General features: G+C 41.0%; 1 protein-coding gene and 2 pseudogenes across 1 annotated transcript; 2 read left to right on the plus strand and 1 right to left on the minus strand.

Annotated features, from left to right (window-relative positions):
• Positions 1-14797: 14797 nt before the first annotated feature.
• LOC145793788 (protein FAR1-RELATED SEQUENCE 4 pseudogene) lies at positions 14798-15258 on the plus strand (annotated as a pseudogene).
• A 6479-nt stretch (positions 15259-21737) lies between these two features.
• On the minus strand, positions 21738-70502 carry LOC145793789 (uncharacterized). The gene is made up of 6 exons (XM_082876659.1): positions 70004-70502; positions 69818-69916; positions 69238-69419; positions 22247-22324; positions 21960-22152; positions 21738-21845 (listed from the first exon to the last, which is right to left on the minus strand). Exons 1-6 carry the CDS (start codon positions 70379-70381, stop codon positions 21738-21740), a joined length of 1038 nt encoding a protein of 345 aa, XP_082732785.1. The 5' UTR covers positions 70382-70502.
• Positions 70503-140509: 70007 nt separating this feature from the next.
• Positions 140510-144179, plus strand: part of LOC114301630 (uncharacterized) — a 24613-nt pseudogene continuing 20943 nt past the window's right edge.

The raw sequence follows: 144179 nt of genomic DNA on the forward strand, positions 1-144179 counted from the left end.
TGTTTAGCATATCTCTACTGGGCGTTGGCTCACCCTATATGGGACATTATTTTCAGGTACAGGTAGCATGCCACCTCCAAGAACATAGCTTGGATGATGATGAGAGTTGAAGACTCTTTTTGATTATTTTGTTTGTATTACATGTATATCAAGCCAAGGGCTTATTTTGTATAGAGTTAGTACTCTTCTTTTGTGAAACCAAGTGTTGACTTGGAAAGCTATAAGCCCATAGGGCATTTGCTTTTGTGGTTAACATGTAATACTATTGTACGATCTACTCTGATGAATAGAAATGGTTGGTTTCTTTTATATCAATGCATGTCTAAAGTAATGGGTTTTATGTATTATTTTGAGGGCGTTACAGAGGGAGGGTGGGAATGGAGTATAGTCAATACACGCGAAAATAAGAGATTTTTAGGTTCCTAAAAAACCGCATCAAAGAGAGGGGGACAAGAGATTTTGTGATTTTTAGGTTCCTAAAAAATGGCATCAAAGAGAAGAGGACAAGAGATTTTTAGGTTCCTAAAAAAAACCGCGTCAATGAGAAGAGGTGAGCTGAGTCAAGCTGATATTTGACTCAGTCTCTCTAGAATCACAATCTCTCTCCACTTTATTGCCTCTTTTTGAAGTTGATTATTTTAATTTTTAATTATTTTAATAAGTTAAAATATTGAGGAGTCTTTTGAAAAGTTGAAAAAAAATTAACTTTTAACTTTTTATTTATTTTAGATCACATTACCTCTCACATAATTTTTACCATTACACCATTACAAAACTAAAACTATAAAATGACACAACAATAGCAACAAAGCAGCTGTTGCACACAAAGAGAAGAGAAGAGAATGAAATGTTATAAATTAGAATTTTGGTTTGATATATAGGAGATTGGATATAGTATGTATCTAGGATGTATGATGTGAATATAAGCTAAGTTGCATACAGTCTGGATCGGTTCCAATCCAGAACCGTGAAGTGAAATTCGAAAACGATCCGCTGGAAATGATTCCTCAATTTTTCAATCCATAACTGGACCACGGATTCAAAAATCCAGTCCAAACTTAATATTACTAAGGTCTCTTTGTAATCACTTGAATTATATTTTTTGATTGATTGCTCACTTCAATTGAAAATATAAATTGAATGAATCATTTATACAAAGATAGTCTTAATCATAACATTGAAATAAACAGTGACTGATTTGAGACAATCTATATTATCATGGGTGTTGAATGGATTAGGAAAAATAAAATAAAATAATTGGCTAGTGTGTAAATGATTTATTTATTTATTTACTTATTTTGAAATGAACTTGAAACACTCATATACAAATACTCCGCGCCGCCCAAGAAGATATAAGAAAGAACTTGATGCCTTAAAAAAAAAAAAAATAATTTATACTAGAGGAAAAAGTGTCCATGCTTGAGATGTGTAGAAGTAAAAATATTAGAGCTATGTTACGGATATAAATAAATTATTAAAATTTTTATTGAACCTCGTATAGGATCTATATATATGTAATTTGTGTGGATCCCACATCCATCTGAAAAATTTGATAAAAAATTTAATAATTTATTTGAGATTTATAACATTTTTTAAAATATTATTTTCTCCCCTCTTGGCCTAGTCTGCAATTGCTTGAATCAATGACATGTTAGTGGTGGATGAAGTTGAATCTTCTTATTGCCTCTTATTATTTAAGGTAAATTATAAATATATATTTTAAAATTTATTTAAAATATAAATTAGTTTATGTAGTTTTAAAAATTAAATTTTATTTATTGAAATTTTTAATTTCATAATTAATGGCTCTCTTTATTAATAAATTATCAATTTAATTAACAATTTTTAATAATGTCAAAATTTTATTTCAATTAATAATTCGAGTAATTTATTATTATATAAAAAAATAGTTAATTTTTTTTTTCAATTAATTCTGTTAAATAAAAAATTCTAACAATAAGATATTTATAATTTTTTTAATTAATTTATATTTTAATCAAGCTTTAAGAACGTATTTATAATTTATCATATTACTTATTAACTAAGATAAGATAAGATGATTCAAATGCGTTGCGGCTTTATGGATGTGGTCTATTTGGTGGACTTGGAAAGGCAACAAATAACTGGATTTAAATTATAATATGCTAGTAGTTGTAGTTGCCGATGATATTTATATCAGAACCTTGAAATGAAATGCAAATTTAAAAATAAAAAAGAGTATAAGATGAAACTAGTTGCTATAGTATTGAAGTATAGTATAAGCTCCACAAGAAAGATGCAACCAGTATATATTTACCTAGAACGATCAGAGCTTGACGTTCTTGATCTTTGAACCATCTCTGAATCCTCCTCATTAACTCCATATTCTCTCTACGCTAATTCATCTCTCCCAAATATGAATATGTTTATAAAATAAAGAAACTTGTCGAACGCGCTCTGTCTATTAGTTTATTATTATTATTTTTTGATTTAACGTGGTTTAGCGGTCACACATTGACACAATTTCTATGTTTTAAGGTTATTTTAAGAAGTTTGTTAAAAGTTGACTTTTGATTTTTAGGCAAGTTTCTAATATGAGGTAAAATATCAAACTAAAAATTTGAGATTGATTCTATTTATACATCATTAATACTTTTAGTACATATCATTAATAGATTAAATTTATATTCTAATAATATCTTATAATGAAATGACCATTAAGGACAACATGAGGTGTATTCTATTCATTTAAAAATTTCATATTTAAAAATATAAAATACTCTTCACAGGCCATCATTCCTATAGGGTTTAGGGTTTTAACATATAAATATTATATTTGTTTATCATCTTTACCATTGACATACACTTATGATATCATTCATTATTAATTAGCTCATTTCATTCTTTTCTCCATTATTGTACTTATTTTTCAAACTTAAAACATTATTGCCTTTGAGAATTTAAGTTTTAAGAAAATTGAAATCAATTAGTTTTGAATATTTGCATACCATGGATGACATTGAGATGGTTGGTTCTGATATAAACATTGAAAACATTGATTTGAACATTGAAAATGTTAGTTTATGATAGTTTTTTTTTATTTTTTATTTATCTCGTTCATATGTTGGAAATATGAGTTTGTTCGTCGTGTTCGGATAATCAGAGTTGAACTTTTATACAATGTTCGATTATTTATATTTGAACAAAATAATTTTGTTCAAATTATTAAGATTGACCAAATATTAAATGTTCACATATAAAAAAATTGAACATTCTAAATTAGTTCGGTTAAAATAAATTAAGCTTTTATTTAGTGTTTAGATATAAATTTTTAAACACATTATGTTTGCTCAACTCTGTATTTATGAATATGACTAATTTGATGAATTTGAAACGACTACAAGAGACAAGAGACAAGAGACGAGAGACTAGAGTTCAAGATCGACAATGAAGGGGGTGTTTGATAACATGAATCAGCACTTAAAATTGAATATAGTAAGTGACAATCAATTAAGTGTGTTTGATAATCACAATTGATATCACTTAAAAATTTAGGTGTCTCTTAAAATGTAGGCCAAAATTTTAAAAAAATTTAAGTCAGATGAAACTTACTTAATTTTAGCTGAATTTATAATACTAAACATAAGTATCAGTATACACTATTTTAAATTCACTACCAACACTGCCCTGTTGCTACTACTACCACCCCCACCATCGCCACCACTACCACAACTACCATGCCACCATCACTACTGTCGCCGTCGCCACCACCATTACCGCTACCACCATCATTATGCCACTACCACTACTACTACCAACGCCATCACTACCGCTACTACCACTACCACCGCTATCGTTGCCGCCACCGTCACCACCACCATGATGCTACCGCCACCGCTACCTTTACCACTATCACCACTACCATTGCTATTGTTGCCGCTACCACCATCACCATGCCCATTGCTGCCGCCACCACCGTTACCAGTATAATAGACTGAAAAAATTATTTCTTTTCTGAAATATAGTTTTTCATTATTTGAAAAATATGCAATTATATTGTGTTATAATGTTTAAAATTATGATAACTAAAAATAAGAGTGCTGAGACTCGTCCTACCCTTGTTATTGTCCCAACAATTGTGATGCCAACAATGACTCCGTTTGTATTGGTCAATCACAGAGGGGGGGAAAAAAAAAAACCAGAAAAATTTGAGAGAATTGATTTTAAATATGACAACAAAATTTTTTATTTTATCTTACTACTTTAATTCTGGTTTGAGATTCCCATGAAATTGTACTAGTATTGAGAGATGGAGAAACTGATCGACAAATTGTGGCTATAGTGGAAGCCTGGAAAGCATGTAGACTTCCTATGTTGGAAATATATTCTCAATAGTCTTGCAAACACACTTTATAATGTATATTGCGTGCAAGAGACTACTAGAGAAGTGTGGGAATCTTTAGAACTAAAATATAAGATAGAAAACGTTGGCGCAAAGAAATTGTTGTCGGACGTTTTTTAGATTATAAGATAGATGATTCCAAGACTGTTAGTAGTCAAGTGCAAGACTTTCAGTTAATTCTCCATGAGATTCATGCTGAAGGAATGATTCTTAATGAATCCTTTCAAGTTGTGACAATTATTGAGAAGTTGCTGCCAACATGGAAAGATTTTAAGAATTATCTTAAGCATAAGTGCAAGAGATGAAACTGGAGGAATTGATAGCGCGACTCTTTATTGAGAAAGATAACCGCAGTTCCGACAAGAAGGCAAACAATCACATCATGCAAGCCAAAGCGAATGTTGTGGAACAAGGACAATGTTCTAAATCCAACAACAGAAAGAGGAAGTATGCTGGAAAGAGTCCCAAGCAGGGCTTCCAAGAGTTGAACAACAAAAAGTTCAAAGGCAAGTGTTTTGCGTGCGGTAAAGATGGACATCGATCGATGAATTTCCATCAGCGCAAGGATAACGGAGGTTCTAGCAAGAGACTTGCACAAGCACATGTGACCAAAGTTGACAACCTTTCAGATAGGTTGGTAAACATCAGTCTTTTTGCAATTGTCTGTGAGACAAAATTATTGGGACAAGTGTGAGGTTTGCACTGAGGCAAAACTTACTAAAGCTTCATTCACTAAAGTAGAGAGAAGAACTGAACCTTTGAGTTTGATTCATACAGATATTTGTGATCTAAAATATGTTCAAACAAGAGGAGGTAAAAAGTATTTCATTACTTTTATTGATGATAGCAAGCGGTATTATTATGTTTACTTGCTGAAAAGTTAAAAATGAAGCCTTAGAGCCTTTCAAGCAATACAAAGTTAAGATTGAGAACCAACTTTGCAAGAGAATTAAGGTTGTCAGAAGTGACAGAAGTGATGAATATAATGGTCTATTTGAGAAAGTGTGTTTTCAATTCGAAATTATTCATCAAACCACTGCACCTTATTCTCCTCAATCAAATGGAGTGGTTGAGAGAAAAAACCGAACTCTAAAAGAGATGATGCATGCCATGTTGATAAGTTCGGGTTTACCCTAGAACTTGTGGGGGGAGGCAGTTCTATCAGCAAATTTTATTTTGAATAGAATACCCCACAAGAACACAAGTCAAATACCATATGAGTTGTGGAAATGTTGGAAGCCTACCTACAAAATGTGGGGGTGTTTGGAAAAAGTGGCGATCCCTAGTCCAAAGATGACTAAGATTGGATCAAAAACGGTTGATTGTGTATTCATCGGTTATGTGAATAATAATAGTGCATATCGATTTCGGATTTATAAATCTAAAAATCCGGATATGCATGAGAATACTATTATTGAGTCAAGGAATGTAATGTTCTTTGAACATATATTTCTTTTCAAGACAGTTGTAGAGTCTATGACTCCGAAAGCTAAAAACATAAGTTCTATCAAGAGGACTTATGATGCTGTTATGAGTAACAGTGAAGACCAAGAACATCAAGAATAAAATGAACCTAGACGGAGTAAGAGGGCTAGAACTTCAAAATCCTTTGGTCTTGATTTTCTAACGTATTTATTAGAAAATGAGCCTTAAAGCTTTAAGGAAGCGATATCAGGTCCTAAAGTACCTTTGTAGAAAGAGGCTGTTAATAGTGAAATTGAATCCATTAGGCAAAATCATACTTGGGAATTGATTGATCTCCTTCTAGGATGTAAACCACTTGGATATAAATAGACATTCAAGAGAAAAATGAAAACAGATGGTTCAATTAATAAGTATAAAGCAAGACTTGTAGTCAAGGGGTATCCGCAAAAGATTATTTTGATATATATTCCCTTGTTACAAGAATAACATCCATTCGCATGCTAATAGCAATTGCGACGTTATATAATTCTGAGATACATCAAATGGTTGTTAAGACAATTTTCTTAAATGGAAACTTAGATGAAAAGATCTATATTGAATAACCCAAGGGGTTTGTAGTTCCAGGCCAAGAGAAGAAAGTTTGTAAGCATGTAAAATCTCTTTATGGGTTGAAACAAGCGCCAAAGCAATGGCATGAGAAATTTGATGAAGCCATGATTTCGGATGGTTTTAAGATCAACGAATGTGACAAGTGTGTCTATATGAAAAAATAGAAAGAGACTATGCCATAGTTTATCTTTATGCTGACATGCTTATTATTGGGAGTAATAATGACATGATAAAGTCCACAAAGAAGATGTTAAACAAAAGGTTTGACATGAAGAACTTAGGAGTTGTAGATGTAATTCTTGGAATGAAGATTACCAAAAACTCCTGACATATGTGCTTTATCTTAGTCTCACTATGTTGAGAAAATTTTGAAGAAATTTGGTAAGCATGACAATCGTCTTGCCAAAACACCTGTTGAGATTGGACTTCATTTATTGAAAAATACAAGTGAAAGTATATAACAATTATAGTACTCTCATATTATTGAAATCTTGATGTCGTAAGCAAGTAGAGTAGGTATACAAGTAATCTAAGGAAAGAGCACTAGCAAGCTATAGTGAGGGAGCTTAGATATCTAAGACAAACCAAAAGATATGGCTTACAGTATACTTAATATCTAGCAGTACTAGAAGGGTATAGTGATGCAAATAGGATACTGGATATGAAAGACTAAAAATCCATGAATGGATATGTCTTTACCGTGGGAGGCGATGGAATCTCTTGGAAATTATCCAAACAAACATGCATAAAAAAGTCTACAGTAGAATTTGAGTTTATCGTGTTGGATAAAACTAGAGAAGAAGTAGAGTGGCTTCGAAATGTCTTAGAAGTGATTCCAAGGTGACCTAAAATTGTGCTAACTATATGCTTTCACTGTAATAGTGAAGCAAAAATAGGATGGGCACAAAGTGTGATGTATAACGAAAAGTCTAGATATATTCGTTGAAGACACAATACCGTTAGACAATTGCTTTCACATGGGATTATTTTCGTTGAGTGTATAAAGTTAGAGGATCCATTGACTAAAAGGTTAGCCATAAAGCAGTTGTATTATTTATCATTTAAGCCTATTATTTAAAGTCACCATAATGACAACCCAACTTAGTTGACTGGAGATCCAAAGATCTAAGTTCAAAGGGACAACCGAATTATGGATGACTCCCATATCACTAAAGGAAATTATCTTTTACCTAGAGATTATCTCCTACCCATTTTTATGATGAGAAAAGTGATACCTGCAGCGTTTGTATGGTGAGCTTTGCTCTTAATGGCTTTTGTAACTTGAATATTCAAGTTGGGGTATAACAACATACTCTTTATAAGCGAGGTCACCTATATAAGCGTGAACTAGGCCAGTTCTATGAGAATTCATAAGGCAAAATTCTCTAGAGCACTCATGAATACTAGGCATTGTTCAGGGCCATAATGAATACAATCGTGAGAACCAAGTTGTGTTGGTGATACACTGTGTGTAGTCTATTGTCTTGGCATACACAAACAGTTGAACAGTTCAAGGCATCGCGTCTACTGGTTTGTTAGTATGTCTGATAGGCTTTTCACTAGGGAAGGTTCAAAGCCAAAAACTACCTATCTCGACGTGGTGTGTTACCTTTATGTATTCTATCTTAGTCTGCATGTTATTGCATGTCCGTCGTCGTCAATTCCATTCATATGGGGGATCGTTGGAAAAATGGTTTGTGAAACCATGTGTTTTAGCTCACTTTGAGCCTAAATTGATATGGGCTCCAGACATTGATTGAGGTGCGTCTGGGTGGAAACGCATTCTTTGCCGGGTGGTGATTCATTTCGTATATATGGTTGTTCAAACCATTTTCTAAGTGAATGCGAAATTGACTCCGAAAAAGGCTTTGGCAACACGGTAGTTGAACGAATTCAAATTTGAATTCGTCTTTGGTTTCGTCCATAAACTCCAAAGTGTTCTAATTGAAATTCAATTTCAATTGTGGTTTGGATTCTCTCTTCTTCTTGAGAATTCTAGATGGAGGTTTGATTTGGTATAGGCAAAATTCTGGTAACTTTATCGCCGAAATTTGTACAGGACACTATGCTTCTCACCACGTTTCCAATGACTTCGAGAAGTCAGATCGTTGAAATTAGAATAGATTTGAGGTTGTTCACACAACCATCTCAAGTCTATGAATACCCCACTCTTCCTAAGTGGTTGTAGAGAAGAAAATTCATATCAAATTACAATCTAAATTAGAGTCATGGTTGCGTCGATTTTTCCGGAATTTCTACTATGTTTTCTTCATCATTATTCATTTCAGAGTCTTTGAGTCAAAGAGAGTGCAACACAAGTTTGATTCGCTATATTTGAGATTGTTGTGTTGTGGTCTTAGTTTTTAATCGTTGTATCTTGGGAGGTTGGCTGAGCTCCTCGGTAGGGGCAAATTAAACTTTAAGGAAATTGTGTCTAACACAAGCCTCGATGGTATTGTATTGTTTTGTGTTACAATTTCCGATTTATTATTAAGCATAATCTTCTTGCATAATTATTTGTTTGAAGTATCATTGTGTTTTGTTGCTTTGTTTCTCTCTAGAAAATAATTTTTCCTCACCCAGTCATGCGGGACGAGCGCCTTTGTCAAATTTTTGTTTTGCTTTGCTTAGTTGCAAGTCAAGTCCAATAATCTTATTTATACTTATGCTCAATTTGTAATAACTTCCCAACATTCTCTAATTCATCTCTTCCAAATATAAAGATGTTCATAAAAATATAAAAAGAACTTGTCAAACGTGGTCTGTCTATTTATTTTTTATTATTATTATTATTATTTGATTCACCGCGGACAACGGTTTAGTGTAGTCACCTATGTTGACATAACGGTTTAATATACATATATTTAATATTTTCTTAATTTTTTAAGGATAAGAGTTTGTAAGAAAAAAGATTGGCTTCCTTTCAATTTAATTTTTTAAATGAGTTTTAAGTTTTGGGTTATGTTTTAAAAGATAAATTTTTAAAATGAGTTTTGAAAAGAAAAACTTGTTTGATTATGAGTTTTGAAAATAATTTTGAATTGCATTTTGAAATTTTTTAGGATTTTTTTTTAAGGTCTCTAATATTACAATTTTAGAAGATAAAAGACATCCCAACCTTTCATACTACCTTAGGTCCCTCATAAATATGCACCTCTTTCCTCCAAAATTATTGAACCAAAATATCCTTGCGTTTTATAAATTATTGAACGTAAATATCCTTGCATTTTATATTCAATTTAATGTCTTTCACTTTTTGAAAATTTTGAAAACTTAAAAATTCAGTAACTTTTGATTTAGATGTTCATTTTTAACAAAAATTCTATTTTTAGAATGCCCTCGTTGAGATCTATCAAACAAGATCAATGATGAATATGAAATTCGGGGAAAAAAATTGACAAAATTTCACTGAGTTAGAAATCAACATGAAAGTAAATTTTTTTGACTACATTTGTAAAGAAATTTTAGAGAAAGTCAAATGTGTTAGAGAAAATCAATATGAAAGTAAATTTCTTTTATAGAAAAATTTCAAAGAAAGTCAAATGTGTTAGAGAAAATCAACATGAAAGTGAAAATCCATATGAAAATTTCTCTTACATCTGTAAAGAAATTCAAATGTGTTAGAGAAAATCAATATGAAAGTAAATTTTTCTTACATTTGCAGAGAAATTTCAGATAAAGTCAAATGTGTTAGAGAAAATCAGCGTGCAAGTAAATTTCTTTGACTACATTTGCAAAGAAATTTTAGAGAAAGTCAAATGTGTTAGAAAAAATCAAAATGCAAGTAAATATCTTTGACTACATTTGCAGAGAAATTTTATATGCAAGTTAGATTGCAAGTGTATGATGGCCAAAAAAGATTAACATGACAGAGAAATGTTAGAAAAAAATCAAATGTGCTAGAGAAATAAACATGCAAGTGTGTAATGTGTCTAGTGAAAATCAAATACACAAGAGAGTAAACTTATTTGACTACATTTGTAAAGAAATTTTATATGTAAGTCAGGAAAATTTCATATGCGCAATAGAGTATTAAGTGTGTAAAGTGTACAGTGACTAGAGAAACATCTCAAAGAAATTTCACGCACAAATCTAGTTTGTATAATTCAATTGATACATACACCAAAACTATTCCCAACCGAGAAAATAATAGTTATTTCATAAAAAATTAATTATTTAAATTGATTGATTGCACAAAAAAAAAAAAAAAAAACCTTAAATTATTTGAATCACAAACAATTCTAATTTCATTAAAAAAACTAATTAAATCAATCAATCAAAATAGTTTGATATTAAAAATTATTATTGAATCATATGAATCCTCAAAGATTTCTTGACGTTATGTTTGGTTGATGGATTTGAAGAGGGATTTAAAAAGGAAAAGAGAAAAAGTGTGTGAAACTAGGTGAAATATAAGTATATTTTATTCATATTTTATCTAATTTTTCCTTTTCTTTTTCCAAATCCTTCCTCATATCTTCTAACAAAACACAGCATGAGGTTCCTAACATGAATCTTAAAATAAGGCTTCATTTTGGAATGTGAGTTAGCTTTTTAGTTTTTTGACTTTTTGACTATTTTATCATGGGGCTAAGATAGCCTCATTTGGAATAGGTATTTTGACTTTTTTAATTTTTGTGAGAGAAAAAATAAAATAATTATGATTTGAATGTGACAATTTTTAACCTAAGAATAAAAAATTTATTTTATTTTTTAGGAACTATTTTAGTCCCAACCCATCCTAAGCCAAATGCCGAACCAAGACTAGGAAACTCCCAAACCCAATTATTATTATTATATTAAAAAAGGAAACTATAAGGAAAACCAAGCCAAGTAATTATTAATTAAATCAAAACTACGTACGCTAGAAATGTTGGCAATACACGCATCACCAACCCAAAGGCCCATTTTGGAACATTGGTTCAAAAAATAAAAGTCAATTTTTAATTTATTTTTAGTTATATTACTTTCACATAAAACAGTAAATTTTTTTTTTTAAAAAAAAAAGTCACCCCAAAGGCCTGTTTCAAAATCTTTTTCTTAAAACTCATTTTATTTAATTTTCTCTTTTTTAAAGACAAATAATTTTTGAGTGTTTATATTTGTCAAATTAATTTGTAATTTTTAAAAAAAAATTCAAAAACTTATTTTAAAAATAGAAAATATTTGAAACTCCAGAAAGTTCCCACAATCATAAATGATAATAATAAATAAATAAATAAATAAAATCCCTCCAATTTTGCAAATTTTGTTGATGTTCAAGACACCCCCCTCAAAAAAAAAAAAAAAAGTTGAAGATGTTTGAGATTCTAATAACAAGTGAGCTAATCTGGTAGCTAATGAAGGTTTCAATGGTTTTAAATTTTTTTTTCTTCCACTTCGTACTGTGTTTTCTTTCAATTAAATGAAGATGCAAGATGCATCAAGTATCCGAATCCACACAAACTAATAAACAAAGAGAGTGATCGAGCTGCATGGAGGACCGAGCTTCACAGAAGCTAGCAGTACTGACTGAATTTCCAACCAAAAAACCAAAAAAAAAAAAATTGTATACAAAGCTTCATGGTGGGACCAAGTTCGGTAGCTCAGTGGAAAGCGCGGAGCAATTATAGCTTGGCTATGTGCGCAGTTCCTGGCTCGGTCTCAAAATTGAGGAATTATGAGTTGACACAAAATTGCAGCTCGGTTGTGGATATTTTTTTAGACAAATTACACTAACAGCCCCTAGAGTTTGTGACTTGTGTCACTTTGGTTTCTGATTTTTCAATTGTGACACATTTGATCCTGAATTTTGAATCTTTTTTCAAATAAGGACAATTGAAGATATCATTGTTTAATTTCAAGGGCAAAATCATCAATTTAATAAAATATAAACTAATTTGATAAAAATAAATGTAAAAAAATATTTTTAATTTTTAAAAAATTATTTTTATTCACCAATGATAAAATTATGTGAAATTGATAAAAATTAATAAAAATTACATGATTAATTTTTAAAAATTAATTTTATATGATCATCATCCAAACACATAATAAAAATTAATTTGGTAAAAAAAAAATAAATGTCTAAAAGATTTATAAATTTTACATAATTTTTTTTAGCAGGTAGAAATAATTTTTAAAAATTCAAAAATATTTGTTTGACATTTATTTTTGTCAAATTAGTTTATATTTTATCAAATTGACGATTTTACCCTTGAAAAATCTAATGATATCTTTAATTGTCCTTATTTGGAACAAGATTCAAAATTCAGGGTTAAATATGTCACAATTAAAAAGTCAAGGACTAAAGTGATACAAGCCCCAAACTATAGGGACTATTAGTGTAATTCACCCTATTTTTTAATTTGATTTATTGAGAACACAACAGCAACTCGGTCACCAATGAAATTCTACATCAAAGCATTAGATTGTTTTCAAAGCTTCATGGTGGGACCCTCCAAGCACAAACATATTAATAATTACAGCTCCGATTCAGACCACTAAACCAAGACCGCTAATCGGAGCTCTAATTACGTGGCATCAAATAAGGAAGGAAAAATCAGACCTTCATATTACAGTGCGTGTGTTTCACGCACTGTGAGAAAAAAAAAATTCCTGCCCAAAAATCTGATAATAGAGGGAGCTGGAAATCGTGTCTATTCTAAAGCTCTATTCTAAGGAGAAGAAATCGTGTCTCCATCCCCGTTTTCGTCTCGCTCAAGCGTCTTCCCTCTTTCGTCTGAATTGGGGCTGTTCTAGGAAGAAGAAATCGTGTCTGCGTCCTCGTCTTTGTCTCGCTCAAGCATCGTCCGCCGTCCCTCTCCTCCACCGTCTGACGTATTCAAGTTAGTGCACCGTCTCCGGCATCTTCGTCCGACGTCTCCCTATCCGATTGTTGTCCCTCGTCCAGGTAAGTTTATCTGTGGCTTTTGTCCATCTCTCCCTCTATACTAACACATATACATACACACACACACACACACATATATATATATATATATATATATAAAATAGGATTTTGAGAATGCCAAATATGTAATGAGATATGCATTGAAGCTTATAATTTCCATAGCAGATTAACAGAAATTGTATAGCTTAATAGATTGAGAATGCCAAATATGCTAATTAACAGATTAAAACTCAAGTTGTAATGACAATTAACAGGGTAAAACTCAAATTAACAGATTAGCATATTTAACAGGACCTTCTCAACATATGAACAGATTAGAAATTGTTTGGGAATGCTAATTAACAGATTAAAACTCAAATTAACAGAAATTGTATAGCTGTCAAAATTGTAAGAGCTTGCATTGTTAGAAATTGTTATAATCTGTTAATCTGGTAATTTTTACAATTTGAAGCTCTTACAGATTAAAAATTGTTACAATTTGAAGCTCTGTTAATTTTTGAAAGGGTAATATGTTATAGTCTGTTGAAAGGGTAATATGTTATAATTTGTTCAAGAGCTTGCATTGTTAGAAACATATTATTTATTTGTTAGGAAAACATAAATAAAGAAATTGACAGATTAATAACAGAAATGGAGATTGGTTCATTTGTTAATCTGTTAATAGAGATTTGAATAATCTGTTCATCTGTTAATCTGTGTGTATATGTGTAAGTATAACAGAGTAATAACAAAATAGCTTGGTTCTATTATTCTATTAAATCATTTGATTTCATATGGTATTTCTGAATGAGTAGAAATGGAGATTGGTTCGAACAGTGCTGAGAATCCTTTATTAAATGAGAGTGAAGAAGTTGAGGAATCGAAGAGGGGCATGTGTTTTAGCTCAAAGCAAGAAGTGTATTCATTTTAAGCCAAATATGCTAAACATGTTGGATTTTTCATAGCTTATAAAACTCAAGTTTGTGGCGATGATGGGGAATTAAGATATTTAGGGATTGAATGTTCTCGATCGGGAAAGAGAATCAAAAAATCAGATGTAAACCCTCTAAAGCCATCTTTGTCTACAAAAATTGATTGCAAAGCAAGGGTACAGGCAACCTTACAAAAGGATGGGAGATTTATGTTAACCACAGTTAACCTTGACCATAACCATGACTTGATTCCCACCGACTCACGTCATTTTGCAATGAATAAGAAAATTCTTACTCTTGTGAAGAGAAGATTAGAAATTAATGATCAACCAGGGATTGGGGTGTCTAGAAATTATCACTCAATGGTTGTTGAAGCTAGGGGTTATGAGTCACTAACATTTGATGAGCGAGATGCACGAAATTACATTGACAGAACTAGAAAATTGAGGCTTGGAGAAGGAGATTCCGATGCACTTCAAAAATATTTTTTGAGGATGCATGCACAAAATTCGAGTTTCTATTATATGATTGATGTTGATACTGACTTTCACATAAGAAACTTGTTTTTGGGCGGACGCAATGAGTCGGGCGGCTTATAAAGAATTTGGAGATGTTGTTTCATTTGACACAACTTACCTCACTAATAAATATGATATGCCATTTGCTCCATTTGTAGGAGTTAACCACCATGGACAGTCGATTTTGCTTGGTTGTGGCCTGTTATCTAGTGAAGACACTGATACATTTGTTTGCTATTCAAATCATGGTTAAATTGCATGTCAGATCATTCCCCAAAAGCTATAATAACTGATTAGTGCAAAACTATGCAAAAGGCGATAGAAATTGTCTTCCCTAATACTCGACATCGATGGTGTTTATGGCATATCATGAAGAAAATTCCGGAGAAATTGAAAGGCTATTCCCAATATGAGTCCATGAAAATGGATTTGCAAAATGCAGTGTATGACACATTCACAAAAGATGAATTCGAGATGAAATGGAAAGACATGATTGCAAAATTCAATCTTTATGAGAATTAATGGTTGGGGGTGTTATATGATGAGCGACATCGATGGGTTCCTGTTTATGTCAAAGATATTTTTTGGGCTGGCATGTCAACGACACAACGAAGTGAGAGTATGGATGCCTTTTTTGATGGATATGTCAACCCAAAGACTACATTAAAACAATTTGTTGAACAATATGACAATGCCTTGAGAGGTAAGGTAGAGAAAGAGAAGAAAGCTGACTTCAAGTCTCGGCACAAAGTCTTTGATTGCCTAACTGTGTATGGTTTTGAGAAGCAATTTCAAGATGCCTACACCAATGCAAAACTCAAAGAAGTTCAAGCAGAGATGAAAAGACTAGTTTATTGTCAGCCATTTCTTGTCAAAGAAGAGGGTTCAATTTGTACATATTTTGTAAAGGAAGCTATGGTAGTTTTTGGGAAGATGAGGCATGTGGACTTTGTGGTCTATTATAATTCCACCGAATTTGATGTGCAATGTATGTGCCGGTTGTTTGAATTTAGGGGCATCATGTGTGCTCACTCACTCGTTGTGCTCATTGCAAGATGCATAAATGAGGTCCCAAATAAATACATTCTACCACGATGGCGAAAAGATTTGGATAGAGGATACACATGCATGAAAACCATATACACTAGCTTTGGGGATGATTTCAATGCGAAGGTGTATGAGAAGATGAACAGAAAATTGGTTGGCATTGCACAATTTGCTGGGAACTGTGAAGGGAAAATAAAACTTATCGACCGTGGGTTGGATGAAATCAAGGCAAAAGTGATGAAAGATGATGAAGGTGGTGGGAGTAATGTAGCACCTTCGACTAGTAATGTACCACCTATTACTAGTAATGTACCATCTTCCCCAATTGCCAGCATTAATAGAAAGGCAATAAGTCATACCAAGTTGTTTAGTCCTTTGGTTGCTCGGTGAAAAGGTCGTCCAGTTACTAAAAGAAAGGTTGCCAAAATAGATCAAATAGTGAATCGGTTGAAGGCAAGCAAAAGAAAACATAACAAATCAAAGGTAAATTGGTATTCATTACTCTCTGTTCAACTCATATTTTATTGTAATCATGTCATACATTTGAGGCATTCATTAACTTTTATGAATATAGGGTACTAAGGTGCTTGGAGGTGAAGGTGAAGGTCAATGTCAATCTCAACCTGAACGTAGTGTACGTAGAGAGCTTTATCCTTATGTGGTTGGCATGGAAAATAGTATGTGTGTGCCGGTACGTGTACATCATAGGAATTTACATTGAGCAATTTATGTTATTTTCCAATTTATTTTAACATTTCATTTTAATTGAATAGGGACACATGGTCAATGCTATTGGAGGCACATCTCTCACCCCGGCAAGTGTGGACATTATGAGCAGACAAAGTTTCATAAATCTCCCAACTCAGATTTATGGAGTTGGCACATCGCTTACCCCGTCGGACTGTATTGGAGGCACACCGGGATTTATGAGAACTCAACAATCCATGACTGTTACGCATCAAATTTATGGAGCTGTACCATCTTCATTTGTTGACTTCAATGTACAAATGAGCCATAATGACTGTGGCGGTAGTTTTCGTTAGTTGGAAACTTGTAATTGTAATGCCTTTTATGTGACTAAAGTTGGAGTTTATTTTGTTTTGGATAATTTATTTAATATATTTTTGGATTGTTCAGTTTCTTTATTTTTTGGTTGAGAACAAATTGATGTTGTTCCCTACTTTGTTGTTATAGTTAATGTTCCCAATTGATGTTATATTTGTGCTCTGTCTGTTCCAAATCTGTGTGAAAAATCTGTTCAAAAATTATGTCTATATATCTGTCTACACCCAAATGTGTGGAAAAATCTGTCTTCAAAAGTGTGTGAGAAAAACATGCCTTCGAATCTGTCTTCAAAAACCAGTGTGAAAAAAATATGTTCTCAAAATTGTGTGAAAAACCAGTGTTGAAAAAATCTGTCTTCAAAACCCTGTCTGGAAAAATCTGTGTTTAAAAACCTGTGTGCAAAAATGTCTTAAAATCTGTCTTCAACAACCTGTGTGAAAAATAGATAAACAGAATCTGTGTTGAAAATGTGTCCAAATCTGTCAACCTGTGTTCAAATACACAAGAATGTATTTCAACAATCTATGAAGCACCTGTGTTCAAATACACAAATCTGTGAAGCACCAGACAAACAGAATCTATTTTCCAAATCAGTCCAAAATCTGTCCAAATATATGAAGAAATTCTGTTCATAATATGTGTTAACAAGCTGTCCAAATCTGTGAAGCACCTGTGTTCAAATAGACAAATACATAAACAGAATCTGTGTTGAAAATCTGTCCAAAATCAGCCCAAAATTTGTCCAAATCTATCAATAATCTATGTTCAACCAGACAAACAGAATCTATGTTCTAAATCAGTCCAAAATCTGTCCAAAATCAGCCTAAAATCTGTCCAAAATCAGTCCAAATCTGTTCATAATCTGTATTCAAACAAACAAACAAATAACTTTCAAGCTTCCAATCAGATAACAAACAATCCACATGATTACATGTTCATACTTCTCAATCCATAATTGTAATATATCATAAATCTTCATACATATCATCTTCATAATTAATACAACACTAATTACATGTTCTAACTTGTATAAAAATTATTACATCTTCATAATTAATATAACACTAATTACAAGCAAGATGAAGATCCCATTAATACAACACGAATTTCTATTTATGTCTCTTTGCAATTTTTGCATCTGCGCATTCTGAAATTGATGTTGTTCGCTTTGAAATCGAAGATGTTCGCCCATACTTTGAAGTTGTTCGGTGACAGTTGGTGTATTGTCCATTCGCACTTGTCCTTCCTCCCTACGTTGTGAATTTGTAGGCAAGCACCATGCAATAAACCCACTGCAATCAGGACAACAACAAAATAGCTTATTCTTGTTTCGTTCCGTCTCCGAAATTAGAATGATTGCTTTTTTCCGACATTGAGGACAATTTCTGTTGCAATACATCAATTGATCCGAGGTACTACCATTAACACTTGAAGTTGACATCTACAAAAATATGAAGTGAAATCTGAAGTTGACATTATCACCTATAAATGTAACATCGATTGCCATATATACTTAATTGTATAATCAAACTCATATATTGCTCATTGGGCTGGCATTTATATGCAAAAGAATCCAGTGAGTGAACAGGGTGGCAACACCATTCATGCTTGTTGAAATCACTAGGTTAAATGTTTTGTGAAGTTATTGATACGAAAATGTGTCATCAGATGGTTTACATTCTCACAGCGAATAACTTATAATTTCTGCATATTTGCACCTATTTTGGTTTGTTAGTTCGTGATGAATTGGTCTTTCTCTGGTAGTTTCTGCCACAAAAGAGTACAGCAGTTTTGATAGCTTTGAATTCTACTTGTACATATCTAATTCATATTATTCCTTATAGACAATTCAACTTTTAGTTGGGGACTAGGTGTTGGAATCATGTGTATGATGTCTGCTGGGAAGGCTGAAATCAGTACGATGTCTACTGGAATAAGATTTAAAACTGAAATTTTACAAATGCCTTCTATATCAGTGGCAGAGAATGTTTAGAAGCTGCATAATTTAAACATGTGGCCGAGAATGTTTAACAAGTTTCTTGGTTGTGTTCTTGTCCTTTTCCAGATTGCGTTCTCTTATTTAACTAGTTTAGTAGTTATGAACCGAAAAACAATACTTAGATGAAAGGGCCAAAGGGTTAGTGTTATTAGCCTTCCTCTATATGCATATATTGGTTCATAAATATCTATATTTAGTGTGCTTTTTACTCTATTTTTTGAAGAAAAAAAAAATTAAAGTGGGTAAAGAAGTCTGTTGCTAAGTTTTTGGTTTACAAAAACCTATATTTAGTGTGTATATTACTGTCTTTTTTTTTTTAGAAAATTGAAGTGGGTAGGTAAAGTCTGTACAAAGTTTGGATAAAATTATTCCCACAAAAAATGAGCTTTGGATGGTTGAGCAATATTGGTGCAAAGTTTTACCTACATAAATGGTAATTAAATTAAATATTAAAACAAAATGACTTGAAGGAGGATATGGATTATTGCCCAAAATCAGTTAACCCAAAAACTCAAATTTCTATGTGCTGGCATTTGGTACTAGGTTAGGATTATAGTTGGATAATGATTCAGTTCTTTTATATCTGTTCGTCTTTTTCTTTTTTAATAAAAATTAATTCATACTCTAGCCTAGTTTAAGGAAAGAGAATGTAGGGATTGAACCCAGTTATATGAGCCAGAGCATCAAAGGGTACAAGTCAATAACCAAATACAAAATAACTCAGTGTCCACAAAAAACATGATGAAAGAAATATTTGGCAGTGGCTTTGAAGGATGATTAAGCATTTTTATATATTCTCCACCAAATATATATAGATTTTTTTGGCAAATCCAATTTGAAGTTGGATGCTTAAAAATGAATGTCATGTTTTAATAGAGGAAGGCTATTCCTACCTTTTCTCTTCCTCTGATCCCATCAAATTCAGATAGCCTGGTGGGTTTGTGTCTTCTCTTTGATTCACAAATTATGTACTAGTCTTAAGCCAAAAAGTGGAATTTCCACTTTTTGGAATGGATTGGAATGGGAAGACAATTCCTAATTACCTACTCAAGCTGAAATCACTTTCGAAACTAATCAAAAATCTGATCCCCATACTCCTGTGGTAATCTCACATTTCTGGAGGAATATAAAACCATTTAAGAGTGAAAAATTCCTAACTAAATCAATATTTAAAATTTAAAATTCCTAACTAAACACATTTCTGGGGCAATATTTAAAATTTTTCCATTTTTCCAAAAGAGAATTCCTAACCAAATCAAGCATTTGATTAAGCATTTTTATATATTCTCCACCATATATATATAGATTTTTTAGGGAAATCCAATGTAATGTAAAATTGGGGCAAATCAAAATCAAAATCCTCCTAAACAGATGAAATCAAAGTCAAAGGCACAAAAATCTCAACAAATCAAGGCATATATATAGGTATATATATATATGTATATATATAGAGAGAGAGAGAGAGAGAGAGAACTGACCTGTGCAGACAGATCTGTCGAGAAGACGGAGAGAAGCTGTGCTCGTCGTGAGTGAAAGATGATGACGGAGAGAAGCTACGCTCGTTGGGTCGCCGGGGTTATAGAAGCTGCGTTTAACCTCGATCGTTGCCGGGTTGGAGAGCTTGTTGGGGTCGCTGGTGTTGGAGAGATGCGATTGTCAAGAGAGAGGAACAACAGAGAAGAAGTTCAGAGAAGAGAAGTTCAGAATAGGAAGAGAGAGAGTCTCAAATGTATTGTCAAAACGAATTTGAAATTTGAAATGAATGAGAAGAGAGAGAAACGGGCGAGTTTGCACCACATTACCACGTTGGCAGCCACGTCGTTAGTGCCGATTTAGTGGTGAACTTTTAGTGATCGGAAGCATTTTTGTAATAATTAATTTGTTTATTGTTGAATTCATGCACGAGCAAGATTTCCAAATGAGACCCACCAAGCATTTTCATTACAAAATTTGTTTGGCTTTGGAAAAGTGAAGGCCTGGCCGTGCATCCATTCCACCAAATGCAAAAATGAAATAAATTGCGTCATTGGAGCGCCATCAGGTGGGTCAAGCTGTGCACGGTAAGTGGTTAACATGAAGGTTAAAAAACATTTTGAGAAAATTGAAGATTTGTGCAGCCGTGCAGTGCAGGCTTGGAAGCAAGTGATAAAACTTGACCGAACTATCATGAAACTTGACGACAAATCAAGTTGAAATGATGTTACACAAGAATGAAGTAATCCCAATCAGGTTGTAACCGATGGAATTAAGGGACAATTGAGAGGGAAAAATCTAATGAGCAGAATGGCCGAGCTATGTAGGTGCTCGGTCGAGAAGTGCGGGCCAAGCTATGTGTGCAATTGAGGGGAATTCAAACCAAACAAAGGATCAGACTACATATGGAATGGCCCGACTTAAGGATAGTCCAAGCTAATGACACCATCCTCTGTATGCATCGATCAATATTTAGCCAAGCCGCGGTTGACAAGTTGGACAACTCAGAGTCGAGCCGATAAGTTGGTAAACGGCCTTGTGCCGGGTTATAGGTAGCACGGCGGGAGCCGCTACGTGGCCCAATTGGAGTGCAAGGAGAAAAACCCACCAGTAGTACGCGTTAATATTGTTTGGCTGTTTTGGCCAATGTTGTTTAGCAGTATTGATGCGCACACGAGTAAAAAATAGAGAGGGCAGTACATCTGTGCGTCCATAGAAAGACGAGCAAAGTGATGCGCGCAAAAGCTATATAAATGGTGCTGTGCCTAAATGCACAGGTCTGGAACTTCTGGTTATCAGAGCTTCCTATCTTTTTGTCTCCTCTTTCTCTTTCTTCCTCTTTGTGTGCTAACTTGATCGTCGGAGGGGTTTTCCCACTGCACACAGTCGGGTAGGTCACTGTCTTTGTGTTCTCAGGTTATTTGGAAAGAAGCAAAGCTTGGACACAAGGAGTACGAAAGGTGACGAATATTTCCTCCTCGTACACTATCCATGAAAATTGACTTTGCACAATTGGACGAACAATCTATACAAAAAACCCCCAAGTTCAAAATCTTGATAGACAACATTCTTTGCCTGAAAATGGCGACGGTTCGATTGCTTATTTTCTTCACAGCTAGCTACCCTCTTTGTGAATCACCATGATTACTTCCTCAATATCAAATGTGCACACATGCATACGCAAACAGAATGTTTCCTTCTCTACATTATCCAATACAGCAACAATGCAGTACCTATTCTCCACCAGATAAGTAATAATACCTGTGGTTCTATTCCCCTTGCTGGGAATCGTGTTGATCAAGCCCTCCACGGGAAGTAATTCTAAATACCCACTTTCATAATAAAAAAAGGTCATCATATCCTTTATCTAGAATTACATACTCTTTCTTCACTGCTAAATTGTGTACATAAATATTTTTTGGGAACCTGCATTGCAATGTGCACCGAAACAACTGACTATCAACAACATCAGCAGAATTAAACCAAGAACCCCAACAACAATATCTAAGATTATCAACAACAATCATACATTTCGTGGGTGTTTGGGAAGTTGACTATTTTAGTTTTTAGTTATTTTAATAGGCTAAAATAGTTGTGTCTGAGAAGATAAGTAGATTTTTTTGTAATTGAATATGATATTTGTTAGGAAAAAAAAAAAGATTATGGATTTAATGTGAAATTTTATCTTATTGACTATTTTAGATTATTTTTTGTAGTGCTATTTTAGCCCCCCCCCCCTCAAAAAAAAAAAAAAAAAAAAAACAAAATTTTTTTCTTCCCAATCCCTAAATTTTCTTTTATACTTAGCAATATCTAAGATTATCAACAACAATTATACATTCAATAAGTACTCAAAGCCCTATTCTAGATCTCGATTCCCAAATTTGCTTTTATACTTTTCGAGATCAACAACCCCTACTAGGGCATATATCTTTCCATCTACGGTTACCACTAGGGGATTAGGCTACGGTGCCTTCAGCCTAGGACCACTGTGGCTTCTGGTGGTGGTGCGGCGACGGGAGAGTTAGGAGACTAGGACGGCTCTTAGCTCCTCTGTTGCGGTCTCACCGAATAGAAATAGCGAGGAGGCGATTGACGCAAAACGCAGTGAATGATTGGTTGGAGGATTGAAAATTGTTAGGTGATTGATTGCGATTGGTGAGCGATCTCGATATTGAACTCGACTAGTATCGATATCAATGAAAAAAAATTTGATACTTGATCGGCTCTAAGTTTCTTCATATACACGCACAAAGTCATCATCGTCGTCGATTTATCATCGTCGTTATTGGCACTACAAGAAATTGCACTTTTGGCGACTAAATTTTTAGTCGCCAAAAGTAAGGTTTTTAGTCGTCGAAATATTTTCCCAACTAAATATTTTGATTGCTTGATTTGCCACGGGAAGATTGTCGGGGAAGGTATTGGTGACTAAAAAATATTTAGTCGCCAAAAGTCCTATAAATGGCGACTAATGTTTTAGTAGGTAAAAGTAAAAGGTATTGGCGACAAAACAACCTTTAGTCCCTGATGAGGCTAAATTGGCGACTAATCTGTTAGTCACCCAAAGCTACTAATTTAATTTAAATCACATTTTCAACTACTAAAATTTTTTGTCGCCAAAACTTCTAAGTATCTAAGGCGACCAAAGTTTTAGGCGCCAATAGTTTTTCTTGTGCATCTACATTGTTTTAGCTACTACATGTTTAGTCGCCTAAAGTTCGATTTGTTGTTTAGCTACTACACAGGTTAGTCGGCTAAAGTCTAAATTTTTTTTAGCTACCAAAGGTTTTGTCACGTATAATATAATTGTTATGTTTTGGCGACTAAATATTTAGTCGCCAAAAGTATTTTTCTTTTTCTTGCAACTAAATAATTAGTCGCCTAAACTATTTTTAATTCTTTTTTGGCTACTAAATTTTTAGTCACTAAAAATATTTAACTCCATTTTTGGCTACCAATTGTCTTGTCTCCAAAAACATCATTTTATGTTTTTATTGTTTTTTCATTTTAATTAATTTTGTCCACAATCTGTATGTATCCACCGCAACCTGTAATAGGTATACAAACAAAACAATATGTATATATTATCACCCATTCCATAACGCATATTTCACTTACAACCATCAAAGAAAAAAGAATACATTTTAATGTAAACTTATATACAAACCAACTATATATATTCCAATTAGAAATAATAACACCATACATAACAAATAAGCTTACCAAAGCAATGTCCTCCGTACATAAACATATTTTTACTACTATGCATTGTAATGACCATTTGGCATGGTACAAATTACCATGATAATATGTACCATGACAAAAGGTAATCTATATACCACGACAATAAATACAAGTTCCATGTCAAAAGTATTATGTATCCCGTCAAAAATTATATGTATGATTCATCCAAATTTCACACAAAAAGTAGAGGACGACAAAAGTTTTTTTTGGTCACCAATGAACATTATATGTCGACTAAAATAATATAATATCTATAACGTGCAATCAACGCCGATTAAATTAATTTTTAGTCGCCAAAAATAGTATTTTTGGTTGTCAAATTTAGTAGCCAAATGTGCAGTTTGTTGTAGTGTGGTGGTAGTAGCGGATTGTCACATTCCATTTTCTATGTTCCTCCTCTTTTAACAGTCACGCCTTCTCCACCTTCCTCCATCCCAATTAATTAGGGTTGATGATTTCCTTGGGGAGGTTCGGCAGCCATGGTTGTGAATCTTCTTTGGCTGGCATTGCGCTTTTCTGCGTCTTCTCGATCCTCTCAAGAAACTTAGGCCTGTTTGATTCTTGGATATAGAAGGTGAGATTTGAGATTATAGCTATGTTTGGTTTTGAATTTTTGGCTAAAAAAGCATTAAAATAAATAAATAAAATTGACTACATAAGTTAATAAGACAAAATGTCACATTCAAATCATAATCATTACACTTTTTCTCTTATAAAAGTCAAAAAAATCAAAAACAAAAACCAAATGAGGCTAAAATATCCAGGTTAAAATAGTTAAAAAGTCAAAAAGCCAGGTTATTTTAGCTCCTCCCAAACGAAGGCTATATATCGTAAGTTCTATATATTTTGTGTTTGTAATATTTTTTAGAGGAGTATATAATGGGGGTGTTTGGCAAGAAAGTTTTTAGCTTTTTTGAGGATAAAATTAAAAAAAATATATATATATAAATAAAATAGGCTAAAATAGTTAATAAGACAAAATGTCACATCAAATCCATAACCATTTCACTTTTTTTTTTTTTTTTTTACAAACATCACATCCAACTACAAAAAAATCTAATCATCTTTCTAAACACAAAAAATTTTAGCCTACTAAAATAGCCAAAAACTAAAATAACCTACAAAAATATCAACTTCCTAGTGGATGTGATATTTGTGAAAGAAAAAGTGAAATGATTATAGATTTAATGTGACGTTTTATCTTATTAGCTATTTTAGCCTATTTTTGTTATTTTGTAGGTTTTAGCCCAAAAAAGCAAAAAATAGCCTTTGTCAAATAAACTATGATATGTATTTTATTTTATTTTGCCTTGGCTATTTTAGGAGATTATATATATCGTGGGTTCTACATATTTTGTGTTTGTAATATTTTTTAAAGGACATAAGATACAACTAGATTGTATATGTCCTAAAATGGTGGGTGTACAATACCTACTCTCTCCTATTATATCATATCTCATCGGGTGAGATAAGAACTAGAAATATAATTTTGCTCTTTTATAATAGGAAATCTAATTATGTGTATATATGAACTTTACAAAAATTTGATTGTGTATATGAGAAATCTAATTGTATATGACCAAAATAATTATGTTCATGAATTTTATTTTTAAATTTTTACAGCTGAATTTTTTTTACATAAACAATATATATAAACAAAAACATTATTTCCTTTTTGAGATTCAAAGTTTAATTTAATTTTTTTAATTTTAAATATAAAAAATATATTTATAATTACATTAATTTAAAAGGTTTTGAACTTTCAAAGTTCTAGTTCAAAAAATATTTACCAATATAAGAATTAAATAAATAAGTGGGCCAAATAAACTATGATATGTATTTCATTTTATTTTTAAATTTGCCAATTAAACTATAATATGTATTTTTTATTTGTAAGAATTTAGAATACACAATTAAATTTAGAAAAATAATTTTAAAAATGTTAAAACTTCATTGGTTCTAAATTATTTTTCTTATATATTTTAAACAAATTTAGATTGTTATTTAATTTTTGATTATCTTATTACTTAATTGATTATTTTTTATTTAATATAAATATGTATATTCGCAAATGATTGGATATAATGGACATACATATATATTGTGTGTTGATGGGTATAGGGACACAATACATTAATGGAGGTGTTTCGAAAATTGCTATTTTAGTAGGTTATTTTAGTTTTTGGCTATTTTAGGAGACTAAAATTTTTGTGTTTGGGAAGATAGTTGAATTTTTTTACAGTTGAATATGATGTTTGTGAGAGAAAAAGTGAAATAATTATGGGTTTGATGTGACATTTTGTCTTATTAAATATTCTAGCCTATTTTGTTTTTTAGTGCTATTTTAGCCACAAAAAAAAAAAAGAAAAAGCTTTTTCCCAGACACCATTGTGTTACTTGCTTATATCCCATAATTCTTTTTGTAAAACAAACATGGATAAGAAATATTCAGTACTATATCTTTAACTCAATAAACATGAGCATGGGATATGTTATCCAATCCAGATATTTTATTCATTGCATATACTAAGTAAATCTCAAGGCATATTACATCAGGACAATCAATCAAGGCCTTAGGCCATGTTTGTTTACCAGATATAAAAGTCGGATATAGGTGTGAGACCGGATATAATGTGAGATGAGGTTTACATTTTTTTTTTCTTCTCCTTATATCCCGTGTTTGGTTGCTTTAGATATAGAAAGTCCAGATAGTATATGATGCAAAAGAGAGGATATGCAATACCACCCCCATCGTATTGTATATCTCAACTGTCAGATATAACTCATCTTTCATCTAAAGGTTAAAAATAATCACTTCTCTCTTACCCCATCTTATATTCTATCTTAACCAAATATAGCCTAATTGACTCTACAATATATATAATTCATCTCATATCTTATAATATATTATATCTCATCTTTATCTTTAAGTATTACATATCTTTTTAAAATTTTAATATCCAATCCAAACAATCAAACGGCCTTTAGACAAAGCCAAGCAACTTTACAAGAAGCCAAAGTGGCAAGCATTCCTAAACCAACCTTCATTAATTCCAGCTGAGTATCCTATTCATTTGCTCTATTCGTCGTTCAAATCCTGCTATGAGATGGAAGATTTGAATGGGGAGTTGAATTTGATGCTGCTTTTTTTTTTTGTAATACGAAACGAAATGGCCTGTTCATTGCATATCTGCGCGCAATGAAATACACAGAAAATATATAGGCTGAATGTAATTGAATTTTTCTTTTTAATATTTTTCTCAATTCTTATTTTTTCCTCAATTTTAGGCACAAAGCAATGAGCCCACAATCATAAATGCATACCAAATTCACTCACTTGTGTCCTAGAGTTAGAAAAAAAGGTAAAAAATCTTATTCGGAAAAAATAATTGAAAAAATCCAACTTATGAGTGTTTAAGATAAATAACAAATTATATACATATCTATACATGTGTGTACATATTTAAACATATCAGTTCCATTTCAAATTAGGACCATAGCTATAAAATCACAAACTGAACTGTCAAGTACGAGTTACTTATTTTAATAATTAGGAACCATTTATTGAGAATATCAAGCTAAATCAATTTGTAAGGTTGTGGTCTAGACCTGATCGATTTGTAATTTTTATTTTTTGATTTTTTCCGAGTATATTCCATAAAGATGTTGCTAGGCAAGTCTCATTTAATACATGGTATGTCTTTTCTTTCTTTTTAGTGGTTGACATACAAATAAAATTTTATATAGAAATTATGGGCAAATTGAGTTGATTCTTTGTGGTTTTTTTATTTTCAATCAAAACACTTATTATTATCATAATAATTTTATAAATGCGATTGACAAATCATTCTAAATATGTTTTTTACATGAATTTTATGTCTATAAATCACATTTATTTTTCTTTCTTTTTTTCCCTAACAATGTATTGTGTTGTCTTGAGTAGAGGTGTTAATTAAATGAGTCGGACCAGCACGACTCATTTAGAGTCAGGCCTAGCGTGAAACGAATCTAGGCGTACTATGCTAGGCAAATATTTTTTGCCCAATACCACACGTACTAATGGGCTTGGACACAACACAAGCCACATAATAGGCTCAAGAAAAAATATTTCATTAAATTTTGAATAATTCTACATATATTAATAATCTTATTAAAAATCTTACTAAAAACATAAGAGGATAAATAAGATTGGTTAAGATAGGATATAATGGCTAGATTTAAAGACAAAATTTAACTTTAAAAGGCACTCACAATACCATTCTCTACTACTATGAATCACTATGTGTGACTTGAATAGTCGATTTTTCAAACCTTGTATATATTTACATATAAGTTATTGATAATCCAAATATGAGATGATGGCAAATGCATAAGCTCTTACATCAAAAATAACAATAAAGGATTCCAATCATTGATTTTCGACCATGTCACCTGAGCCGTATTATCACCACTGAGCCGTATTAAGGAGTCCAATCTGTTGTCTACGGTTCCATAAAAATTGAAACCAATCCAACCCATTTAAATCCTGGAACCAATTCAAACCAAACCATTTAAACACGGTTCAGTTCACTTTGGAACCACGGATTCACATAATCTATTAATAAAGAAAAATCACATAACATTTTCATTTCAACATTAATTTGTCCATAATTTTTCAAAACATAAACATGTATCTTGTTCCACAATTAATTTAAATAAATATAATATTCAATTTCACAGCAACAATAGCAGTAGTCATCACCAAATTTCAAAAAAAAAAAAAAAAAAAAACTAAAACTGGTGCTACCATTACACCATTACAAAACTAAAATAAAATAACACAACAATAACAACAAAGCAACTGTTGCACACAACGAGAAGAGAAGATGATGAAATGTTATAAATTAAGATTTTGGTTTTATATATAAGAGATATGATAGTATACATCATGGATGTGTGGTGTGAATATAATCTAAGTTGCATACGGTCCGGATTAGTTCCAATCCGGAACCGTGAAGTGAAATCTGAACATGATCTGCAAGAAACGGTTCCTCAATTTTCCAATTTAGAATTGGACAACAGATTCAAAAATCCAATCCAAACCTACCGGATTATATTGAACCGATTCGGTTTGCGGATTTTACGGATTTCTTATTCAGCCCTATTCTTAGCGATAGTAACCAGATATACAACAGAGAATAGAAAAAAAACAGGTTGGAGGGTAGGTTTATCCTAAAAATTCCATATTCAACCTCTTCATAATTACTTTCAAAGCTTTCATTAATTTTGCAATTTGAGAAATATTTCATGTTTATCTAATTTTATATATACTATTACTAGCCTTTCTTTTCTTTTCTTTTTTCTTTTTTTTTCCCCCTTGTCCCTCTAAAAGTTTGTAAAAAACAAGAGATTTAGCCACCAAAAAAATAAAATAAATGGATAAATTACACTTTGGCCCATTTATGTTTGGCTACTTTCTTACTTTGGCCCTTAAAATTTATTTTTTTTCTCACTTTAGCCCTTCATGTTTCAATTTTTTATGAGTTTACTTCTAAAATTAATTTCTATTAAAAATTAGACAAAAAATAATACATCGATAGTAACATGGCAAAAAAATATTTTATTATATATAACTCGCATCTCTGAAATAAACTTAAATCTCAATATAATTATATATTTTTTATGTTATGTGACAGTCATTAGGATATTTTTTGCCTAATTTTGAACATAAGTTAACTTTACGAGTAAATTAGAAAAAATTTAAAACATAAATAAGCACAAGAATAATTTGAGGATATTTTGAATAATTTATTTTGTACATGTACTTTGTTAAATAAATGAGCACAAGAATAATAAAGTGCTTTCTTCAACAAAGACCCACAAGAAGCTTGAAGAATCTAACCACCCAATAATTTTTCAGCATCTATTTTGAGTTTATGATCATACATGATGAAGTACAAGCTTAAGAAAGAAGAAGACAACTCATTACTTGATTGCCATTAAAGCATAAGTCTATACAATTAAGACACAAAATTAAACCACGAATATCCACAAGAGTGATGGCTCTAAAATTGCACCTCAATTATAGTAGTTGCAATGTCAACAAAATGAAAATGAACATAATGTATACATCAAGAGGAGGGGGAATACAAAATATATATTACTTCGAAATCTTGTTTTTTGTTAGAGCTTCCCTTCCACGACAACTTCAACAATGGATGAGGATAGGCCCTAAACCCTAAACAATGGCGTCCAATTGAAGAGAATTCAAAAAACTGTTAATCAGATTCAAAAAACACCTCTTAGAAACACAAACACAAAAATGCTTGGATTTTTTCTTTTTGTACCTTTTCAAAAAGATAAAAACAAGTTTAGGCATCAACTTTCACACAAGCAATGGTGACCATTTTTAAGCATACCAAGATAGAAGTATAATTAAATGTAAATTACAATTACCTCCATTGAAGTTTCATATAGATACAAAAGAAAAAATAACAAAAACAACCCCTTCTCTCTCTCTCTCTCTCTCTCTCTCTCACACACACACACACACACACACACACATGCATTATTTTGTGTAACAACACATGCTAATCGAGGCTATTTCAACGACCTTCACAGTTCAAAATCAAATCATGAAGTATATGACACCTTGAAAAACCCTAATTTGGTAAAGTTGGATAGATTGAAATTGGGCATGAATATTGACAAAATAACAAGAATGGTGCAGTATGCTTACTTAAAAGAGACAACCTTCGGGAGAGAAAATGAATATGTGACAATTGTAAATGCCACCAATGTGAAGAGAACTACAACTCATTTGATCTTTTGGGTGTCTTATTTTTATTTGATTTTCGTTTGAACATATAGACATAAAAGCAAGGCTGTCCATGCAAAGAAAAGAAAAGAAATCTTTGTGTATTAAACATATAGTCTTGAAGGAATAATATGATATACTAATTTGACCTTTCTCGAGCTTTTGATACTGTTCTTGCCTCTAACCCAAATTATTACCATCAAGCGAGACTAAGCTCTCAACATAGGTATCCACTGGAAGACAGTTGCACATGTTAGGTATGGTTACGTATTCCAGGATTCCTAAATTTACCATCTTTCGGATTGTAAAGAACTAACCAATTCTCAAATTTCAATAAAATTTCACCAGTCTTCGAAATGCACAGTGTGTGCAGTGGCAAATTCTTGACACTATAGAATATGGTATTGTGAACAACTTAGTCCAAGGTTCTCTCTCACCATTCTCGTTCATTACCCATACATCAACACAAGTTGAGAAGTTGTAGAGCACATGGATGCATCCTTTTAAAACACACAATGTCAAATCAATAACATCATCCTCAGAATCAAGTGGGACAAATGCTCCATATGTTTCTGTGAGGCTTCAGCCAAAGCGGACAATATTGTGCTTTTGTGCTTGAGACATCCATAGATGGCGCCATAATGGAGCAATCAACCCAACCCCACTAGCACAATATTATCCGCTTTGATCGAAATCTCACAGTTTTGTCCATACGTTTCTGTGAGGCCTTTTCTAAAGAAGAACAAAACTGTGAGGCTTTGGCCAAAGCAGACAATATTGTGCTACTGTGTTAGAGGCATCTACATATGGTGCCAAAATGAAGTAGTCAACTGTAGACACCCCATTTTTGACCATCCTCAAGACTTGGACGTCATCATTTGAACACTCGATGATCACCCATGTTTGTGTTCGTCTTGAGTTCTTGGAGGTTTCGACTACGCGCCTTGCGTCAAGACCTCTCGACTTGTTTGTTTTGTGTTTGGTTTTGCACCAAACACTTGCTGTTTTGCTTTTGAGGGTGGAAAATAGCTTGTTGGCCATCCCCACACCTCACCGGCCATGGCCTGAGGTCACCGGCCCTGTTTTCTTGCTATCGGCCAAAAGTGTTGGCCGGTCGACAAAGTTTTTGGTCAGCCGGCCATTGTTTTGATCAATCGGCCACTTTTCCTGGCCGAGACCTTTTCTTGAGGGAGCTTGACCCTTTTGAACCTTTGTTTTAGCTTCTTGAGGAAGCTTGAACCTTTTGAACCCTTGTTTTAGCTTCTTGAGGAAGCTTGAACCTTTTTTAGCTTCTCCAAGAAGCTTGACCCTTTTGCTCCAAGCTTCCAAGAGAAGCTTGAAACTTTCTTAGCTTCTTGAGGAAGCTTGACCCCTTTGCTCTAGCTTCCTCAAGAAGCTTGACCCTTTTTGCTTTAGCTTCTAAGAGAAGCTTGGACCTTTGCTCCTCTATAAAAGAGGGCCTCTCCTTCCATTTCAAGGGTTGAAAAATCTGATATAGAAAATATATATATCACTCTCTCTCTATATCTCCCTCTCTCTCTACATTTGTGTGGGCTAGAGTGTTCCAAAGTGAGTTTTTGTTCTTGTTCTTGCACTAGAACACCTAGGAGTACACTACTCTTTGGTTACTAAGGTGCTAAGGAGTTGTTTGAGGGGTTTTTGAGCTGGTTTTGATCCAAAGAGGCTGCCGGTTTGGTGTTCTTGGAAGTGGTCTTCAAGGGTAACTCCTTTTCCCTCTTTTATTCCCCATTTTTGTACACACTTTTAGCCTATCTTGTATGCTGATTTATGCTTAGCTATAAACTGAATTTTTTTTTTATTTTCATGCGTTTGAATTTTGTTTAAGATCACTTTTGTGTTTGGGGTTGTTTACCCCCTCTTAGGCCTTGTTTGGCCTCATTTTTGTGCCTTTTTTGTGAGCTTCAGGACCACCTTATATTGGCCTTCTCACCACTAAAATCCACTGGGATTTCAGTGGTGGGAATTGTGTTTTGAGGTCCTAAGAAGGAGAGGGCCATCCCCTCTCATTGTTGTCTTGTTTGTTGGCATTTTTGGCCTTACAAAGGAGCCCTTATTTGCACACTTCTTCAGCTCAGTTCAGGCCTTTTTCAGTGAGTTTTAGGGCCTGCATAACCCCTTTCCATAGTTGGTTTTTCCATGTTAGATGTCCTTCTTACATGTGTAGAGCAACCCCTTCCATGGCCTTTCAAAGGAGCATCTCATTTTTGCATGCATAGACCATGTTTCAGTGGGTTTTGGGGCTTTATTTGGCATGTCATACCTCTATCTTATGCTGGTTTTGTGGCCTCTTGAATGCCTCATAGGCTTGTAGTGTAAATCCCCTTCACTAGCTTACATTGCATGTTGTTTTGGCCCTTCATTCTAGCATATTTTGGCCATATTTCAAACATGTTTTGTTCATATTTTGGACTGCCTTAGTTCTATTTTTAGGCCTCTTGGTCGATTGGTGCTTGTCATGCATGGTTGTAGTGTAATAGCCTTGCTTACCTTTGAGTTTTGAAGCCCCTTGCGTGCGTTGCTTGAGGTGTTTGCATGTTTTGGTATCATAGGGAATGCTATTTCAGAGCTTATATGTGTGCCATATTCTCATGTTTAGCATGCCTTCGATGCGTTTGAGAGTTGCATCATTATGCCTTGTTTATGAACCTTTGCATGAGTTTCATTTTGGTGCATGTCAAGCCCTCATTTTAGCTCATTTTGCCACTGTTTAGGGACTGCATGAGGTCTGTTAGGAGTTGGTTTCGTCATTTGTGCATTGCTTTTCATACCTCTAGTGTAATGTGTTTTACTAGTTTCGGTATTTGAGCCTTTCTACATGCATTGCATGAGTCGTTGCATCATTTCGGAGTCATTTTGTATGCTATTTCAGAGCTGGAGTGTATGCCATTGTACCTCATGTTTCATCCTTGCATTGCTCTTGGAGAGTTGCATTTTGTGACTTAGGCTTGGAGCCCTTGCATTATGCATGTTTGCATGAATCTTGGGCCTTGTTCTCATCTCATATGGCCACTGATTTTGGGCATGGCTGAGGCTTGTCCATATTAGTTTAAGTCCATCTTTACATGTTATTCAAGTGTTATTACATTGCTTCATGCTTGCATGTTTAGGTTGCATTGTTGCTTGCATGCTCATGTTGCATTAGTTTGCTTGCATGCTTAGGTTGCATAGCATTGTGCATGCATCCCTTGCCTCTTGATCAATCATGATAGAGGTTGGGGGCCCTTTTATGTGTTTGTTTGCATTTCATTTGATATTAAATGCACACTTGACTTCTTTGGCCATCATGCATGGAAATGCGTGATTGATGGTCCGAGGGTCGAGAGCCATACTCCCTTGAGTACATAACATGATAGGGAGGGTGGTTATGCACACATTGCTTTAAAAATGCATTGCCATGCCTTGTCTGTCCTCTGCTACTGCAAAACAGGGTTCTGCAGGAATAAATGGTCGACCGACCACATTTAGTGCCGGCTGACTACAAATCTCTGGCCGAGAGCCACACTTCTGGTCAATGACCACTTTTCCATGGCCGGTGACCATTCCTCTTGGCCGGTGACATCCCACAGTGATCATGGAGTGATTCTGAAGCATCCTTGGGACTTGTGCAGTCTTCAGATGTGCCGAGCAGTGCAAACAGAGGCAACATGAGCATGGCGACGGATTTCCGAGCAAAGCCGAGCACACATGCATTCATCCCTCTTCTCGAGGCCTCTTCACTGATTTCTTAGCTTAATCAATTTGTTAATTAGTTAAGCGGTTTTGTAATTATTTAATTAGCTTGTTAGTTAGTTAAATTTGTATTATTCTTTCGGTCCCTCCCTCGAGAGGGCGAATTTGTAATAAGCGTGCGTGTGTGTGATGCATGTCTTCCAACCCCACGTCTTTCTCCGTTTTACTTACCCCCTTTTTACTTACCTGCTTTCAATGGTTAGTCTTAGGGCACATTTCAATTAGCATACTTATGATGGCATGTTTGCATACATTCATTTGTATTGCATGCACCGGGCTCGGCGCATCATGCTAACTGCATTGTATTTCGGTTCCAATTTGAATACATGTATCAAGTTGCATTTCACATGACATCTTAGAATAGCCGAGCCTATTTCTAGTTGCATTTTGCATGTGTTGCATTAGCCATCTTAACATGAACTAGGATCATGCATTTGATTACTAACTAGTTTTTGTTTTGGCTTGGAGTACTAGGTAAGCATTTACGCTTTAGCATCCTTGCATGTGTGTGAGTGTTGCCATGACAGTATGCTTACCATGAGGCTATTTGCGTATGTGATGTAACTGCCTGAATGCCCGTGGGTGAAGGTTGGATTGCTTGAATTGGGACAATTCATTGAAATCTGTATTTTAGCCTACTTGCGAGTAGCAAAACTCAAACCATTTTTCCGAACAACCGGATATGCAATGCTTTGTTCCAAATTAGGCGATCTAGTCTATACTTGTTTTGCTGTGCGCATCACATAGTAATTCTAGCTAATTAATCGGAATAAGAACGCATGTGTTTTCAAAAACGAGATATCATGTTTAGTAGTGGCCGATCTTTGATCGGGCGAGCGGGGGTGCTCACGAAGTGACCTTCCCCAATCGTACCCAAGTTCCCGAGCCGAGGCAACTTTGGTGATGACGGACATGTGGCCTTAGGCAAACGAGTCAGGGTTTCCTAAATTTTCCAAAATAAAATATTTAGGTGGCGACTCTGTATCTGGCAAAGCAGTCCATGTTTGGCACTTCTTTCTAAAAATCAGTTTTTCAAAATGATTTGCCGGATTTGGACTCTTTGGTGATTTATTAGTCTTGCATTGCACTTTGCAAGATCAGATTAAGAACCATGACAATTTGAGTTCGAAATGTAGTGAGCCCCAATGAACAAAACAGGGGATTTCCTCCCGGGACGTTCAGGGACGTCTACATCAACCCAACCCCACTAGCACAATATGATCTACTTTGGTCAGAGTCTTACGATTTTGTTCTTCTTTAGAATGCTAGAGGCATCCACAGACGGTGCTAAAATGAAGCAGCCAACCCAACCCCACTAGCACAATATTGTCCGCTTTGGCCGGAGCCTCACGGTTTTGTTCTTCTTTAGAAAAGGCCTCATGCTAGTTAGGAAGAGTTAGTCAACTTATTAAGTGGGTTGTGGATGTCTCTCAAATCAATGTGGGACAAACCCATTTCGGATTCCCACAAGTTCCTTCTCCAAATCAAGAGAAACAATTACCCAATAAGAGTAGCTCAAATTTGTATCAACACAGGTGGCCCAATGGAGAGCTTGATTTCAAAATTTCCTTGAAATAAATGTACGCGGAGGAATACCATAAGGAAAGTCTTCGATCCTCCTCCATGAATTCCTCTTTAATGAATAAACCACCCCCCACCCCACTCTAGTTTTGATCTTGACTAAAGACCCTCATCGCCTTGTAGCCATTGGTAGACTTATCATAACCAAACCCACATGCTCTTGTAAACCCATTTTTAGCATCCAAATTTGGCAATATCTTGTGTGTCCTAGTAGATGGGTTCCATAGAAGTATAAAATGTCGACTACCATCCCACACCAACCCATTACATGAACCTAAAATAAAAACTCCATTACCATTCAATCAAGCACAACGGCTGTTTCTTCATAATCAGGTTCAGGTTGTTTATTATTGAATACATAGTAAAAAGATCATGACTTCAAATCAGATTCGTGAATATATCTCAGTATCAGTCTCTGCTATATATAATCATTATCGGTTCTAGATGACATACCGAGATGGGTTTTCACGAATTGGGGATTTGAAATTGATGAACGTCATGATTTGGAAATGGATCTGAATTGCAGCAGAGATTTAACGGGCAGTCTCGAGAGTATATCATCTGCGATGATTTCCTTAGGGAGGTTCGGTAGCCATGGTTGCGAATGTTCTTCGGCTGGCACTGCGCATTTCTGGGACTTCACGATCTTTCGAGTTCTCGCTCATTCGAATCGCTTTCAATCGCCATGGATAGTGGTGTTGTGTTTGTCATGTGTGTGTACTAGGTTTTTGAGACCAATGATCCAGAGTAAATTCATTTTAAATTTATAATAAATAAAAAATATTAATACATAATCTATCATATCATTGTAAGTAAAGTTAAATTAAAACTTTTTATGAGTCTTAATTTTTTTTCCTTCAAATAAATAAATACTCACATCTATACACATGTAATCAAACATCGTATTAATCAACATAGTAATAATGACAATAATACAAGAATAAATTTCAAAAGTGCTCATACAATTTACCATATAATACAAAATTTGTATAATATAATCCTGCAATTAATTAACTATTTAACCCTAGCCAAAAGAATCAATAACCTAAACAACTCAAAAGAACATTCACAAGAAATCAAATTGCTGCTTAGACCAAGTCTACCACTACTGTTCTCTTCTCCAAGTTTTCTTTAGCATCAGGTAGTTCCTATTAGGGGTGTATGCAATACGGTTCAGACGGTTTGAGAGTAAAATTACAAATCGAATGACGGATTGACAGATTGGCAAATTGCAATTTGAGTGGTTTTTAACGGATTGACAGATTAAATAATATTCTAACTAAATATCATACATTTGCATAATATATAACACTAATTTGTATAATATTTTTTAAATATATAACACAGAGCAATTTTATATAAAATGTTTCATGTATATAGAACAACTAATTTGTAATAAATTTCATATCTTAAATATCTATCACGCTTATTTTTACATTGATCTTTCATTAGAGGTTAAAAAATATATATGTATTAACTATAGCGGAATGGAGCGGTTCAGTTGGCAGATTATAAATTTTTAAGTTTACGCGGATAGTGGTTAGAACGGTGTGAATTGCTACGGATCAATTCGATTTCACTGAATTGAGTAACATTTTGCACAGCTCTAGTTCTTGTTGTTCTTTCAGTTTCTTCATCAGGTGTGGGTTCCATCTTGTCTTGCTTCTTTCCAGTTTTAATTTCTTTATGTGGATCTTCTTCTTTGTCGTCATCTTCCTCGTCTGGAAAATCACGGTAACTGTAGAACCTAGCAACATATGCAAAGATTAACAGATTGGCTATGCTCACGACCACTAATGCAGCATAAAAAAGATCCAAACGGCTCTAATTCACAGTGTCTGCAATCCAACTTCTATCTTCAGCTCTCAACTTCATGACCACCACGTCTAATATCATAATAAACCCTATGTTCACTATTTTTCCCCATCCAATCACAGCTTCAGTGAGTACGAGTGCATACCTCTTCCTTATTGACTCTGGAACCTGATACTTAAAAAAATCCTCAATACCATAAAGAGCTAATCCATCCATGCTTCCCATCAGTACAAACTGTGGTGAGACCCAAAATAAAGATATTGGTGCAATGGCATCGGGATTACCTAACAAGTCGTGTTCTTTCAAAGCTTTTAGCCTTTTATACTCCACCCACCAAGCAACATTACAACAAGCCAAAGCGGCAAGCATTCCTAAACTAACCTTCATTCCAGCTGAGTATCTCCCATTCATTCGCTCTACTCCTCGTTCAAATACTATCCTATACAGAGGTTGCACTGCACACTATGAAGCACGACCACCTCTCCGAGGGCTCCGTACCAGTGTTAGACACGTGTCGGACACGGACACGCGTCAGACACGCGGAGAGCACGTGTCTGCCCTAATCTACTTCGATTAGAACAGAAACAGAAGAGAATGGGTGAGAAAGAGTGGACCGGGTCGATTCGTCGTTCATTATTCGTCTTCGCTTCTCGTCGGTCGTCGTTCCTCGTTGGTCATCACTCGTCACTCGTGTCTCGTCGTCCTTCATTAAGGTACACGCTGCTCTTCTTCGATCTACATTCTTCTTCTTGTTCGATCTTCATTCTTCTTCTTGTCTCGTCGTCACTTATTTTTACATTGATATTTCATTAGAGGTTAAAAAATATATATGTATTAACTATAGCGGAATGGAGCGGTTCTGTTGGCGGATTAAAAATTTTAAGTTTTACGCGGATAGTGGTTAGAACGGTGTGAATTGCTACGAATCAATTCGATTTCACTAAATTGAGTGACATTTTGCACAGCCCTAGTTCTTATTGTTTTTTCAGTTTCTTCATCAGGTGTGGTTTCCATCTTGTCTTGTTCTTTCCAGTTTAAATTTCTTTATGTGGATCTTCTGCTTCGTCGTCATCTTTCTCTTCTAGAAAATCACGGTAACTGTAGAACCTAGCAACATATGCAAAGATTAATAGATTGGCTTGTAGACACCCCATTTTTGACCGTCCTCAAGACTTGGACGTCACCATTGGAACACTTGGTGATTACCCTTGTTTGTGTTCGTCTTGAGTTCCCGGAGGTCTCGGTTGCGCGCCTTGCCTCAGGATCTCTCGACTCGACTGTGTTGTGTCTGGTTTTGCACCAAACACTTGTGTTTTGCCTTGGAAGGGCAGGGAATGCCTTGTGAGGCATCCCCACACATCACGGGCCATGGCTTAAGGCCACCGGCCAGTGATTTTATACCATCGGCAATGTATATTGCCGGTCGACACTCTTTGTTGCCGGTCGGCCATTTATTTTGCCAAAATGGCAATTTTGAATGGCCGATCACTGTTCATCTACTTTTAGTAGATATTTTGTGCCAACTGTGATAGCTGGCACCCACTCTGTTCCCCTCCATACACGTGTATGGAGGGATTTCCCTCTTGGATGGCTTGTTTTGGAAGCCTTACAAGATGGAGTTGCCTATAAGAAGAGGGCTCCTCTCTTGGCATTAGGGTTACAAAAAATTTCAGAGGGAGTTCTAGATTAGGGTTAGGGTTGATACATATTTCCTATCTCTATATCTCTCTCTTGTGTGTACCTAGTGTGTGTTTGTCCATACTATTGCACACAAACACATAGTGTTACACCTTCTCTTGATTGTTGAGGGACCAGAGGGTTTTTCTTGGTGTTCTTGACTGGATTTGAGCTCAAGGAGGCAACAAGATCATCATTTGTGAAGGAGGACTTCAAGGGTAAGAAACTAGCCCTTTTTACCCCATTTTTGCACACCACTTTTACCTATCTTGCAACTATTTTTTGGCTTTGTATATAATACATAAAATTTCTATTTTTAAGGCCTCTAAATAGTTTGTTAAGAGTGTTCTAAGCTTTGGGGTTGTTTGACCCCTCTTAAGCCTTGTTTGGCCCTTGTTTTGTGCTATTTTGTGTGAGCTCTGGGACTTTGGTGTTTGGGCCTCCTCACCACTGAAATATTGAGAGATTTCAGTGGTAAGGATGGTGCCTTGAGGTCCCAAGAAGGAGAGGGCCACCCCCTCTCCTTGTTGTCCTTGAAAATGACTGTTTTTGCCTCTTAAGGGAGCACCTAGCTTAGGCTCTTGTTGACCGTGCCTTAGCTGTTATTTATGCTTATTTTGCCATGAAATAGCATTGTTTTAAGTTGGTTTTGGTACACCATGCTTGCTTAGCATACATGCCTTGTAATGCCATGATTTGCCTCAACATGTGCCTAGCATTTAGACTACCACGCTCATGTGTTTTGGCCTAGCTTTGTGAAGCTTTTATGCTTGTTTTAGTATGCTAAGGGACTGTTTTTGGTCATTTGAGTCATCCATGCTTTGCTTTGTATAACTACCATGCAAACTCTCTTGTATACCTTGAGCATTGACCCCTCTAGTATGCCATCCTTGCATCATTTCAGTGGTTTGGAACCACTTGTCATGTTATTTCAGTCCTTGTGGCATGCCTATGTGCTTGCATTTAATCCCCCTTCAATGTGTTTAAAGGTTGTTACCTTATGCCCCTTGTTTAGGCCTCGGAGTATGCTTGCACTTTTAGACCACTTAGATGCCATCTAAGTACACCCTTGGCTTTGTTTAAGTCTGCATTTGACTTGTTTTAAGTCCCCTTAGCCTTGTGAAGTTTGGTGGACTTGACCTTGGTTTAAGCCTCCTTGGCTTGTCTTAAGCACTTAGGCCATTGTGGCATGTTTTGCTTGTCTTGTTTAAATTGATTTGGCATCATCTTATAACATGATTTTAGAGCTTAATGCATGCTATATGTCCATGTTTGTATCCTCTTGAGTGTGCTTGAGAATTGCTCTTTCATGCTTGAAGTGTTGGAGATCATTTGCATGAATGTTTGTGGGCCTATTAGTCCTTCATTTTTGAGCACCTTGGCCACTGTTTTCGGCCTAGTAAGGGCTGCCTAAACCGTGCTTAAGTCCATCCTTTGCTTGTTTGTATGCTTATCTTGCATATTTGCTTGCATACTTGTATAAATGCCTTGTATGCCCATGTTGCATGCTAGTTCACATGCCTAGGTTGCACTTCATCTAGCATGCATGCCTTGTTCCTTGATTTAGTGATGGGAGTTGGGCCTTTGCTTGTTGGTTTGCATTGCATTTGAAATTAACATGCATAACTTGGTCTCTTGGGCCATCATGCATTGAAATGCGCGATTGATAGTCCGAGAACCAAGGACCATGTCTCTTTGAGTCATAAACATGATAAGGGATATGGTTGGTGCATACATTGCTTGAATTGCATTGACATGCAAAGCTCTGTCCTCTGCTGCTGTCAAACAGATTCTGCAGGAACTTTTTGCCGATCGACTGCACAGAGTGCCGACCGGCAATCCATCTGTGGCCGATGGATTCATTTTTGGCCGATCGACACCAAATCACAGCCAATGATGATTCCCTCCAGCCGGTGGCATTCCCCAACATCCAGTGAGCACATCCTGAGACTTTGGCAGTCTTCAAAGAAGCAGAGCAGGGAAAACAGAGGCAGCCTACGCATGGCAGTGGACTTCCGAGCAAAACCCGAGCACGCGTGCATTGAGCCCTCTTCCTGAGGCCCTTTTTCTTGCTGTCTTAAATTAATTAATTTGTTTAATTAATTCAGTTCGTCTGTAATAATTAATTAGCTAGGATAGTTAATTCATTATTCGAATTGTATTATTCTTTTGGTCCCTCCGAGCGAGGGCGAATTTGTAATAAGTGTGGGTGAGTGTGCGCATGTCTCCCAACCCCCACTTCTTTCTCCCTTTTACTTACCTGTTTTGATGGTTAGTAACAGGCCATGTTTAATTTAGCACACCTTATGCTATGCATGCGTGCATCATTCATCAGTATTGCATGCACCGGGCTCGGCGCATCACGCTAACTGCATTAGTATTTCAAATCTAACTTGAACACATGCTACTTGTGCATTTTCACATGTCATTCATAGACTAGCCGAGCCTACTCTAGTGACATCCCGTATGCGTTGCATTAGACATTTAAACATGGACTTCGATCATGCATTGATTGCTAATGAGTTCTTTGTTTTGGCACGGAGTACGATGTAAGTATTTATGCTTTAGCATCCTTGCATGTGTGTGAGTGTTGCCATGATAGCATGATTACCATGAGGCTAGCTGCTTATGTGATATAGCTGCTTGAATGCCTGTGGGTGAAGGTTGGATTGTCTGAGTTGGAATAGCTCATTGAAATCCATGTTTTAGCCTACTTGCGAGTGGCAAATTCCAAAACATTTTTCCAAAACAAACGGATATGCAATGCTTATTCCCAAATTAGGCAATCTAGTCTATACTTTTGTGCGGTGCGCATAACATAGTAATTCTAGGCTAATAATCGGGATAAGAACACATAATGTTTTCAAAAACGGATATCACGGTTAGTAGAGGCCGATCTTCGGATCGGGCGAGAGGGGGTGCTCATAGCTGACCTTCCCCAATCGTACCCTAGCTCCCGAGCCGAGGCAACTTTGGTGAAGATGGACACGTGGCCTTTGGCACCGAGTCAGGGTTTCCTAAATTCCCAATTAAAAAATATTTAGGTGGCGACTCTGTATCTGGCAAAGCAGTCCATGTTTGGCACTTCTTTTCAAAAATCTGTTTCGCAAAACGATTTGCCGGATTTGGACTCTTTGGTTCAGATTAAGAACCGTAACACAAATTGAGTCCGAACTGTAGTGAGGCCCACAGGCGCGTTTACATGGCTATGCTCACGACCACTAATGCAGCACAAAAAAGATCCAAACGGCTCTGATTCACAGTGTCTACAATCTAACTTCCGTCTTCAGCTCTCAACTTCATGACCACCACGTCTAATATCATTGTAAACCCTATGTTCACTATTTTTCCCCATCTAATCACAGCTTCAGTGAGTACGAGTGCATACCTCTTCCTTATTGACTCTGGAACCTGATACTTAAAAAAATCCTCAATACCATAAAGAGCTAATCCATCCATGATTCCCATCAGTACAAACTGTGGAGAGACAAAATACAGATATTGGTGCAATGGCATCGGGATTACCTAACAAGTCGTGTTCTTTCAATGCTTTTAGCCGTTTATACTCCACCCACCAAGCAACATTACAACAAGCCAAAGCGGCAAGAATTCCTAAACCAACCTTTATTCTAGCTGAGTATCTCCCATTCATTCGCCCTATTCGTTGTTCAAATACTATCCTATACAGAGGTTGCACTGCACACTATGAAGCACGACCACCTTTCCGAGGGCTCCATACCAGTGTTAGACACGTGTCGGACACGGACACGCGTCAGACACGCGGAGAGCACGTGTCCGACACGCACCAGAGAGTGTCCCATTTTTATTTTTATTTTTTTTACATCCAGACACATTCAGGACACGTTATAGAAACTTTCGGGACACGTTCAGGGGCAATTTCAAAAATTACAAAAAAAATTTGGGGTCGATTTGTAAATAAGTAAAAATAGATCAATATCTATCCTAATCTACTCCGATTAGAACAGAAACAGAAGAGAAAGAGTGAGAAAGAGAGGACCGGGTCGATTTGTCGTTCGTTGTTCATCTTCGCTTCTCGTCGGTCTTCGTTCCTCGTCGATCGTCACTCGTCACACGTGTCTCGTCGTCCCTCATTAAGGTACACGCTGCTCTTCTTCGATCTTCATTCTTCTTTTTGTTCGATCTTCATTCTTCTTCTTGTCTCGTTGTCACTTATTTTTACATTGATATTTCATTGGAGGTTAAAAAATATATATGTATTAACTATAGCGGAATGGAGCGGTTCAGTTGGCGGATTATAAATTTTAAGGTTTACGCGGATAGTGGTTAGAACGGTGTGAATGGCTACGGATCAATTCGATTTCACTGAATTGAATGACATTTTGCACAGCCCTAGTTCATATTGTTTTTTCAGTTTCTTCATCAGGTGTGGGTTCCATCTTGTCTTGCTTTTTTCCAGTTTTAATTTATTTATGTGGATCTTCTTCTTCATCGTTATCTTCCTCTTCTGGAAAATCACGGTAACTGTAGAACCTAGCAACATATGCAAAGATTAACAGATTGGCTATGCTGACGACCACTAATGCAGCATAAAAAGATCCAAACGGCTCTGATTCACAGTGTCTGCAATCCAACTTCCGTCTTTAGCTCTCAACTTCATGACCACCATGTCTAATATCATAATAAACCCTATGTTCACTATTTTTCCCCATCCAATCACAGCTTCAGTGAGCACGAGTGCATACCTCTTCCTTATTGGGTCTGGAACCTGACACTTACAAAAATCCTCAATACCATAAAGAGCTAATCCATCTATGATTCCCATCAGTATAAACAGTGGAGAGAGCCTAAACACAGATATTGGTGCAATGGCATCGGGATTACCTAACAAGTTGTGTTCTTTCAAAGCTTTTAGCCTTTTATACTCCACCCACCAAACAACATTACAACAAGCCAAAGCAGCAAGCATTCCTAAACCAACCTTCATTCCAGCTGAGTATCTCCCATTCATTCGCTCTATTCCTCGTTCAAATACTATCCTATACAGAGGTTGCACTGCACACTATGAAGCACGACCACCTCTCCGAGGGCTCCGTACCAGTGTTAGACACGTGTCGGACACGGACACGCGTCGAACACGCGGAGAGCACGTGTCCGACGCGCACCAGAGAGTGCCCCATTTTTATTTTTATTTTTTTTACATCCGGACACGTTCAGGACACGTTATAGAAACTTTCGGGACACGTTCGGGGGTAATTTCAAAAATTACAAAAAAAATTTGTGGTCGATTTGTAAATAAGTAAAAATAGATCAGTATCTGCCCTAATCTACTTCGATTAGAACAGAAATAGAAGAGAAAGAGTGAGAAAGAGAGGACTGGGTCGATTTGTCGTTCGTCGTTCGTCTTCGCTTCCCGTCGGTCGTCGTTCCTCGTCGATCGTCACTCGTCACACGTGTCTCGTCGTCCCTCATTAAGGTACACGCTGCTCTTCTTCGATCTTCATTCTTCTTTTTGTTTGATCTTCATTCTTCTTCTTGTCTCGTCGTCACTTATTTTTACATTGATATTTCATTAGAGGTTAAAAAATATATATGTATTGACTGTAGCGGAATGGAGCGGTTCAGTTGGCGGATTATAAATTTTAAAGTTTGCGCGGATAGTGGTTAGAACGGTGTGAATTGCTACGGATCAATTCGATTTCACTGAATTGAGTGACATTTTGCACAGCCCTAGTTCTTATTGTTCTTTCAGTTTCATCATCAGGTGTGGGTTCCATCTTGTCTTGCTTCTTTCCAGTTTTAATTTCTTTATGTGGATCTTCTTCTTCGTCGTCATCTTCCTCTTCTGGAAAATCACGGTGTGGACGTCCCCGAACGCCCCGGGAGGGTGAGCTCCCGTCTCGTTCATTTTGGGGTCACTACAGCTCAGGACTCTCAAATGTCATGGTTCTTAATCTTGAACCAAAGAGTCCAAATCTGGCAAATCGTTTTGAGAAACAGATTTTTGAAAAGAAGTGCCAAACATGGACTGCTTTGCCAGATACAGAGTCGCCACCTAAATATTTTTATGGGGGAATTTAGGAATCCCTGACTCGGTGCCGAAGGCCACATGTCCGTCATCACCGGAGTTGTCTTGGCTCAGGAGCTAGGGTACGATTGGGGAAGGTCAGCTATGAGCACCCCCTCTCGCCCGATCCGAAGATCAGCCTCTACTAACCGTGATATCCGTTTTTGAAAACATTATGTGTTCTTATTCCAATTGTTAGTCTAGAATTACTATGTTACGCGCACAGCAAACAAGTATAGAATAGATTGCCTAAATTGGAAATAAGCATTGCATATCCGTTTGTCTTTTTAAAAAAAGTACTTTGGAATTTGCTACTCGCAAGTAGGCTAAAATACGGATTTCAACGAGTTTTTCCAACTCAAACAATCCAACCTTCACCCACAGGCATTCAAACAGTTTATAACACATAAGCATCTAGCCACATGGTAAGCATGCTATCATGTTAACATTCACACGCATGCGAGATGCTAAAGCATAAATACTTACATCGTACTCCGTGCCAAAAACAGGAACATGTTAGCAATCAATGCAAGATCCAAGTCCATGTTAAGTGCCTAATGCATCGCATACAAAATGTTATTAGAATGGGCTCGGCTAATCCAAGGATGGCATGCGAATTGCAGTCAGTCAATACATGTATTCAATTCGGAATTTGAAGTACAAATGCAGTTAGCATGATGTACCGAGCCCGGTGCATGCAGGACAAATGAATGAATGCACGCATGCATTGCATAAGGTATGCTAATTTAAACGTGCCCTAATATTAACCATCAAAGCAGGTAAATAAAAGGGAAGAAAGAAGTGGGGATTGGAAGACATACACACCACTCACACACACTTATTACAGATTTGCCCTCGCCCAGAGGGACCAAATAAATAATACAAATTAATTAATTACGCAAGCTAATTAAATGTTACAAATTTCCTAATCAGTTAACAAACTAATTTAAACTAGGAAAAGCAGTAAACCGTCACGGGAGGAGAGCCAGACGCAACGCGTGCTCGGGTCTTGCTCGGAAGTGCACTGCCATGCATAGTCTGCCTCTGTTTTCCCTTCTCTGCCTCTCTGAAGACTGCCAAAGTCTCAAGGATGCCTCTCTGGAAACTGGGAATCACCACCGGCTAAGTAGAATTGCTACCGGCAGTGAATTGTGGTCACCGGCACAAAATGAATCCATCGGCTGGTGATTTACTGCCGGTCGGCAATGTATACTGCCGGTCGGCAAAGAATGCCTGCAGAACCTGCAACTCACAGCAGCAGAGGACAGAACTTGCATGGCAATACAATTCAAGCAATGTATGCACCAATCATGTCCCCTATCATGTTTGTGACTCAAAAGGGCATGTGTCTCGATTCTCGGACCGCCAAACATGCATTTCCATGCATGACGGCCCAAAGAATCAAGTGTGCAACTTTCATGTCAAATGAAATGCAAACCAAACAAACAAACAAACCAAGGCCCAATTCCTATCACCAAGTCAAGGAACAAGGCATGCATGCAAGATGCAATGCAACCTAGGCATGCAAGCTAAGGATGCAACATGGCATGGCAAGACACTTATGCAAGCATACAAGCAAACATGAGGCAATGCAAACTTATGAAAAGGTAGACTTATACATGATTTAGGCAACTCTAAATAGGCCTAAAACAGTGGCCAAAGTGTTATGAAATGAGGGCTAAATGACATGCAAACATGCGTGCACACAAGGACCAACACTTAAGCATAAAAAGGCAACTCTCAAGCACACTTGAAAGAGGCATAACATGGACTAATGGCATGCAAGGTAAGCATTGAAAATCATGTTACAAAAGGTGCTAAGCCAATTAAACAAGACAAACAAGGCATGCAAACAAAGCCAAACACCCAAGGCAAGCCAAGAGGCTTAAACCAAGACTAAATCAACCAAACCTTACAAGGCTAAGAGGACTTAAAATAGGTCTAGTGCAGACCTAAACAACACCCAAGGGACACCTAGATGGCATCTAAATGGCTCAAAATCAAAAGCATGCACAATGACCAAAACATGGAGCATGCAAGTCAAGCTTGCAAAGCTTCAAAGAGGTGTCCAAAGCAAGCATACAAGCATGTCAAAGGGACTGAAATTATGCTATAAATGATGCCAAATCATTAGAATAAAGCAAGTAATGCATGCTACATACTCACACACTTGAGGCCAACAAGCCAAAATGCAAAGGGGGCATATAAGGCATGCCATGGCCGACCCAAACAACTATGGACAGACCTCTAGCATGGCAAAATAAGCACACATGCTTCACAAAACTAAGCCTAAAACAAGCTTCAACAAAGGTTTACAACCTAAGGCATGTTAAGGCAATAAAGTGGCATTACAAGGTAGGTATGCTAAGCATGCATGGTGTACCAAAACCAACACACAACAAGGTTATATCACGGCATAATAAGCATGGAAAATAGCCAAGGCATGATCAATACACACTCTAACATGATGCTCCCTCAAGAGGCCAAAAAGGGTCCCTTTCAAGGACAACAAGGAGAGGGGGTGGCCCTCCCCTTTTGGAGACTTCAAGGCACCATCTCCGCCACTGAAATCCCTCAAGATTTCAGTGGTGAAGAGGCCCAAACACCAAAGTCTCGAAACTTGCACAAAATAGCACAAAAAGGAGCCTTACAAGGCTTAGAAGGGGTCAAACAAACCCAAACCACAAAACACTCTTAATAAACAATCGAGAGGGCTTTTGTATTATACAATAAGCATGAAAACAGCTCTAAGATGGGTAGAAAAGCAATGCAAAAATGGGGAATAAATGGACTAGTTTCTTACCCTTGAAGACCCCTTCAACAATGGTGCTCCAACAACTCCTTTTAGGTTGAAAACAACTCCAAAACTTCAAAACCAGCCTCTTAGAACCTCAGTAGCTAAGAGAAGGTGAAACACTATGTGTTTGTGTGCAATAGTAAGACACAAACACAATTTAACACACACAAGAGGGAGATATAGAGATAGAAAGTGTATGGATTCTAACCCTAGAACTCAAAACCCTAATATGGCTGTCTAAAAATGTCTAAAGTGTCTAACCTTAAAGCCAAGAGAGAAGACCCTCTCTTATAGAGCCTTTTGTCTTGTAAAGCTTACAAGACAAGCTTCTAAAGAGAGAGATCCCTCCATACACATGTATGGAGGGGAGCCAAATGCAAGACAGCTGTGATAAAATATCTGCAAAAGCAGATGCACAGTAGTCGGCCGGCCAAAGATGCCATTTTGGCAAAAGTTAGTGACGACCGGCAACAAATAGTGCCGACCGGCAATATAGATTGCCGATGGCTTCAAAAACCAGCCGGTGGCCTCTGGCCATGGCCGGTGGCATGTGGGGATGCCTCACAAGGCATTCCCTGCCCCTCCAAGGCAAAATGCAAGTGTTTGGTGCAAAACCAGACACTAAACAGTCAAGTTCGGAGATCCTGAGGCAAGGCGCGTAGCCGAGACCTCCGAGAACTCCAAACGAACACAAACATGGATAATCACCAAGTGTTCCAATGGTGACGTCCAAGTCTTGAAGACGGTCAAAAATGGGGTGTCTACAGTTGCCCCTCTTTGACAGAACTCGAAAGTCATAACAATGACGGGAGTGAATGTCAAAGCCCAGAGACGACCCATTTTTGACAAGGCCGAAGACTCAGACAAACATGCAAGACAAACATGATATGCGCCCGAAGGCAGGGGCAAAATGCAAGACAATGCACAGAGCCGGACATAACTTATGATCATGTAATATATACAAAACAATGTATAAATAATGCAAATGAAAATGAAAATGCAATGTAATTGAAACAATGCAAACTATATGCAAAGCGATTGAATCATGATCCAATCATGAGTGGTTCGAAATCACACCCATGTCAAATAGATTGATGGAGGTAACAAGTCTGTCTACCATAGAACGGTCAACTGAACTATGAGCAACGTAGACAGACACAAGAACAAGTATTGGGGGGGGGGGGAATTGACACAAGTGGGGAAACGACCCGCTGGAGAAAGGACAATGATCCTAATGCTGGATGCAAAAATTACACTACAATGCAATATATATATATATATGGATATACTGGGGAGGTGGCAATGGATATGGCACGCGGGCCAAACCAAATCTTGCCTAGGTAAGGCATGTACGCATACAAGCCATGTTTAACATAGAACGGTCTACTGAACTATGTTTCGACACGAGGAGTATGGGCACATACCAGACCAAGCTCAACATGGAAAGGCGCAAGCCATAGACAGGGGGCGATGCAGTGAATGCATGCGAATTACAATGCAATGGAATGGAAATGATATGATGGATAAGGCCTGCGGGCCAAACCAAATCTTGCCTAGGAAGGGCATGTACACGTACAAGCCGCGTCTAACATAGAACGGTCCACTGAACTATGCTTTGACACGAGAAGTATGGGCATATACCAGACCAAGCTCAACATGGAAAGGCGCAAGCCATAGATGGAAGGTGATGCAATAAATGCATGCAAATTATAATGCAATATCTATAAATATGCAATGGAATAGAAATGCAATACAATGGATATGGCCTGCGGGCCAAACCAAATCTTGCCTAGGAAGGGCATGTACACATACAAGCCGCGTCTAACATAGAACGGTCCACTAAACTATATTTTGACACGAGGAGTATGGGCACATACCAAACCAAGCTCAATCATGGAAAGGCACGAGCCGTAGATGGAAGGTGATGCAATAAATGCATGCAAATTATAATGCTATATCTACAAATATGCAATGGAATAGAAATGCAATACAATGGATATGGCCTGCGGGCCAAACCAAATCTTGCCTAGGAAGGGCATGTACACATACAAGCCGCGTCTAACATAGAACGGTCCACTGAACTATATTTTGACACGAGGAGTATGGGCACATACCAAACCAAGCTCAATCATGGAAAGGTGCGAGCCGTAAAGCTACAATGCAATATACGCTATATGCAATGGAATGGAAATGCAATATAATGGATATGGCCTGCGGGCCAAACCAAATCTTTGCCTAGGAAGGGCATATACACGTACAAGCCGCGTCTAACATAGAACGGTCCACTGAACTATGTTTCGACGTGAGAAGTATGGGCACATACCAGGCTAAGCTCAATCATGGAAAGGTGCAAGCCGTAAAGCTACAATGCAATATACACTATATGCAATGATGCATGACAATGCAACTATTTACGATGATGCATGACAATGCAACTATATTTTTGTTTTGTTTTTGTTTTTGAAATGCAAATGATGTATAAAATGTATGTTGCATGAAATGCGCGACAACACGCGGCTTAAGATATGTGTGGCAATGCCAACGGACTGTGCACGTCAATGCACTAAAGGTCTTGCACCTTCAGAGGATTTAAGGTCTCCTAAACCGTCGATATACCTGTGGCTTAAGACATGCATGGCAATGCAACCGAACCGCACACATCAAAGTGCCGAAGGTTTTGCACCTTCCAAGGATTTAAGGTCTCCTAGACCGTCGATATACCTATGGCTTAAGACATGCATGGCAATGCAACCGAACCGCACACATCAAAGTGCCGAAGGTTTTGCACCTTCCAAGGATTTAAGGTCTCCTAGACCGTCGAAATACCTGTGCGGTTCGTCTGGTTGCACCAGCCTCAAATGAACTGTACATACAATATCGTGCCTGCAAAGAAAACAAACTTAACAGGTACAATGTTCGTTAGCAACATGCATGACAATGCAAACGAAAGCAAGACAACGCAGGTCGCAAGGAATGTAAGACAATGCTAATGAGGCACGCATGCTAGTGCAAATGAGGCACACATGCCAATGCGAATGAGGCACGCGTGCCAATGCAAATGAGGCACACGTGCCAATGTAAATGAGGCACGATGCAAAATAATACAAATGAGACACGCATGCCTCATAAGATGCAAAATGATACAAATGAGACACGCATGCCTCATAGAAATGCAAAATGATACAAGTGTGACACGCATGCCACACGGGATGTAAAATGTAAATGAGACACGCATGCCTCAGGGAAATACAAAATGATGCAAGTGTGTCATGCATGCCACACGGAATGTAAAATGATGCAAATGAGACACGCATGCCTCATAGAAATGCAAAATGATGCAAATGAGACACGCATGCCTCATAGAAATGCAAAATGATGCAAATGAGACACGCATGCCTCATAAGAAATGCGAAATGATACAAATGAGACACGCATGCCTCATAAGATGCAAAATGATACAAGTGTGACACGCATGCCACACGGAATGTAAAATGTAAATGAGACACGCATGCCTCAGGGAAATGCAAAATGATGCAAGTGTGACACGCATGCCACACGGAATGTAAAATGTAAATGAGACACGCATGCCTCAGGGAAATGCAAAATGATGCAAGTGTGACACGCATGCCACACGGAATGTAAAATGTTGCGAACGGACTTAAATGCGTAACAACGCACATGTTTCGGAATGCATGACAATGCATGGTAAGGGAATGCACGGCAATGCGAACGATGCGCGAGGCGACGTATGTATTGAAATACATGACAATGCTTGTAATAAAAATGCGATGACAATGCATGAGAGATGTGCATGACAATGCAAGGGGTGCGTGTTACAACGCATATAGTATGTGCATAACAATGCTACTATGAGGCGCATGATAGCGCGATGTAATGCACCGAAATAGTGCGATGAATGCGTGCAACGCACACGGGGTAACTTTTGGATCTTGTAAAAGGCAAAAAGGATACCAAAGGATACAACATTGTATGAGTTGGAGTGCTACACACCGAAGACGCGGTCCGAGGTCAAAACGGAGGCCGGTTGAGCGTCAGAGATACACTTTCTTGCACTTTCTTGAGCTATGAAGACCAAAAACTACTCATATGGCCTAAACAAGGTTGTAGGAACACCACCGGCCGGGAGGGGAAGCCACCGGCTGTCCACTGGCTGCAAAATAATTTCATCGGCACAATATTCTGCCGGCCGGCACTAAATGTTGCCGACCGGCAAAAAGTTCCTGAGTCGGGGCAGATTCGACATTTCACCATGGGTGTTTTAAGATAGGGTTTCTAAACCCTATTTCTCACTTCTTCCTTCGCCGAAATTCCACACCCTCTCTCTCTAGAGTGTTTTCCTCTCTTCTTTTCTCCGTTTCTTCGCGTTCTACACCCGTTTCATCGTCGGATTCGCGATTTTCTTCGCGTTTCGGACATTTTCAACCGAACAAATATTTGTTTCGGTGCCTCTTTTGCCGTTCCCACCTTTTTTGGGGTTTGTTCCCCTCGCTTTCCTCTTGATTTCCGTACCCTTTTCACATCCCGCCCTTTTCGGCTATTTTCGACCTTCTCGGGAGTTGACTTTTCGGTTGACTTTCCATATTCTAGCCCGGTTTTCCTTCCTCCGGCTATTTTCTCATCATTCTTGACATGGTGGATGACATTCCCCGCGGTGGGACTCCCCCGGATCACGAGATGGATCCCGGGGTCGAGCTCCTACCCTTGAGCGAGTGCCCGTTCGACCTGGCGACCTACCGGCCGGCGATTCATGTTCTGCCCCCTGACGGACTGCGCCAGTTCAGGAGTTTCGAGACGCACATGCCACCCGAGCTATTACTGCGTGAGCCTACCTCCCACATGTCCTTCGACGCTTCCGAGGTAACTCTCTTTTCTCTGCTTTACTTTCTGCAATATAGGACACAAAACTGTCGTGGCTAGTTGTGCTCTTTAATTGCTTTAGCTCAGATACCCTGTATACTATAGTTGATTGTAAACATACGTGCAACTGATATCTTTTTAGGACTGACACCTGCACACACACTGCACTAGCCCTGAATCACCCAAACACACGGCGCTCACTGTATTTCGCTGCATACACACTGGTACCCAATATTTGCTTGAGTCTGAAAATATGCACACATGCTATACTGTACTGAACCACCCGAACACGCTTACGCATCACACGTTGTAGTTCACTGTAAGCACACCGGCACCCGGTATTTGTTTAAATCTATCAAAATTGCGCACATGCTACATCTGCTCTGAACCACCTGAACACGCTGACGCATCACACGTTGTAGTTCACTGTAAGCACACCGGCACCCGGTATTTGCTTGAATCTGTTAAACTTGCACACATGCTACATCTATATGCTTCTTAGAACTGCATTTTGAATGTTGCCTTGCGATTGTTGTTTTCTGTTTACAGGGAGATTCCCATACCATCCGTGGGTATGGGAACACCGGCGCCCGGGACTGGTATGCCGAGCTTCCCGATGCGGTCCGTCGCATAGTGGACCAGGCTGGTTTCGGCGCATTCTGCAGAGGACTCTCCAGGCTCACTACATACAGACCTCTTCTCGCTGCTCTGGTGGAGAGGTGGTGGGACACCATCGATTCATTCCATTTCTCCGCGGCAGGGAACATGACGATGACCCCTTACGATTTCTCGATGCTCACAGGCATCGGGGTAGGGGGTGATCCGATCCCCTTTGATACTGACATGGACGAGTGGACTGCCGCTCAGATCTATCTGCTGGGTGAGGTGCCACCTCTGGCGTGTCCTGGCTACGTCCGATATTCTTGGTTCGAGGTGCAGTTCCGGGTCCAGCCCACTCTTGTTGATGCAGCCCCGATGACTCCGGAGGCCGTGGAGAGGTACGCACGCAGCTTCCTCATGTTCTTGTTTGGGACGACCATTTTCGCCGACCGGGCGAACACCGTGCCTCTCTGCCTGCTCAGCGCACTGGTGGACGTCAGGCGGATCTTGCATTACGAATGGGGTGGCGCCGCTCTGGCCACTCTCTATGGGTATATAAGCTCAGCTTCCCGCGGCAGCGGACAGTTGCTCGGAGGCTACTGGCGGGCTTGGGAGGTATGTCTCTTCTTCGCTTTTCATTTCTGCTTTTCTATCTTTTCTGTACTCTGTACACTGCACACACTGTAGTCTGTTTTATACTTGCTGTATACTGTACATACGGCACACACATACACTCTGCTTTGCACTGACTGTACACTGCTCACACTGCACACTGTACACAATACACTGCACAACACACGGCCCTGCCATTTCTGCTTTTATTCTGTATTCTGCTTCATCTGATAGTCATATCGATGTTTTCTACAATTGTGGGTTTACGCCTACTTTCCCAGGCTTGCACCTGTGCCAGTCACGGAGACTCCTCTGGTCGTCCCTTTTTCGCATCGTTTTGACGGGAGATGCACCCAGAGGCCGCGAGAGACTTTTAGCTTCTTCCGCCGCTTCTTCGACACCATCACCCCCGCAGAGGTATGTTTTACTTGCAGTACATTTAAGCTTCGCCTTTCCACTGCATATTTCAATAACAGTAGATAACAAACTGTATTGCATTTTCAGATCACCTGGCAGCCTTGGGCTCCTTTGCCAGCCATGACGCGGGATCGGTTTGCCGGTGCCGATGAGACCTCGCGTTTCCAGATCTTACTGGAAGGCCCGATCTGTCGGGCTTGGTACCTGGGTGAGCGTTTCCTACGCCAGACCCTAGGGTTACCGGAGCAGATAGTCCCGGTTCACCCTCCTGAGGACATGAGGGAGACCGAGAGGCTCACTACCGAGCAGATGGCCGATTATATCATCGGTTGGGAGGCGACCCACTTTAGAGGCATCGGCGACTACCGAGAGTACGTGCAGACGTACATTATGCGGTCTCTGAGCGGCGGCCGTCGAGCTGAGGGAGCTAGGCCCGTGGCGCCAGCGGCTAGGGCAAGAGCGGGAGCTGGAGCAGGGGCTTCGAGGAGGGCCCGAGTCCGTGGCAGGGGCGGAGTTCAGGGAGGACGGGGGACCGGTTGGCCTGTTCTGCCTACTTCATTGACTTTCTGAGGGCAGGGTGGGCCGACCTATCAGATCCCCTTCGCCCCTCCGCCGGCTGATCACGAGTTTGTCGGTGTCCCCGACTTGCCTCTGGTATGTATTACTGCATTTTTTGTACAGTCATTTCATTTCAGTTTATTTGATATTCCACAGAATATTGATGTATCTGATATTTTTGCAGGCTTCCTCTGAGTACACCCGGCAATCATTAGAGATGAATGCCTCCATGATGGGGATGCTACAGCGGACCTTTGATCTCCTGGCCCTCTACAGCATTTCGGTATGTTCTTCTGATCACGGCCTCAAATCACTCACAAGCTGATTCACGCAATCTGATGCACGGCGTAACACCTGATACACTGATCTCACAGCGTCTGATACACTGCATACACTGCATTCTGCATTGTACTCTGCACTGATACACTACTCACGGCATTCATACATGGTACTCATACACCGCATTCTGCACTGATAAACTGCTCACAGCATTCTCACACTGTACACTGCATTCTGCACTGATACACTGCTCACAGCATTCTCGCACTGTACACTGCATTCTGCACTGATAAACTGTCCACAGCATTCACACACCGTACTCATACACTGCATTCTGCACTGATAAACTGTCCACAGTATACTGATGCATTTGCCTTTTGTGTACTTTTTCAGCCTCCCTTCCAGATTCCCGGGGTAGGAGGTGCTCCAGCTAGACCTTCCGTCCCCGCCCGAGGGAGAGATGAGGAGGGCAGAGTATTCCCGCGCACCAAGGCGGGGCACACTCGTATCGGGAGTAGTTCACGGGCTCCCGTTCCTGATGATGACGATGATGATGATGACGAGTCGGAGGCGGAGGCAGAGTCAGAGGCGGAGTCATCAAAGGAGGAGACCGGAGGCGGCACTAGCTCGGGCTCTGACGATGATGCTGATGATGCTCCTGGACCTTCGTCCAGGAAGAGGACTAGGACAGACCGATAGCCCTCAGAGTCGCTTGACATGGATGCAGATTTTTGCTGTTTTTCTTCTTTTTTGTACTTTTCCTTTTTGTTGGTAGTTAGATTACCTTGTACTGCCGTAGGCAGATTTTTGTTTTCCTCAAAACTTTGTACTTGAAAAAGATTATGAAATGAACAAATTTTTTGCTTAAAAAGTGTTACATTTACATATCTCATGTATTGCATCGCATCCCATCATGTTACACTTCAATGTAAATGGAATTGATCTGTGGTCTGGGTGTTGAACACTTGCATGGTAATAATTAGATAATTAAACAGCCAACAGCAAAATAGCCCAAGCAACCCACTGCCTGATTCTAGACACACAGCCCTTTACTCTGTTGGGGATTAATCTGCATACAGCCCATAACACAGCATTCGGTTCATTCTGCACACAGCAAATCCTGAGCGAACGGCCCAATTTGACAAGACGGAGCTCAAAGATGGAACCGGTTGGAGTTGAAGCAGGCTCAAATATAGAGAATGGCACAGCATTCTGAGTATAAACGATTTTTGAAATTAAATAAGGGTTTTTCAAACTGGGGTATCGAGCCTACAACTGAACACAGCGGGTAGGACTCAAACAAAAGGGTACACAACCTAAACATAACGAGCCACGCTCGAAAGAAACCTAAAGCAAAGGTTGAGGTAAACAAAACAAAAGATATGACATACAGACGCGTTAACGAAGGCGGGGGACCTCGGATTACGAGGAGCCAGTTCAATTTGGGTTTAGTTTCCCACCCTTTTCTCATTTGTGATTCTCACATCACTCGGCTTTCAAGCTCAGATTTTCTCTCAAAACCCTTTTCCTCACTTTTCTCTCAACTCACACCTCTCTATTCTTCATTCTCTCATTTTTCGTCCCTCCCCAAGGTGATTAATGAATGAATAGGGAGTTGCGGGTTCATGCTCGATGCCGTTAGCTCACAGCTATTTCTTCTGGTGGGTAGAGTGCCCTTCTGGCAAGTATGTTGACGACGGGGGGGATAGAACTCCTGGCTCAACTGTGCACTTAGTTCATCACTTTGACCATTTTTTCGTTTTGGTTTTCTACTAAAACAGTTTTGATCAAAATGAGAGTCGAATTTACGTACTTGTTCAATTTTTGATTTGAAAACCATGCAAGTCAGGCTGTAAGCACTGAAAATTTTTCCTTTTGGGTCCAAGAAAATGGTCCAGTTTTGGAAAATGGAACAATTTTCAAGAAAATAGTCAACCTTAGTAAAAATTTTCAAAAACTATTTTGCAAACAGTCAATGCTCAATGAGCATGGAACTTACTCTTTGAGATGCGCAACCTCGAATCGGAGGCAATGAAAAATTGCCCCTGGCTTGAAGGGGGGGATGGCAACGGAAAGTTGCCCCTGGCTTGAATGACGGCTCACGGCGACTCGTGGCAACGGAAAGTTGCCCCTTGTTTGGATGGTGCCGCAGCAGTTCGCAAACAGTCTTCATTGGTGGTGGTCGAACTCTTGGACACAGAGATGACGAAGGCGGTTACAACAGATATATGGACACAGTCGCCTTGGAGGGTGTTGGCGACTGGACTTTGGGATGAAATCGAGACCGTTGCATGGACTGAGACGCTATGAAAGCGTTGGGGGCTGGACTTCATGATGAAGTTGCCTACGTATCCCAAACACGGGAATCAAGCCTTACGTAGTTCCGGTTAAGGTACACTCGGGTATTTTAACCTTCACTTTTCAGGCTCTAACTTTTGCCAAGGCACCCGAGGCGGGTTTTTGACCTTGCGAGCTTCTTTTTATTTTCCTTTTTCTTCCTTGTTCATTTTTTTCTTTTCTTTTTTCGCATTTTTCTTTTCTTTTCTTTTCTTTTTTTGTATTTTTTTGCTTCTTTTTTTGTATTTTTTGCTTCTTTTTTTTCTGTATTTTTCTCTTACTCTAACTTTTGCCTAGGTCGCCCTTCCGGGTTTTCGGCCCAGCGAGCCTCTCAAAGGGTAAAAGTGTAACAAGTCCATGCCAAATGGTTTTTGAAGTTGAAGCCTCTCTGTGTCTAGGAGAACGGCTGTTGCAATGATTTGTAGAAGAATCCACCATGGTTGCTCCACGAGCTTCTTTTGGTGAGATCTAATCTTTTTGATTCGTCTTTGGTGCCTCTTGCTCGAGGGCTACTCCTGATCTGGCCATACAGACCTTGCATGACGTTTGACTGTTGAACTTTTTGAACGGGTTCGAGGTTCGAAAACGGACGGGTTGAATCTCGAGGCTGAGAGCGATCCTAGGTTGCACAATCTCAAGAGCGGTTCCACACTGGTCTTCACAGGGCTGTGTAAAACATTTTTTGAAAGTTTTTAAGAAAGCGACAAATCGCTCGCACCGAAGATAGTGTGTAACTAATCTGGATCAAGCCAGGATCCTTCTCAGTACTCACGCCGACAAGCATGATCTCATTCATAAAAAGGGTTAGCACGTCTCTCTTCCTCTTAAGATGATCAAAATTTTGCAAAACCCGAGGAATTCCCTCCTCATCGTTTTTATCACCGCAATGTTCAAAAAGGTTTGTTTGTGAAAAACTTAGGTTAATGCAATGAGTTTGGCGCGCAGGAGAGCAGGCGAGATGTACTGTCAGCCCGATCAAATCCTCTGGCACAACTAACTTACACTGAAAGCAAGCATGAAAGTGAGATAGCAACAGCTGTTTCATTCAGATTTGTTGGTGTAACTGGCCCCTCGGCAGGAACAGACTCAAAACAAAAACAGGTAATTACATGACAAAACGGTGTTCGGGATGACAACCCCAGAATCACCTGGTATTCTATACAAAGGGGACTGACTCGTTACAACAAGACAGACCCTTAAGCAAAAAGACTGACTCAAGACAAAGAGACAGACTCAAAACAAAAGACCGACTCGATACCCAAGCCAGAATTTACAAAGCTATCGTTCACAGATGCTCAAAAATGCATGCCAGACGCCACATTCAAAATAAACCAGATGCCGCCCGCAGGTGGTTCACCTTCTGATTACATACTTGCAGTATCTGTGTCCTCAAAATCCAATAACTAGGTGGTGACGGACTTGGCTGAGGTGGGCGGGAGGATAACCTCGTTGTCAATCAAATCTTGCACCTCATGACGGAGGCAGAAATAATTGTCGGTTGCATGGCCTGTCTGCTGGTGGTACGCGCAGTACTGAGCAGCATCATGCGTAGCGGGGAGATTCTTCGGGAGAGGCCGAGGCTCCAAGGGTTTAAGGTGCCCCCTCTCGGCAAGGATCTGAAGTGCCTTGGACAGAGGCATGTAGAGAGCATGAAAGGTCCTGTGCCCCCGGGGCAGGTACTTTGGAGTCTGAGCGCTCTTACCAAGCGAAAGGGTCAGCAGGCGCCACCTTAGCTTTCTGATCTTTCCCGGGTGCAGGGGCGGGAATAGGAGGAACTGTTCTGGCATGACGGGGCCCATCCTGATTTTCCGACTGTCTTGAACTACCCTCAGGTGGAGTGGGGAAAGCATCCTCCATAGTTTTTGCCACAACTGCAGATACCTGTTGCTTATTCATCCCCCCGGCTTTCAAAGCCTCGACTGCCCACAGCAGTTGTTCAATGGGATCAGCATCTGCCTTCATTTTGTCTTTTCCTCTGGCCTCAGCCTGATCGAGGGTTCAGGTTGATGTTGATATGTCATTGCCGTAGCTGGAGGCCATCTCCGGTTGGCTAAGTTCGATCACAATTCGCCCCAACAGCGGGGGCTCCTGGGGTACAAAACTCCCGGCATATGGTGCGGCTGGAGGTGAAGCTGACATTCCGTAGGCGAGATCCGCCACAGACCTCTGGAGATCACCTATCATCCCCATTAGTTCAAATGTAGTAGGCTCGCGAGCCTGGTATAGCTGGGGGGACCAAACCGGGTGCGCAACAGGCGACCTGGGTGTATGTGGCATATCAATGTTGGTCTCACTTTGCAGGGTGATCCCTTGCTCTAATGCAGCCGTCATAACCACGATCTCTTCTAAATTCTGTGTCATCATAAGTTCTGCCTCAGCAAAGGGGGAGCACTAGCTATTCTGTACCAGCTGTCTGAACCCCCTAAAAGAGACAACAAACAGCATTTCAGCCCGAACAGATCAAACACAGGTGTGTAGACACCCCATTTTTGACCGTCCTCAAGACTTGGACGTCACCGTTTGAACACTCGGTGATTATCCATGTTTGTGTTCGTTTGGAGTTCCCGGAGGTCTCGGCTACTCGCCATGCCTCAGGATCTCCGAACTTGACCGTTTTGTGTCTGGTTTTGCACCAAACACTTGTGTTTTGCCTTGGAGGGGCAGGGAATGCCTTGTGAGGCATCCCCACACACCACCGGCAGTGGCTAGAGGCCACCGGCTGGTTTTTGTTGCCATCGGCAACGTATATTACCGGTCGGCACTTCTTGTTGCCGGTCGGCACTCACTTTTGCCAAAATGGCATCTTTGGCCGGCTGACTACTGTGCATCTGCTTTTGCAGATATTTTATCACAGCTGTCTTGCTTTGGCTCCCCTCCATACACGTGTATGGAGGGATCTCTCTCTTTAGAAGCTTGTCTTGTAAGCTTTACAAGACAAAAAGGCTCTTTAAGAGAGAGTCTTCTCTCTTGGCCTTAGGGTGAGACACTTGAGAGACTTAAGATATTTTTAGACAGCCATTTTTAGGGTTTTGAGTTCTAGGGTTAGAAACCATACACTTTCTATCTCTATATCTCCCTCTTGTGTGTGTTAAAGTGCATTTGTGTCTTACTATTGCACACAAACACATAGTGTTTCACCTTCCCTTAGCTACTGAGGTCCTAAGAGGTTGGTTTTGAAGTTTTGGAGCTGTTTTCAACCTAGAAGGAGCTGTTGGAGCACCATTGTTGAAGGGGTCTTCAAGGGTAACAATTTTGCCTCCTTATTCCCCAATCTTGCATTGTATTTCTACCTATCTTAAAATCGTTTTTGAGCTTGGTATATAATACAAAAAATTTCTGTTTTTAGGCCCTCTTGATTGTTCATTAAGAGTGTTTTGTGGTTTGGAGGTGTTTGACCCCTCTTAGGCCTTGAAAGGCCCCATTTTGTGCTATTTTGAGTGAGTTTCGAGACTTTGGTGTTTGGGCCTCTTCACCACTGAAATCTTGAGGGATTTCAGTGGTGGAGATGGTGCCTTGAAGTCTCCAAAAGGGGAGGGCCACCCCCTCTCCTTGTTGTCCTTGAAACGGACCCTTTTTGGCCTCTTGAGAGAGCACCATGTTAGAATGTGTATTGATCATATCTTGGCTGTTTTCCATGCTTATTATGCCATGATATAACCTTGTGGTGTGTTGGTTTTGGTACACCATGCATGCTTAGCATACCTACCATGTAATGCCATGTTATTGCCTTAATATGCCTTAGGTTGTTAGCCTTTGTTCGAGCATGTTTTAGGTCTAGTTTCGTGAAGCTTGTGTGCTTATTTTGCCATGCCAGAGGTCTGTCCATAGTTGTTTGGGTCGGATTTGGCATGCTTAGTATAGCTCCTTTGCATTCTGGCTTGTTGGCCCTAAGTGTATGAACGTATAGCATGACATTCTTGCATCGATTTAGTGGTTTGGGACTATCCACCATGTTATTTCCGTCCACTTATCATGCTCATATGCTTGCATTTCATGACCCTTTTGATGTTTCAAGAATTGATGTTTCATGCTTCATGTTTATGCCATTGTGTATGCCTCTAAGATTAGGTCATTTGGATGCCATCTAAGTGGTTCTTAAAGCTTACTTTTGCATGATTTGGGGCTTTTTTGATTCAATTTGGTCGTTTGCATCATGAGTCACTTGGTCATGTTTTAGGTCCTTAGGTTTGGACTCATGCATAGCTTGCATTGGTAGGTTAATTTGACATCATTTCCTACATGTTTTCAAGGCTTATAATGCATGTCATATGTCCATGATCATTCCCTTCTAAGTGTGCTTAGAAGTAGTCTTTTGATGCTTAAGCATTTAGGCCTTAACATGTGCATGTGTGTATGTGTTTAGTCCTTTGTTTTGGTCATTTTGGCCATTGTTTTAGGCCTAATTAGAGTTGCCTAAATCATGTGTAAGTCCACCTTTCTATCAATTTGCATTACCTCATGTTTGCTTGTATGCTTACATAAGTGTCTTGCCATGACATGTTGCATCCTTAGCTTGCATGCCTAGGTTGCATTGCATCTTGCATGCATGCCTTATTCCTTGACTTGGTGATAGGAATTGGGCCTTGGTTTGTTTGTATGGTTTTCATTTCATTTGACATGAAAGTTGCACACTTGATTCTTTGGGCCATCATGCATGGAAATGCGTGATTGGTGGTCCGAGAATCGAGACACATGCCCCTTTGAGTCACAAACATGATAGAGGGCATGATTGGTGCATACATTGTTTGAATTGTATTTCCATGCAAGTTCTGTCCTCTGTTGCTATGAGTTGCAGGTTCTGCAGGCATTCTTTGCCGACCGGCAGTGTACATTGCCGACCGGCAATTATTCCTCGGCCGATAGCTTCATTTTGTGCCGGTGACCACATGCCACTGCCGGTGGAAATTCTATTTAGCCGGTGGTGATCTCCAGTATCCAGAGGAGCATCTTTGAGACTTTGGCAGTCTTCAGAGGGGCAGAGCAGGGAAAACAGAGGCAGACTATGCATGGCGGTGCACTTCCGAGCAAGACTCGAGCACGCGTTGCATCTGGCCCTCCTCCCGAGGCGGTTTACTGCTTTTCCTAGCTTAATTAGTTTGACTAGCTGATTAGGAAATTTGTAATATTTAATTAGCTTGCGTAGTTAATTAATTTGTATTATTTATTTGGTCCCTCCGAGCGAGGGCAAATCTGTAATAAGTGTGGGTGAGTGTGTGTATGTCTTCCAATCCCCACTTTTTTCTTCCCTTTTATTTACCTGCTTATAATGGTAGACTAGGGCATATTTAAAATTAGCATACCTTATGTAATGCATGCGTGCATTCATACATTTGTCCTGCATGCACCGGGCTCGGTACATCATGCTAACTGCATTTGTATTTCAAATTCCAAATTGAATACGTGCATCAATTGGTTGTATTTCACATGCCATGTTTAGGTTAGCCGAGCCTACTCTAATTGCATCTTGCATGTGTTGCATTAGTCAACTTGACATGAACTAGGACACGCATGTTTGCTAACTAGTTTTTTTTTTGTTTTGGCACGGAGTACGATGTAAGTATTTATGCTTTAGCATACCGCATGCGTGTGAGTGTTGCCATGACAGTATGTTTGCCATGCGGCTAGATGCTTATATGAGATAAACCTTTTGAATGCCCGTGGGTGAAGGTTGGATTGTTTGAGTTGGAAAAACTCGTTGAAATCCGTGTTTTAGCCTACTTGCGAGTAGCAAATTCTAAAGCGCTTTTCAAAACAAACGGATATGCAATGTTTCTTTCCAAATTAGGCAATCTAGTCTATACTTGTTTGCTGTGCGCATAACATAGTAATTCTAGGCTAACAATTGGAATAAGAATACATAAAGTTTTCAAAAACGGATATCACGGTTAGTAGAGGCCGATCTTCGGATCGAGCGAGAGGGGGTGCTCATAGCTGACCTTCCCCAATCGTACCCTAGCTCCCGAGCCGAGGCAACTCTAGTGATGACGGACATGTGGCCTTCGGCACCGAGTCAGGGTTTCCTAAATTCCCCCCATAAAAAAATATTTAGGTGGCGACTCTGTATCTGGCAAAGTAGTCCATGTTTGGCACTTCTTTCCTAAAATCTGTTTTCTCAAAACGATTTGCCAGATTTGGACTCTTTGGTTCAGATTTAGAACCGTGACACAAATCGAGTCCGAACTGTAGCGGGGTCCCTCGCGGGACGTGTTACAGTTTCTGGCGACTCTGCTGGGGATTTAGAGAGCTTGACTCGAACTCGTGATATCCTATTTTGATTACACTTATGTGTTTCTTTGCATTGCATGTGCATTGGTGCGCCTAGGAACACGATGTTTGCCATCTGCCATTCCTGAACGGTTTGCCGGAGGCTTGTCTTGTCAAGGCATGACCATAAGGCTGACCGGTTATGGGCTCTGACAGTATGGGAACACAAACCCCGGTTTTACCGAGGCACCCTCTTCGACCATTCGACCTAGTGCATATTCGGATCCATAGTGACCATCCCAAGTTAGGACAGGTTGCTTACCCGATGATAGGTTGTTTGAAAACCGCTGCGTGCATAGTGGAACCCTAGCTCCTGACAAAATAGGACAGGGAAACCCTACCCCAACATAGTGGTGTTTTGGTTCTCTTTACTTGCTATGTGCTTTTAGAATGTATTTCTACAGGGAAAGTATATATCAGTTTGCAAGTTTGAGTATCAGACCTGAGGGCACTAGTATCAGTGTCAGTTATGAGAATCAGTTATCTGTGGGTATCGGGTTCACTTTTTGGGGACAGTGATTTCTGGGAACAGTGATCAGCAGTAGAGTACAGTTGTTCAGCTACACCCGTGTTTGATCTGTTTGGGCTGAAATGCTGTTTGTTGTCTCTTTCAAGGTTCGGACAGCTAGTACAGAATAGCTAGTGCTCTCCCTCGCCGAGGCAGGGCTTATGATGATGCAGAATTCAGAAGAGATCGTAGTTATGACGGCTGCATTGGAGCAGGGGATCACTCTGCAAAGTGAGGCCAACACTGATGTGTCACATCCACCCAGGTGGCCTGTTGCGTACCCGGTTTGGGCCCCCCAGCTATACCAGGCTCGCGAGCTTACTACATTCGAACTGATGGGGATGATAGGTGATCTCCAGAGGTCTGTGGCGGATCTCGCCTATAGAATGTCAGCTTCACCTCCAGCCGCACCGTATGCCGGGAGTTTTGTGCCCCAGGAGCCCCCGTTGTTGGGGCGAATTGTGATCGAACTTAGCCAACCGGAGATGGCCTCCAACTATGGTAATGACATATCAACATCAACCCAAACCCTCGATCAGGCTGAGGCCAGAGGAAAAGACAAAATGAAGGCAGATGCCGATCCCATTGAACAACTGCTGTGGGCAGTCGAGGCTTTGAAAGCCGGGAGGATGAACAAGCAACAAATATCCGCTGTTGTGGCAAAAACTGTGGAGGATGCTTTCCCCACTCCACCTGAGGGTAGTTCCAGCCAGTCAGAAAATCGGGATAGGCCCCGTCATGCCAGAACAGTTCCTCCTGTTCCCGCCCCTACACCCGGGAAAGATCAGAAAGCTAAGGCGGCGCCTGCCGACCCTTTCGCCTGTGCAGCTAGTAAGAGCGCTCAGACTCCAAAGTACCTGCCCCGGGGGCGCAGGACTTTTCATGCTCTCTACATGCCTTTGTCCAAGGCACTTCAGATCCTTGCCGAGAGGGGGCACCTTAAACCCTTGGAGCCTCGGCCTCTCCCGAAGAATCTCCTCACTACGCATGATGCTGCTCAGTACTGCGCGTACCACCAGCAGACGGGCCATGCTACCGACAATTGCTTCCGCCTCCGTCATGAGGTGCAAGATTTGATTGACAACGAGGTTATCCTCCCGCCCACCTCAGCCAAGTCCATTACTACCCAGTTATTGGATTTTGAGGATACAGATACTGCAAGTATGTAATCAGAAGGTGAACCACCTGCGGGCGGCATCTGGATGTATTTTGAATGTGGCGTCTGGCACGCGTTTTTGAGTGGCTGTGAACGCTAGCTTTGTAAATTCTGGCTTGGGTATCGAGTCAGTCTTTTGTTTTGAGTCTGTCTCTTTGTCTTGAGTCAGTCTTTTTGCTTAAAGGTCAATCTTGTTGTAGCGAGTCAGTCCCCTTTGTATAGAATACCAGGTGATTCCGGGGTTGTTGCCTCGAACACCGTTTTGTCTTGTAATTACCTGTTTTTGTTTTTGAGTCTGTTTCTACCAAGGGGCCAGTTACACCAACAAATCTGAATGAAACAGCTGTTGCTATCTCACTTTCATGCTTGCTTTCAGTTTAAGTGCCAGAGAATTTGATTGGGCTGACAGTACATCTCGCCTGCTCTCCTGAGCGCCAAACTCGTTGCATTAACCTAAGTTTTTCAAAAACCTCTTTTCAGCACTGCGGTGATAAAAACGAAGAGGAAGGAATTCCTCGGGATTTGTAAAATTTTGATCAATTTGAGAGAAAGAGTGGCGTGCTAAGCCCTTAATAAATGAAATCATGCTTGTCGGCGTGAGTACTGGGAAGGACCCTGGCTTGATCCAGATTGGTTCCACACTATCTTCGGCACGAGCGATTTGTCGCTTTCTTAAAAACTTTCAAAAACAAATGTTTTACACGGCCCTGTGAAGACCTGTGTGGAATCGCTCTTGAGATCGCGTAGCCTAGGATCGCTCTCAGCCTCAAGATTTAACCCGTTTGTTTTCAAACCTTGAACTCATTCAGAACTTTCAACGGTCAAACGTCATGCAAGGTCTGTATGGCCAGATCAGGAGCAGCCCTCGGACAAGAGGCGCCGAAATTGAATCAAAAGATCAGATCTCACCAGAAGGAGCTCGTGGAACAGCCATGATGGATTCTTCTGCAAATCAGTGCAACAACCGTCCTCCTAGACACGGAGAGACTTCAACTTCAAAAACCATTTGGCATGGACTTGTTACACTTTTACCCTTTGAGAGGTTCGCTGGGCCGAAAACCCGGAAGGGCGACCCAAGCAAAAGTTAGAGCAAGAGAAAAATACAAAAAAAAAAGCAGAAAGCAAAAAAAGAAACAAAAAAGAAAAGAAGAAAAGGAAAAAATGCGGAAAAGAAGAAAAGGCAAAGAAATCAAAAAAGAAAATGAAAAGAAGCTCGCAAGGTCGAAAACCCGCATCGGGCGCCTTGGCAAAAGTTAGAGCCTGAAAAGTGAAGGTTAAAATACCCGAGTGTACCTTAACCGGAACTACGTAAGGCTTGATTCCCATGTTTGGGATACGTAGGCAACTTCATCATGAAGTCCAGCCCCCAACGCTTTCATAGCGTCTCAGTCCATGCAATGGTTTCGACTCCACCCCAAAAGTCCAGTCGCCAACGCTTCCAAGGTGACTGTGTCCATATATTTGTTATAACCATCTTCGTCATCTCAGTGTCCAAGAGTTCGACCACCACCAATGAAGACTGTTTGCGGACTGCTGCGGCACCATCCAAACAAGGGGCAACTTTCCGTTGCCATCCACCCCCTTTAAGCCAGGGCAATTTTCCATTGCCTCCGATCCGAGGTTGCGCATCTCAAAGAGTAAGTTCCATGCTCGTTGAGCATTGACTGTTTGTAAAATAGTTTTTGAAAATTTTTACTGAGGTTGACTATTTTCTCGAAAACTATTCCATTTTCCAAAACTGGACCTTTGTTTGGGACCCAAAAAGGAAAATTTTCAGTGCTTACAGCCTGACTTGCATGCTTTTCAAATCAAAAATCGAACAAGTACGTTAATCTGACTCTCATTTTGATCAAAACTGTTTTAGTAGAAGCAAAAACAAAGAATGGTTAAAGTGATGAACTAAGGGCACAGTTGAGCCAGGCGCTCTGTTCCCCCCCCGTCGTCAACATACTTGCCAGAAGGGCACTCTACCCACCAGAAGAAATAGCCGTGAGCTAACGGCATTGGGCATGAACCTGCAACTTCCTATTCATTCATCAATCACCCCGGGGAGGGATGAAAAATTAGAGAATGAAGAATAGAGAGGTGTGAGTTAAGAGAAAAGTGAGGAAAAGGGTTTTGAGAGAAAATCCGAGCTTGAGAGTCGAGTGATGTGAGAATCACAAATCAGAAAGGGTGGGAAACAATGCCCAGAGAAACTGGCTCCTCATGATCTGAGGTCCCCTGTCCTCATCAACGCGTCTGTATGTCGTGTCTTTTGTTTTGTTTACCTCAACCTGTGTTTTAGGTCTTTTCCGAGCGTGTCTCGTTGTGTTTAGGTCGTGCACCCTTTTGTTTGAGTCCTCCCCGCTATGTTCAGTTGTAGGCTCGATACCCCGATTTGAAAAATCCTTATTTAAAATTCAAAAATCGTTTATGCTCAGAATGCTGTACCATTCTCTACATTTGGGCGAACCAAAAGAAGGAAGGGAAAATTTGGGGCATCCGAGCATGTTTCAACCCTAGCCGGTTTCACCTTTGAAGGTCGTCTTGTCAGATTGGGCTGTTTTGTTTAAAGTTTGCTGAGTGCAGAATGAACTGAATGCTGTGTTATGGGCTGTATGCAGATTAATCCCCAACAGAGTAAGGGCTGTGTGTCCAGAATCAGGCAGTGGGTTGCTTGGTTTATTTTGCTGTTGGCTGTTTAGTTATCTGATTACCACAGTGCAAGTGTTCAACATTCAGACCACAGTTCAATTTCATTTACATTGAGGTGTAACATCATGGGATGCAATGCAATACATGAGCTATGTAAATGTAACACTTTTTTTAAGTAATAAAAAAATTTGTTCATTTCATAATCTTTTTCAAGTACAAAGTTTTGAGGAAAACAAAAATTCGCCTGCGGCAGTACAAAGTATCCTGACTAGCAAACCAAAAGGAAAAATACAAGAAAGAAGAAAAACAACAAAATCTGTATCCGTGTCCATCGACTCCGAGGGCTATCAGTCTGTCCTGGTCCTCTTCCTGGACAAGGGTCCAGGAGCATCATCAGCATCGTCGTCAGAGCCTGAGCTAGTGCCGCCTCCGGTCTCCTCCTCTGATGACTCCGCCTCCGACTCTGCCTCCGCCTCTGACTCGTCATCCTCGTCATCGTCAGGGACGGGAGCCCGCGAACTACTCCCAGCATAAGTGTGCCCCGCCTTAGTGCAGGGGAATACTCGGCCCTCCTCATCTCTCCCTCGGGCAGGGACGGAAGTTCCAGCTGGAGCACCTCCTGCCCCGGGAATCTGGAAAGGAGGCTGAAAAGTACACAAAAGGCAAATACATCAGTATACTGTGAGCAGTTTATCAGTGCAGAATGCAGTGTATGAGTACAGTGTGAATGCCGTGAACAGTTTATCAGTGAAGAATGCAGTGTATGAGTACAGTGTGTGAATGTCGTGAGCAGTTTATCAGTGCAGAATGCAGTGTATGAGTACAGTGTGTGAATGCCGTGAGCAGTTTATCAGTGCAGAATGCAATGTATGAGTACAGTGTGTGAATGCCGTGGGCAGTTTATCAGTGCAGAGTACAGTGCAGAATGCAGTATGTGCAGTGTATCAGACGCTGTGAGATCAGTGTATCAGATATTGTGCCGTGCATCAGATTACGTGAATCAGCTTGTGAGTGATTTGAGGCCGTGATCAGGAAGACATACCGGAATGCTGTAGAGGGCCAGGAGATCAAAGGTCCGCTGCAACATCCCCATCATGGAGGCATTCATCTCCAATGACTGCCGGGTGTACTCAGAAGAAGCCTGCAAAAATATCAGATGCATCAGTATTCTGTGGAATATCAAATAAACTGAAATGAAATGACTGTGTAAAAACGCAGTAATACATACCGGAGGCAAGTCGGGGACACCGACAAACTCGTGATCAGCCGGCGGAGGGGCAAAGGGGATCTGATAGGTCGCCCCACCCTGCCCTCGGAAAGTCAATGAAGCGGGCAGAACAGGCCAACCGGTCCCCCGTCCCTCCTGAACTCCGCCCCTGCCACGGACTCGGGCCCTCCTCGAAGCTCCAGCTCCAGCTCTCGCTCCTGGCCTCGTCGCTGGCACCGCAGGCCTAGCTCCCTCAACTCGACGGCCGCCGCTCAGAGGCCGCATAAGGTACGTCTGCACGTACTCTCGGTAGTCGCCGATACCTCTGAAGCGGGTCGCCTCCCAACCGATGGTGTAATCGTCCATCTGCTCAGTGGTGAGCCTCTCGGTCTCCCTCATATCCTCGGGAGGGTGAACCGGGACTATCTGCTCCTGTAATCCTAGGGTCTGGCGCAAGAAACGCTCACCCAGGTACCAACCCCGACAGACTGGGCCCTCCAACAAGATCCGGAAACGCGAGGTCTCATTGGCACCGGCAAACCGATCCCGCGTCACGGTTGGCAAAGGAGCCCAAGGCTGCCAGGTGATCTGAAAATGCAATGCAGTTTGTTATCTACTGTTATTGAAATATGTAGTGGAAAGGCGAAGCTTAAATGAACTGCAAGTAAAACATACCTCCGCGGGGGTGATGGTGTCAAAGAAGCGGCGGAAGAAGCTGAAAGTCTCTCGCGGCCTCTGGGTGCATCTCCCGTCAAAGCAGCGCAAAAAAGGGACGACCAGAGGGGTCTCCGTGACTGGCACGGGTGTGAGCCTAGGAAAGTAGGCGTAAACCCACAACTGCAGAGAAAACATCAATATGATTATCAGATAAAGCAGAATATAGGGTAAAAGCAGAATTGGCAGAGCCATGTGTTGTGCAGTGTATTGTGCAGAGTGTGCCGTGTGTACAGTAAACAGCAAGTATAAAGCAAACTACAGTGTGTGCAGTGTACAGAGTACAGAAAATATAGAATAAAAATGAAAAGCGGAGAAGAAACGCACCTCCCAGACCCACCAGTAGCCTCCGAGCAACTGTCCGCTGCCGCGGGAAGCCGAGCTCATGTATCCGTAGAGAGTGGCCAGACCGGCGCCACCCCAGTCGTAATGCAAGATCCGCCTGACGTCCACCAGTGCGCTGAGCAGGCAGAGAGGCACGGTGTTCGCCCAGTCGGCGAAGATAGTCGTCCCGAACAAGAACATAAGGAAGCCGCGAGCGTACCTCTCCACGGCCTCCGGGGTCATCGAGGCTGCGTCAATAAGGGTAGGCTGGACCCGGAACTGCACCTAGAACCAGGAATATCGGACATAGCCTGGACGACCAAGGGGTGGCGCCTCACCGAGCAAGTAGATCTGCGCGGCAGTCCACTCATCCATGTCGGTATCAAAGGGGATCGGATCACCCCCTACCCCGATGCCTGTGAGCATCGAGAAATCGTAAGGGGTCATCGTCATGTCCCCTGCCGCGGAGAGATGGAATGAATCGGTGGTGTCCCACCACCTCTCCACCAAAGCGGCGAGTAGAGGTCTGCACGTAGTGAGCCGGGAGAGTCCTCTGCAGAATGCACCAAAACTCGCCTGGTCTACGATGCGATGGACCGCATCGGGAAGCTCGGCGTACCAGTCCCGAGCACCGGTGTTCCCATACCCACGGATGGTATGGGAATCCCCCTGTAAACAGAAAACAACAATTGCGAGGCAATATTCAAAAATGCAGTTCTAAAAAGCATATAGATGTAGCATGCGTGCAAGATTAACAGGTTTAAATAAATACCGGGTGTCGGTGTGCTTACAGTGAACTACAACGTGTGATGCGTCAGCATGTTCGGGCGGTTCAGTACAATGTAGCATGCGTGCAAGTTTGACAGATTCAAGCAAATACCGGGTGCCGGTGTGCTTACAGTGAACTACAACGTGTGATGCGTCAGCGTGTTTGGTTGGTTCAGGGCAAATACAGCATGTGTGCGTGTTCCCAGACTCAAGCAGATATCGGGTGCCAGTGTTTGCAGTGGAATACGGTGTGTGCCGTGTGTTGAGTGGTTCAAGGCTAGTGCAGTGTGTGTACATGTGTCAGTCTTAAACAGATAATCAGTTGCAAGTGCATTTGCAATCAACTACAATATACAGAGTATCGACTGTAATCAGTTATGGCAGTTGACAGTTTTGTATCCTACATTGCAGAAAGTAAAGCAGAGAACAGAGAGTTACCTCGGAAGCGTCGAAGGACAGGTGGGAGGTAGGCTCACGCAGTAATAGCTCGGGTCGCGCGTACCTCTCGAAACTCCGAAACTGGCGAAGTCCGTCTGGGGGCAGAACATGGATCGCCGGCCGGTAGGTCGCCGGGTCGAACGGGCACTCGCTCAAGGGTAGGAGCTCGACCCCGGGATCCATCTCGTGATCCGGGGGAGTCCCACCGCATGGAATGTCATCCGCCATATCAAAAATGATGAGAAAATGGCCGGAGGAAGGAAAACCGTGCTAGAATACGGAAAGTCAATCGAAAAGTCAACTCCCGAGAAGGCCGAAAATGACTGAAAAGGCCGGGATGTGAAAAGGTACGGAAATCAAGAGGAAAGCGAGGGGAACAAACCCCAAAAAGGTGGGAACGGCAAAAGAGGCACCGAAACAAAGATTTGTTCGGTTGAAAATGTCCGAAACGCGAAGAAAATAGCGAATCCGACAACGAAACGGGCGTAGAACGCGAAGAAACGAAGGAAAGAGGAGAGGAAAACACTCTAGAGAGAGAAAGTGTAGGTTTTCGGCGGAAAAGGAAGTGAAGAATAGGGTTTAGAAACCCTATTTTAAAACACCCGTGGTGAAATGTCGAATCTGCCCCGACTCAGGAACTTTTTGCCGGTCGGAAACATTTTGTGCCGGCCTGCAGAATATTGCGCCGATGGGATTATTTTTCAGCCGGTGGCTTCCCCTCCCAGCCGGTGGTGTCCCCACAGCCTTGTTTAGGCCATATGAATAGTTTTTGGTCTTCATAGCTCAAGAAAGTGCAAGAAAGTGCATCCCCGACGCTCAACCGGCCTCCGTTGTGACCTCAGATCGTGTCTTCCATGCGTGGCACTCGAATTCGTGCAAGGTGTATCCTTTTTGTATCCTTTTAGCTTTTACAAAAGCTCAAAAGTTGCCTCATATGCATTGCATTCAATCGCGCTATTTAGCGCATCGCACTGTTTTGTGCATTGCATATCAATTGCGCTGTTTAGCGCATCGCACTGTCTTGTGCATTTCAAAATCGATCGCGCTGTTTAGCGCATCGCACTATTTTGTGCAGTTTACACTCGCGCTGTTTTAGCGCATCGCACTGTTTTGTGCATTGCATTCATTCGCGCTGTCTAAGCGCATCGCACTGTTTTGTGCACCTCATTTGTATCAGTTTACATTCCGTGTGGCATGCGTGTCACACTTGTATTATTTTGCATCTTATGAGGCATCCGTGTCTCATTTGTATCATCTTACATTCCGTGTGGCATGCGTGTCACACTTGCATCATTTTTCATCTTATGAGGCATCCGTGTCTCATTTGTATCATCTTACATTCCGTGTGGCATGCGTGTCACACTTGCATCATTTTGCATCTTATGAGACATGCGTGTCTCATTTGTATCATTTTACATTCCGTGTGGCATGCGTGTCACACTTGCATCATTTTGCATCTTATGAGGCATGCGTGTCTCATTTGTATCATTTTGGCATCTTTTGTGGCATGCGTGTCACACTTGCATCATTTCGCATCTTATGAGGCATACGTGTCTCATTTGTATCATCTTGCATCATGCCTTATTTGCATTGGCACGTCTACCTCATCTGCATTGGCACATGTGCCTCATTTTCATCGGCAGATGTGTCCACATCTTCTTCATCGGCATGTGTGCCTCATTTCCATTGGCATGCGTGTCACATTTTCGTTGGCATGTGTGTCGACATTTGCATTAGCATGCGTGCCTCATTTGCATTGTCATGCATGTTGCTAACGACATTGTACCTGTCAAGTTTGTTTTCTTTTCAGGCACGATATTGTATGTACGGTTCATTTGAGGCTGGAGCGACCAGACGAACCGCACAGGTATATTCCCACGGTCTAGGAGACCTTAAATCCTTTGAAGGTGCGAAACCTTCAGCATATTGATGTGTGCAGTTTACCTACATTGTTATGCATTCCTCGTGCAATCTACATGGTCTGGGAGACCCTAAATCCTCGGAAGGTGCAATTCCTTTGGTGTTTGTCGTGCCCAAACGACTTTCGGTGGTCTGGTAAAGCCACCTGTCTATGTTTGCGGTGAGTTCCTAGAAGACCAACTGGGATGGTGGAAACTAGAGTTCGAACGGCTTATGCCTAGAACGCAAAGGTTCGGGAGTTCCGAGACTAAAGCCTGGTTTAAATACCCAGGGGTATATCCTCGGCTTGAAATCTGTATGGAAGCCCCATAGATTGAGGCGGCATGTCTACGCCTCAGTTCTGGATACTGAACCAACCTAGTATATCGCCCTGTTGGTAAGATAGGGAAAGTTGCAATCATAGTCGTTGCATCATAGTGCATTGTCATGCATTTGCATTGTAGCTTGCATGCATCCATTGCATTTCCCCCAGTAGATCGCATCATACCGCATTGTCATGCATTTTGTAAATATCCATTCCATTGCATATTTGTAAATATTGCATTGTAGTTTGCATACATTCATTGCATCGCCCTCCACCTATGGCTCGCGCCTTTCCATGATTGAGCTTGGTTTGGTATGTGCCCATACTTCTCGTGTCGAAGCATAGTTCAGTGGACCGTTCTATGTTAGCCGCGGCTTGTTTGTGTGCATGCCTTTCCTAGGCAAGATTTGGTTTGGCCCGCGTGCCATATCCATTGCATTGTAGTTTGCATGTATTCATTACATCACCTTCCATCCATGGCTTGCGCCTTTCCATGTTGAGCTTGGTCTGGTATATGCCCTTACTTTTCACGTTAAAGCACAGTCCTGCATGTATACGCGCCTATTCCACGCTGGTATGTTGATTTGAGGGTTGCGGCACCTTTTCTGTGTTAGACATGGCTCGTATGCGTACATGCCTTTCCTAGGCAAGATTTGGTTTGGCTTGCGTGCCATATCCATTGTAAATATCCATTTCCATTGTATCGTAGCTTGCATGCATTCAGCGCATCACCTCCGCCTGTGGCTTGCACCTTTCCATGTTGAGCTTGGTCTGGTATGTGCCCATACTTCTCGTGTCAAAGCATAGTTCAGTGGACCGTTCTATGTTAGACGTGGCTTGTATGCGTACATGCCTTGCCTAGGCAAGATTTGGTTTGGCCCGTGTGCCATATCCATTTCATTTCCCCAGCATATTCATTATAGATTACATTGTAGTGTAGTTTTTGCATCCAGCATTAGGATCATTGTCCTTTCTCCAGCGGGTTGTGTCCCCACTTATGTCAATTCCCCCCAATACTTGTTCTTGTGTCTGTCTACGTTGCTCATAGTTCAGTTGACCGTTCTATGGCAGACAGACTTGTTACCTCCATCAATCTATTTGACATTTGTGTGGTCTCGAACCACTCGCGATTGGATCGTGATTCAATTGCTTTGCATATAATAGTTTGCATTGTTTCAATTGCATTGCATTTTCATTTTCATTTGCATCTTCATTTATACATTGTTTTGTATATATTGCATTATCATAAGTTATGCTCAGCTTCGTGCATTGTCTTGCATTTTGCCCCTGCCTTCAGGCGCATATCTTGTTTGTCTTGCATGTTTGTTTGAGTCTTCGGCCTTGTCAAAAATAGGTCGTCTCTAGGCTTTGACATTCACTCCCGTCATTGTTATGACTTTCGAGTTCCGTCAAAGAGGGGCAACTGTAGACACCCCATTTTTGACCGTCCTCAAGACTTGGACGTCACCGTTTGAACACTCGGTGATTATCCATGTTTGTGTTCGTTTGGAGTTCCCGGAGGTCTCGGCTACGCGCCCTGCCTCAGGATCTCCGAACTTGACCGTTTTGTGTCTGGTTTTGCACCAAACACTTGTGTTTTGCCTTGGAGGGGCAGGGAATGCCTTGTGAGGCATCCCCACACACCACCGGCAGTGGCTAGAGGCCACCGACTGGTTTTTGTTGCCATCGGCAACGTATATTGCCGGTCGGCACTTCTTGTTGCCGGTCAGCACTCACTTTTGCCAAAATGGCATCTTTGGCCGGCCGACTACTGTGCATCTGCTTTTGCAGATATTTTATCACAGCTGTCTTACTTTGGCTCCCCTCCATACACGTGTATGGAGGGATCTCTCTCTTTAGAAGCTTGTCTTGTAAGCTTTACAAGACAAAAAGGCTCTTTAAGAGAGAGCCTTCTCTCTTGGTCTTAGGGTGAGACACTTGAGAGACTTAAGATATTTTTAGACAGCCATTTTTAGGGTTTTGAGTTCTAGGGTTAGAAACCATACACTTTCTATCTCTATATCTCCCTCTTGTGTGTGTTAAAGTGCATTTGTGTCTTACTATTACACACAAACACATAGTGTTTCACCTTCCCTTAGCTACTGAGGTCCTAAGAGGTTGGTTTTGAAGTTTTGGAGCTGTTTTCAACCTAGAAGGAGCTGTTGGAGCACCATTGTTGAAAGGGTCTTCAAGGGTAACAATTTTGCCTCTTTATTCCCCAATCTTGCATTGTATTTCTACCTATTTTAAAATCGTTTTTCAGCTTGGTGTATAATACAAAAAAGTTCTGTTTTTAGGCCCTCTTGATTGTTCATTAAGAGTGTTTTGTGGTTTGGAGGTGTTTGACCCCTCTTAGGCCTTGAAAGGCCCCATTTTGTGCTATTTTGAGTGAGTTTTGAGACTTTGGTGTTTGGGCTTCTTCACCATTGAAATCTTGATGGATTTCAGTGGTGGAGATGGTGCCTTGAAGTCTCCAAAAGGGGAGGGCCACCCCCTCTCCTTGTTGTCCTTGAAACGGACCATTTTTGGCCTCTTGAGAGAGCACCATGTTAGAATGTGTATTGATCATATCTTGGCTATTTTCCATGCTTATTATGCCATGATATAACCTTGTGGTGTGTTGGTTTTGGTACACCATGCATGCTTAGCATACCTACCATGTAATGCCATGTTATTGCCTTAATATGCCTTAGGTTGTTAGCCTTTGTTCGAGCATGTTTTAGGTCTAGTTTTGTGAAGCTTGTGTGCTTATTTTGCCATGCCAGAGGTCTGTCCATAGTTGTTTGGGTCGGATTTGGCATGCTTAGTATAGCTCCTTTGCATTCCGGCTTGTTGGCCCTAAGTGTATGAACGTATAGCATGACATTCTTGCATCGATTTAGTGGTTTGGGACTATCCACCATGTTATTTCAGTCCACTTGTCATGCTCATATGCTTGCATTTCATGACCCTTTTGATGTTTCAAGAATTGATGTTTCATGCTTCATGTTTATGCCATTGTGTATGCCTCTAAGATTAGGTCATTTGGATGCCATCTAAGTGGTTCTTGAAGCTTACTTTTGCATGATTTGGGGCTGTTTTGATTCAATTTGGTCGTTTGCATCATGAGTCACTTGGTCATGTTTTAGGTCCTTAGGTTTGGACTCATGCATAGCGTGCATTGGTAGGTTAATTTGACATCATTTCCTACATGTTTTCAAGGCTTATAATGCATGTCATATGTCCATGATCATTCCCTTCTAAGTGTGCTTAGAAGTAGTCTTTTGATGCTTAAGCATTTAGGCCTTAACATGTGCATGTGTGTATGTGTTTAGTCCTTTGTTTTGGTCATTTTGGCCATTGTTTTAGGCCTAATTAGAGTTGCCTAAATCATGTGTAAGTCCACCTTTCTATCAATTTGCATTACCTCATGTTTGCTTGTATGCTTACATAAGTGTCTTGCCATAACATGTTGCATCCTTAGCTTGCATGCCTAGGTTGCAGTGCATCTTGCATGCATGCCTTATTCCTTGACTTGGTGATAGGAATTGGGCCTTGGTTTGTTTGTTTGGTTTGCATTTCATTTGACATGAAAGTTGCACACTTGATCCTTTGGGCCATCATGCATGGAAATGCGTGATTGGTGGTCCGAGAATCGAGACACATGCCCCTTTGAGTCACAAACATGATAGAGGGCATGATTGGTGCATACATTGTTTGAATTGTATTTCCATGCAAGTTCTGTCCTCTGCTGCTGTGAGTTGCAGGTTCTGCAGGCATTCTTTGCCGACCGGCAATGTACATTGCCGACCGGCAATTATTCCTCGGCCGATAGCTTCATTTTGTGCTGGTGACCACATGCCACTGCCGGTGGCAATTCTATTTAGCCGGTGGTGATCTCCAGTATCCAGAGGAGCATCTTTGAGACTTTGGCAGTCTTCAGAGGGGCAGAGCAGGGAAAACAGAGGCAGACTATGCATGGCGGTGCACTTCTGAGCAAGACCCGAGCACGCGCTGCATCTGGCCCTCCTCCCGAGGCGGTTTACTGCTTTTCCTAGCTTAATTAGTTTGACTAGCTGATTAGGAAATTTGTAATATTTAATTAGCTTGCATAGTTAATTAATTTGTTATTTATTTGGTCCCTCCGAGCGAGGGCCAATCTGTAATAAGTGTGGGTGAGTGTGTGTATGTCTTCCAATCCCCATTTCTTTCTTCCCTTTTATTTACCTGCTTATAATGGTAGACTAGGGCATATTTAAAATTAGCATACCTTATGCAATGCATGCATGCATTCATACATTTGTCCTGCATGCACCGGGCTCGGTACATCATGCTAACTGCATTTGTATTTCAAATTCCAAATTGAATACGTGCATCAATTGGTTGTATTTCACATGCCATGTTTAGGTTAGCCGAGCCTACTCTAATTGCATCTTGCATGTGTTGCATTAGTCAACTTGACATGAACTAGGACTTGCATGTTTGCTAACTAGTTTTTTTTTTTGTTTTGGCACGGAGTACGATGTAAGTATTTATGCTTTAGCATACCGCATGCGTGTGAGTGTTGCCATGACAGTATGTTTGCCATGCGGCTAGATGCTTATATGAGATAAACCTTTTGAATGCCCGTGGGTGAAGGTTGGATTGTTTGAGTTGGAAAAACTCGTTGAAATCCGTGTTTTAGCCTACTTGCGAGTAGCAAATTCTAAAGCGCTTTTCAAAACAAACGGATATGCAATGTTTCTTTCCAAATTAGGCAATCTAGTCTATACTTGTTTGCTGTGCGCATAACATAGTAATTCTAGGCTAACAATTGGAATAAGAATACATAAAGTTTTCAAAAACGGATATCACGGTTAGTAGAGGCCGATCTTCGGATCGAGCGAGAGGGGGTGCTCATAGCTGACCTTCCCCAATCGTACCCTAGCTCCCGAGCCGAGGCAACTCTAGTGATGACGGACATGTGGCCTTCGGCACCGAGTCAGGGTTTCCTAAATTCCCCCCATAAAAAAATATTTAGGTGGCGACTCTGTATCTGGCAAAGTAGTCCATGTTTGGCACTTCTTTCCTAAAATCTGTTTTCTCAAAACGATTTGCCAGATTTGGACTCTTTGGTTCAGATTTAGAACCGTGACACAAATCGAGTCCGAACTGTAGCGGGGTCCCTCGCGGGACGTGTTACAGGGTGTAGCTGAACAATTGTACTCTACTGCTGATCACTGTTCCCAAAAATCACTGTCCCCAAAAACTGAACCTGATACCCGCAGATAACTGATTCTCATAACTGACACTGATACTGGTGCCCTCGGGCCCGATATTTAAACTTGCAAACTGATATGTACGTTCCTGTAGAGATACATTCTAAAAGCACATAGCAAGTAAAGAGAGCCAAAACACCCCTATATTGGGGTAGGGTTTCCCTGTCCTATTTTGTCAGGAGCTAGGGTTCCACTATGCATGCAGCAGTTTTCAAACAACCTAACATCGGGTAAGCAGCCTGTCCTAACTTGGAATGGTCACTATGGATCCGAATATGCACCAGGTCGAATGGTCAAAAGGGTGCCCCAGTAAAACCGGGGTTTGTGTTCCCATACTGTTAGAGCCCATAACCGATCAGCCTTATGGTCATGTCTTGACAAGACAAGCCTCTGGCAAACCGTTCAGGAATGGCAGATGGCAAACACGGTGTCCTAGGCGCACCAATGCACATGCAATGCAAAGAAACACATAAGTGAAATCAAAACAAGATATCACGAGTTCGAGTCAAGCTCTCTAAATCCCCAGCAGAGTCGCCAGAAACTGTGGACGTCCCCGAACGCCCCGGGAGGGTGAGCTCCCGTCTCGTTCATTTTGGGGTCACTACAGCTCAGGACTCTCAAATGTCACGGTTCTTAATCTTGAACCAAAGAGTCCAAATCTGGCAAATCGTTTTGAGAAACAGATTTTTGAAAAGAAGTGCCAAACATGGACTGCTTTGCCAGATACAGAGTCGCCACCTTAATATTTTTATGGGGGAATTTAGGAAACCCTGACTCGGTGCCGAAGGCCACATGTCCGTCATCACCGGAGTTGTCTCGGCTCGGGAGCTAGGGTACGATTGGAGAAGGTCAACTATGAGCACCCCCTCTCGCCCGATCCGAAGATCGGCCTCTACTAACCGTGATATCCGTTTTTGAAAACATTATGTGTTCTTATTCCAATTGTTAATCTAGAATTACTATGTTACGCGCACAGCAAACAAGTATAGACTGGATTGCCTAATTTGGAAATAAACATTGCATATCCGTTTGTCTTTTTAAAAAAAGTACTTTGGAATTTGCTACTCGCAAGTAGGCTAAAATACGGATTTCAACGAGTTTTTCCAACTCAAACAATCCAACCTTCACCCACAGGCATTCAAACAGTTTATAACACATAAGCATCTAGCCACATGGTAAGCATGCTATCATGTTAACATTCACACGCATGCGAGATGCTAAAGCATAAATACTTACATCGTACTCCGTGCCAAAAACAGGAACATGTTAGCAATCAATGCATGATCCAAGTCCATGTTAAGTGCCTAATGCATCGCATAAAAAATGTTACTAGAATGGGCTCGGCTAATCCAAGGATGGCATGCAAAATGCAGTCAGTCAATGCATGTATTCAATTCGGAATTTGAAGTACAAATGCAGTTAGCATGATGTACCGAGCCCGGTGCATGCAGGACAAATGAATGAATGCACGCATGCATTGCATGAGGTATGCTAATTTAAACGTGCCCTAATACTAACCATCAAAGCAGGTAAATAAAAGGGAAGAAAGAAGTGGGGATTGGAAGACATACACACCACTCACACACACTTATTACAGATTTGCCCTCGCCCAGAGGGACCAAATAAATAATACAAATTAATTAACTACGCAAGCTAATTAAATGTTACAAATTGCCTAATCAGTTAACAAACTAATTTAAACTAGGAAAAGCAGTAAACCGTCTCGGGAGAAGAGCCAGACGCAACGCGTGCTCGGGTCTTGCTCGGAAGTGCACCGTCATGCATAGTCTGCCTCTGTTTTCCCTTCTCTGCCTCTCTGAAGACTGCCAAAGTCTCAAGGATGCCTCTCTGGATACTGGGAATCACCACCGGCTGAGTAGAATTGCTACCGGCAGTGAATTGTGGTCACCGGCACAAAATGAATCCATCAGCTGGTGATTTACTGCCGGTCGGCAATGTATACTGCCGGTCGGCAAAGAATGCCTGCAGAACCTACAACTCACAGCAGCAGAGGACAGAACTTGCATGGCAATACAATTCAAGCAATGTATGCACCAATCATGTCCCCTATCATGTTTGTGACTCAAAAGGGCATGTGTCTCGATTCTCGGACCGCCAATCATGCATTTCCATGCATGACGGCCCAAAGAATCAAGTGTGCAACTTTCATGTCAAATGAAATGCAAAACAAACAAACAAACCAAGGCCCAATTCCTACCACCAAGTCAAGGAACAAGGCATGCATGCAAGATGCAATGCAACCTAGGCATGCAAGCTAAGGATGCAACATGGCATGGCATGACACTTATGCAAGCATACAAGCAAACATGAGGCAATGCAAACTTATGAAAAGGTGGACTTATACATGATTTAGGCAACTCTAAATAGGCCTAAAACAGTGGCCAAAGTGTTATGAAATGAGGGCTAAATGACATGCAAACATGCGTGCACACAAGGACCAACACTTAAGGATAAAAAGGCAACTCTCAAGCACACTTGAAAGAGGCATAACATGGACTAATGGCATGCAAGGTAAGCATTGAAAATCATGTTACAAAAGATGCTAAGCCAATTAAACAAGACAAACAAGGCATGCAAACAAAGCCAAAAACCCAAGGCAAGCCAAGAGGCTTAAACCAAGACTAAATCAACCAAACCTTACAAGGCTAAGAGGACTTAAAATAGGTCTAGTGCAGACCTAAACAACACCCAATGGACACCTAGATGGCATCTAAATGGCTCAAAATCAAAAGCATGCACCATAACCAAAACATGGAGCATGCAAGTCAAGCTTCCAAAGCTTCAAAGAGGTGTCCAAAGCAAGCATACATGCATGTCAAAGGGACTGAAATTATGCTATAAATGATGCCAAATCATTAGAATAAAGCAAGTAATGCATGCTACATACTCACACACTTGAGGCCAACAAGCCAAAATGCAAAGGGGGCATATAAGGCATGCCATGGCCGACCCAAACAACTATGGACAGACCTCTAGCATGGCAAAATAAGCACACAAGCTTCACAAAACTAAGCCTGAAACAAGCTTCAACAAAGGTTTACAACCTAAGGCATGTTAAGGCAATAAAGTGGCATTACAAGGTAGGTACGCTAAGCATGCATTGTGTACCAAAACCAACACACAACAAGGTTATATCATGGCATAATAAGCATGGAAAACAGCCAAGACATAATCAATACACACTCTAACATGATGCTCCCTCAAGAGGCCAAAAAGGGTCCCTTTCAAGGACAACAAGGAGAGGGGGTGGCCCTCCCCTTTTGGAGACTTCAAGGCACCATCTCCGCCACTGAAATCCCTCAAGATTTCAGTGGTGAAGAGGCCCAAACACCAAAGTCTCGAAACTTGCACAAAATAGCACAAAAAGGAGCCTTACAAGGCTTAGAAGGGGTCAAACAAACCCAAACCACAAAACACTCTTAATAAACAATCGAGAGGGCTAAAAAATAGAACTTTTTTGTATTATAAAATAAGCACAAAAACAGCTCTAAGATGGGTAGAAAAGCAATGCAAAAATGGGGAATAAATGGACTAGTTTCTTACCCTTGAAGACCCCTTCAACAATGGTGCTCCAACAGCTCCTTTTAGGTTGAAAACAGCTCCAAAACTTCAAAACCAGCCTCTTAGAACCTCAGTAGCTAAGAGAAGGTGAAACACTATGTGTTTGTGTGCAATAGTAAGACACAAACAAAATTTAGCACACACAAGAGGGAGATATAGAGATAGAAAGTGTATGGATTCTAACCCTAGAACTCAAAACCCTAATATGGCTGTCTAAAAATGTCTAAAGTGTCTCAAGTGTCTAACCTTAAAGCCAAGAGAGAAGACCCTCTCTTATAGAGCCTTTTGTCTTGTAAAGCTTACAAGACAAGCTTCTAAAGAGGGAGATCCCTCCATACACGTGTATGGAGGGGAGCCAAATGCAAGACAGCTGTGATAAAATATCTGCAAAAGCAGATGCACAGTAGTCGGCCGGCCAAAGATGCCATTTTGGCAAAAGTTAGTGCCGACCGGCAACAAATAGTGCCGACCGGCAATATAGATTGCCGATGGCATCAAAAACCAGCCGGTGGCCTCTGGCCATGGCCAGTGGTGTGTGGGGATGCCTCACAAGGCATTCCCTGCCCCTCCAAGGCAAAATGCAAGTGTTTGGGGTAAAACCAGACACTAAACAGTCAAGTTCGGAGATCCTGAGGCAAGGCGTGTAGCCGAGACCTCCGGGAACTCCAAACGAACACAAACATGGATAATCACCAAGTGTTCCAATGGTGACGTCCAAGTCTTGAGGACGGTCAAAAATGGGGTGTCTACACACGGTAACTGTAGAACCTAGCAACATATGCAAAGATTAACAGATTGGCTATGCTCACGACCACTAATGCATCATAAAAAAGATTCTAACGGCTCTGATTCACAGTGTCTGCAATCCAACTTCCATCTTCAGCTCTCAACTTCATGACCACCACGTCTAATATCATAACAAACCCTATGTTCACTATTTTTCCCCATCCAATCACAGCCTCAGCAAGTACGAGTGCATACCTCTTCCTTATTGACTCTGGAACCTGATACTTAAAAAAATCCTCACTACCATAAAGAGCTAATCCGTCCATGATTCCCATCTGTACAAACTGTGGAGTGAGCCAAAATACAGATATTGGTGCAATGGCATCGGGATTACCTAACAAGTCATGTTCTTTCAAAGCTTTTAGCCTTTTGTACTCCACCCACCAAGCAACGTTACAACAAGCCAAAGCGGCAAGCATTCCTAAACCAACCTTCATTCCAGCTGAGTATCTCCCATTCATTCGCTCTATTCCTCGTTCAAATACTATCCTATACAAAGGTTGCACTGCACACTATGAAGCACGACCACCTCTCTGAGGGCTCTGTACCAGTGTTAGACACGTGTCGGACACGGACACGCGTCAGACACGTGGAGAGCACATGTCCGACACACACCAGGGAGTGTCCCATTTTTATTTTTATTTTTTTTACATCCGGACACGTTCAGGACACGTTATAGAAACTTTCGGGACACGTTCGGGGGTAATTTCAAAATTTACAAAAAAAATTTGGGGTCGATTTGTAAATAAGTAAAAATAGATCAGTATCTGCTCTAATCTACTTCTATTAGAACAGAAACAGAAGAGAAAGAGTGAGAAAGAGAGGACCGGGTCGATTTGTCGTTCGTCCTTCGTTGTTCGTCTTCGCTTCTCGTCGGTCGTCGTTCCTCGTTGATCGCCACTCGTCACACGTGTCTCGTCGTCCCTCATTAAGGTACACGCTGCTCTTCTTCGATCTTCATTCTTCTTTTTGTTCGATCTTCATTCTTCTTCTTGTCTCGTCGTCACTTATTTTTACATTGATATTTCATTAGAGGTTAAAAAATATATATGTATTGACTATAGCGGAATGGAGCGGTTCAGTTGGCGGATTATAAATTTTAAAGTTTACGCGGATAGTGGTTAGAACGGTGTGAATTGCTACGGATCAATTCGATTTCACTGAATTGAGTGACATTTTGCACAGCCCTAATTCTTGTTGTTCTTTCAGTTTCATCATCAGGTGTGGGTTCCATCTTGTCTTGCTTCTTTCTAGTTTTAATTTCTTTATGTGGATCTTCTTCTTTGTCGTCATCTTCCTCTTCTGGAAAATCACGGTAACTGTAGAACCTAGCAACATATGCAAAGATTAACAGATTGGCTATGCTCACGACCACTAATGCAGCATAAAAAAGATCCAAACGGCTCTGATTCACAGTGTCTGCAATCCAACTTCCATCTTCAGCTCTCAACTTCATGACCACCACGTCTAATATCATAATAAACCCTATGTTCACTATTTTTCCCCATCCAATCACAGCCTCAGTGAGTACGAGTGCATACCCCTTCCTTATTGACTCTGGAACCTGATACTTACAAAAATCCTCAATACCATAAAGAGCTAATCCATCCATGATTCCCATCAGTACAAACTGTGGAGAGAGCCAAAATACAGATATTGGTGCAATGGCATCGGGATTACCTAACAAGTCGTGTTCTTTCAAAGCTTTTAGCCTTTTATACTCCACCCACCAAGCAACATTACAACAAGCCAAAGCGGCAAGCATTCCTAAACCAACATTCATTCCAGCTGAGTATCTCCCATTCATTCGCTCTATTCGTCGTTCAAATACTATCCTATACAGAGGTTGCACTGCACACTATGAAGCACGACCACCTCTCCGAGGGTTCCATACCAGTGTTAGACACGTGTCGGACACGGACACGCGTTAGACACGCGGAGAGCACGTGTCCGACACGCACCAGAGAGTATCCCATTTTTATTCTTATTTTTTTTACATCCGGACACGTTCAGGACACGTTATAGAAACTTTTGGGACACGTTCGGGGTTAATTTTAGAAATTGCAAAAAAAAATTGGGGTCGATTTGTGAATAAGTGAAAATAGATCAATATCTGCCGTAATCTAGTCGGTCGTCGTTCCACGTCGATCGTCACTGTCACTCGTGTCTCGTCGTCCCTCATTATAGTACATTCTGCTCTTCTTCGATCTTCATTCTTCTTCTTGTCTCGTCGTCACTTATTTTTACATTGATATTTCATTAGAGGTTAAAAAATATAAATGTATTAACTATAGCGGAATGGAGCGGTTCAGTTGGCGGATTATAAATTTCAAAGTTTACACGGATTGTAGTTAGAACGGTATGAATTGCCACAGGTCAATTCGATTTCACTGAATTGAGTGACATTTTGCACAGCCCTAGTTCTTATTGTTTTTTCAGTTTCTTCATCAGGTGTGGGTTCTGTCTTGTCTTGCTTCTTTCCAGTTTTAATTTCTTTATGTGGACCTTCTTCTTCGTCGTCATCTTCCTCTTCTAGAAAATCGCGGTAACTGTAGAACCTAGCAACATATGCAAAGCTTAACAGATTGGCTATGCTCACGACCACTAATGCAGCATAAAAAAGATCCAAACGGCTCTGATTCACAGTGTCTGCAATCCAACTTCCATCTTCAGCTCTCAACTTCATGACCACCACGTCTAATATCATAATAAACCCTATGTTCACTATTTTTCCCCATCCAATCACAGCTTTAGCGAGTACGAGTGCATACCTCTCCCTTATTGACTCTGGAACCTGATACTTAAAAAAATCCTCAATACCATAAAGAGCTAATCCATCCATGATTCCCATCAGTACAAGCATTGGAGAGAGCCAAAATACAGATATTGGTGCAATGGCATCGGGATTACCTAACAAGTCGCGTTCTTTCAAAGCTTTTAGCCTTTTATACTCCACCCACCAAGCAACATTACAACAAGCAAAAGCGGCAAGCATTCCTAAACCAACCTCCATTCCAGCTGAGTATCTCCCATTCATTCGCTCTATTCGTCGTTCAAATACTATCCTATACAAAGGATGCACAACACACTCTGAAGAACGACCACCTCTCTGAGGGTTCCGTACTAGTGTTAGACACGTGTCGGACACGGACACGCATCAGACACGCGGAGAGCACGTGTCCGACACGCACCAGAGAGTGTCCCATTTTTATTCTTACTTTTTTCACATCCGGACACATTCAGGACACATTATAGAAACTTTTGGCACACGTTCAGGGGTTATTTCAGAAATTACAAAAAAATTTTGGGGTCGATTTGTAAATAAGTAAAAATAGATCAATATCTGCCCAAATCTACTTCGATTAGAACAGAAACAGAAGAGAAAGGGCGAGAAAGAGAGGACCGGGTCGATTAGTCATTCGTCATTCATCTTCACTTCTTGTCGGTCGTCGTTCCTCGACGATCGTCACTCGTCACTGGTGTCTCGTCGTCCCTCATTATGGTACATGCTACACTTCATCCAACTTCATTCTTCTTCTTGTTCGATCTTTATTCTTCTTCTTGTCTCGTCGTCACTTATTTTTACATTGATATTACAATAGAGGTTAAAAAATATATATCTATATATTAACTATAGCGGAATGGAGCGGTTCAGTTGGCGGATTATAAATTTTAAAGTTTACGCGGATTGTGGTTAGAAAGGTGTGAATTGCTACGGATCAATTTGATTTCACTGAATTGAGTGACATTTTACACAGCCCTAGTTCTTATTGTTCTTTCAGTTTCTTCATCAGGCGTGGGTTCCATCTTGTCTTGCTTCTTTCCAGTTTTAATTTCTTTATGTGCATCTTCTTCTTCGTCATCATCTTCCTCTTCTGAAAAATCACGGTAACTGTAGAACCTAGCAACATATGCAAAGATTAACAGATTGGCTATGCTCATGACCACTAATGCATCATAAAAAAGATCCTAACGGCTCTGATTCACAGTGTCTGCAATCCAACTTCCGTCTTCAGCTCTCAACTTCATGGCCACCACGTCTAATATCATAATAAACCCTATGTTCACTATTTTTCCCCATCCAATCACAGCTTAAGTGAGTACGAGTGGATACCTCTTCCTTATTGACTCTGGAACCTGATACTTAAAAAAATCCTCAATACCATAAAGAGCTAATCCGTCCATGATTCCCATCAGTACAAACTGTGGAGAGAGCCAAAATACAGATATTAGTGCAGTGGCATCGGGATTACCTAACAAGTCGTGTTCTTTCAAAGCTTTTAGCCTTTTATACTCCACCCACCAAGCAACATTACAACAAGCCAAAGCGGCAAGCATTCCTAAACCAACCTTCATTCCAGCTGAGTATCTCCCATTCATTCGCTCTATTCGTCGTTCAAATACTATCCTATACAGAGGTTGCACTACACACTATGAAGCACGACCACCTCTCCGAGGACTCCGTACCAGTGTTAGACACGTGTCGGACACGGACACGCGTCAGACACGCGGAGAGCACGTGTCCGACACGCACCAGAGAGTGTCCCATTTTTATTTTTATTTTTTTTACATCCGGACACGTTTAGGACACGTTATAGAAACTTTCGGGACACGTTCGGGGGTAATTTCAAAAATTACAAAAACAATTTGGGGTCGATTTGTCAATAAGTAAGTATCTACCCTAATCTACTTCGATTAGAACAGAAACAGAAGAGAAAGAGTGAGAAAGAGAGGACTGGGTCGATTTGTCGTTCGTCGTTCGTCGTTCGTCTTCGCTTCTCGTCGGTCGTCGTTCCTCGTCGATCGCCACTCATCACACGTGTCTCGTCGTCCCTCATTAAGCTACACGCTGCTCTTCTTCGACCTTCATTCTTCTTTTTGTTCGATCTTCATTCTTCTTCTTGTCTCGTCGTCACTTATTTTTACACTGATATTTCATTAGAGGTTAAAAAATATATATGTATTGACTATAGTGGAATGGAGCGGTTCAGTTGGCGGATTATAAATTTTAAAGTTTACGCTGATAGTGGTTAGAACGGTGTGAATTGCTACGGATCAATTCGATTTCACTGAATTGAGTGACCTTTTGCACAGCCCAAGTTCTTATTGTTCTTTCAGTTTCTTCATCAGGCATGGGTTCCATCTTGTCTTGCTTCTTTCCAGTTTTAATTTCTTTATATGGATCTTCTTCTTCATCGTCATCTTCCTCTTCTGGAAAATCACGGTAACTGTAGAACCTAGCAACATATGCAAAGATTAACAGATTGGCTATGCTCATGACCACTAAAGCATCATAAAAAAGATTCTAACGGCTCTGATTCACAGTGTCTGCAATCCAACTTCCATCTTCAGCTCTCAACTTCATGACCACCACGTCTAATATCATAATAAACCCTATGTTCACTATTTTTCCCCATCCAATCACAACTTCAGTGAGTACGAGTGCATACCTCTTCCTTATTGACTCTAGAACCTGATACTTAAAAAAATCCACAACACAATAAAGAGCTAATCCGTCCATGATTCCCATCAGTACAAACTGTGGAGAGAGCCAAAATACAGATATTGGTGCAATGGCATCGGGATTACCAAACAAGTCGTGTTCTTTCAAAGCTTTAAGCCTTTTATACTCCACCCACCAAGCGACATTACAACAAGCCAAAGTGGCAAGCATTCCTAAACCAACCTTCATTCCAGCTGAGTATCTCCCATTCATTCGCTCTATTCGTTGGTCGAATACTATCCTATACAGAGGTTGCACTGCACACTCTGAAGCACGACCACCTCTCCGAGTGTTCCGTACCAGTGTTAGACACGTGTCGGACACAGACACGCGTCAGACACGCGGAGAGCACGTGTCCGACACGCACCAGAGAGTGTCCCATTTTTATTCTTACTTTTTTCACATCCGGACACGTTCAGGACACGTTATAGAAACTTTTGGGACACGTTCGGGGGTAATTTCAGAAATTAGAAAAAAAATTTGGGGTCGATTTGTAAATAAGTGAAAATAGATCAATATCTGCCCTAATCTACTTCAATTAGAACAGAAACAGAAGAGAAAGGGTGAGAAGGAGAGGACCGGGTCGATTAGTCGTTCGTCGTTCGTCTTCGCTTCTCGTCGGTCGTCGTTCCTCGACGATCGTCACTCGTCCCTCGTGTCTCGTCGTCCCTCATTATGGTACACGCTACACTTCTTCCATCTTTGTTCCTCTTCTTGTTCGATCTTTATTCTTCTTCTCGTCACTTATTTTTACATTGATATTACAATAGAGGTTAAAAAATATATATATATTAATTATAGCGGAATGGAGCGGTTCAGTTGGTGGATTATAAATTTTGAAGTTTGTGCGGATAGTGGTTAGAACGGTGTGAATTGCTACGGATCAATTCGATTTCACTGAATTGAGTGACATTTTGCACAGCCCTAGTTCTTTTTGTTCTTTCCGTTTCTTCATCAGGTGTGGGTTCCATCTTGCCTTGCTTCTTTCCAGTTTTAATTTCTTTATGTGGATCTTCTTCTTCATCGTCATCTTTCTCTTCAGGAAAATCACGGTAACTGCAGAACCTAGCAACATATGCAAAGATTAACAGATTGGCTATGCTTACGACCACTAATGCAGCATAAAAAAGATCCAAACGGCTCTGATTCACAGTGTCTGCAATCCAACTTCCATCTTCAGCTCTCAACTTCATGACCACCATGTCTAATATCATGATAAACCCTATGTTCACTATTTTTCCCCACCCAATCACAGCTTCAGTGAGTACGAGTGAATACCTCTTCCTTATTGACTCTGGAACCTGATACATAAAAAAATCCTCAATACCATAAAGAGCTAATCCGTAATGATTCCCATCATTACAAACTGTGGAGAGAGCCAAAATAAAGATGTTGGTGCAATGGCATCGGGATTACCTAACAAGTCGTGTTCTTTCAAAGCTTTTAGCCTTTTATACTCCACCCACCAAGCAACATTACAACAAGCCAAAGCGGCAAGCATTCCTAAACCAACCTTCATTCCAGCTGAGTATCTCCCATTCATTCGCTCTATTCGTCGTTCAAATACTATCCTATACAGAGGTTGCACTGCACACTATGAAGCACGACCACCTCTCCGAGGGTTCCGTACCGGTGTTAGACACGTGTCGGACACGGACACGCGTCAGACACGCGGAGAGCACGTGTCCGACACGCACCAGAGAGTGTCCAATTTTTATTCTTATTTTTTTTTACATCCGGACACGTTCAGGACACGTTATAGAAACTTTCGGGACACGTTCGGGGGTAATTTCAGAAATTACAAAAAAAAATTTGGCGTCGATTTGTAAATAAGTAATAATAGATCAATTTCTGCCCTAATCTACTTCGGTTAGATCAGAAACAGAAGAGAAAGGGTGAGAAAGAGAGGACTGGGTCGATTCATTATTCGGCGTTCGTCTTCGCTTCTCGTCGGTCGTCGTTCCTCGACGATCGTCACACGTCACTCGTGTCTCGTCATCCCTCATTCTTCTTCTTGTTCGATCTTTATTCTTCTTTTTGTCTCGTCGTCGCTTATTTTTACATTGATATTTCATTAGAGGTTAAAAAATATATATGTATTAACTGTAGCGGAATGGAGCGGTTCAGTTGGCGGATTATAAATTTTGAAGTTTACGCGGATAGTGGTTAGAACGGTTTGAATTGCTACGGATCAATTCGATTTCACTGAATTGAGTGACATTTTGCACAGCCCTAGTTCTTATTGTTCTTTCAGCTTCTTCATCAGGTGTGGGTTCCATCTTGTCTTGCTTCTTTCCAGTTTTAATTTCTTTATGTGGACCTTCTTCTTCGTCGTCATCTTCCTCTTCTGGAAAATCACGGTAACTGTAGAACCTAGCAACATATGCAAAGATTAACAGATTGGCGATGCTCACGACCACTAATGCAACATAAAAAAGATCTAAACGGCTCTGATTCACAGTGTCTGCAATCCAACTTCCATCTTCAGCTCTCAACTTCATGACCACCATGTCTAATATCATAGTAAACCCTATGTTCACTATTTTTTCCCATTCAATCACAGCTTCAGTGAGTACGAGTGCATACCTCTTCCTTATTGACTCTGGAACCTGATACTTAAAAAAATCCTCAGTACCATAAAGAGCTAATCCATCCATGATTCCCATCAGTACAAACTGTGAAGAGAGCCAAAATACAGATATTGGTGCAATGGCATCGGGATTACCTAACAGGTCGTGTTCTTTCAAAGCTTTTAGCCTTTTATACTCCACGCACCAAGCAACATTACAACAACCCATAGCGGCAAGCATTCCTAAACCAACCTTCATTCCAGCTGAGTATCTCCCATTCATTCGCTCTATTCATCGTTCAAATACTATCCTATACAGAGGTTGCCCAGCACACTATGAAGCACGACCACCTCTCCGAGGGTTCCGTACCAGTGTTAAACACGTGTCGGACACGGACACGCGTCAGACACGCGTAGAGCTCAAGTTCGACACGCACCAGAGAGTGTCCCATTTTTATTCATACTTTTTTCACATCCGGACACGTTCAGGATACGTTATAGAAACTTTTGGGACACGTTCGGGGGTAATTTCAGAAATTACAAAAAAAATTTGGGGTTGATTTGTAAATAAGTAAAAATAGATCAATATCTGCCCTAATCTATTTCGATTAGAACAGAAACAGAAGAGAAACGGTGAGATATAGTGGACCGGGTCGATTCGTCGTTCGTCTTCGCTTCTAGTCGGCCGTCGTTCCTCGCCGATCGTCACTCGTCAACCGTGTTTCGTCGTCCCTCATTAAGGTACATGCTGCTCTTCTTTGATCTTCATTCTTCTTCTTGTCTCATCGTCACTTATTTTTACATTGATATTTGATTAGAGGTTAAAAAATATATATGCATTAACTATAGCGGAATGGAGCGGTTCAGTTGGCGGATTATAAATTTTAAAGTTTACGCAAATAGTGGTTAGAATCGTGTGAATTACTACGGATCAATTCGATTTCACTGAATTGAGTGACATTTTCTACAGCCCTAGTTCTTATTGTCCTTTCAGTTTCTTCATCAGGTGTGGGTTCCATCTTTTCTTGCTTCTTTCCAGTTTTAATTTCTTTATGTGGATATTCTTCTTCGTCATCATCTTCCTCTTCTGGAAAATCACGGTAACTGTAGAACCTAGCAACATATATACAAAGATTAACGGATTGGCTATGCTCACGACCACTAATGCAGCATAAAAAAGATCCAAACGGCTCTTATTCACAATGTCTGCAATCCAACTTCCATCTTCAGCTCTCAACTTCATGACCACCACGTCTAATATCATAATAAACCCTATGTTCACTATTTTTTCCCATCCAATCACAGCTTCAGTGAGTACGAGTGCATACCTCTTCCTTATTGACTCTGGAACCTGATACTTAAAAAAATCCTCAGTACCATAAAGAGCTAATCCATCCATGATTCCCATCAGTACAAACTGTGAAGAGAGCCAAAATATAGATATTGGTGCAATGGCATCGGGATTACCTAACAAGTCGTGTTCTTTCAAAGCTTTTAGCCTTTTATACTCCACCCACCAAGCAACATTACAACAAGCCAAAGCGGAAAGCATTCCTAAACCAACCTTCATTCCAGCTGAGTATCTCCCATTCATTCGCTCTATTCGTCGTTCAAATACTATCCTATACAGAGGTTGCACTGCACACTATGAAGCACGACCACCTCTCCGAGGGCTCCGTACCAGTGTTAGACACGTGTCGGACACGGACACGCGTTAGACACGCGGAGAGCACATGTCCGACACGCACCAGAGAGTGTCCCATATTTTCTCTTATATTTTTTACATCCGGACACGTTCAGGACACGTTATAGAAACTTTCAGGACACGTTCGGGGGTAATTTCAGAAATTACCAAAATATTTTGGGGTCGATTTGTAAATAAGTAAAAACAGATCAATATCTGCCCTAATCTACTTCGATTAGAACAAAACAGAAGAGAAAGGGTGAGAAAGAGAGGACCGGGTCGAATTGTCGTTTGTCGTTCGTCTTCGCTTCTAGTCGGTCGTCGTTCCTCGTCGATCCTCACTCGTCACTCGTGTCTCGTCGTCCCTCATTAAGGTACATGCTACTCTTCTTCGATCTTCATTCTTCTTCTTGTCTCGTCGTCACTTATTTTTACAGTGATATTTCATTAGAGGTTAAAAAATATATATGTATTAACTATAGCGGAATGGAGTGGTTCAGTTGGCGGATTATAAATTTTAAAGTTAACGCGGTTTGTGGTTTGAACGGTGTGAATTGCTACGGATCAATTCGATTTCACTGAATTGAGTTACATTTTGCACTACCCTAGTTCTTATTGTTCTTTCAGTTTCTTCATCAGGTGTGGGTTCCATCTTGTCTTGCTTCTTTCCAGTTTTAATTTCTTTATGTGGATCTTCTTTTTCGTCGTCAGCTTCCTCTTCTGGAAATTCACGGTAACTGTAGAACCTAGCAACATATGCAAAGATTAACAGATTGGCTATGCTCACGACCACTAATGCATCTTGAAAAAGATCCAAACGGCTCGGATTCACAGTGACTGCAATCCAACTTCCCTCTTCAGCTCTCAACTTCATGACCACCACGTCTAATATCATAATAAACCCTATGTTCACTATTTTTCCCCATCCACTCATAGCTTCAGTGAGTACGAGTGGATACCTCTTCCTTATTGACTATAAAACCTGATACTTAAAAAAATCCTCAATACCATAAAGAGCTAATCCGTCCATAATTCCCATCAGTACAAACTGTGGAGAGAGCCAAAATACAGATATTGGTGTAATGGCACCGGGATTACCTAACAAGTTGTGTTCTTTAAAAGCTTTTATCCTTTTATACTCCACCCACCAAGCAACATTACAACAAGCCAAAGCGGCAAGCATTCCTAAACCAACCGTCATTCTAGTTGAGTATCTCCCATTCATTCGCTCTATTCGTCGTTCAAATACAATCCTATACAGAGGTTGCACAGCACACTATGAAGCACGACCACCTCTCCGAGGGCTCCGTACCAGTGTTAGACACGTGTTGGTCACGGACATGCGTCAGGCACGCGGAGAGCACGTGTCCGACAGGCACCAGAGAGTGTCCCATTTTTATTCTTATTTTTTTTACATCCGGACACGTTTAGGACACGTTATAGAAACTTTCAGGACACGTTCGGGGGTAATTTTAGAAATTACAAAAAAAATTTGGGGTCGATTTGTAAATAAGTAAAAATAGATCAATATCTGCCCGAATCTACTTCAATTAGAACAAAAATAGAAGAGAAAGGGTGAGAAAGAGAGGACCGCGTCGATTCGTCGTTCGTCGTTATTCTTCGCTTCTCGTCGACCGTCGTTCCTCGTCGATCGTCACTCATCACTCGTGTCTCATCGTCCCTCATTAAGGTACATGCTGCTCTTCTTCGATCTTCATTCTTCTTCTTGTTCGATCTTCATTCTTCTTCTTGTCTCATCGTCACTTATTTTTACATTGATATTTCATTAGAGGTTAAAAAATATATATACATTAACTATAGCGGAATGGAGCAGTTCAGTTGGCGGATTGTAAATTTTAAAGTTTACGCGGATAGTGGTTAGAACGGTGTGAATTGCTACGGATCAATTCGATTTCACTGAATTTAGTGACATTTTGCACAGCCCTAGTTCTTATTGTTCTTTTAGTTTCTTCATCAGGTGTGGGTTCCATCTTGTCTTGCTTCTTTCCTGTTTTAATTTCTTTATGTGGATCTTCTTCTTTGTCGTCATCTTTCACTTTTGGAAAATCAGGGTAACTGTAGAACCTTGCAACATATGCAAAGATTAACAGTTTGGCAATACTCACGACCACTAATGCAGCATAAAAAAGATCCAAACGGCTCTAATTCACAATGTCTGTAATCCAACTTCCATCTACAGCTCTCAACTTCATGACCACCACGTCTAATATAATAATAAACCCTATGTTCACTATTTTTCCCCATCCAATCACAGCTTCAGTGAGTACAAGTGCATACCTCTTCCTTATTGACTCTGGAACCTGATACTTAAATAAATCCTCAATACCATAATGAGCTAATCCATCCATGATTCCCATCAGTAGAAACTGTGGAGAGAGCCAAAATACAGATATTTGTGCAATGGCATTGGGATTACCTAATAGATCAATATCTGCCCTAATCTACTTTGATTAGAACAGAAACAGAAGAGAAAGGGTGAGACAGAGAGGACCGGGTCGATTCGTCGTTCGTCGTTCGTCCTCACTTCTCGTCGGTCGTCGTTCCTCGACGATCATCACTCGTCACCCGCGTCTCGTCGTCCCTCATTATTGTACACGCTACTCGTCTTCCATCTTCGTTCTTCCTCTTGTTCGATCTTCATTCTTCTTCTTGTCTCGTCGTCACTTATTTTTACATTGATATTTCATTAGAGGTTAAAAAATATATATGTATTAACTATAGCAGAATGGAGCGGTTCAGTTGACGGATTATAAATTTTACAGTTTACGCGGATAGTGGTTAGAACGGTGTGAATTGCTACGGATCAATTCGATTTCACTGAATTCAGTGATATTTTGCACAGCCCTAGTTCTTATTGTTCTCTCAGTTTCTTCATCAGGTGTGAGTTCCATCTTGTCTTGCTTCTTTCCAGTTTTAATTTCTTTATGTGGATCTTCTTCTTCGTCGTCGTCATCCACTTCTGGAAAATCACGGTAACTGTAGAACCTAGTAACATATGCAAAGATTAACAGATTGGCTACGCTCACGACCACTAATGCATCATAAAAAAGATCCAAACGGCTCTGGTTCACAGTGTCTGTAATCCAACTTCCATCTTCAGCTCTCAACTTCATGACCACCACGTCTAATATCATAATAAACCCTATGTTCACTATTTTTCCCCATCCAATCACAGCTTCAGTGAGTACGAGTGCATACCTCTTCCTTATTGACTCTGGAACCAGATACTTAAAAAAATCCTCAACACCATAAAGAGCTAATCCATCCATGATTCCCATCAGTACAAACTGTGGAGAGAGCCAAAATACAGATATTGGTGCAATGGCATCGGGATTACCTAACAAGTCGTGTTCTTTCAAAGCTTTTAGCCTTTTATACTCCACCCACCAAGCAACATTACAACAAGCCAAAGCAGCAAGCATTCCTAAACCAACCTTCATTCCAGCTGAGTATCTCTCATTCATTTCCTCTGTTCGTCGTTCGAATACTATCCTATACAGAGGTTGTGCTGCACACTATGAAGCACGACCACCTCCCCGAGGGCTCCGTACCAGTGTTAGACACCTGTCGGACACGGACACGCGTCAGGCACGCGTAGAGCACGTGTCAGACACGCACCAGAGAGTGTCCCATTTTTTTCTTATTTTTTTTATATCCGGACACGTTCAGGACACGTTATAGAAACTTTTGGGACACGTTCGGGGGTAATTTCAGAAATTACAAAAAAAATTTGGGGTCAATTTGTAAATAAGTAAAAATAGATCAATATCTTCCCTAATCTACTTCGATTAGAATAGAAACAAAAGAGAAAGGGTGAGATGGAAAGGACCGGATCGATTCATCGTTCTTCGTTCGTCGTTCATCTTCGCTTCTCGTCAGTCGTCGTTCCTCGTCGATTGTCACTCGTCACTCGTGTCTCATCGTCCCTCATTAAGGTACACGCTACTCTTCTTCGATCTTCATTCTTCTTCTTGCTCGATCTTCATTCTTCTTCTTGTCTCACCGTCACTTATTTTAACATTGATATTTCATTAGAGGTTAAAAAATATATATGTATTAACTATAGCGGAATGGTGCGGTTCAGTTGGCGGATTATAAATTTTAAAGTTTACGCGGATAGTGGTTAGAACGGTGTGAATTGCTACGGATCAATTCGATTTCACTGAATTGAGTGACATATTGCACAGCCCTAGTTCTTATTGTTCTTTCAGCTTCTTCATCAGGTGTGGGTTCCATCTTGTCTTGCTTCTTTCCAGTTTTAATTTCTTTATGTGGACCTTCTTCTTCGTCGTCATCTTCCTCTTCTGGAAAATCACGGTAACTGTAGAACCTAGCAACATATGCAAAGATTAACAGATTGGCGATGCTCACGACCACTAATGCAACATAAAAAAGATCTAAACGGCTCTGATTCACAGTGTCTGCAATCCAACTTCCATCTTCAGCTCTCAACTTCATGACCACCATGTCTAATATCATAGTAAACCCTATGTTCACTATTTTTTCCCATTCAATCACAGCTTCAGTGAGTACGAGTGCATACCTCTTCCTTATTGACTCTGGAACCTGATACTTAAATAAATCCTCAATACCATAAAGAGCTAATCCGTCCATGATTCCCATCAGTACAAACTGTGGAGAGAGCCGAAATACAGATATTGGTGCAAAGGCATCAGGATTACCTAACAAGTCGTGTTCTTTCAAAGCTTTTAGCCTTTTATACTCCACCCACCAACCTACATTACAACAAGCCAACGCAGAAAGCATTTCTAAACCAACCTTCATTCCAACTGAGTATCTCCCATTCATTCGCTCTACTCGTCGTTCAAACATTATCCTATGCACAGGTTGCACTGCACACTATGAAGCACGACCACCTCTCCGAGGGTTCCGTACGAGTGTTAGACACGTGTCGGACACGGACACGCGTCAGACACGCGGAGATCACGTGTCCGACACGCACCAGAGAGTGTCCCATTTTTATTCATTTTTTTTTACATCCGAACACGTTCATTACACGTTATAGAAACTTTCGGGACACATTCGGGGGTAATTTCAAAAATTACAAAAAAAAATTGCCGTCAATTTGTAAATAAGTAAAAGTAGATCAATATCTGCCCGAATCTACTTCGATTAGAACAGAAACAGAAGAGAAAGGGTGAGAAAGACGGAACCAGGTCAATTCATCGTTCGTCTTCGCTTCTCGTTGGTCGTCGTTCCTCGTCGATCGTCACTCGTCACTCGTGTCTTGTCGTCCCTCATTAAGGTACACGTTGCACTTCTTCGATCTTCATTCTTCTTCTTGTTGGATCTTTATTCTTCTTCTTGTCTCATCGTCACTTATTTTTACATTGATATTTCATTAGAGGTTAAAAAATATATATGTTTTAACTGTAGCGGAATGGAGCGGTTCAGTTGGCGAATTATAAATTTTAAAGTTTACGCGGATAGTGGTTAGAACGGTGTGAATTGCTACGGATCAATTCGATTTCACTGAATTGAGTGACATTTTGCACAGCCCTAGTGCTTTTTGTTCTTTCAGTTTCTTCATCAGGTGTGGGTTCCATCTTGTCTTGCTTCTTTCCTATTTTAATTTCTTTATGTGGACCTTCTTCTTCGTCGTCATCTTCCTGTTCTGGAAAATCCCGGTAACTGTAGAACCTAGCAACATATGCAAACAATAATAGATTGGCTATGCTCACCACCACTAATGCAGCATAAAAAAGAGCCAAACGGCTCTGATTCACAATGTCTGCAATCCAACTTCCATCTTCAGCTCTCAACTTCATGACCACCACGTCTAATATCATAATAAACCCTATGTTCACTATTTTTCCCCATCCAATCACAGCTTTAATGAGTACGAGTGCATACCTCTTCCTTATTGACTCTGGAACCTGATACTTAAAAACATCCACAATACCATAAAGAGCTAATCCGTTCATGATTCCCATCAGTAAAAACTGTGGAGAGAGCCAAAATACAGATATTAGTGCAATGGCATCGGGATTACCTAACAAGTCGTGTTCTTTCAAAGCTTTTAGCCTTTTATACTCCATCCACCAAGCAACATTACAACAAGCCAAAGCGGAAAGCATTCCTAAACCAACCTTCATTCCAGCTGAGTATCTCCCATTCATTCACTCTATTCGTCGTTAAAATACTATCCTATACAGAGGTTGCACTGCACACTATGAAGCACGACCACCTCTCCGAGGGTTCCATACCAGTGTTAGACACGTGTCGGACACGGACCCGCGTCAGACACTCAGAGAGCACGTGTCCGACATGCACCAGAGAGTGTCCCATTTTTATTCTTATTTTTTTTACATCCGGACACGTTCAGGACACGTTATAGAAACTTTCGGGACACGTTCAGGGGTAATTTCAGAAATTACAAAAAAAATTTGGGATCGATTTGTAAATAAGTATAAATAGATCAATATTTGCCCTAATCTACTTCGATTAGAACAGAAACAGAAGAGAAAGGGTGAGAAAGAGAGGACTGGGTCAATTCGTCGTTTGTCGTTCGTCTTCGCTTCTAGTCGGTCGTCGTTCCTCGTCGATCGTCACTCGTCACTCGTGTCTCGTCGACCCTCATTAAGGTACACGCTGCTCTTCTTCGATCTTCATTCTTCTTCTTGTCTCGTCGTCACTTATTTTTACATTGATATTTCATTAGAGGTTAAAAAATATATATGTATTAACTATAGTGGAATGGAAAGGTTCGGTTGGCGGATTATAAATTTTAAAGTTTACGCGGACAGTGGTTAGAACGGTGTAAATTGCTACGGATCAATTCGATTTCACTGAATTGAGTGACATTTTGCACAGCCCTAGTTCTTATTGTTCTTTCTCTTTCTTTATCAGGTGTGGGTTCCATCTTGTCTTGCTTCTTTCCAGTTTTAATTTCTTTATGTGGACCTTCTTCTTCGTCGTCATCTTCCTCTTCTGGAAAATCACGATAACTGTAGAACCTTGCAACAGATGCAAAGATTAACAGATTGGCTATGCTCACGACCACTAATGCAGCATAAAAAAGATCCAAACGGCTCTGATTCACAGTGTCTGCAATCCAACTTCCATCTTCAACTCTCAACTTCATGACCACCACGTCTAATATCATAATAAACCCTATGTTCACTATTTTTCCCCATCCAATCACAGCTTCAGTGAGTACGAGTGCATACCTCTTCCTTATTGACTCTGGAACCTGATACTTAAAAAAATCCTCAATACCATAAAGAGCTAATCCATCCTTGATTCCCATCAGAACAAACTGTGGAGAGAGCCAAAATACAGATATTGGTGCAATGGCATCAAGATTACGTAACAAGTCGTGTTCTTTCAAAGCTTTTAGCCTTTTATACTCCACCCACCAAGCAACATTACAACAAGCCAAAGCGGCAAGAATTCCTAAACCAACCTTCATTCCAGCCGAGAATCTCCCATTCATTCGCTCTATTCGTCGTTCAAATACTATCCTATATAGAGGTTGCATTGCGCACTATGAAGCAGGACCACCTCTCCAAGGGCTCCGTACCAGTGTTACACACGTGTCGGACATGGACACAAGTCAGACACGCGGAGAGCACGTTTCCGACACGCACCATAGGGTGTCCCATTTTTATTCTTATTTTTTTTACATCCGGACACGTTCAGGACACGTTATAGAAACTTTCGGGACACGTTCGAGGGTAATTTCAGAAATTACAAAAACAATTTTGGGGTCGATTTGTTAATAAGTAAAAATAGATCAATATCTGCCCTAATCTACTTCGATTAGAACAGAAACAGAAGAGAAAGGGTGAGAAAGAGAGGATCGGGTCGATTCGTCGTTCGTCGTTCCTCGTCGATCGTCACTCGTCACTCAAGTCTCGTCGTCCCTCATTAAGGTACGCGCTGCACTTCTTCGATCTTCATCCTTCTTCTTCTTCGATCTTCATTCTTCTTCTTGTGTCGTCGTCACTTATTTTTACATTGATATTTCATTAGAGGTTAAAAAATATATATCTATTAACTATAGCGGAATGGAGCGGTTTTGTTGGCGGATTATAAATTTTAAAGCTTACGCAGATAGTGGTTAGAACGGTGTGAATTGCTACGGATCCATTCGATTTCACTGAATTGAGTGACATTTTGCACTGCCCTAGTTCTTCTTGTTCTTTTAGTTTCTTCATCAGGTGTGGGTTCCATCTTGTCTTGCTTCTTTCCAGTTTTAAATTCTTTATGTGGACCTTCTCCTTCGTCGTCATCTTCCTCTTCTGGAAAATCACGGTAACTGTAGAACCTAGCAACATATGCAATGATTAACAGATTGGCTATGCTCACGACCACTAATGCAGCATAAAAAAGATCCAAACGGCTCTGATTCACAGTGTCTGCATTCCAACTTCCATCTTCTGCTCTCAACTTCATGACCACCACGTCTAATATCATAATAAACCCTATGTTCACTATTTTTCCCCATCCAATCACAGCTTCAGTGAGTACGAGTGCATACCTCTTCCTTATTGACTCTGGAACCTGATACTTAAAACAATCCTCAATACCATAAAGAGCTAATCCGTCCATGATTCCCATCAGTACAAATTGTGGAGAGAGCCAAAATACAGATATTAATGCAATGGCATCGGGATTACCTGACAAGTCGTGTTCTTTCAAAGCTTTTAGCCTTTTATACTCCACCCACCAAGCAACATTACAACAAGCCAAAGCGGCAAGCATTCCTAAACCAACCTTCATTCCTGCTAAGTATCTCCCATTCATTCGCTCTATTCGTCGTTCAAATACTATCCTATACAGAGGTTGCAGTGCACACTATGAGCACGACCACCTCTCCGAGGGCTCCGTACCAGTGTTAGACACGTGTCGGACACGAACACGAGTCAGATACGCGGAGAGCACGTCCCCGACACGCACCAAAGGATGTCCCATTTTTATTCTTATTTTTTTTACATCCGGACACGTTCAGGACACGTTATTGAAACTTTCGGGACACATTCGAGGGTAATTTCAGAAATTACAAAAACAATTTACGGTCGATTTGTAAATAAGGAAAAATAGGTCAATATCTGCCATAATCTACTTCGATTAGAACAGAAACAGAAGAGAAAAGGTGAGAAAGAGGGGACCGGGTCGATTCGTCGTTCGTCGTTCGTCTTCGCTTCTCGTCGGTCGTCATTTCTCGTCGATCGTCACTCGTCACTCGTGTCTCATCGTCCCCCATTAACGCACACGCTGCTCTTCTTCGATCTTCATTCTTCTTCTTGTTCGATCTTCATTCTTCTTCTTGTCTCGTCGCCACTTATTTTTATATTGATATTTCATTAGAGGTTAAAAAATATATATGTATTAACTATAGCGGAATGGAGCGGTTCAGTTGGCAGATTATAAATTTCAAAGTTTACGCGGATAGTGGTTAGAACGGTATGAATTGCTACGGATCAATTTGATTTCACTTAATTCAGTGACATTTTGCACAGCCCTAGTTCTTATTGTTCTTTCAGTTTCTTCATCAGGTGTGGCTTTCATCTTGTCTTGCTTCTTTCCAGTTTTAATTTCTTTATGTGGATCTTCTTCTTCGTCGTCATCTTCCTCTTCTAGAAAATCACGGTAACTGTAGAACCTTCCAACATATGCGAAGATTAACAGATTGGCTATGCTCACGACCACTAATGCAGCATAAAAAAGATCCAAACGGCTCTAATTCACAGTGTCTGCAATCCAACTTCCATCTTCAGCTCTCAACTTCATGACCACCACGTCTAATATCGTAATAAACCCTATGTTCACTGTTTTTCCCCATCCAATCACAGCTTCAGTGAGTACGAGTGCATACCTCTTCCTTATTGACTCTGGAACCTAATACTTAAAAAAATCCTCAACAGAATAAAGAGCTAATCCGTCCATGATTCCCATCAGTACAAACTGTGGAGAGAGCCAAAATACAGATATTGGTGCAATGGCATCGGGATTACCTCACAAGTCGTGTTCTTTCAAAGCTTTTGCCCTTTTATACTCCACCCACCAAGCAACATTACAACAAGCCAAAGCGGCAAGCATTCCTAAACCAACCTTCATTCCAGCTGAGTATCTCTCATTCATTCGCTCTATTCGTCGTTCAAATACTATCCTATACAGAGGTTGCAGTGCACACTATGAAGCACGACCACCTCTCCGAGGGCTCCATACCAGTGTTAGACACGTGTCGGACACGGACACGAGTCAGACACACGGAGAGCACGTGTCCGACACGCACCAGAGGGTGTCCCATTTTTATTCTTATTTTTTTTACATCCGGACACGTTCAGGACACGTTACAGAAACTTTCGGGACACGTTCGGGGATAATTTCAGAAATTACAAAAAAAATTTGCGGTCGATTTGTAAAAAAGGAAAAATAGATCAATATCTGCCATAATCTACTTCGATTAGAACAGAAACAGAAGAGAAAGGATGAGAAAAAGAGGACCGTGTCGATTCGGCGTTCGTCGTTCGTCTTCGCTTCTCGTCGGTCGTCGTTCCTCGTCGATCGTCACTCGTCACTCGTGTCTCGTCATCCCTCATTAAGGTACACGTTGCTATTCTTCGATGTTCATTCTTCTTCTCGTTCGATCTTCATTCTTCTTATTGTCTCGTCGTCACTTATTTTTACATTGATATTTCATTAGAGGTTAAAAAATTTATATGTATTAACTTTAGCGGAATGTAGCGGTTCAGTTGGCGGATTATAAATTTTAAAGTTTACACGGATAGTGGTTAGAACGGTGTGAATTGCTTTGGATCAATTCGATTTCACTGAATTGAGTGACATTTTGCACAGCCCTAGTTCTTATTGTTCTTTCAGTTTCTTCATCAGGTGTGGGCTCCATCTTGTCTTCCTTCTTTCTAGTTTTAATTTCTTTATGTGGATCTTCTTTTTCGTCGTCATCTTCCTCTTCTGGAAAATTATGGTAACTGTAGAACCTAGCAACATATGCAAAGATTAACAGATTGGCTATGCTCACGACCACTAATGCATCATAAAAAAGATCCAAACGGCTCTGATTCACAGTGTCTGCAATCCAACTTCCATCTTCAGCTCTCAACTTCATGAGCACCACGTCTAATATCATAATAAACCCTATGTTCACTATTTTTCCCCATCCAATCACAGCTTCAGTGAGTACGAGTGCATACCTCTTCCTTATTGACTCTGGAACCTGATACTTAAATAAATCCTCAATTCCATAAAGAGCTAATCCGTCCATGATTCCCATCAGAACAAACTGTGGAGAGAGCCAAAATACAAATATTGGTGCAATGGCATCAAGATTACGTAACAAGTCGTGTTCTTTCAAAGCTTTTAGCCTTTTATACTCCACCCACCAAGCAACATTACAACAAGCCAAAGCGGCAAGAATTCCTAAACCAACCTTCATTCCAGCCGAGAATCTCCCATTCATTCGCTCTATTCGTCGTTCAAATACTATCCTATATAGAGGTTGCATTGCGCACTATGAAGCAGGACCACCTCTCCAAGGGCTCCGTACCAGTGTTACACACGTGTCGGACATGGACACAAGTCAGACACGCGGAGAGCACGTTTCCGACACGCACCATAGGGTGTCCCATTTTTATTCTTATTTTTTTTACATCCGGACACGTTCAGGACACGTTATAGAAACTTTCGGGACACGTTCGAGGGTAATTTCAGAAATTACAAAAACAATTTTGGGGACGATTTGTAAATAAGTAAAAATAGATCAATATCTGCCCTAATCTACTTTGATTAGAACAGAAACAGAATAGAAAGGGTGAGAAAGAGAGGATCGGGTCGATTCGTCGTTCGTCGTTCCTCGTCGATCGTCACTCGTCACTCAAGTCTCGTCGTCCCTCATTAAGGTACGCGCTGCACTTCTTCGATCTTCATCCTTCTTCTTCTTCGATCTTCATTCTTCTTCTTGTGTCGTCGTCACTTATTTTTATATTGATATTTCATTAGAGGTTAAAAAATATATATCTATTAACTATAGCGGAATGGAGCGGTTTTGTTGGCGGATTATAAATTTTAAAGCTTACGCGGATAGTGGTTAGAACGGTGTGAATTGCTACGGATCCATTCGATTTCACTGAATTGAGTGACATTTTGCACTGCCCTAGTTCTTCTTGTTCTTTTAGTTTCTTCATCAGGTGTGGGTTCCATCTTGTCTTGCTTCTTTCCAGTTTTAAATTCTTTATGTGGATCTTCTCCTTCGTCGTCATCTTCCTCTTCTGGAAAATCACGGTAACTGTAGAACCTAGCAACATATGCAATGATTAACAGATTGGCTATGCTCACGACCACTAATGCAGCATAACAAATATCCAAACGGCTCTGATTCACAGTGTCTGCATTCCAACTTCCATCTTCTGCTCTCAACTTCATGACCACCACGTCTAATATCATAATAAACCCTATGTTCACTATTTTTCCCCATCCAATCACAGCTTCAGTGAGTACGAGTGCATACCTCTTCCTTATTGACTCTGGAACCTGATACTTAAAACAATCCTCAATACCATAAAGAGCTAATCCGTCCATGATTCCCATCAGTACAAATTGTGGAGAGAGCCAAAATACAGATATTAGTGCAATGGCATCGGGATTACCTGACAAGTCGTGTTCTTTCAAAGCTTTTAGCCTTTTATACTCCACCCACCAAGCAACATTACAACAAGCCAAAGCGGCAAGCATTCCTAAACCAACCTTCATTCCAGCTAAGTATCTCCCATTCATTCGCTCTATTCGTCGTTCAAATACTATCCTATACAGAGGTTGCAGTGCACACTATGAGCACGACCACCTCTCCAAGGGCTCCGTACCAGTGTTAGACACGTGTCGAACACGGACACGAGTCAGATACGCGGACAGCACGTCCCCGACACGCACCAGAGGGTGTCCCATTTTTATTCTTATTTTTTTTACATCCGGACACGTTCAGGACACGTTATAGAAACTTTCGGGACACATTCGAGGGTAATTTCAGAAATTACAAAAAAAATTTACGGTCGATTTGTAAATAAGGAAAAATAGGTCAATATCTGCCATAATCTACTTCGATTAGAACAGAAACAGAAGAGAAAAGGTGAGAAAGAGGGGACCGGGTCGATTCGTCGTTCGTCGTTCGTCTTCGCTTCTCGTCGGTCGTCGTTTCTCATCGATCGTCACTCGTCACTCGTGTCTCATCGTTCTCCATTAACGCACACACTGCTCTTCTTCGATCTTCATTCTTCTTCTTGTTCGATCTTCATTCTTCTTCTTGTCTCGTCGCCACTTATTTTTATATTGATATTTCATTAGAGGTTAAAAAATATATATGTATTAACTATAGCGGAATGGAGCGGTTCAGTTGGCAGATTATAAATTTCAAAGTTTACGCGGATAGTGGTTAGAACGGTATGAATTGCTACGGATCAATTTGATTTCACTTAATTCAGTGACATTTTGCACAGCCCTAGTTCTTATTGTTCTTTCAGTTTCTTCATCAGGTGTGGCTTTCATCTTGTCTTGCTTCTTTCCAGTTTTAATTTCTTTATGTGGATCTTCTTCTTCGTCGTCATCTTCATCTTCTAGAAAATCACGGTAACTGTAGAACCTTCCAACATATGCGAAGATTAACAGATTGGCTATGCTCACGACCACTAATGCAGCATAAAAAAGATCCAAACGGCTCTAATTCACAGTGTCTGCAATCCAACTTCCATCTTCAGCTCTCAACTTCATGACCACCACGTCTAATATCGTAATAAACCCTATGTTCACTGTTTTTCCCCATCCAATCACAGCTTCAGTGAGTACGAGTGCATACCTCTTCCTTATTGACTCTGGAACCTAATACTTAAAAAAATCCTCAACAGAGTAAAGAGCTAATCCGTCCATGATTCCCATCAGTACAAACTGTGGAGAGAGCCAAAATACAGATATTGGTGCAATGGCATCGGGATTACCTCACAAGTCGTGTTCTTTCAAAGCTTTTGCCCTTTTATACTCCACCCACCAAGCAACATTACAACAAGCCAAAGCGGCAAGCATTCCTAAACCAACCTTCATTCCAGCTGAGTATCTCTCATTCATTCGCTCTATTCGTCGTTCAAATACTATCCTATACAGAGGTTGCAGTGCACACTATGAAGCACGACCACCTCTCCGAGGGCTCCATACCAGTGTTAGACACGTGTCGGACACGGACACGAGTCAGACACGCGGAGAGCACGTGTCCGACACGCACCAGGGGGTGTCCCTTTTTTATTCTTATTTTTTTTACATCCGGACACGTTCTGGACACGTTACAGAAACTTTCGGGACACGTTCGGGGGTAATTTCAGAAATTACAAAAAAAATTTGCGGTCGATTTGTAAAAAAGGAAAAATAGATCAATATCTGCCATAATCTACTTCGATTAGAACAGAAACAGAAGAGAAAGGATGAGAAAAAGAGGACCGGGTCGATTCGGCGTTCGTCGTTCGTCTTCGCTTCTCGTCGGTCGTCGTTCCTCGTCGATCGTCACTCGTCACTCGTGTCTCGTCGTCCCTCATTAAGGTACACGTTGCTATTCTTCGATGTTCATTCTTCTTCTCGTTCGATCTTCATTCTTCTTATTGTCTCGTCGTCACTTATTTTTACATTGATATTTCATTAGAGGTTAAAAAATTTATATGTATTAACTTTAGCGGAATGTAGCGGTTCAGTTGGCGGATTATAAATTTTAAAGTTTACACGGATAGTGGTTAGAACGGTGTGAACTGCTTTGGATCAATTCGATTTCACTGAATTGAGGGACATTTTGCACAGCCCTAGTTCTTATTGTTCTTTCAGTTTCTTCATCAGGTGTGGGCTCCATCTTGTCTTCCTTCTTTCTAGTTTTAATTTCTTTATGTGGATCTTCTTTTTCGTCGTCATCTTCCTCTTCTGGAAAATTATGGTAACTGTAGAACCTAGCAACATATGCAAAGATTAACAGATTGGCTATGCTCACGACCACTAATGCATCATAAAAAAGATCCAAACGGCTCTGATTCACAGTGTCTGCAATCCAACTTCCATCTTCAGCTCTCAACTTCATGACCACCACGTCTAATATCATAATAAACCCTATGTTCACTATTTTTCCCCATCCAATCACAGCTTCAGTGAGTACGAGTGCATACCTCTTCCTTATTGACTCTGGAACCTGATACTTAAAAAAATCCTCAATACCATAAAGAGCTAATCCGTCCATCATTCCCATCAGAACAAACTGTGGAGAGGGCGAAAATACAAATATTGGTGCAATGGCATCAAGATTACGTAACAAGTCGTGTTCTTTCAAAGCTTTTAGCCTTTTGTACTCCACCCACCAAGCAACATTACAACAAGCCAAAGCGGCAAGAATTCCTAAACCAACCTTCATTCCAGCCGAGAATCTCCCATTCATTCGCTCTATTCGTCGTTCAAATACTATCCTATACAAAGGTTGCACTGCACACTATGAAGCACGACCACCTCTTTGAGGGCTCCGTACCAGTGTTAGATACGTGTCGGACACGGACACGCATCAGACACGCGGAGAGCACGTGTCCAACAGGCACCAGAGAGTGTCTCATTTTTATTCATATTTTTTTTACATCCGGACACGTTTAGGACACATTATAGAAACTTTCGGGACACGTTCGGGGGTAATTTCAGAAATTACAAAAAAAATTTGGGGTCGAGTTGTAAATAAGTAAAAATAGATCAATATCTGCCCTAATCTACTTCGATTAGAACAGAAACAGAAGAGAAAGGGTGAGAAAGAGAAGACCGGGTCAATTCGTCGTTCGTCGTCCGTCTTCGCTTCTCGTCGGTCGTCGTTCCTCGTCGATCGTCACTCGTCACTCATGTCTCGTCGTCCCTCATTAAGGTACACGTTGCTCTTCTTCGATGTTCATTCTTTTCTCGTTCGATCTTCATTCTTCTTATTGTCTCGTCGTCACTTATTTTTATATTGATATTTCATTAGAGGTTAAAAAATTTATATGTATTAACTACAGCGGAGTGTAGCCGTTCAGTTGGCGGACTATAAATTTTAAAGTTTACGCGGATAGTGGTTAGAACGGTGTGAACTGCTATGGATCAATTCGATTTGACAGAATTGAGTGACATTTTGCACAGCCCTAGTTCTTATTGTTCTTTCAGTTTCTTCATCAGGTGTGGGCTCCATCTTGTCTTCCTTCTTTCTAGTTTTAATGTCTTTATGTGGATCTTCTTTTTCGTCGTCATCTTCCTCTTCTGGAAAATTACGGTAACTGTAGAACCTAGCAACATATGCAAAGATTAACAGATTGGCTATGCTCACGACCACTAATGCAGCATAAAAAAGATCCAAACGGCTCTGATTCACAGTGTCTGCAATCCAACTTCCATCTTCAGCTCTCAACTTCATGACCACCACGTCTAATATCATAATAAACCCTATGTTCACTATTTTTCCCCATCCAATCACAGCTTCAGGGAACACGAGTGCATACCTCTTCCTTATTGACTCTGGAACCTGATACTTAAAAAAATCCTCAATACCATAAAGAGCCAATCCGTCCAGAATTCCCTTCTGTACAAACTGTGAAGAGAGCCAAAATACAGATATTGGTGCAATGGCATCGGGATTACCTAACAAGTCGTGTTCTTTCAAAGCTTTTAGCCTTTTATACTCTACCCACCAGTCAACATTACAACAAGCCAAAGCGGCAAGCATTCCTAAACCAACCTTCATTCCAGCTGAGTATCCCCCTTTCATTTGCTCTATTCCTCGTTCAAACACTATCCTATACAGAGGTTGCACTGCACGCGATGAAGCACGACCACCTCTCCGAGGGCTCCGTACCAGTGTTAGACACGTGTCGGACATGGACACGCATCAGACATGCGGAGAGCACGCGTCCGACATGCACCAGAGAGTGTCCCATTTTTATTCTTATTTTTTTTACATCCGGACACATTCAGGACACGTTATAGAAACTTTCGGGACACGTTCGGGGGTACTTTCAGAAATTACAAAAAAAAATTGGGATCGATTTTTAAGTAAGTAAAAATAGATCAATATCTGGCCTAATCTACTTTGATTAGAACAAAAACAGAAGAGAAAGGGTGAGCAAGATAGGATCGGGTCGATTCGTCGTTCGTCGTTCGTCTTCGCTTCTCGTCGGTTGTCGTTCCTCGTCGATCGTCACTCGTCACTCGTGTCTCGTCGTCCCTCATTAAGGTACACGCTGCTCTTCTTCGATCTTCATTCTTCTTCTTGTTCGATCTTCATTCTTCTTATTGTCTCGTCGTCACTTATTTTTACATAGATATTTCATTAGAGGTTAAAAAATATATATGTATTAACTGTTGCGGAATGGAACGGTTCAGTTGGCGGATTATAAATTTTAAAGTTTACGCGAATAGTGGTTAGAACGGTGTGAATTGCTACGGATCAATTCGATTCCACTGAATTGAGTGACAATTTGTACAGCCCTAGTTCTTATTGTTCTTTCAGTTTCTTCATCAGGTGGGGGTTCCATCTTGTCTTGCTTCTTTCCAGTTTTAATTTCTTTATGTGGATCTTCTCCTTCGTCGTCATCTTCCTTTTCTGGAAAATCACGGTAACTGTAGAACCTAGCAAAATATGCAAAGATTACCAGATTGGCTATGCTCACGACCACTAACGCAGCATAAAAAAGATCCAAACGGCTCTGATTCACAGTATCTGCAATCCAGCTTCCATCTTCAGCTCTCAACTCCCTGACCACCACGTCTAATATCATAATAAACCCTCTGTTCACTATTTTTCCCCATCCAATCACAGCTCCAGTGAGTACGAGTGCATTCCTCTTCCTTATTGACTCTGGAACCTGATACTTAAAAAAATCCTCAATACCATAAAGAGCTAATCCGTCCATGATTCCCATCAGTACAAACTGTGGTGAGAGCCAAAATACAGATATTGGTGCAATGGCATCGGGATTACCTAGCAAGCCGTGTTCTTTCAAAGCTTTTAGCCTTTTATACTCCACCCACCAAGCAACATTACAACAAGCCAAAGCGGCAAGCATTCCTAAACCAACCTTCATTCCAGTTGAGCATCTCCCATTTATTCGCTCTATTCGCCGTTGAAATACTATCCTATACAGAGGTTGCACTGCACACTATGAAGCACGACCACCTCTCCGAGGGCTCCGTACCAGTGTTAGACACGTGTCGGACACGGACACGCGTCACACACGCGGAGAGCACGTGTCCGACATGCACCAGAGAGTGTCGCATTTTTATTCTTATTTTTTTTACATCCGGACACGTTCAGGACACGTTATAGAAACTTTCGAGACACGTTCGGGGGTAATTTCAGAAATTACAAAAAAAATTTTGGGATCGATTTGTAAATAAGTAAAAATAGATCAATATCTGTCCTAATCTACTTCGATTAGAATAGAAACAGAAGAGAAAGGGTGAGAAAGAGAGGATCGGGTCGATTCGTCGTTCGTCGTTCGTCTTCACTTCTCGTCGGTCATCGTTCCTCGACGATCATCACTCGTCACTCATGTCTCGTCGTCCCTCATTAAGGTACGCGCTGCTGTAGACACACCATTTTTGACCATCCTCAAGACTTGGACGTCACCGTTTGAACACTCGGTGATTATCCATGTTTGTGTTCGTTTGGAGTTCCCGGAGGTCTCGGCTCATGCGCCTTGCCTCAGGATCCCCGAACTCGACCGTTTAGTGTCTGGTTTTGCACCAAACACTTGCATCTTGCCCTTGAGAGGCAGGGTAGGGCTTGTAGACCATCCCCACCCATCACCGGCAGTGGCTAGATGCCACCGGCTTGTTTTTGCTGCAACCGGCAATATAGTTTGCCGGCCGGCACTCTTTGTTGCCGGTCAGCACTTTTTTGTGCCGATCGGCACTCTTTTTGGCCAAGATGGCATTTTTGGCCGGCCGATTGCTGTTCATCTGCTTTTGCAGATATTTTCAGACAGCTGTATTGCTTTTGCTCCCCTCCATACACGTGTGTGGAGGGATCTCCCTCTTGCAAAGCTTGTCTTGGAAGCTTTACAAGAGGCATATAGAGAGAGGCTCTCTCTAAGGCAAAGAGGAGAGCTTTTAGACATTTTTGGGAGAGAAGACAGAGGAAAGCTCTGGTTTTTCTAGGGTTAGGGTTAGATACACACAACCTATCTCTCTTTCCCTCTTTTTTGTACACTAGGTGTTTTGTGTCTCACTATTGCACACAAACACCTAGTGTTTCACCTTTCTCTTGGAGCTGAGGTTCTAAAGAGTGTGTTTTGAAGCTTTGGTGTTGGATTCAAGCTCAAGGAGGCCATTGGAGCACCATTTGTAAAGGGGTCTTCAAGGGTGAGATTCTAGTCCTTTTTTTCCCCATTCTTGCATCAATTTTATACCTATCTTAGAGCTGTTTTTGTGCTTGTTGTATAACATAAAAAAGTTCTGTTTTTAGGCCCTCTTTATTGTTTATTAAGAGTGTTTTGTTGTTTGAGGGTTGTTGACCACCCTTAGGCCTCAAAAGGCCTCATTTTGAGCCATTTTGTGTTAGCTCCGGGATTTTGGTGTTGAGGTCTCTTCACCACTGAAATCTTGAGGGATTTCAGTGGTGAAGATGATGCTTTGAAGTCCCAAGAAGGAGAGGGCCACCCCCTCTCCTTATTGTCCTTGAAAAGGGCATGTTTTGGCCTCTTAAGGAAGCCTATGCTTGAGTTTGTGTTGAGCATGTTTGGTTTGTTTTTCATGCTTATATATCCATAATATAACATGATTTCAAGTTGGTTTTGGAACTCCATGCATGTTTAGCATAGTTGCCATGTAATGCCTTATTTGTGCCTTAACATGTTCTAGGTTGTTAGCCTTTGTTGGAGCATGTTTCAAGCTTGTATTTGTGAAGTTTATGTGCTTATTTTGCCATGTTTTAGCTCTGTCCATAGTCATTTGGGTTGATCTTTGCATGCATTATATAGCTCCTTTGTATTCGGGCTTGTTGGCCTTGAATATATGCATGTGTAGCATGCCATCTTCGCATTGTTTTGATGATTTGGGATCATCCTACATGCCATTTCAGTCCCATTTCCATGCTTGTTTGATTGCCTTGCATGCCTCCTTAATGCTTTGAAAGCATGTGTTGCAATGCTCCATGTTTTGGCCATGGTGTATGCCTTTGTATTTGGGCCATTTAGATGCCATCTAAGTAGTCCTTTAGCTTTGTTTTAACATGCTAAACCTCTGATTTTGGTCCCTCTTTGCATGCCATGTTTGGTCATGTTAAGTGTAGTTCAATGCCTCATTGATTTGCTTTGAACATTTAGGCCATTTGGTGCATGCTTGGCTTGATTTGTTGCTTGGTTTGGCACCATGTATTAGCATGATTTTAGAGCTTATAATGCATGCTAATTGCTCTTGTTTACCCCTTTCAAGTGTGCTTGAATGTTGATTGATTTGTGCCCAAGTGTAGGCCTTCCATCATGCGTATGTGTGCATGTGTTTTGGCTTCTTGTTTTGGTCATTATGGCCACTGTTTTAGGCCTTATTAGAGCTGCCTAATTCATGTATAAGTCCATCTTGCCATCCATTTGCATTGCCATATGCATGCTTGCATGATTGCAAAAGTGTTTTGCCATGCCATGTTGCATCCTTAGCTTGTATGCCTAGGTTGCATTGCATCTTGCATGCATGCCTTGTCCCTTGAATTGGTGATAGGAATAGGGCCTAATTTGTTTGATTGGTTTGCATGCATTTGAAATCAAAGTTGCATACTTGGTTCTTTGGGCCATCATGCATGGAAATGCGTGATTGGTGGTCCGAGAACCGAGGCACATGTCCCTTTGAGTCATCACAATGATAAGAGACATGGTTGGTGCATACATGCCCTGAATTATGCTGCCATGCCTTGTTTTGCCCTCTGTTGCTGTGAGTTGCAGGTTCTGCAGGAATACTCTGCCGACCGGCAGTGTAATGTGCCGACCGGCACAATTTTCTCTGCCGACAGATTCAATTTTGTGCCGATGGCCATACCACACTGCCGGTGGCAGTCTCAATCAGCCGGTGGTGATCCTCTCTGTCCAAGGGATCAGTCCTGAGGCTTTGACAGCCTCCAGAGGTGGAAAGGAAGGAAAACAGAGGCAGCTTGCGCATGGTGGCGCGTTTCCCGAGGCGTTTTCCTGCTTTAATTAATTTATTTAATTTGTTAATTAAATTAGTTAATTTGTAATATTAATTAGCTTGTGTAGTTAATTAATTTGTAATATTTATTCGGTCCCTCCGAGCGAGGGCAAATCTGTAATAAGTGTGTGTGGGTGGTGTGTATGTCTTCCAACCTCACTTCTTTCTTCCCTTTTACTTACCCGCTTTAATGGTTAGTATTAGGGCACGTTTAATTTAGCATATCTCATGCTATGCATGTGTGCATCCATGCATTTGTATTGCATGCATTAGGCTCGGTACATCACGCTAACTGCATCAATACTTCAATTCCCAAACTGAATACGTGATAATTGTGCATTTTCACATGACATGTTTAGGATAGCCGAGCCTATTCTAGTAACATTTTGTATGCGATGCATTAGACACTCAACATGGACTTGGATCATGCATGTTTGCTAACAAGTTCTTTGTTTTGGCACGGAGTACTATGTAAGTATTTCCGCTTTAGCATATCACATGAGTGTGAATATTGCCATGACAGCATGCTTAACATGTGGCTAGATGCTTATGTGTTAAACTGTTTCAAATGCCTGTGGGTGAAGGTTGGATTGTTTGAGTTGGAAAAACTCGTTGAAATCCGTATTTTAGCCTATTTGCGAGTAGCAAATTCTAAAGCATTTTCAAACCAAACGGATATGCAATGTTTATTTCCAAATTAGGCAATCTAGTCTATACTTGTTTGCTGTGCGCATAACATAGTAATTCTAGGCTAACAATTGGTTTAAGAACACATAAAGTTTTCAAATACGGATATCACGGTTAGTAGAGGCCGGTCTTCGGACCGGGCGAAAGGGGGTGCTCATAGCTGACCTTCCCCGATCGTACCCAAGCTCCCGAGCCGAGACAACTCCGGTGATGACGGACATGTGGCCTTCGGCACCGAGTCAGGGTTTCCTAAATTTCCCATTTTAAAAATATTTAGGTGGCGACTCTGTATCTGGCAAAGCAGTCCATGTTTGGCACTACTTTTTCAAAAATCTGTTTCTCAAAACGATTTGCCAGATTTGGACTCTTTGGTTCAGATTTAGAACCGCGACAACGAAAATCGCGAGTCCGAACTGTAGCACGAGGCCCCCTCCGCGGGCGCGTCTACAGCTGCTCTTCTTCGATCTTCATCCTTCTTCTTCTTCGATCTTCATTCTTCTTCTTGTGTCGTCGTCACTTATTTTTACATTGATATTTCATTAGAGGTTAAAAAATATATATGTATTAACTATAGCGGAATGGAGCGGTTTTGTTGGCGGATTATAAATTTTAAAGTTTACGCGGATAGTGGTTAGAACGGTGTGAATTGCTACGGATCCATTCGATTTCACTGAATTGAGTGACATTTTGCACAGCCCTAGTTCTTATTGTTCTTTCAGTTTCTTCATCAGGTGTGGGTTCCATCTGGTCTTGCTTCTTTCCAGTTTTAATTTCTTTATGTGGATCTTCTCCTTCGTCGTCATCTTCCTCTTCTGGAAAATCACGGTAACTGTAGAACCTAGCAACATATGAAAAGATTAACAGATTGGCTATGCTCACGACCACTAATGCAGCATAAAAAAGATCCAAACGGCTCTGATTCACAGTGTCTGCAATCCAACTTCCATCTTCAGCTCTCAACTTCATGACCACCACGTCTAATATCATAATAAACCCTATGTTCACTATTTTTCCCCCTCCAATCACAGCTTCAGTGAGTACGAGTGCATACCTCTTCCTTATTGACTCTGGAACCTGATACTTAAAAAAATCCTCAATACCATAAAGAGCTAATCCGTCCATAATTCCCATCAGTACAAACTGTGGAGAGAGCCAAAATACAGATATTGGTGCAATGGCATCGAGATTACCTAACAAGGCGTGTTCTTTCAAAGCTTTTAGCCTTTTATACTCCACCCACCAAGCAACATTACAACAAGCCAAAGCGGCAAGCATTCCTAAACAAACCTTCATTCCAGCTGAGTATCTCTCATTCATTCGCTCTATTCGTCGTTCAAATACTATCCTATACAGAGGTTGCACTGCACACTATGAAGCACGACCACCTCTCCGAGGGCTCCGTACCAGTGTTAGACACGTGTTGGACACGGACACGCGTCAGACACGCGGAGAGCACGTGTCCGACACGCACCAGAGAGTGTCCCATTGTTATTCTTATTTTTTTTACATCCGAACATGTTCAGGACACGTTATAGAAACTTTCGGGACACGTTTGGGGGTAATTTTAGAAATTACAAAAAAAATTTGGGGTCGATTTGTAAATAAGTAAAAATAGATCAATATTTGCCCTAATCTACTGCGATTAGAACAAAAACAGAAGAGAAAGGGTGAGAAAGAGAGGGCTGGGTCGATTCGTCGTTCGTCGTTCGTCTTCACTTCTCATCGGTCGTCGTTCCTCGTCGATCGTCACTCATCACTCGTGTCTCGTCGTCCCTCATGATAGTACACGCTACTCTTGTTGGATCTTCATTCTCCTTCTTGTCTCGTCGTCACTTATTTTTACATTGATATGTCATTAGAGGTTCAAAAATATATATGTATTAACAAAAGCGGAATGGAGCGGTTCAGTTGGCGGATTATAAATTTTAAAGTTTACGCGGATAGTGGTTAGAACGGTGTGAATTGCTACGGATCAATTCGATTCCACTGAATTGAGTGACATTTTGCACAACCCTAGTTCTTATTGTTCTTTCAGTTTCTTCGTCAGGTGTGGGTTCCATCTTGTCTTGCTTCTTTCCAGTTTTAATTTCTTTATGTGGATCTTCTCCTTCGTCGTCATCTTCCTCTTCTGGAAAATCACGGTAACTGTAGAACCTAGCAACATATGCAAAGATTACCAGATTGGCTATGCTCACGACCACTAACGCAGCATAAAAAAGATCCAAACGGCTCTGATTCACAGTGTCTGCAATCCAGCTTCCATCTTCAGCTCTTAACTTCATGACCACCACGTCTAATATCATAATAAACCCTCTGTTCACTATTTTTCCCCATCCAATTACAGCTTCAGTGAGTACGAGTGCATACCTCTTCCTTATTGACTCTGGAACCTGATACTTAAAAAAATCCTCAATACCATAAAGAGCTAATCGGTCCATGATTCCCATCAGTACAAACTGTGGAGAGAGCCAAAATACAGATATTGGTGCAATGGCATCGAGATTACCTAACAAGTCGTGTTATTTCAAAGCTTTTAGCCTTTTATACTCCCCCCACCAAGCAACATTACAACAAGCCAAAGCGGCAAGCATTCCTAAACCAACCTTCATTCCAGCTGAGTATCTCCCATTCATTCGCTCGGTTCGTCATTCAAATACTATCCTATACAGAGGTTGCACTGCACACTATGAAGCACGACCACCTCTCTAAGGGCTCCGTACCAGTGTTAGACGCGTGTCGGACACGGACACGCGTTAAACACGCGGAGAGCACGTGTCCGACATGCACCAGAGAGTGTCCCATTTTTATTCTTATTTTTTTTACATCCGGACACGTTCAGGACACGTTATAGAAACTTTCGGGACACGTTCGGGGGTAATTTTAGAAATTACAAAAAAAAATTGGGGTCGATTTGTAAATAAGTAAAAATAGATCAATATCTGACCTAATCTACTTCGATTAGAACAGAAACAGAATAGAAAGGGTGGGAAAGAGTGCACCGGGTCGATTCGTCGTTCGTCGTTCGTCTTCGCTTCTCGTCGGTCGTCGTTCCTCCTTGGTCCTCACTCGTGACTCGGGTCTCGTCGTCCCTCATTATGGTACGTGCTGCACTTCTTCGATCTTCATTCTTCTTCTTCTTCTTGTTCGATCTTCATTCTTCTTCTTGTCTCGTCGTCACTTATTTTTTCGTTGATATTTCATTAGAGGTTAAAAAATATATATGTATTAACTATAGCGGAATGGAGCGGTTCAGTTGGCGGATTATAAATTTTAAGGTTTACGTGGATAGCAGTTAGAATGGTGTGAATTGCTACGGATCAATTCGATTTCACTGAATTGAGTGACATTTTGCACAGCCCTAGTTCTTATTGTTCTTTTAGTTTCTTCATTAGGTGTGGGTTCCTTCTTGCCTTGCTTCTTTCCAGTTTTAATTTCTTTATGTGGATCTACTTCTTCAGCGTCATCTTTCCGTTCGGGAAAATCACGGTAACTATAGAACCTAGCAACATATGCAGAGATTAATAGATTGGCTATGCTCACGACCACTAATGCAGCTTAAAAAAGATCCAAACGGCTCTAATTCACAGTGTCTGCAATCCAACTTCCATCTTCGGCTCTCAACTTCATTACCATCACGTCTAATATCATAATAAACCCTATGTTCACTATTTTTCCCCATCCATTCACAGCTTCAGTGAGTACGAGTGCATAGCTCTTCGTTATTGACTCTGGAACTTGATACTTAAAAAAATTCTCAATACCATGATTCCCTTCAATACAAACTGTGGAGAGAGCCAAAATATAGATATTGGTGCAATGGCATCGGGATTACCTAACAAGTCGTGTTCTTTCAAAGCTTTTAGCCTTTTATACTCCACCCACCAAGCAACATTACAACAAGCCAAAGCGGCAAGCATTCCTAAACCAACATTCATTACAGCTGAGTATCTCTCATTCATTCGCTCTGTTCATCGTTCAAATACTATCCTATCCAGAGGTTGCAGTGCACACTATGATGCACAACCACCTCTCCGAGGGCTCCATACCAGTGTTAGACACATGTCGGACACGGACACGCGTCAAACACGGGGAGAACACGCGTTCGACACGCACCAGAGAGTGTCCCATTTTTATTCTTATTTTTTTTACATCCGGACACGTTCAGGACACGTTATAGAAACTTTCAGGACACGTTCGGGGGTAATTTCAGAAATTACAAAAAAAATTTGGGGTCGATTTGTAAATAAGTAAAAATAGATCAATATCTGCCCTAATCTACTTCGATTAGAACAGAAACAGAGGAGAAAGGGTGAGAAAGAGAGGACTGGGTCGATTCGTCGTTCGTCGTTCGCCTTCGCTTCTCGTCGGTCGTCGTTCCTCAATGGTCATCACTCGTCACTCGGGTCTCGTCGTCCCTCATTAAGGTACACGCTGCTCTTCTTCGATCTTCATTCTTCTTCTTGTCTCGTCGTCACTTATTTTTACATTGATATTTCATTAGAGGTTAAAAAATATATATGTATTAACTATAGCGGAATGGAGCGGTTCAGTTGGCGGATTATAAATTTTACGATTTGCACGGATAGCGGTTAGAACGGTGTGAATTGCTACGGATCAATTCAATTTCACTGAATTGAGTGACATTTTGCACAGCCCTAGGTCTTATTGTTTTTTCAATTTCTTCATCAGGTGTGGGTTCCATCTTGTCTTGCTTCTTTCCAGTTTTAATTTCTTTATGTGGATCTTCTTCTTCGACGTCATCTTTCCCTTCTGGAAAATCACGCTAATTGTAGAACCTAGCAACATATGCAAAGATTAACAGATTGGCTATGCTCACGACCACTAATGCATCATAAAAAAGATCCAAACGGCTCTGATTCATAGTGTCTGCAATCTAACTTCCATCTTCAGCTCTCAACTTCATGACCACCACGTCTAATATCGTAGTAAACCCTATGTTCACTATTTTTCCCCATCCAATCACAGCTGCAGTGAGTACGAGTGCTTACCTCTTCGTTATTGACTCTGGAACCTGATAACTAAAAAAATCCTCAATACCATAAAGAGCTAATCCGTCCATGATTCCCATCCGTACAAACTGTGAAGAGAGCCAAAATACAGATATTGGTGCAATGGCATTGGGATTACCTAACAAGTCGTGTTCTGTCAAACTTTTAGCCTTTTATACTCTACCCACCAAGCAACATTACAACAAGCCAAAGCGGCAAGCATTCCTAAACCAACCTTCATTCCAGCTGAGTATCTCCCATTCATTCGCTCTATTCATCGTTCAAATACTATCCTATACAGAGGTTGCACTGCACACTATGAAGCACGACCACCTCTCCGAGGGCTCCATACCAGTGTTACACACGTGTCGGACACGGACACGTATCAGACACGCGGAGAGCACGTGTCCGACACGCACCAGAGAGTGTCCCTTTTTTATTTTTATTTTTTCTACATCCAGACACGTTCAGGACACGTTATAGAAACTTTCGGGACACGTTCGGCGGTAATTTCAGAAATTACAAAAAAAATTTGGGGTCGATTTCTAAATGAGTAAAAATAGATCAATATCTGCCCTAATGTATTTCGATTAGAACAGAAACAGAAGAGAAAGGGTGAGAAAGAGAGGACCGGGTCGATTCGCCGCTCGTCGTTCGTCTTCGCTTCTCGTCAGTCGTTGTTCCTCGTCGATCCTCACTCGTCACTCGTGTCTCGTCGTCCCTCATTAAGGTACACGCTGCTCTTCTTCGATCTTCATTCTTCATCATGTTCGATCTTCATTCTTCTTCTTGTCTCGTCGTCACTTATTTTTACATTGATATTTCATTAGAGGTTAAAAAATATATATGTATTAACTATAGCGGAATGGCGCGGTTCAGTTCGCGGAGTATAAATTTTAAGGTTTACGCGGATAGCGGTTAGAACGGTGTGAATTGCTACGGATCAATTCGATTTCACGGAATTGAGTGACATTTTGAACAGCCATAGTTCTTATTGTTCTTTCAGTTTCTTCAACAGGTGTGGGTTCCATCTTGTCTTGCTTCTTTCCAGTTTTAATTTCTTTATGTGGATGTTCTTCTTCGGTGTCATCTTTCCCTTTTGGAAAATCACGGTAATTGTAGAACCTAGCAACATATGCAAAGATTAATAGATTGCCTATGCTTACGACCACTAATGCAGCATAAAAAAGATCCAAACGGCTCTGATTCACAGTGTCTGCAATCTAACTTCCATCTTCAGCTCCCAATTTCATGACCACCACGTCCAATATCATAGTAAACCATATGTTCACTATTTTTCCCCATCCAATCACAGCTTCAGTGAGTACGAGTGCATACCTCTTCGTTATTGACTCCGGAACCTGATACTTAAAAAAATCCTCAATACCATAAAGAGCTAATCCATCCATGATTCCCATCAGTACAAACTGTGGAGAGAGCCAAAATACAGATATTGGTGCAATGGCATCGGGATTACCTAACAAGTCATGTTCTTTCAAAGCTTTTAGCCTTTTACACTCCACTTACCAAGCAACATTACAACAAGCCAAAGCGGCAAGCATTCCTAAACCAACCTTCATTCCAGCTGAGTATGTCCCATTCGTTCGCTCTATTCGTCGTTCAAATACTATCCTATACAGAGGTTGCAATGCACACTATGAAGCACGACCACCTCTCCGAGGGCTCCGTACCAGTGTTAGACACGTCTCGGCCACGGACACGCGTCAGACACGCGGAGAGCACGTGTCCGACACGCACCAGAGATTGACCCATTTTTATTTTTATTTTTTTTACATCCGGACACGTTCGGGACACGTTATAGAAACTTTCGGGACACGTTCGGGGGTAATTTCAGAAATTACAAAAAAAAATTGGGGTCAATTTAAATAAGTAAAAATAGATCAAAAACAGAAGAGAAAGGGTGAGAAAGAGAGGACCAGGTAAATTCGTCGTTCGTCGTTTGTCTTCGCTTCTCGTCGGTCGTCGTTCCTCGTCGATAGTCACTCGTCACTCGTGTCTCGTCGTCCCTCATTAAGGTACACGCTGCTCTTCTTCGATCTTCATTCTTCTTCTTGTCTCGTCGTCACTTAGTTTTACATTGATATTTCATTAGAGGTTAAAATATATATATATGTATTAACTATAGCAGAATGGAGCAGTTCAGTTGGCAGATTATAAATTTTAAGGTTTACGTGGATAGCGATTAGAACGGTGTGAATTGCTACGGATCAATTCGATTTCACGGAATTGAGTGACATTTTGCACAGCCCTAGTTCTTATTGTTCTTTCAGTTTCTTCATCAAGTGTGGGTTCCATCTTGTCTTGCTTCGTTCCAGTTTTAATTTCTTTATGTGGATATTTTTCTTTGTCGTCATCTTCCTCTTCTGGAAAATCACGGTAACTGTAGAACCTAGCAACATATGCAAAGATTAACAGATTGGCTATGCTCACGACCACTAATGCAGCATAAAAAAGATCCCAACGGCTCTGATTCACAATGTCTGCAATCCAACTTCCATCTTCAGCTCTCAACTTCATGAGCACCACGTCTAATATCATAATAAACCCTATGTTCACTATTTTTCCCCATCCAATCACAGCTTCAGTGAGTACGAGTGCATAACTCTTTCTTATTGACTCTGGAACCTGATACTTAAAAAAATCCTCAATACCATAAAGAGCTAATCCGTCCATGATTCCCATCAGTACAAACTGTGGAGAGAGCCAAAATACAGATATTGCTGCAATGGCATCGGGATTACCTAACAAGTCGTGTTCTTTCAAAGCTTTTAGCCTTTTATACTCCACCGACCAAGCAATATTACAACAAGCCAAAGTGGCAAGCATTCCTAAACCAACCTTCATTCCAGCTGAGTATCTCCCATTCATTCGCTCTATTCGTCGTTCAAATACTATCCTATACAGAGGTTGCACTGCACACTATGAAGCACGACCACCTCTCCGAGGGCTCCGTACCAATGTTAGACATGTGTCGGACACGCGTCAGACACACAGAGAGCACGTGTCTGACACGCACCAACGAGTGTCCCATTTTTATTCTTATTTTTTTTACATCCGGACACGATCTGGACATGTTATAGAAACTTTCGGGACACGTTCGGGGGTAATTTTAGAAATTACAAAAAAAATTTGGGGTCGATTTGTAAATAAGTAAAAATAGATCAATATCTGCCCTAATCTACTTCGATTACAACAGAAACAGAAGACAAAGAGTGAGAAAGAGTCGACCGGGTCGATTCGTCATTCGTCGTTCGTCGTTCGTCTTCGCTTCTTGTCGGTTGTCATTCCTCGTTGGTCATCCCTCGTCACTCGTGTCTCGTTGTCCCTCATTAAGGCACACACTGGTCTTCTTCGATCTTCAATCTTCTTCTTGTCTCGTCGTCACTTATTTTTTCAATTATATTTCATTAGAGGTTAAAAAATATATATGTATTAACTATAGCGGAATGGAGCGGTTCAATTGGCGGATTATAAATTTTAAGGTTTACGCGGATAGTGGTTAGAACGGTGTGAATTGCTACGGATCAATTCGATTCCTCTGAATTGAGTGACATTTTGCACAGCCCTAGTTCTTATTGTTCTTTCAGTTTCTTCATCAGGTGTGGGTTCCATCTTGTCTTGCTTCTTTCCAGTTTTAATTTCTTTATGTGGATCTTTTTCTTCGTCGTCATCTTCCTCTTCTGGAAAATCACGGTAACTGTAGAACCTAGCAACATATGCAAAGATTAACAGATTGGCTATGCTCACGACCACTAATGCAGCATAAAAAAGATCCAAACTGCTCTAATTCATAGTGTCTGCAATCCAACTTCCATCTTCAGCTCTCAACTTCATGACCACCACGTCTAATATCATAATAAACACTATGTTCACTATTTTTCCCCATCCAATCACAGCTTCAGTGAGTACGAGTGCATACCTCTTCCTTATTGACTCTGGAACCTGATACTTTAAAAAATTGTCAATACCATAAAGAGCTAATCCGTCCATGATTCCCATCAGTACAAACTGTGGAGAGAGCCAAAATACAGATATTGGTGCAATGGCATCGGGATTACCTAACAAATCGTGTTCTTTCAATGCATTTAGCCTTTTATACTCCACCCACCAAGCAACATTACAACAAGCCAAAGCGGCAAGCATTCCTAAACCAACCTTTATTCCTGCTGAGTATCTCCCATTCATTCGCTCTATTCGTCGTTCAAATACTATCCTATACAGAGGTTGCAGTGCACACTATGAAGCACGACCACCTCTCCGAGGGCTCTGTACCAGTGTTAGACACGTGTCGAACATGGACACGCGTCAGACACATGGAGAGCACGCGTCCGACACACACCAGAGAGTGTCCCGTTTTTATTCTTATTTTTTTTACATCCGGACACGTTCAGGACACGTTATAGAAACTTTCGGGACACGTTCGGGGGTAATTTCAGAAATTACAAAAAAAAATTGGGGTCGATTTGTAAATAAGTAAAAATATATCAATATCTACCCTAATCTACTTCGATTAGAAGAGAAACAGAAGAGAAAGGGTGAGAAAGAGAGGACCAGGTCAATTCATCGTTCGTCGTTCGTCTGCGCTTCTCGTCGGTCATCGTTCCTCATCGATCGTCACTCGTCACTCGTGACTCGTCGTCCCTCATTAAGGTACACGCTGCTCTTCTTCAATCTTGATTCTTCTTCTTGTTCGATCTTCATTCTTTTTCTTGTCTCGTCGTCACTTATTTTTACATTGATATTTCATTAGAGGTTAAAAAATATATATGTATTAACTATAACGGAATGGAGCGGTTCAGTTGGCGGATTATGAATTTTAAGGTATACGCGGATAGTTGTTAGAACGGTGTGAATTGCTACGGATCAATTCGTTTTCATTGAATTGAGTGACATTTTGCACAGCCCTAGTTCTTATTGTTCTTTCAGTTTCTTTATCAGGTTTGGGTTCCATCTTGTCTTGCTTCGTTTCAGTTTTACTTTCTTTATGTGGATCTTCTTCTTCCTCGTCATCTTTCTCTTCTGGAAAATCACGGTAACTGTAGAACCTAGCAACATATGCAAAGATTAACAGATTGGCTATGCTCACGACCACTAATGCAGCATAAAAAAGATCCAAACGGCTCTGATTCACAGTGTCTGCAATCCAACTTCCATCTTCAGCTCTCAACTTCATGACCACTGCGTCTCATATCATAATAAACCCTATGTTCACTATTTTTCCCCATCCAATCACAGCTTCAGTGAGTACGAGTGCATACCTCTTCCTTATTGACTCTGTTAGAACAGAAACATGTGTCCGACATGCACCAAACAGTGTCCCATTCTTATTTTTATTTTTTTTACATACGGACACGTTCAGGATACGTTATAGAAACTTTCGGGACACGTTCGGGGGTAATTTCAGAAATTACAAAATAAAATTGGGATCGATTTGTAAATAAGTAAAAATAGATCAATATCTGCCCTAATCTACTTCGATTAGAACAGAAACAAAAGAGAAAGGGTGGGAAAGAGAGGACCGGGTCGATTTGCCGTTTTTCGTTCGTCTTCGCTTCTCGTCGGTCATCGTTCTTCGTCAGTCGTCACTCATTTCTCGTCATCCCTCATTAAGGTACATGCTGCTCTTCTTTGATCTTAATTCTTCTTCTTGTTCGATCTTCATTCTTCTTCGTCTTTCCCTCAGTCACTCTCTCTCTCTCTCTCTCTTAGCCTCTTGTCTTATCTTCTTTCCTCAGTCGCTCTCTCTCTCTCTCTCAGCCTCTTATTTTATTTTGTTTTTTATTTTATTTTATTTCTCCTTTTATATTCTGATTTATTTATTTATTTTTATTTTTTCTTTTATATTCCAATTTTATTTTATTTTATCTTTTCTTTTCTTTTATTTTCTCTTTTATATTCTGATTTTATTTTTTCTTTTCTATTATTTGAGTATATAATTTTAATAATGTATATTTGTTAATTTTATTATAGCAACAAATTTTTTAAAATAATTTTATAACATATAATAAATAAAATTAATTATATATATTGAACGTATTCCCAGCGTGTCGTGTCCTCTATTTTTTGAAAATTTGCATTTTTGCGTGTCCGTGTCGAGTTAGTGTCGTGTCGCGTGTCCCGGTCCGTGTCCGTGTCCGTGCTTCATAGACTGCACAATTCACGAATCCTGCCATAAGAAGGAAGATTTGAATGGGGAGTTGAATTTGATGCTATTTTTTTTTGTAATACGAAATGAAATGACCTGTCCATTGCATTTCCTTGCGCAATGAAAAAGGTATTACTATTGGATTTGATCACCCCATACAAAAGAAAGGTAGCTGAGATTGGAACCATTCTTAACAGAAACTTTGTCTCCTGAACCTCATCCGCTAGGCAATTAATCCATCCATCGGGAAAGTGGCAGAAATTGCGTGGCACATTTATTGCAGCATTATTGAGCCACCTGCGCAAATGTAAAAGATGTTAAAAACTACAAAAATTTTACACCGATACTATTTCCAACTTTATTTCAAATATAATGCTATAACAATTTAGTACCTATGAAGCACGGACACCTCTCCGAGGGCTCTGTACCAGTGTCAGACTCGTGTCGGACACGGACACGCGTTGGACACATGGTGGACACGTGTCCGACACGCACCAAAGAGTGTCCCATTTTATTTTTATTTTTTTTACATCCAAACACGTTTAGGACACGTTATAGACACTTTTGGGACACGTTCGGGGGTAATTTCAGAATTTACAAAAAACTTTTGCGGTCGATTTGTAAATAAGTAAAAGGTATTACTGTCGGATTTGATCACCCCATACAAAAGAAAGGTAACTGCGATTGGAACCATTCTTAACAGAAGCTTTGTCTCCTCAACCTCATCCACTGTGCAATTAATCCATCCATCCATCAGGAAAGTAGCAGAAATTGCGTGGCACATTCATTGCTGCATTATTGAGCCACCTGCGCAAGTGTAAAAGATGTTAAAAACTACACAAATTTTACACCAATACCATTTCCAACTTTCTTCCAAATATAATGCTATCACAATTTAGTACCTATGAAGCACGGACACCTCTCTGAGGGCTCCGTACCAGTGTCAGACACGTGTCGGACATGGACACGCGGTGGACACGTGTCCGACACACCCCAAAGAGTGTCCCATTTTTTTTTATTTTTTTACATCCGGACACGTTCAGGACACGTTATAGACACTTTCGGGACACGTTCAGGGGTAATTTCAAAATTTACAAAAAACTTTTGGGGTTGATTTGTAAATAAGTAAAAACAGATCAATATCTAGCCTAATCTACATCGATTAGAATAGAAATAGAAGAGAAAGGGTGAGAAAGAGAGGACCTGGTCAATTCGTCGTTCGTCGTTCTTCTTCGCTTCTCGTCGGTTGTCGCTCCTCGTCGGTCGTCACTCGTCACTCGTATCTCGTCGTCCCTCATTAAGGTACACGCTGCTCTTCTTCGATCATCATTCTTTTTCTTGTTCGATCTTCATTCTTCTTCGACTTCCCCTCAGTCGCCCTCTCTCTCTCTCTCTCTCTCAGCCTCTTGTCTGATCTTCTTTCCTCAGCTGCTCTCCCTCTCTCTCTCAGCCTCTGATTTTATTTTATTTTTTATTTTACTTTATTTCTCCTTTTATATGATGATTTATTTATTTATTTTTATTTTTTCTTTTATATTCTTATATTATTTTATTTTATTTTTTCTTCTCTTTCCTTTTATTTTTTCTTTTATATTCTGATTTTATTTCTTCTTTTCTATTATTTGAGTATATAATTTTAATAATGTATATTTGTTAATTTTATTATAGGAACAAATTTTTTTAAATAACTTTATAACATGTAATAAATAAAATTAATTATATTTATTGAACGTATCCCCAGCGTGTCGCGTCCCCTATTTTTTGAAAATATGCAATTTTGCGTGTCCGTGTCGTGTCGTGTGTCCGTGTCCGTGCATCATAGACTGCACAATTCGCGAATCCTGCAATAGGAAGGAAGATTTGAATGGAGAGTTTAATTTGATGCTTTTTTTTTTTGTAATACGTAATGAAATGACATGTCCATTGCATCTCCTTACGCAATGAAAAAGGTATTACTATTGGATTTGATCACCCCATATAAAGGAAAGGTAGCTAATATTGGAACCATTCTTAACAGAAGCTTTGTCTCCTCAACCTCATCCATTGTGCAATTAATCCATCCATCGGGAAAGTAGCAGAAATTGCGTGGCACATTTATTGCAGCATTATTGAGCCACCTACGCAAGTGTAAAAGATGTTAAAAACTACACAAATTTTACACCAATAACATTTCCAACTTTATTTCAAATATAATGCTATCATAATTTAGTACCTATGAAGCACGGACACCTCTCCGAGGGCTCCGTACCAGTGTCAGACATGTGTCGGACACGGACACGCGTCGGATACACGGTGGACACGTGTCCGACACGCACCAAAGAGTGTCCCATTTTATTTTTATTTTTTTTTTACATCCGAACACGTTATAGACACTTTCGGGACACGTTCGGGAGTAATTTCAGAATTTATAAAAAAACATTTGGGATTGATTTGTAAATAAGTAAAAATAGATCAATATTTGCCCTAATCTACTTCGATTAGAACAGAAACATAAGAGAAATGTGAGAAAGAGAGGACCTGGATGATTCGTCGTTCGTCTTCGCTTCTCGTCGGTCGTCGCTTCTCGTCGGTCGTCGCTCCTCGTCGAACGTCTCTCGTCGGTCGTCACTCGTCACTCGTGTCTCGTCGCCCCTCATTAAGGTACACGCTGTCTTTTTCAATCTTCATTCTTCTTCGTCTTTCCCTCAGTCGCTCCCTCTCTCTCTCTCAGCCTCTTGTCTGATCTTCTTTCCTCAGTCGCTCTCTCATTCTCTCTCTCTCTCTCTCAGCCTCTGATTTTATTTTATTTTATTTCTCTTTTTATATTCCGATTTATTTATTTATTTTTATTTTTTCCTTTAAATTCTGATTTCATTTTATTTTGTTTTTTCTTCTCTTTTCTTTTATTTTTTCTTTTATATTCTGATTTTAATTTTTCTTTTCCATTATTTGACTATATAATTTTAATAATGTATATTTGTTAATTTTATTATAGGAACAAATTTTTGTAAATAATTTTATAGCATATAATAAATAAAATCAATTATATATATTAAACGTATCCCCAGCGTGTCGTGTTCCCTATTTTTTGAAAATTTGCGTTTTTGCGGGTCCGTGTTGTGTCCGTGTCGTGTCGCGTGTCCGTGTCTGTGTCCGTGTCCATGCTTCATAGACTGCACAATTCGCGAATCCTACCATAGGAAGGAAGATTTGAATGGGGAGTTGTATTTGATACTGTTTTTTTTTGTAATGCGAAATGAAATGACCTGTCCATTGCATTTCCTTGCGCAATGAAAAAGCTATTACTATTGGATTTGATCACCCCATACAAAGGAAAGGTAGCTGATATTGGAACCGTTCTTAACAGAAGCTTTGTCTCCTCAATCTCATCCATTGTGCAATTAATCCATCCATCGGGAAAGTAGCAGAAATTGCGTGGCACATTTATTGCAGCATTATTGAGCCACCTGCACAAGTGTGAAAGATGTTAAAAACTACACAAATTTTACACCAATAACATTTCCAACTTTATTTCAAATATAATGCTATCATAATTTAGTACCTATGAAGCACGGACACCTCTCCGAGGGCTCCGTACCAGTGTCAGACACGTGTCGGACACGGACACGCGTCAGATACGCGGTGGACACATGTCCGACACGCACCAAAGAGTGTCCCATTTTATTTTTATTTTTTTTACATCCGGACACGTTCAGGACACGTTATAGACACTTTCGGGACACGTTCGGGAGTAATTTCAGAATTTACAAAAAACATTTGGGGTCGATTTATAAATAAGTAAAAATAGATCAATATCTGCCCTAATCTACTTCAATTAGAACAGAAACATAAGAGAAATGTGAGAAAGAGAGGACCTGGACGATTCGTCGTTCGTCTTCGCTTCTCGTCGGTCACCGCTCCTCGTCGGACGTCTCTCGTCAGTCGTTACTCGTCACTCGTGTCTCGTCGTCCCTCATTAAGGTACACGTGTAACAAGCCCGCGGGGGGACCTCGCTACAGCTCGGACTCGACTTTCGCAGTCACGGTTCTAAATCTGAACCAAAGAGTCCAAATCCGGCAAATCGTTTTAGGAAAACTGATTTTTGAAAGAAGTGCCAAACATGGACTGCTTTGCCAGATACAGAGTCGCCACCTAAATATTTTATTTTGGGAAATTTAGGAAACCCTGACTCGGTGCCAAAAGGCCACGTGTCCGTCATCACCAAAGTTGCCTCGGCTCGGGAACTTGGGTACGATTGGGGAAGGTCACTTCGTGAGCACCCCCGCTCGCCCGGTCATAGACCGGCCTCTACTAACCATGATATCAATTTTTGAAAACATTGTATGTTCTTATTCCGGTTATTAGCCTAGGTTACTATGTGATGCTCGCAGCATATAAATATAGACTGGGTCGTCCGAATTGGAACAAAACATTTCATGCTTGTTTATTTGAAAATGGTTTGATGGTGCTACCCGCAGGTAGGCTAAGACATGGATTTGCCACCCTCAGGTGGGCTTAGAAAAAAATATGACTTTGCCACTATCTAGTGGGCTTAAAACTCACAGTCAATGATTTGTTCTAATTTAAACAACCCGACCTTCACCCACAGGCATTCAGGCAGTTATATCACATAAGCACATAGCCTCATGGTAAGTATGCTATTATGGCAATCACTCACACGCATGCAAGGATGCTAAAGCATAAAACTTACCGAGTACTCCAAGCCAAAATAGGAATTTATTAGAAATCATGCATGATCCTAAGTATACAAAAATGCCTAATGCAACACATGCAAAATGCAACTATAGCAGGCTCGGCTATTCTAAGATGGCATATGAAATGCTACAACTATCATGTATTCAACTTTGAAATTGAAAGTACAATGCAGTTAGTATGATGCGCCGAGCCCGGTGCATGTAATACAGATGAATGAATGCAAACATGCTGTCATACTGTATGCTAATTTAAATATGCCCTAATCTAACCATCATAAGCGGATAAATAAAAGGGAGAAAGACGTGGGGTTGGAAGACATACAACACACTCACGCACACTTATTACAGTTGTGCCCTCACTCGGAGGGTCCGAATAAATATACAGTCCAAATATTACAGTCCCCAAATAAAAGAATATTACAGTCCAAAAATATTACAAAACTCTGATTAATTAATGAATTAACTAGAAAGCAAATAAAACTGGCGTGCAAGCCAGAGACTGCCTTGCTCCTGATGGATGATGCATGTCCGGATTATCTTGCGCGGAAATCCACCGGAATGCCCCAATTAGCCTCTGTTTACACCTGTTCTTGAAATGCGTGCCAGGCCCCCAAAAGGTTGCTGATTCCTGGTTTTGCTGCAACAGAGAGCAGGAAAGGGGCATAGCAATGTATTTGCACAGATATATGCATGTCTCGATCCTCGTGCCACCAATCACGCATACCGAGGCATGATGGCCGAGGAGTCGAAATGCACAACTCAATATAGGATGAATGCACATGAAACTACAGCTAAAACCTAACTCCATCATGGATAATCCGGAGTGTCGGCGACTGGGGAATTGAGACACATTCCGTCACTCGGAGTACGAAATGTACCTCGTTTCCCGTGCCCAGGCTAACTCCTATTCCGGACACGATGCAATATGCATGATATGCATGAAATTCAACTAAGATACAATCCTAACGTACACAATGCTATGAAATGAGATGCCTCGAAATGCGTGCACGCGGGCACGCAAACCGAGAAAATGCAGAATGCTATGAAAATGAAATGCCTCGGAGTGCGTGAACACGGGCACACAAACCGAGAAAATGATATGTGTCTCGAAGTACGTGCATGCGGGCACGCAAACCGATGCGATGATATGTGTCTCGAAGTACGTGCACGCAGGCACGCAAATCGAGAAAATGATATGTGTCTCGAAGTACGTGCGCGTGGGCACGCAAACCGAGGCGATGATATGTGTCTCGAAGTACGTGCACGCGGGCACGCAAACCGAGGCAATGATATGTGTCTCGAAGTACGTGTACGGGGCACGCAAACCGAGGCGATGATATGTGATGAAATGATATGGGAATGACAAATGGGCTTATACCAACATGAGTGAGCCTCAGCCACACTCACATGGGATGCCGTTGGATAAAAATGAAGTGCCTCAAAATGCGTGCACACTGGCACGCAAACCGAGGCGATGCGAAAGCGATGCGAATGACATGAAAAATGCAACATGGACTTATACTAACATGAGAGAGCCTCAGCCACACTCACATAAGATGCCGATGGCAGAAAATGAAGTGCCTCGAAATGCGTGCACACGGGCACGCAAACCGAGGCGATGACAGAATGATATGAAAATGACATGGAAATGACAAATGGGCTTATACCAACATGAGAGAGCCTCAGCCACACTCACATCGGATGCCGATGGCAGAAAATGAAGTGCCTCGAAATGCGTGCACACGGGCACGCAAACCGAGACAATGCTAAAATGTGATGAAATATGGCAAAAGTGATATGCAAGCATACTAATGGAATTTCAGCACTAAAATATGGGGAAAAACAGTCCCGAAATGTAGCGAAATGATACTAGATGCAAGGAAATGTCCCGAAATGCGACATTAGGCACCCGAAATGGCCTATAGCTATGCTAAATATGCACTACATGGACATGCAATGCAAAGACAGAAGCTAGACAGCCCCAAAATAAGCACTTTTCCAGTTATAAACATGGCCAAACAGCAAATATAGGTATGGCAAAAAGAGCATACAAGAATAGGGGCCGAGATAGGGGTAATGAAGCAAGTGGTATAGGCTAAACCCAAACTGAAAAATTTCCTTCTACAACAATGAAGATGGACCCAAAATATGAACATTTACAGTATATGGAAGCCTCAAAATCAGTATACAAATATGCTAAAAATGGGATGCAAAGCAAGGCCCAAAAGGTGCTATAACATGAAGTATATAAAATAATCACCAAACAGAAAAAAAATGTGAATGAAACATGAAGTATAGGCCAAAATAAGGCCACTTTCAGTTCGGACCAAGGTCCAAAAACAGAAACCAAAAGGGCTATCCACTTATACAAAAATGGGGCCAAATAGGGGATTGAACTACAAGTGATACATGGAGACACCAAACAATGTTGAGCCCTTCTCCAATGTTGAAGAGGGGCTCAAAATAAGCCCTAAATCAGTTTACCACATGCTCGAAAATAAATTTCTCATGGGTCAAAAATAGCATGCAAAACTATGACATACAAGATGGTCAATGAAGCAAGTGTATCATGGAGGGGTCAAACAGGGTTGAGCCCTTAATGAGAAGTGAAGATGAGCTCAAAAGATGGCCCTTTTCAGTTAGGGCCGGAGCTTGAAACAAAAAGGAAGTGAGGCTTAGAAATGGATCAAGAAAAAGGGTCAAAAGGGTAAAAGTGTAACTTACCCTTGAAGATTCGAATTTTTGTTGCTTCTTGGATGGATTTGCAGCTTCTTTAGCCTTCAAGAATCCCTCCTTGCTGCTGGAAATGAGATGGTGGTGGTAGAGCTTGGTGGTGTAGAAGGAATGAAGGTTATGGACTTAGGGTTTTTTGAAGAATTGAAGAAGAAGAAGATGGAGGTGGCTATGGAGCTTTGAAGAAAAGTTTTTCTAACCCTTGTAGAGGAGGCCATCAGCTGGTTAAAAGGGCCAAAAGGGGGTGTAAAAGGTGGGGGAAATGGAGAGGAAAACTCCCCCACAAAATATCCCCCGGATACAGAAAATATCTGGGGGATATTGCCCAACAGCTGGAAAGGGTACAGTGAGGAGAATACGGCCGGCCTCATACTTTTACAGGAGGTGGCCGGCCGGCCACACCCCCTAGCCGGCCGGCTAGGGGTCAAAAGGGTCAACAAGCTTTTCTGGCCGGCCAGATATTGGGGAGGTAGCCCTATGTGTGTACAACACAACCATGCAATTGAAATTCCCAGAAAGTGGGCCCAAGGGGTTCAACAATGGCTCGGAAAGAGGGGGTCAAAAGGGTCAAGTTGAATTACTGGCCGGCCATGAACTTTTAGGGGCCTCTCAGGTGTGTACATCACAGATATGTGGTTCAAAGTTCAAGAAAAAAGGTCCAAGGGGTTCAACATTAGCCCGGAAGAAAGGGGTCAAAAGGGTCAGGTGACCTTAATGGCCGGCCACCAACTTTTAGTGGCCTCCCAGATGTGTAGATCACAGATATGTGGTTGAAAGTTGGCAACACTAGCTCTAAGGTATTCAACATTAGCCCGGAAGTGCGAAAAACGGGCCCCGGGAGGCTCCGGAAGAGAAATAACTGGTTGCTGCAACAATTGCTGGCCTCCCACCCTCCAGTGACCTTCCTGGTGATAAAACAGAGGTACCTGCCAAAAATGAGCGAAAACCGTTGCAAAACAAATGTTCCGGAGCCAAAACACGCAGTTCGGGGTCCCGGAAAGGGGCCGTTAAGCACCGAAAATGGTATTCGAGCTCGAAGTGGGTTTCTCAGCCCCCAGTGTCCCTCAAAATGGATGAAATAAGATGTATGCAAAAAATCAAAGCAATAGGAGATGGTTAAGCGGTCCCGAACCGAGGCACACGGCCTGACGGCTCCGAAAACCGGGAACCGGACTCCGAAATGGGCAAAATGGCCTACGGCCACCAAATGTAGCCTACGGACATTGAGAGATGGTCTACGGGACCTCTCCCTTCCCTCAAGAAAAGAAACAGAGAAAACCGAGTTTGGTTCGCAAACCGAGACAAGGCACAGAAGAGGGTTCGGAAATCCGGAGGCAGGGCTCACGGCCGCAACTCTGAAGCTTCTGAACAAGCACATTATGCAACATCACCAAGCGCTCAATCGGTGACGTCTGAGTCTTAAGGTCGGTCAAAAATGGGGTGTCTACAGTTGCCCCTCTTTGACAGAACTCGGAAGTCACAAGTGACGGGAGTGAATGTCAAAGCCAAGAGACGACCCATTTTTGACAAGGCCGAAGACTTAGACAAACAGACAAGATAAACAGAGATGTGCCCGCAGGCATGCCCGCAGGCAGGGGGCAAAATGCAAATGACATGCAAGAAGCCGAAGGTAACCCAATGATTATGCAAATGCAGCAAGCTGTAATGAAGCAAGTATTCGCAAATAGATGCAACAGTTCTAAGCAAGAATGCAAAGCAACAACTACATTTCATGCAGTTAAGAATGCGGAGGATTATTCAATCTCCGCCATGTCTCACACGGAGAAGATACGATACCTACGCGATTCGTCTGGTCGCACCAGCCTCAATTGAACCGTACATACAATATCGTCCCTGCAAAAGAGAGAAATTGCAACAAGTACAATATGCTAACAACATATATTTAGTGCGATTTCGAAAGTTCGACACACGCAGTGCCGGTGAGTGAATGTGTCGCAATGCAAGAACAGAATACGCGTGACAACGTACACTCAAGCACAGAAGTATGATTAACATCAAGAAACGTGCATGTTAATACAGGTATGTTCATGAAAATGCAAGATAATGTGACATGAGCATGAATCAGGGCGCCCGTTTGTTATGAAACAACGAGTACGGAAATGCGCGTTTCGGCGAAGGCAACTTAATCGCGACCTCCGATCTGCTTCTTTGAAATGTTACGACTCAATTAAAAAGGATACACTTTGATTTCGATGAATGATGATGAGACATATGTCAGAATTGGAAACCGAAGCCCTGACGGAGCAATTTCGCGACCGGAAGTGTACTTTTCTTGAACTTTTTCAGGTCCCGGGAACTCCGATCTTCCTCAAAATTTGCAGAGAGCTAGGTGAGCATGTGGAGAGCATGGCCGGCCACTTATCTTCCCAAGGGGGGGTGTCCAACCGGTTTCCATTAAAGTAGATGGTTGGCCGGCCATTTCTGCAAAAAGCAGATGGCTGGCCAGCTAGAATTAGAGGCCGGCCGGCCATGCCCTTTTCCCAGGGGCATTTTGGTCTTTTCCCCTCCTTTTTGCATGCCTTTTCACCCAAGGCTTGAGGCCTATAAATGGCAGCCGAACCTCACTCCATTTCTTGCCTCTTTCAACACTTTTCTTTCCAGTTTTGAGTTTTACGCGCGTTTTCCAACGCCTCGCGCAAATTGTTTTCGTAAAAACACTTAGTTTTAAACACTTTGGAGCGATTAAATTCTGGCTTGGGAGCTTCTTTTTGCATTTTCACCACTTGAGGTAAGTTCATCTTAATATTTAGAATATTTTCTCGGGAGTTGACTTTTGTTGACTTTTTCCAATTTTTGCTCATTTTGCTTATTTTTGCTCCCCTTTTGTAGATTTTTGAAAATGGCGGGTACTTCTTCCCATGGTGGAGGTTTTCCGGGTGCCGGAGATGATTTCGATCCCATGACTCTACCTCCGAGGACCCGACCTTTTATTCCTGAGAGGTACCGTCCGGCAGCTCACGTCCTCCCGCGTGCCGTCTTCCGTCATTTTACCAGCTTCGACGAGCGAGCACCCATGGATCTGCTTCTCAGAGAGCCGGAGCAGCATCTCTCTCACGAGGCCCGAGAGGTATTTACCTTATCTTCTGTATTTTACATTTCGCACATTTGCCATGTTTGAATATGTAGTTTAGCTTATGACATAGTACTTTGCTTACATTTTGAACATGTAGTTTCAACACTTAGAATTTCTGAACACTCGGCTCATTAATTAATTGCGAACACACAACCCACATTAGAACACATGGCTCAAACACTGATTTGTCGAACACACAGCCCGAATTCGAAAGTGAACACACAGCCCACACTTTAAATGGAAGTTGAACACGCAGCCCAAACTTCAAATTTTCTGAACACGCAGCCCAGATAGATGGTGAACACGCAGCCCACAATTTAACTGAAAGTTGAACACGCAGCCCAAATTTCAAATTTTTCTGAACACGCAGCCCAGGTAGATAGTGAACACGCAGCCCACAAATAACTGAAAATTGAACACGCAGTCCAAAATTCAAAATTCTGAACACGCAGCCCAGGTAGATGGTGAACACGCAGCCCACAAATTAACTGAAAATTGAACACGCAGCCCAAAATTCAAAATTCTCTGAACACGCAGCCCAGGTAGATAGTGAACACGCAGCCCAGGTAGATAGTGAACACGCAGCCCACAAGTTAACTGAAAATTGAACATGCAGCCCAAATTTCAAATTTTCTGAACACGCAGCCCAGGTAGATAGTGAACACGCAGCCCACAAATTAACTGAAAGTTGAACACGCAGCCCAAAATTCAAATTTTCTGAACACGCAGCCCAGGTAGATAGTGAACACGCAGCCCACAAGTTAACTGAAAATTGAACACGCAGCCCAAAATTCAAAATTCTCTGAACACGCAGCCCAGTTAGATAGTGAACACGCAGCCCACAATTAAACTGAAAGTTGAACACGCAGCCCAAATTTCAAATTTTCTGAACACGCAGCCCAGGTAGATAGTGAACACGCAGCCCACAAGTTAACTGAAAGTTGAACACGCAGCCCAAATTTCAAATTTTCTGAACACGCAGCCCAGGTAGATAGTGAACACGCAGCCCACAAGTTAACTGAAAATTGAACACGCAGCCCAAATTTCAAATTTTCTGAACACGCAGCCCAGGTAGATAGTGAACACGCAGCCCACAAATTAACTGAAAGTTGAACACGCAGCCCAAAATTCAAATTTTCTGAACACGCAGCCCAGGTAGATAGTGAACACGCAGCCCACAAATTAATTGAAAGTTGAACACGCAGCCCAAAATTCAAATTTTCTGAACACGCAGCCCAGGTAGATAGTGAACACGCAGCCCACAAGTTAACTGAAAATTGAACACGCAGCCCAAAATTCAAAATTCTCTGAACACGCAGCCCAGGTAGATAGTGAACACGCAGCCCACAAGTTAACTGAAAGTTGAACACGCAGCCCAAATTTCAAATTTTCTGAACACGCAGCCCAGGTAGATAGAATTTGCATGTAGCTTATTTTACTTCATCGGCACACAGCCCATTTCATCTTATTGGCACACAGCCCATTTCATTATCATTGGTATACAGCCCATTTATTTCATTATTGAGACATATATTCATTCTGAATGCAGGGTGGTTCCCGCAGTGTGCGAGGATATGGTTCCACCATGGCGCGGGATTGGTATGCTGAGCTCCCGGAGGGCGTCAGAGACTTAGTAGACTTGGCGGGGTTTGGCCCCTTCTGTGTCGGGTTGTCACGCTGTCCTGCCAGGAGGACCTTGATGGCAGCTCTGGTAGAGAGATGGTGGGACACCACCAATTCTTTTCATTTCTCTGCTACCGGGGACATGACCATGACCCCTTTTGACTTTGCTGTATTGACCGGCCTTGATGTCGGAGGTTGGCCCATCCCCTATGATGAGGATATGGGCGAGTGGGAGGCCGCTTGGATGTATTTGTTGGGGGCTCGCCCACCTGTTGATAGGGTTTCAGGGAGAGTCAGATACACTTGGTTCTCTTCCCATTTTCGGCGGGCAGAGATGGTGCCCGAGACTCCCGAGGAGACAGAGCAGTATGCTCGTGGCTTCCTGATGTTCCTCTTTGGGACTACCCTGTTCGCCGACAGAGGGAACACCATTGGGCTATACCTGTTGAGCGCTCTGGTTGACCTATCACAGGTCAGTAGATATGATTGGGGTGGCGCTGGCCTGGCTACCCTCTACTTTTACATGAACGCGACCTCCCGCGGGCGGGGCGATTTGCTTGGTGGCTACTGGAGAGCTTGGGAGGTATTTTCTGTCCCCTCGATTTACATTTCTGCTCTTCATTACTTGTACATTGCACACACAGCGCACTTTTACAGTCTGCATTTTGCTCTCAGCATTTCGTACTTATATTCTGCACTGCTTTTCTCAGCTATGGGCTTATGTATACTTCCCATCGTTAGCCCCAGAGCTGGAGGTGGTGGGGATTCCCGTGACCCCATATTCATTAATATTTGAGGGCCCGCACCGGGCGAGGCCTCGAGAGACCCTGGTTCGCCTGCGACAGTACTTCGACACTGCGCGACACTCAGAGGTACTTCAGAACTTTCAGTTCTTTTCATTTTCATCTTTGACTTGCTCTGTATATTCTTGATTTCTGATTGGTTTATGCATTTATCATCCGCAGATTACTTGGCAGCCTTGGGCACCCTTGGGTGATGATCTCCTACTTCAGTATACCGGAGCGTCAGGCATCTCCCGGTATAGGGTCCTGCTCGAAGGGCCAGTTGGCAGAGTCTGGTTCCTGGGGGAGCGCTTTCTGCGCCAGGTACGGGGGTATCTTTCTCAGGATGTTCCCGCGGTACCTCCAGCTAGTATGCGGACTGCTGACAGGCTCTCTTACTCAGAGGTAGTCGGCGCCATGCTGGGCAGCGATGCTTTGCTATATGTTGCGGAGGGGGACTACGCCACCTATCGTCACATCTATTTGATGCCTCCATTGACAGAAGCTCGTATTCCGATGATGAGACCTGCCGGTATGTCATCCTCGGACCAGGCTCAGGCTCGAGCTACAGACATCCCTTCTTCTAGCAGGGCTGGCACATCTAGAGGTGGGAGTAGACCGTTTCCTTCGACCCCGTCGATTCATCCTCATCTGGGATGGCCAGATATGCCTATTGAGTTGATGGCATGGCAGTATGGGGCCAGCTCTCCGACCCCGATCCCACTAGAGCCTCCGATGCCTAGTGATCGATATGCCATTGACCCGGACTCACCGCCGGTATGCTCCACTTTTCATTCATCATTCAGATGTTTAGACACTCTTCTGTTTACTGATGATTATGAGCTCATTTTTGCAGCCATCGCGAGGGTACATAGAGGAGGTGGTTGGGCTGGTGGCCACACTCGAGGGCATGGTCCTGCGCAGGGAGGCACAGTTGTCCGTCGCAGGCATTCAGGTACCCTTCGGTTTTCTGGCATTTATCATACTTCTGATGACATGCTGATTTCCACTGCATCGATTGACTACTTGTGTAGAACACATCTGCCACACACCTCACTTGTGCACTGTATTTACATGCACCCACTTCATGTAGCTTTTGCTTGTATCTGCGTCTGATGTACATATTTGGACTGATGTATTTGAATTGAACTCTTTGTTTTCAGATGCCTTCCTGGTCCGGTCAGCCGCAGGCCAGGCCACCTGGGCCTCATTGGGGAGCTGGGCCATCTGAGCCTTTTCAGGGGGCGGGGTCATCTCGGCCTTCCCGAGGAGTCGGGCCATCTAGGCCTTATCGAGGAGCTCGAGGAGGGCCTGTCCGCAGACGCAGGGCTCATGTTGTGGAGGTGGAGCCTGATGAGGAGGAGGAGGAGGAGGAGGAGGCTACCGACCGTCAGTTCGAGACATCTGTTGAGGAGGGAGGCTCCGGTTTTGGCTCGGGGAACAGGGGCAAGGCTGAGGAGGATCCTCAGGATGACAGCTCCGACTCTGATGGTGGTGTGGAGGTTGTCCCACAAAAGAGGACCAGGCGTGCTTCTCGTTCCCGTTCCCGAGGATTTTGATGCTGCTATTTCCTGCTTTATTTTTCTTTTTTGCTAGTAGTTTGTAGCACTTTGCACATTGTTAGGCAGTTTTATTTTTTTGTAAAACTTGTACCTTTGTTTGTTGTAAAGCATGATGAAATGAAATAGCTTTTGAAAAGGTGTTTGTATTTTAAACTTTTAGCATCGTATCGCATCATTTACTTTGCACAAAAATGAAATTGAATGGTAATGCGCATTGTGTAATCACCAAGTCAGGTAGTGAACCGACGCAACAAACTAAACAACTCAACTTACTAAGATATAACAGAATCTTTAGCAAGTTTACAACTCGATAAGCAAAAAGCAATAACGCAAATAAACAAGACTTTAACAAAAATTGCTTAAACAGAGAGCAATGACTCGAATACAAAATACGTCCGCTCGACGGACAACTCGATAAGCAAAATGCAACAACTCGATAAGCAAAACTCAACAACCACAAAGTGTACTTCTGACGATCTGGGCATCGGAACGCGTCTGAAATGAAGGCCTTCGACTCTCCCGTTGCGTGGAAATGCTTGGAGTTCTCCGTCGAAGAGTAAAACAGGGCCGAGGAGACACACTGCAGCATTGCCAGCCATCCCTGGGAGCTGGCCGGCCATTTTTGCAAAAAGTGAATGGCTGGCCAGCCATTTCTGCAGAAAGTAAATAGCTGGCCAGCCAGAAAAAGTAGCTGGCCGGCCATTCAGTCCTGCAGCCACCAGATTTTTGACACGTGTTCCCGTGAATAGTGTTTTTCCTTCTATAAAAGCCTCAACTTCGGGAACATTCATTTCATCTTAGTTTTAGCCAAAGATGGAGGCGTTTCTCGCAGAAAATGTCACATCTTGGATTTCTTCTTTAGATGGCTCGGAAAAGCTAAATTTTCGGGGTTTCGGTTTGAATGCACTATTCACGTTGAGCCGTACTCCGCTACAACTTCCTTTTCTCCATGCCGCGGCAAGGTTCTGGAATCCAGTGACGCATGTTTTTAGCTTTAGCGGCCAAGAGATGTGTCCCACTTTTGAAGATTTTCAAATTTTGATGGAGTCCGAGTGCTCTGAAGTGATCTTGCCCCAGCTCCGTTTTGGTCACGCCCAGGCTTTAGGGCGGATGTGTGGGCTGACAGCGCATGACGCTCGATCTCTGATCTGCAGTGGAGAGCTGGACATCCTCGGCTTGATCTATCGTTTCTCCGACGCTGGTGACCGCAGTAACCATTATTGGCAGGGTTTCCGGCAACACGCCCTCTGTTTATGCATGTTGTCTCACTTTCTGCTTTCCTCGGGCTTCGGCGGGGCTAGCATTCGCCTGATTGAAGTCGCCCAAGGTTTGAGAGAAGGAAAGAGCTGTATTGCCATGACTTTGGCCGAGACATTGATGGGTTTAGATTCTGTCTATCGCCGGGAGGCGACTAGGTTTGCTGGGAGTCCGCTGCTATTGCAGGTAATGTTTCCCATCCAACCTTACATATATATTTGCTCACATCACTCGACCCTCAGGCTCGATTTTTCTCTCAAAACCTTTGTCTTACTTTTCTCTCATCATACATCTCTCTATTCTTTATTCTCTCATTTTCCAATCCCTCCCCTAGGTATGGTTAATGGATAAGTTGCAGGTTGTGGACTCTTGCCCGGCTTATTCAGCTCGAGGCTACTTCTTTCGGCAGCGCCTAGTCAATGCTCTTGACGAAAGGTGGTGGTTCGATTGGATGTGCAATTTGTCCGCAGACGGTATTGCTTGGCGTTGCCCTTGGCTCAACCTCCCGGCAATGAGCTACAGTATGTCTCAGTTGCTCGGGATCCAACTGATTGGTCTAACCCATTGTGTATTCTATTTTCCGTTCCGGTTTCTGCGTCAGTTTGGCCATGATCAGACCTGTCCACCGGAGGGGATTGAGTACCCAGCTGCTTTCCCGGTCCGGGGTGTACAGCTTGCCCGATATGCCACGGCATGGAGGACTAGAGAGCTTCTGGCCCCTGCTTCCACTTTCAGTTGCACCTTGTCCGATGAGTGCGTGGATTGGCTCAATGAGGAGGCACATGTTGGGCCCAGCTTGGCATCAGATGCTCCGTCCAGCTCTGGGAGGGGACGCGGAGATACTTGATTCAACTATGCCTCAAATTTATTGCTTATTTAGCATTTTCAAGTTCTCTTTATGAATGTACTAAAATAAGCAACCTCGATTGTAATGCAAGAGCAGGAGAACTCTATTTTGAAATCAATGAAATTGAAAGTTATGGTACTGAAAATTTTCCACTTTTGGTCCAAAAATGGTCTTAGTCGTAAAAAGATTGATTTGAACAAAGTCAACTTTTATTAAAACTTTTCAAAACTATTTTCGATGTGGATCAGAACTGGACATGCCGAAAATCTGTCACTGAAATGCACAACCCCAGATCCCTGCAACTGGAAAGTTGCCCCTAGTCTGAAGAACAATGCGGCACTTCATAGCAACGGAAAGTTGCCCCTAGTCTGAGTAACTTTGCATCGTCGCGGCAACGGAAAGTTGCCCCTAGTCTGAACAGCACTGTACCGGAGATCACGATAAATGCTGATGGATAGAGATGACTGAGATGATCAAAATGGACAGAGTTGATCGGGGAAAAATTTATGGCTGAACTTCAAGATGAAGCTACCTACGTATCCCAAGGATGGGAATCAAGCCTTACGTAGTTCAGGCTTAGGTTCACTCGAGTATTTTCACTCTCCTTTTGCGCTCTAACTTTTGCCAAGGCCGCCCTTTGCGGGTTTTCAACCTTGCGAGCTCAGTTTTTATATTTTCTAATTTTTTGTGCTCTGAATTTTGCCTAGGT

The sequence above is a fragment of the Camellia sinensis genome, chromosome 6, assembly GCF_055761805.1.
Source record: "Camellia sinensis isolate YWXY chromosome 6, ASM5576180v1, whole genome shotgun sequence".
Lineage (NCBI taxonomy): Eukaryota > Viridiplantae > Streptophyta > Magnoliopsida > Ericales > Theaceae > Camellia > Camellia sinensis.

What these genes read in the sequence shown, in the direction of transcription:
- LOC145793789 (XM_082876659.1), bottom strand. Translation starts at nt 70,381, where the DNA reads ATGAGGGAGACCGAGAGGCTCACCACTGAGCAGATGGACGATTACACC. An exon ending in TGGCCCTCTACAGCATTCCG is followed by an intron (nt 69,420 to 69,817) that starts GTATGTCTTCCT and finishes TGTACTTTTCAG; the next exon opens with CCTCCTTTCCAGATTCCCGG. An exon ending in CGGTGCACATTGCAATGCAG is followed by an intron (nt 22,153 to 22,246) that starts GTTCCCAAAAAA and finishes TTATTATGAAAG; the next exon opens with TGGGTATTTAGAATTACTTC.